At 46.0% G+C, this 139596-nt stretch overlaps 1 protein-coding gene across 1 annotated transcript; it reads right to left on the reverse strand.

Annotated features, from left to right (window-relative positions):
* Positions 1-1900: 1900 nt before the first annotated feature.
* On the reverse strand, positions 1901-109396 carry PRIMA1 (proline rich membrane anchor 1). The gene is made up of 5 exons (XM_073609882.1): positions 108719-109396; positions 96164-96285; positions 79039-79186; positions 44317-44428; positions 1901-7342 (listed from the first exon to the last, which is right to left on the reverse strand). Exons 2-5 carry the CDS (start codon positions 96251-96253, stop codon positions 7273-7275), a joined length of 420 nt encoding a protein of 139 aa, XP_073465983.1. The 5' UTR covers positions 96254-96285; positions 108719-109396; the 3' UTR covers positions 1901-7272.
* Positions 109397-139596: the final 30200 nt, after the last annotated feature.

Genomic DNA, 139596 nt, shown 5'->3' on the forward strand with positions numbered 1-139596 from the left:
GAGATTTCCCCTCACTTCCTGTCCCATAGCCACAACAGGAAGTGAGAGGAAATCCATCCAAAGTGAGGGAATCCCTGGTTATCACTAGAACTAGTGTCCCCATTGGAAGATTTCCCCTCTATTCCTGTATTTGATGTCAACCCAGTTTTTTACTTCTATCCAAAAACTAAGCCTTTAGTTACACTTTATTCATAGGCGTGTGCACAGGGTGTGCCGATGGTGCCTGGGCACACCCTAATCACCCCATGCACATTAGAGTTATCTCTCTGTGAGCCAGCGGGAAGATGGGAAATATTAGATATGTGCAATTCATTTAGTTCCGAATTCGTTTTTTAATGAATTTCGATCATTCGGAAATATCCGAATTAACGACAACCCGCTTAACTAATTTTTCCGAATATTCGTAAATTCGTAAAATTCGGAAATCCAAAAACCTGAAAATCTGAAATAATAACTAACTAATTATAACTTAACTATTTCTAACTATTAAGATGACGTGTGCAATGCCGAAAAAATTTGTTAGTTTTCATTTCATTCATTATTTTTTTTTTTTCGCTTTTCGGGTCATGCGTTATAATCGCAATTCGTAAATTAGAAAATTCAAAAATCCAAAAATAAGAAAGAAAATCCGAAAATTCTAAAAAAAAAGAATAACTAACTAATAAATAACTAACTATTAAATTATAGGTATTGGAATTTCATTTGAAATTTGGCTCTTAGTGAACGTAACGAATACGAATTTATCCGAAGTTACGAATTATCCGAAAAATAACGAATGCCGCATCTAAACGAATGGAACGTAACAAATTCATAATAATAAATAATAATAAAAATGTTTTAATATTATTATTATTTGTTATTAATTTGTCCTGTTCCATTTGTTTAGATGCGGCATTCGTTATTTCGGACAATTTGTAACTTTGAATAAATTCGTATTCGTTACGTTCACTAACAGCTAAATTTGAATGGAAATTCCAATACCTATAATTTAATAGTTAGTAAAAAATTACATGATTATTAGTTAGTTATCATTTCAGATTTTTGGGTTTTTGGATTTCCGAATTTTACGAATTAACGAATACAGACAAAAACAGACAAATTTAAAAGGAAAAATTCCAATACGTATAATTTAATAGTTATTTATTAGTTAGAAAATCCTAGAAAATTCGAAAGAATAACTAACTAACTAATAAATAACTATTAAATTATATGTATCGGAATTTTTCCTTTCAAATTTGTCTTTTAGTGAACATAACGAATACGAATTTATTCAAAGTGTCCGAAATAACGAATGCCGCATCTAAACAAATAGAACGGAACATATTAATAATAAATAATAATAATATTAAAACATTTTTATTATTATTTATTGTTATGAATTTGTTACGTTCCATTCGTTCAGATGCGGCATTCGTTATTTCGGATAATTTGCAACTTCGGATAAATTCGTATTCGTTACGTTCACAAACAGCCAAATTTAAAGGGAAATTCCAATACCTATAATTTAATAGTCTGTTATTTATTAGCTAGTTGGTTATTCTTTCGAATTTTCGGATCTTCTTGTTTTTGGATTTTCAATTTTACAAATTGCGATTTATAACGCATGACCTTTTGAAAAGCCAGATTTTGCATTCTAAAAGTAGCAGTGACTTCATCACTGTGCTTTACGTAGCCTGTGCTGAGAGCAAAGCTGTGGGAGGGGCCCAGCAGGCCCCACCCACTACAGAAAACTACAGGAGGGAGGCGGAGACAAGACCAGTCACCCTGCACAAGGAGAGAGTAGTGGTGACCGGTCTTTATTACAGGAAGTTCCTATACATAGACAAAGGGACAGAATTGTTCCATGCTAAATGACTGAATACCTGGAAGAAAAACTCAAAGGACACCAAGACTCAAGTAAGAATACAAATGCCTCTTGTATTTAGACAATATTTGTTTAGATAGGAGTTCAGTTTTAGAATGTATTTAAATGTATTTGAACTTTTCCATTGAAAGTCTTACAATGTTGCCAGAAATGGTCCCTTTGTATCTCTGGAGACCATTTCCTACATAAAACGGACTCCCTGGCTGGTATTCCTATTGAACGACATGCAGACATTCTTTGATGGGTGAATGGGGTTTCCCGTCTACTGGTCCTTTAATCGTCTGGATCGTCTGGATAGCAGTTATGTGTAACATCTGAGGCTCTCATCCAGCACTGACTAAATGCTGGTTCCGGGGCACGTCAAGGTACATAATGCTGCCCCCAAACTCACACTTCCTCCAGGTGTTGGGCAATGGCAGCCTCCATGGCTGGATAGGAGCCTTGGTTGAGACACACAATAGCCCCTGCTATCAGTTTCTTTTTTTTTCTTAGTGAAGCACGGACCCCAGTTATCAATGTTTCTCCAGGAAAAACCATCAAACTACACCAGCCAGTCAGGAGTCAAACCCATTTTAGGGAATGGCAGTTTGGAAAAGAATTTTGGATTGGGTGGGTCATGTGGCTTTCATTCCAGGAACTTTGAATAAATAGGTCCCAACATTCAGTTTTCCCAGGGCCTCTATTCGTTGGCATTTACAGCTTCGTTCGGGGCCACGTAAGATACTTGTCCACTTAAGGTTGTCCTTCTTCAGTCGGTCTTCATTCGCTGCGTGCTGCCTACAATCCTCATTCCCCTTTTTAGAGTAGAGATAGGTAGAGTGAGTTTGTTAAAATTGGTTTTGTCTTTGGCAAAATTTTCACAACTTGGGTACTTTTTCACTGTTTACCTAAATATGGGGGCAAATGGGGGAGGGGGACATTTTTTTTGGTCCAAGAACAGGTTCGGGGTGGTTTAATGGAACTTCCAAAACTGTTGGGAGCCATTAAAGCTCACTACGCCCTTTAAATACCACCATCAGCCAGCTTAATTTCACATTCTCCCTTGACTTATATACATTTTACTGAAATAGCAAAATTTTACCAAAATTTTTTTTTGAAAAAGAAAACTCTGGATTTCTCAAATTATCAATTAGGAGTAGGTTTTTTTAATGTTTTTCTCAATCAACTGCAGATTGATTTTACACCAATTCATAGGAGGTGTCTGCCAACTCATATGCATATGCGTCTTCTTAGTAAGTGACTCAAAAAGAAGTAAAAGGAAGGATAAGGATGACAATCTGTGCACATACAACCTAGGGAGTGAATCCCATGATCCCCATACCCCAGGCATTCCTCTACAGTCCCAGTAGATTAACAGCTACCTTTCACTGTTGACCTAAATATTAAAGATAATGGGGGGAAATTTTGGTCCAAGAACAGGTCCAGGGTGGTTTATTGGAGATTACGTAACTCTTGGGAGTCATTAAAGCTCCCTACACCCTTTTAAATACAGTACCACCTACAACCAGTTACATTTCACCTTCTCCCTTAACCTCTATGCATTTTACCAAAATGGCAACATTTTGCCAAAATTTTCATGAAAAAGAAAACTCTAGATTTCTCACATTCTCATTTAGGAGTAAAAGTTTTTATTTTGGTCTCAATAAACTGCAGGTTGAGTTTTCACCAATTCATATGGGGTGTCTGCCAACTCATATGTACTGTATATATGTGTCTCCAAAAAGAGTTAAAGGAAGGATATGGATGATAGTTTGTGCACATACGACCCAACAATGTCAGTTCCTATAAATCTATCCTGAGAGGCTTCCTTTTAAGAGTAGGCACCGCAAGACATCTACAAGTAGCTTTATCATCTGCCAGATCTTCATAGGTGCATGTTGTATGGAGGCTTCGATTTCTGCTCCAAGTTGGAGCTCTGCTTCACCACCAACCAGTCAGAGGCCAGTGATGTGCTCTCTAATACTGATTCTACATGTGGCGATTTTCTAGCATTTTCAACCATCTTTCCACAAAAGAGAAGGATCATAAAACTTACCACCAACAGTTTAAACCCTTTTGGCTTTTTCAATAGTAACTGTTGGTGGCAAGTTGCCTTGATATATATGTTTAATTTTGCAAAATGAGTTTGGATGAAAGTGGTTAAAATGTCTATAACATTATTGTAGCTTAAAGCTGATTAGAAGAGAATCTGAATGATAATGAAGGTGCTTGCAGGTAACTTGTAACATTTGGATATCCAGTTTTGAATAAATGGCTCTATAATATTAGGAGGAATGGGAGTGAGTCACATGACCCCCCCCCCACACCCCTGGCATTCCTCTACACTCCCAGTAGATTATCAGATTGGGAGTGGTGATGGGGTGTGAAGGTAAGGTTAGTAAGCAATGCTGGTGAGGTTGGCATGAACGTGAGCCTGTTGCTTTCTCCTGCAAGGGTAAAGCACAGTTTTGCATTAATGTAAAAAAAAATTGATTATATATAAAGCAGCCACAGCATTGTCTGTCTCTCCATACGAAAAAAGGAAATGGGTATTTTCAAATATTAACAATTTGTAATTCTGAACATTTCATTTAGACTATTATGTGAGAGCAGGGTTTAAAACAGAGACATCCTTCAGCGGTGCTACAGGGAACAGTATTTGAGCCCATCCCCTCATAGAGACATTGGATCTTGCCAGAGAACATGACACTCTATACTGACTGTCCCTTGAATGTGGCATGCAGCATGTGGAGCAGAGGCATTGTCAGGCCTTGGTATCTGGGGCACTGGACCTGGGTCTTCAGCCAAGGGGACCGAGTCTCAAACCTGCGTCTACTCCTGGACATAGGTCTTTAGCAAAGTACACCCAGTCTCAGACCTGCATCTACTCCTGGACATAGATCTTTAGCTAAGTCCCTCAGGTCACCAACCTGCATCTACTCCTGGATATAGATCTTCAGCCAAGTTCTCCAGGTCACCAACCTGCGCCTACTACTGGACATAGGTCTTTAGCCAAGTGCCCCAGGTCTCAAACCTGCATCTACTACTGGGCCTAGGTCTACAGCCAAGTGCACCAAGTCTCAGACCTGCGTCTACTCCTGGAAATAGGTCTTCAGCCAAGTTCACCAGGTGTCCAACCTGCATCCACTCCTGGACATAGATCTTACACTAAGCGCCCCAGGTCTCAAACTTGCATCTACTTATGGACCGAGGTCCTCAGCCATGTGCCCCAGGTCTTCAACATGCATCTACTACCTAGTTGGACTTGTCTAGGGTGGAGCATCTGCAAAGGCAGACTTTGTGCTGCCTCTATTGTTGGTCAGAAATTGTATTGGATGTTTCAGGCCTGCTACTATAGACCAAGCAACAGACAGGAAGAATTTCTTTATATCTGGAGAAGAAACCCATGTGCTGCCCTGATGACCAACGAGTCTGAAACAGCTGTGCACAGCTTGGAATAAAAGACGCTATAATATTAGGCTGTGTATATAGTTATCTAAAGAACATAAAGAAATGATTTACATGGCCTTACCCACTATTCTATAATGAGGATTAGTCCTCTTATTTTTGGAAAATGCAAATGGACATCTAAATATCTTTTATTCTAAGAAGGCTCTACTGCAGCACACACTGTTTCAGTGGAAGCTTTTTGGTTCCTTTTGGCTTATTTCACTAGAAGCTGTTGAGCAATACCTTCTACCTAGAGCAGTGGTCTTCAAACTGCAGCCCTTTGCTTTCCTTTATCCACCCGTTCGAGGCATTATTCCTGCCATGGACACCAACAATTGAGGAAAATTCCTGCCACTGACACCAACAATAGGGCACTATTACTCCCACTGATACCAACAACGGGACATAATTCCTTCCACCGACACCAACAATTGGTCACTATTCCTCCCCCTAATACCAAAGATGTGGCTTTGTTTACTCCCACTGGGTACAGCCCAGCCACCTTAAAGTCTGAATGAACTAGCCAGAAGGGGGGAGATGGGGTAAACAACCCCGGGACTTTTAAAGTGCTTAAAAATATAGGGTAGATAGAGTAGATAGACATGTACATGTTTTTCTTCTCATTTCTCGTATACCATAAATTATACCAAAACTCCTGAGGAAGCTCCAAATGAGCAAAACATGTTGAGTGGTATCTATTGAGTGGCTTTCTACTGTCTACCTAAATTGGATGGGGATATTGAGATATTTTTTAATCATGTTGTGTAATTTGTATCAATTGTAATAATAAAAATCTTTTTTATGGCTAAGCTGTACATGTCTATCTACTCTGTCTACCCTATATTGTTAAGCACTTTAAAAGTCCCCGGGGTTGTTTACCCCATCTTCCCTCCTTCTGTTCATAATTTCTATGGGATGTGGTGCTGAGTTTTGATTGTTCCTGCCCTCATTATTGTCTTTGAATGAACTAGCCCTTTGTTTAGAAAGTTTGGAGACCCCTGACCTAGAGATAAGAAGTTCCCAAAGCAATAGGGACTGTGGCAAACAGAGAGAAAGAGAATAGATGGTGAAAACAGAATAAGACATGAACACTGTTTACTGTGACGCTGTGCAACTTTTCACTCTATGGGGTGACCTAACTCTTTTGGAACCCTACCAATGGCCCTTGCTCAGGGTAAATTTGGGGTTTCGTCACCATTGACACTCACTCTGTCAAAAGATCTCATTGCCTGCTTTGAGATTTGTTCTTGCTTTGAGGTGCACAAGATCTCACGTGGGCCCAGATGCTGCTGTAAATGCCCTTTGGCATGGTCTCCACTAAGGTTTACCGTTTTGGCCATGCAGAAGAAAGCATGGGCTATATTTTGTGAACCAAGTAGACTTGTTTTTGTTTGTTTTTGTTTTTTTTTTAATTCGGCAGCTCTGTCTTTTTTGGAAATACATCTTGTAGTTTCTTCCGTAACAGTCAGCCTAGAGGTATTGCATAGTAGTTATACCACTGCTGTGTTTTCTTTGATAAAGTATTAAGTGCATGCAATTCTGTTGGTATTCATGAACATTAAAGGCGCGGTCCCATAGAAAATAACATAGGGTTTGTATCTCGGGTACTAAAACTCTGCGCATGCGGGCGTTCCTGTCCACGTCCTCCGTCCTTTAAATTGCGGTTTACCACCTTCCTCGTGCCAGCGTCACAGTATTTTGCGGGCAGTCAATAATGGCCGTAGGCTCATCCACTGGCCATTGTGAGCTCTCACTGGCCTTTCCACAAATACAGAGGGAATTCTCCAGCCTAACTGCACATGTATTCTTTCCAGAATGACGGGTGCATGACCAAGTCTCCAGCCAAATGGCCCATGCCATCTACATTGCAAGCCATCTTTGGGCAGGGCTTGTCTTTTCCCCCAAAGAAAAAGTTCAATGGCTCTTCTACCATGAAGGGTTTGTGGGAGCTGCTTGACCATGACACTGGTACCTTGGATTTAGGCTGTTTCAAGGGTCATTGCATATTCAGCTCGGGTGGTGCCGTTTTCTTCCTTGTGGAGTGGTTTCCTGCAAGAATCAAGGAGATAAACGGGTCAGTTTTATACACTGTAAAGAGTTGTGTGCTTGTGAATAAAAGTAAATTTAGTTTTTTTCTGTACTGTGGTTGCTTTAAGACTTGGAAGTCTCCAGTCCATCTTCTAAGGGCATTGTAAAATAACATCACAATGATTTAGCTGTGACTTTGTTTATACAGCTTGATAGGAGAGAAAGGGGGGAAAAAAGAGGAGAGGAATGAAAGTAGACATTAGAAAGAAAAAAGATGAGTGAGAACAAGAGGGAGAGTGTGAGGGTGACCTTCACTTTCTGTCACCAACATGAGGAGTAGGGATGAGCGGAACACCCCCCCCGCTTCGGTTCGCATCCAGAACATGCGAACAGGCAAAAAATTAGTTCGAACACACGAACACCGTTAAAGTCTATGGGACACGAACATAAATAATCAAAAGTGCTCATTTTAAAGGCTTATATGCAGAGTATTGTAATAAAAAGTGTTTGGGGCCCTGGGTCCTGCCCCAGGGGACATGTATCAATGCAAAAAGAAGTTTTAAAAACTGACGTTTTTTCGGGAGCAGTGATTTTAATAATGCTTAAAGTGAAACAATAAAAGTGTAATATTCCTTTAAATTTCGTACCTGGGGGTGTCTATAGTATGCCTGTAAAGGGGCGCATGTTTCCCGTGTTTAGAACAGTCTGACAGCAAAATGACATTTCTAAAGGAAAAAAAGTCATTTAAAACTACTATCGCTAGCGCCGGCTATGATGAACTGTCGGTCCGGCAATACACATAAAAGTTCATTGATAAAAACGGCATGGAATTTCCCCACAGGGGAACCCCGAACCAAAATTAAAAAAAAAAATGCGTGGGGGTACCCCTAAATTCCATACCAGGCCCTTCAGGTCTGGTATGGATATTAAGGGGAACCCCGTGCCAAAATTTTTTAAAAAATGGCGTGGGGGTCCCCCTCAAAATCCACACCAGACCCTTCAGGTCTGGTATGGGTTTTAAGGGGAAGCCAGCCCCAGAATTAAAAAAAAAAATTGCGTGGGGTCCTCCCAAAAATCCATACCAGACCCTTATCCGAGCACGCAACTTGGCAGGCCGCAGGAAAAGAGGGGTGGATGAGAGAGTGCCAGGCCACATGCCCTCAACATTGGGAGGGTGCTTTGGGGTAGCCCCCTAAAGCACCTTGTCTTCATGTTGATGGGAAGAAGGGCCTCATCCCCACAACCCTTGCCCGGTGGTTGTGGGAGTCTGCAGGAGGGGGGCTTATCGGAATCTGGAAGCCCCCTTTAACAAGGGGACCCCTAGATCCCGACCCCCCCCCCCCGTGTGAATTGGTAATGGAGTACAAATGTACCCCTACCATTTCACAAAAAAAGGTTAAAAAACACAAGAGACGGTTTTTGACAAGTCCTTTAATTTCTTCTTCTTTCCACTTCTTCTTCCATCTTCTTTCTTCTGGTCTTCCTTCGGTGTGCTTCTTCTTCCTCCATCTTCTACTTCTCCATCTTCTTCTCCATCTTCTTCTTCCTCCGCTCTTCTCATCCCGCATCTTCCTCCGGCTTCTTCTCCGCTCCGTCCACACGATCCCCCTCTCTTGTGTTTTTAAAATTTTTTTAACCTTTTTGACACTTTTTTGTGAAATGGTAGGGGTACACTTGTACCCCATTACCAATTCACACGGGGGGCCGGCATCTGGGGGTCCCCTTGTTAAAGGGGGCTTCCAGATTCCGATAAGCCCCCCGCCCGCAGACCCCCACAACCACCGGGCAAGGGTTGTGGGGATGAGGCCCTTTTCCCCATTAACATGGGGACAAGGTGCTTTGGGGGGCTACCCCAAAGCACCCTCCCAATGTTGAGGGCATGTGGCCTGGTACGGTTCAGGAGGGGGGCGCTCTCTCTTCCCACCTCTTTTCCTGTGGCCTGCCAGGTTGCGTGCTTAGATAAGGGTCTGGTATGGATTTTGAGGGGGACCCCCACGCTATTTTTTTTTTTATTTTGTCACGGGGTTCCCCTTAATATGCATACCAGACCTGAAGGGTCTGGTATGGAATTTAGGGGGACCCCTACGCATTTTTTTTTTAATTTTGGTTCGGGGTTCATCTGTGGGGAAATTCCATGCCGTTTTTATCAATGAACTTTTTTGTGTATTGCTGGACCAACAATTGATTATAGCCGGCGCTAGCGATAGTAGTTTTATATGACTTTTTTTCCTTTAGAAATGTCATTTTGCTGTCAGACTGTTCTAAACACAGGAAACATGCGCCCCTTTACAGGCACACTATAGACACCCCCCAGGTATGAAATTTAAAGGAATATTACACTTTTATTGTTTCACTTTAAGCATTATTAAAATCACTGCTCCCGAAAAAACGGCCGTTTTTAAAACTTTTTTTTGCATTGATACATGTCCCCTGGGGCAGGACCCGGGTCCCCAAACACTTTTTATGACAATACCATGCATATTAACCTTAAAAATTAGCACTTTTGATTTCTCCCATAGACTTTTAAAGGGTGTTCCGCGGCTTTCGAATTTGCCGCGAACACCCCAAATTGTTCGCTGCTCGACGAACAACCAATGTTCGAGTCGAACTCATGTTCGACTCGAACATAAAGCCCATCCCTAATAAGGAGGTCTACAAGACAGCCTGGCAGTGCTGGAGAAATTCAGTGTGACACGGGCACTACACATCAAACACCCCCCCCCCCCCCACAAAAAAAAAAGCACAACAAACTTTAGTGTTCCACGGAAATAACACTAAGCAAATAAGAGTTCTTCCTTTATATGAAACAACTGCACTCTTGGGGGCGTGGCTTTGGATGAAGCTGGCTGAGGTTGCTTTGACCTGTTTACAAACCCTTGATTCACACCTATGCGTTTTATAGTGCATTTTGCAGAAACTAACTACAGTCCATTTAACATGTCCTATGTCCTATGGATCTAGTACACATCTGTGCATTTTGAGCCGGTGCGGTTTTTTTTCTTTGGAAAAGGTCAGGGACATTTTTCCACAGAGGATTGCGCTTTTGCGTGTAATTAACTTCAATGGACCCGCACCAAAAATGCACGTGTTGCGTTTTTTATGCGTTTTGCATTTTATTTTGGCTAATAGGAAAGTATGATAGTTCTGTTTATGCAATGCGACTTTGATGTGGCTTTTATACTCTCTGGTACTAAGGTAGCATCAAAGTAGTACATGAACCTTTATGTGTCCAAATTTGCATGTTAGGGTTAAGGGTTAGAGTTAAATGTTAGGGTTAGAGTTAAGGTTATAGATAGTTAGGCTTAGAGATAAAGTTAGGGCTAGGACTAGGGTAAGGGATAGAGTTAGGGTTAGGACTATGGTTAGAGAGAGAGTTAGGGTTAGGACTATGGTTAGGGATAGAGTTATAGTTAGGGTTAGGACTATGGTTAGGGATAGGGTTAGGATTAGGACTATGGTTAGGGTTAGGACTACGGTTAGGGATAGGGTTAGGACTAAGGTTAGGGATAGAGTTAGGGTTACGGATAGAGTTAGGGTTAGGGTTAGGACTATGGTTAGGGTTAGGGTTAGGACTAAGGTTAGAGATAGTTATGCCTAGGACTATGGCTAGAGAGAGTTAGAGCTAGGACTTGGGTTAGGGATAGAGTTAGGACTATAGTTAGGACTATGGTTAGGGATAGAGTTATGGTTAGGGTTAGGACTATGGTTAGGGATAGGGTTAGGACTAAGGTTAGGGATAGGGTTAGGACTAAGGTTAGGGATAGGGTTAGGACTAGGGATGAGCTTCGTGTTCGAGTCGAACCCATGTTCGACTCGAACATCGGCTGTTCGATCGTTCGCCGAATTGTGAACGATATGGGCCGTTCGCGCCAAATTCGTGTGGCGCGTCACGGCCCATAATTCACTGCGGCAGTGCATTGCTTGCTGATGATTGGCCAAGCATGCACTATGACCCGCATGCTTGGCCAATCACAGCGCCGCCTTAACAGAGAGCCATAATTGGCCAAAGCCAAGGAGGCTTTGGCCAATTATGGCTCAGGGGATTTAGTACACGCCCCACACTATATAAGGTCGCCTGCACGGCGGCCCTGTGCAGTGTGTTCCGGTGTGCTTAGAGAGAGAGAGAGACAGTGTCATTTCATTTGAGTTAGCTAGATTAGGCAGGACAGTCAGTCAGTTAGCTGCACTTAAAGTGTATTGTGTATATATATGCATCCCAGGTGTTGCATATATATATATATACACTGTATTCAGTTTAGCTAGATCCGTTCCTGTTATCTTCTAGACTATTTACATTTAGTGCAGTGCGTCCTGCTCACAGTGTTCAGCTAGATCCCTTCCTGTTATATTCCTACTGACAGGCAGGCTTGTCTTGTTACAGTATTTTGAAGAAAATTACTGGTGTTCTTTTGATCCTATTAGTACCACAGTCAGGCAGCTAGACTATTTACATTTAGTGCAGTGCGTCCTGCTCACAGTGTTCAGCTAGATCCGTTCCTGTTATCTTCTTACTGACAGGCAGGCTTGTCTTGTTACAGTATTTTAAAGAAAATTACTGGTGTTCTTTTCATCCTATTAGTACCACAGTCAGGCAGCTAGACTATTTACAGTTAGTGCAGTGCGTCCTGCTCACAGTGTTCTGCTAAACCTACAAGTTAGTGGGGTGCGTCCTGCTCACAGTGTTCAGCTAAACCTACAAGTTAGTGGGGTGCGTCCACCTCACAGTGTTCAGCTAAACCTACAAGCTAGTGGGGTGCGTCCTGCTCACAGTGTTCAGCTAGATCCGTTCCTGTTATCTTCTTACTGACAGGCAGGCTTGTCTTGTTACAGTAAATACAGCTACGTGAAGAAAATTGCTGGTGTTCTTTTGATCCTATTAGTACCACAGTCAGGCAGCTAGACTATTTACAGTTAGTGCAGTGCGTCCTGCTCACAGTGTTCTGCTAAACCTACAAGTTAGTGGGGTGCGTCCTGCTCACAGTGTTCAACTAAACCTACAAGTTAGTGGGGTGCGTCCACCTCACAGTGTTCAGCTAAACCTACAAGCTAGTGGGGTGCGTCCTGCTCACAGTGTTCAGCTAGATCCGTTCCTGTTATCTTCTTACTGACAGGCAGGCTTGTCTTGTTACAGTATTTTAAAGAAAATTACTGATGTTCTTTTGATCCTATTAGTACCACAGTCAGACAGCTAGACTATTTACAGTTAGTGCAGTGCGTCCTGCTCACAGTGTTCTGCTAAACCTACAAGTTAGTGGGGTGCGTCCTGCTCACAGTGTTCAGCTAAACCTACAAGTTAGTGGGGTGCGTCCACCTCACAGTGTTCAGCTAAACCTACAAGCTAGTGGGGTGCGTCCTGCTCACAGTGTTCAGCTAGATCCGTTCCTGTTATCTTCTTACTGACAGGCAGGCTTGTCTTGTTACAGTAAATACAGCTACGTGAAGAAAATTGCTGGTGTTCTTTTGATCCTATTAGTACCACAGTCAGGCAGCTAGACTATTTACAGTTAGTGCAGTGCGTCCTGCTCACAGTGTTCTGCTAAACCTACAAGTTAGTGGGGTGCGTCCACCTCACAGTGTTCAGCTAAAGCTACCTGTAGAAGGTTGGTGGTGTTCTCATACTACAGGCAGGCAGTTGATTTTGCTAGCTGCAGTATCAGTACATATATATATATATATATCCCAGCTTAGTGCAGCTACAGGCCATTAGTATGTCTGGAAGGCCAAGAAGGAGAGGCAGACAGTCACAAGCCAATAAGAGAGGGCAAGCAGGCTCTGTGTCTAGTGCTGGTCGTGGAGACGGTGCATCCTCATCAGCACGTGGCCATGGGACACGCTTGGCCTTTTTTTCGGCAGCTGGCCATGTTGAGCCGCAACATGCGGAAGACTTGGTCGAGTGGATGACCAAGCCGTCCTCATCCTCCTCATCCTCTCTCACCCATGCCCAGGGTACTTTGTCTGGCAAAGCAGCGGCCTCTTCCCTCGGCTCAATGTCATCAGTGACTCCTTCCCTAGCCCCACCATGTCCTCCTGAGGAGTCCCTCGAACTGTTTGACCACAGTGTTGGGTACATGCTCCAGGAGGATGCCCAGCGTTTGGAAGGCTCTGATGATGATACTGAGCTCGATGAAGGCAGTAACACGAGCACGGACAGAGGGGGTGCCCAAGAAGGACAGCAATCTGGCAGTCATGCTCCCCCTGCTGCAGCATACTGCCAGGTTTGCTCCAGTGATGAGGAGGGAGGGGATGATGAGGTCACTGACTCAACGTGGGTGCCTGATAGGAGAGAGGAGGAGGAGGAGGAGGCGGCACATCACCAACGAGGCAGGATGCCCTCCAGGGGCCAGCCTAAGGGCAGCACATTGACTGCATCACACCCCAAAGCTCCACATGTGCAGGGCGCTGCAGTCTCTGCGCGTTATTCAAAAAGTTCTTTGGTGTGGGCCTTTTTTGAGACGAGTGCATCAGATCGCACCGCTGCTATTTGCAACATATGTCTCAAGCGTATCTCGCGTGGCCAAAACATCTCCCGCTTGGGTACCACATGCTTGACCAGACATATGTTGACCTGCCATGCAGTTCGTTGGCAAGCGTATCTAAAAGACCCACACCAAAGAACAAAGAGGACCTCTGCTTGCTCCTCATCAGCTGAGATTTCCAACCCCACTAGACCTTCAGTCCTCTCTGAGACCTGCACTGAGAGGAATGAAGGTGTAGAATTAGGTGTGTCACAGCCACGTACTTGTGGGCAATCTGATTTTGGTACACCGACGTCAGATTGTACCAGGCAAATTTCCCTGCCCCAGCTGCTGCACCGCCGAAAGAAGTTTGCTCCCAGCCATCCACATGCCCAACGGTTGAATGCTAGCTTGGCAAAATTGCTAGCACTTCAACTGCTGCCTTTTCAGTTGGTAGACTCTGCCCCCTTCCGTGAGTTTGTGGAATGTGCGGTTCCTCAGTGGCAGGTACCCATACGCCACTTTTTCTCACGGAAGGCGATTACGGCTCTCTACCAGCATGTGGAAGGCAATGTCCATGCCTCGCTGGACAGGGCGGTCAGCGGTAAGGTGCATATTACCGCTGACTCATGGTCCAGCAGGCATGGACAGGGACGTTACCTAAGTTTCACGGTGCATTGGGTGACTCTGCTGGCAGCTGGGAAGGATGCAGGACAAGGTGCAGTAGTGTTGGAGGTTGTTCCGCCACCACGCCTCCAAAATGCTAATGATTGTGACACACCTCTCTCCTCCACCCCCTCCTCTTCTTCTTCCTCCATGGCCTCTTCCTCTGAACCAGCGGTGCTCCGTAGTCGTTCAAGGGGCTACGCAAGTACGCAGGCCAAAAGATGCCATGCGGTGCTTGAGCTGGTGTGCTTGGGGGACAGGAGCCACACTGGGGCAGAGGTTCTGTCAGCTCTGCAGGGGCAGGTTCAGAGGTGGTTGACGCCATGCCAACTTAAGGCAGGAATGGTGGTTTGCGACAATGGCACCAACCTCCTCTCTGCCCTCCGACAGGGACAAATGACCCATGTGCCCTGTTTGGCTCACGTCCTTAACTTGGTGGTGCAGCGGTTCTTGGGCAGGTACCCGGGCTTACAGGATGTCCTGAGGCAGGCCAGGAAAGTCTGTGTGCATTTCCGCCGGTCATACAATGCCAGTGCTCGGCTGACGGACCTCCAAAAGTAGTTTAACCTGCCCAAGAACCGCCTAATCTGTGACATGCCCACCAGGTGGAACTCAACGTTGGCCATGCTGCAGCGGCTGCACACGCAGCAGAGGGCCATCAATGAGTACCTGTGCGACTATGGCACCAGGACAGGGTTAGGGGAGCTTGGTTTTTTTTCCCCACGCCAGTGGGCCATGATCAGGGATGCATGCACTGTCCTGTCACCATTTGAGGAGGCCACGAGGATGGTGAGCAGTGACAGTGCATGCATCAGTGACACTGTCCCCCTTGTCCACCTGTTGGAGCACACGCTGCGTGGAATAATGGACAGGGCACTTGAGGCAGAACAGAGGCAGGAAGAGGAGGACTTCCTTAGCTCTCAAGGCCCCCTTTATCCAGACAGTGTTCCTGCGTGCCCGCCGATCACACAGGAAGAGGACGAGGAGGAAGAGGAGGAGGAGGAGGAGGAGGAAGATTGTGTCAGTATGGAGGTGGAGCCTGGCACTCAGCATCAGCAGCAGTCTTTAAGGGATCAGTCCCAAGAAACACATGGACTTGTACGTGGCTGGGAGGAGGTGGCTGCGGACCATGTCGTCCTTAGTGACCCAGAGGACTCCGGACCGAATGCCTCAGCAAACCTAAGCTGCATGGCCTCCCTGATCCTGCAAAGCCTGCGTAAGGATCCTCGTATTCGTGGTATCAAGGAGAAGGACCAATACTGGCTGGCAACCCTCCTTGATCCACGTTACAAAGGTAAGGTTGCGGACCTTATCTTGCCATCGCAGAGGGAGCAGAGGATGAAACATCTTCGGGAGGCCTTGCAGAAAGGTCTGTGCAACGCGTTCCCAGAGACTGGGAGGTTACAAACTCCTGTTTCTGGACAACGTGTTGCTGAGGCTTCGGTCAGTCAAAGAAGGAGCGGTGGAGAAGGTGGCCGCCTGACCGATGCGTTCAGACAATTTTTTGGTCCGCAGCCCCAAGGTATGATCGGTTCCAGCAACCATCGCCAGCGTCTGTTTTACATGGTGCAGGAATACCTAGGGGCAAGATCAGACTTGGACACCTTTCCCACCGAAAATCCTCTGGGTTACTGGGTCTTGAGGATGGATCACTGGCCAGAGCTTGCACAGTATGCAATTGAGCTACTGGCCTGTCCTGCATCCAGCGTTCTTTCGGAACGCACATTCAGTGCTGCTGGAGGCGTGGTAACCGATCACAGGGTGCGTCTGTCCACTGACTCGGTCGATCGACTGACCTTCATAAAAATGAATGAGTCTTGGATCACCACCAGCTACCAAACACCTGATGCTGATGTAACCGAATAATTTTTTTTGAAATCTCAGATCCCTTCAAAGACTGCCTATGCTGATGCTGAGTGACTATCCCTGAGTAATTATCCTCTTCCTCCTCAATCATCACGCTGATAGCTTGTAAGAACATTTTTGGTTCTGGGTGCCACCACCAGTGCCTAAGGCACAATTTTTCAGCCCCTGTTTAACAGGGGCGTGTAATTACGATTTTTGATGTAATACTTTGCAGCAGGGCTCGTTCCTGCATTCCAACTAGAGTGTCTGTGAGGGGTTGCAGTGTTGTGGCACCAGCACCAGTGCCTAAGGCCTAATTTTTCAGCTCCTGTTCAACAGGGGCATGTAATTACAATTCTTGATCTAATATTTCACAGCAGAGCCCTGTGAGGGCTTACAGTGTTGTGGCCACAGCAACACCTAAGGCCCAAATTTCTGCTGAGTATATAGGGCAGGACCCTACTTTCAAACAACTAACTTACAAACGACTTCTACTTGCAAACGGAAGGAGACAACAGGAAGTGAGAATAAATCTACCCCTAGGAAGGGAAATTCTCTCCTGTAAGAGTTAATATGGGAAAAACATTTCTCCTTTCCACTGATGCTTTCCAATCCATTGGGACAAAAAGTGAGGTGAAATCTTCTGAAGAGGAGGAAAGACAGCAAAACAAATGTCACAGGGGTGATAACCCTTCCCTATGTTTTCCAAAAAGCTTAAAAAAGATTTTTTGGCTGGAGCTAAACACGTTAAAAATGTACCCGTTCTAAATTACAAAGAGATTCTACTTAACAACAAACCTACAGTCCCTGTCTTGTTTGCACCGCCTGTATACTGCTGTTCAGAGTATATAGGGCCTGGTGGCCCCACACCTTTCCTTATTTTAATTTGGGTGCGGGGTTCCCCTTAATATCCATACAAGACCCAAAGGGCCTGGTAATGGACTGGGGGGTACCCATGCCGTTTGTCTCGCTGATTTTCATCCATATTGCCAGGACCCAACATTACATTTTTTAAAAAATGAGATTTTTTCCTTTAAAAATGACATTTGGTGCAGGGACTGTTCTAAACATGGGAAACACGCGTCACTTTACAGGCATACTATAGACACCCCTCAGGTACGATATTTAAAGGAATATTTCACTTTTTTTTTTTTTACTTTAAGCATCATTAAAATCACTGCTCCCGAAAAAACGGCCATTTTTAAAACTTTTTTTTGCATTGATACATGTCCCCTGGGGTAGGACCCGGGTCCCCAAACCCTTTTTAGGACAATACCATGCAAATTAGCCTTTAAAATGAGCACTTTTGATTTCGAACGTTCGAGTCCCATAGACGTCAATGGGGTTCTAACGTTCGTGCGAACTTTCGGTCCGTTCGCAGGTTCTGGTGCGAACCGAACCGGGGGGTGTTCGGCTCATCCCTAGTTAGGACTATGGTTAGGGATAGAGTTAGGGTTAGGACTAAGGTTAGAGAGAGTTAGGGCTAGGACTTGGGTTAGGGATAGAATTAGGACTATAGTTAGGACTTGGGTTAGGGATAGAGTTAGGGCTAGGACTTGGGTTAGGGATAGAGAAAGGTTTCATGCACACTGGCAAAAAAAACCAAAACATTGATTCTACAGGCGTTTGACGTTTTTTTCACCTGCTTGTAGAAGCACTTCTATTGTATTCTACGTGTCTTTGCACATTATGAGAACTACAGACATTTTCTGACAGGGTCGTTCAGAGACAGGAAAAAAAACCTTCTCGATCATGTTTTCTGGAGAAGTTTATGAACTGTAAAAACGTCAATAGCTCCTAAACTCCTGTTATCTCTTGTGAACGTCAAGTTTCAACATTTTTTTTTTTAATTTGGGAGTTAACTTTTGCAGAGGGGAGTGTTGTTAAGTGCAAAAAACGCCAGTAAACTCAAATGCTCATACTCTCATAAACTCGCCTAAACTTTATACAATATGCTCTCAATTTGCGTTTTTTTATATGCCACGTTTTTCCAGCTAAAACGCTGATGTTTTTTTCTGCTCCTAGTATGCATGGAGCCTTAGGGTTAGGACTAGGGTTAGAGATAGAGTTAGGGTTAGGGCTAGGACTAGGGTTAGGGATATAGTTAGGGTTAGGACTAGGGTTAGGGTTAGAGTTAGGGTTAGAGATAGGGATAGAGTTAGGGATAGAGTTAGGGTTAGAGATAGAGTTAGGGTTAGGACTAGGGTTATAGAGTTAGGGCTAGTTTTAGGGATAAGGTTAGAGTTAGGGTTAGAGATAGAGTTAGGGTTAGAACTAGGGTTAGAGTTAGGGTTAGCGAGAGAGACAGAGTTAGGGTTAGGGATAGAGATAGGGTCAGGGATTGAGTTAGGGTTAGGACAAGGGTTAGAGATAGCGTATGGGTTAGGGAGAGAGATAGAGTTAGGGTTAGAGGTAGGGTTAGGGATAGGGTTAGGGTTAAGGGCTAGGGTTAAATGTTAGCATTAGGGTTAGAGATTGAGTTAGGGTTAGAGAGTTAGGGTTAGAGATAAGGTTAGGGTTAGGGAGAGAGACAGAGTAAGGGTTAGAGATAGGGTTAGGGATAGAGTTAGGGTTAGGACTAGGGTTATAGATAGAGTATGGGTTAGGGATAGAGATAGAGTTAGGGTTGAAGATAGTGTTAGGGATAGTGATAGAGATAGAGTTAGGGTTAGGGTTTGGGATAGAGATAGTTATGGGTAATTATTAGGGTTAGAACACTAACCCTAACAATTACCACTAACACAAACAATGATTGCTAACTCTAACCCTAACATGGGACTTTGGACACATAATGGTTCCCGCACTACTTTGATGTGACTGTGATGCTTCTTGAGTGCCATAGAGTGTAAAGTCACATCAAAGTCGCACTACACGAACAGAACTGTCTTAATTTCCTACTAGCCCTCCCCAAAGCAAAACAGAAAAACCATGAAAACGCATGAAAACTGCACAAAGGGATGCAACAATGCATGTTCAAAAATGTGAAAAGCACAGCTAAGCACTCCAAAAAACATCAACCACAGCCTGCATAGATGTGAACCTAGCCTTATGGCTTTGCTAGGTGTGCGGTGTTTGGGACCTCTCTCTATGCACAACTGCAGTCTTGCTTTGTTTTGCATTATTTCTTTGGAACACCGTGAATTTTGTTTGCTTTGGGTTGATGGGTAGTTCCCATATTGCACTGTATTTCTCTAGCACTGCCAAGCTGTCTTGTAGGCTTCTTCCTATTGGTGACGGAAAAAGGCCTACAGCTATGAACCCAACAGCTACGCATACCTCGGTCTAGAAATTACTCAATGTGGAAATTTCAAGCCAAACATAGAAGAACTGAAGGACACGCAGAACCTTTTACTCCATTAGTTCAAACACACTTCTTGCCAACGCCTACGTTCCTGCTGAATGGCTGTGAATGTAAATGGGTGCTGCAGCAACCACCAGCTGGGGACCAAAGACATGCAAAGCAAAAGTATGTCACCAGCACACACCACCGATCTCCAGAACGGGTCCAAAGCTTTATTCAGCAATCACATCATAATACCAGAAGCAACATTTCGGAGCCTCGCAGGACCCCTTCATCAGATCACAAGCCTTGATAAAGGGGTCTTGCAAGGCTCCAAAACATTGCTCCTTTTTCCCTGTCAGAGTAGAGAGATCGCAAACTGGGCATGCGCTGAGATTTGCATCAGAGAGAGCTTGCTCCTGTAATAGTGGGGGTGAGTAGTAACAGCAGGGATCCTCTTAGCAATGTCCTAGCAACAAGACAGGACAAGATGCCAACTCTGGGAGTTTTACCGTCAGGATTCAGGTGGTACTGTACATAAATAGGCTACACCTATAGTAGGGGCATTATGCATCTTTAATCAAAGTGACATACAGGCACCCCCTACCTGCTTTGGCAGTTTTTTGGGGACAGGTGAACTAACCCTTTAAGCGTCTCCTCCCATCTGCTCCCTTCCATAGAAACATAGAAAAGTGACGGCAGAAAAAGACAGTGTAGTCCATCAAGTGACGAGTCTGCCCAATTTTTTTCTTATTGTTTTTTTGGGGGTTTTTGTTTGTTTTTTGTTTTTGTTAAGTTTATTGTCTGACTATAGATCTATGTTTATCCCAAGCATGTTTGAAACCATCTACTATTGACTGTCTCACTACCTCTGCTGGAAGTTTGTTCCCAGCATCAACTACCCTTTCAGTGAAAAAATACTTTCTAAGATTAGTTTTGAACTTTCCTCCAGTTGGTTTAACGTCATGTTGCCGTGTTCTCGATTTTGGTTTCAAACTGAAAAAACTGCCCTCCTGAACCTTATTCACTTCTCTGATGTATTTAAAGGTTCCAATCTCGTCTCTCTGAGTATCTCCAAAAATGATTGCAGGTCAAGCTTCGCAGATTCCCTTTACTGTACTTGGCAATGCACAAGAGGGCATGATCATACTAGGACCACCGACAAAAAGGAAGGAAGGACAGAAGGAAGGCAGGAAAGAAAGGCAGGAAGGGAAGGAAAGGTGGGATGGAGGAAGGAAGGGAAGAAGGGTGGAAGGGAGGAAGAAAGGAAGAAAGAGGGAGGGATGGAGGAAGGAAGGAAGAAAGGAAATAATGGAGGAAGGAAGGAAAAAAAAGGGATGGAGGGAGGGAGAAAGCAAGGAAGGAAGAAAGGAAGGAAGGAAATGAGGGATGAAGGAAGGGAAGTAGGGTGAAAGGGAGGAAGGAAGGAAGGAAGGAAGGAAGGAAGGAAGAAAGGAGGGAGGGATGGAGGAAGGAAGGGAGGAAGAAAGCAAGGAAGGAAGAAAGCAAGAGAAAAAGGAAGGGAGAAAGCAAGGAAGGAAGGAAGGGAGGAAGGAAAAGATGGAAGGTGGAAGGAAGGAAGGTGGAAGGAAAAAAAAGGGAGGGAGGAAGGAAGGGAGGGAGGGAGAAAGCATGCAAGGAATGAAGGAGGGATGGAGGGAGGAAGGAAGAAAGGAGGGAGGGATGGAGGAAGGAAGGGAGGAAGGAAGAAAGCAAGGAAAGAAGCAAGGGAGAAAGCAAGGAAGGAGGGATGGAGGAAGGAAGGAAGGAAGGAAAAGAGTGATGGAGGAAGGAAGGAATGGCGGAAGGAAAAAAAAGGGATGGAGGAAGGAAGGGAGGAAGAAAGCAAGGAAGGAAGCAAGGAAAGAAGGAAGGAAAGAGGAAGGAAGGGAGGAAGGACGCAAGGAAAGAAGGAAGGAAAGAGGGAAGAAGGGAGGAAGGAAGCAAGGAAAGAAGCAAAAAAGCAAGCAAGGAAGGAAGGAAGGAAAAGAGGGATGGGTGAGGAAGGAAGGAAGAAAGGAGGGATGGAGGAAGGAAGGGAGGAAGAAAGTACTGAAGGAAGAAAGCAAGGAAAGAAGGAAGGAGGGATGGAGGAAGGAAAAAAGTGTGAGGAAGGAAGGAAGGAAGGAAGGAAGGAAGGAAGGAAGGAAGGAAGGAAGGAAGGAAGGAAGGAAGGAAGGAAGGAAGGAAGGAAGGAAGGGAGAGATGAAGGAAGGAAGGGAGGGATGAAGGAAGGAAGGAATAACAAATAAAAGCAGAGAAAGAAAGACCTGCAATGTAATGAGAATATCATTCCATAACTGCCAGTAGAAGACAGAAAGTTTCCGCTCTGACCTGTGAAATGACAGCATCCTCTCCTACTAATGGGCTGATTTGATAATCAGACGGCTCTTAAATGCCTCCCGCAGAGAGAGGCAGCAATTAGAGCGGTGTAGTGGCAGTAAACAATCAATTCTGTTCAGCTGCTGTTCTCCGCAATTATATCACTACGGGAAGAATCTGAGGCTTCCAACACACAATCGTGTCTAATCCAGCCGTGTTGGGGGGGCTCTGCAGTGAGATTAGCCGAGAGGCCACAGCATTCAGTTGGCCTACAATTGGATGGAGGAAGAACTAAAGACAAACAATGTATTTTACTGCAATTGTGAGAGAAACTTTCCCCCTAATTCAGCCGGGTCTCTAAATTCCCATATTCGCCCTTAGTTGGGTATCTATATTCCCATATTCCCCCTTAGTTGGGTATCTATATTCGCCCTTAGTCAGGTATCTATATTCCCATATTCCCCCTTAGTTGGGTATCTATATTCACCCTTAGTCAGGTATCTATATTCCCATATTCACCCTTAGTTGGGTATCTATATTCACCCTTAGTCAGGTATCTATATTCCCATATTCCCCCTTAGTTGGGTATCTATATTCACCCTTAGTCAGGTATCTATATTCCCATATTCCCCCTTAGTTGGGTATCTATATTCACCCTTAGTCAGGTATCTATATTCCCATATTCCCCCTTAGTTGGGTATCTATATTCACCCTTAGTCAGGTATCTATATTCCCATATTCTCCCTTAGTTGGGTATCTATATTCACCCTTAGTCAGGTATCTATATTCCCATATTCGCCCTTAGTCGGGTATCTATATTCCCATATTCCCCCTTAGTTGGGTATCTATATTCACCTTTAGTCAGGTATCTATATTCCCATATTCGCCCTTAGTCGGGTATCTATATTTGCCCTTAGTCAGTTATCTATATTCCCATATTCCCCTATAGTTGGGTATCCATATTCCCCCTTAGTTGGATATCTATAATCCCATATTCCCCCCTTAGTCAGGTATCTATATTCCCATTTTCCCCCTTAGTCAGGTATCTATATTCCCATTTTCCCCCTTAGTCGGGTATCTATATTCCCATAGTGTCAATGGTTTGCATACTAGAGCTTCACCGAGGCTCAATAATCTTAGTGACTAGCAGTGCTCAGGCAGCTTCTGAATTCCTCTTGGGAGAGGACCAGTCAGGTGGGCTGTATGGGGCCCGATGATGATAACAGCAGCCCTGGTGCCATTCATTCATTAATGGCACCCCCTTACATTGGCAAAATGCCTGTGTTTTCACATGCGCAACATGCCATATCACCATGCGATTCCATGCAGCGCAATTATAAAATAGGGGTCTGGGACTATTTTTACCTGCATTTCTGCAGGTAGGGCAGCCTATTGACATGAATGGGCTGCCCCACCCTCCAAACCAGGGGTAGCATGTCCATTAGGGGCACCCGGGCGATGCCCCCTTTTTCCAGGCCACCCCCTATATGCAATGGAAAGATTCATGCATAGCATGATTCAATCCACGGCCGCTGCGGCCACCCCCTATTCATGCGTCCGGCCCCTTTCAGGACACCAGGTGCATGAACTACAGTGGCTGGATTTTTTTGAAGCGCAAAGCGAAGAGGAGAAGAGCCGCTGGCTGATGCCTGGATGCCCGATCCCAGTTGATGCCTGGATGCTCGATCCCCACCACTACTCCTCGGATGCCCAATCCCCGCCACTACTCCTCAAATGCCTGATCCCCACCAATGCTCCTCAGATGCCCGATCCACGCCACTACTCCTCGGATGCCCGATCCCGCCACTACTCCTCGGATGCCCGATCCCCGCCACTGCTCCTCGGATGCCCGATCCCCACCACTGCTCCTCGGATGCCCGATCCCCACCACTGCTCCTCGGATGCCTGATCCCCACCACTGCTCCTCGGATGCCCGATCCCCGCCACTACTCCTCGGATGCCTGATCCCCACCACTGCTCCTCGGATGCCCGATCCCCGCCACTACTCCTCGGATGCCCGATCCCCGCCACTGCTCCTCGGATGCCCGATCCCCGCCACTGCTCCTCGGATGCCCGATCCCCGCCACTGCTCCTTGAATGCCTGATCCCCGCCACTGCTCCTCAGATGCCTGATCCCCGCCACTGCTCCTCAGATGCCCAATCCCCGCCACTGCTCCTCAGATGCCCAATCCCCGCCACTGCTCCTCGGATGCCCGCCGCCTAGATGGGGTAAGTGCCGGTGAACCGACCAGCAGACAGCAAGGGGGTTTGGAGTTGCCATGGGGGGTGAGGGCTCGGTTGATTGCCACCCCCCACAAACAAAAAACAACCAGCTGCCACTGCTCGGAAAGTGGGTCGTACAAGTATGAACCTAACTGGTGGTGGCTGGTGGTTTTTTGTTTAAGGGGGCGGCAAACAACCACCCCCCCCAGTGGTACCTTAAACCCTCACCCTGGTCCACCAGCACTTACCCCATCGGCGGTGGGGATCGGCAGGCACATCAGGGATCAGCAGGCACAAAGCGGCGGGGATCGGCTGACACATCGGGCGGGGGATCAGGCTGCGGTGGGCATCTGGATAGAGGGGGGTGGTGCCCTTAAAGGACGGGCCGCCCCTGAACCCAACCTTAGAGACCTATTGCCGGCTGCAATCAGCAAGCAATAGATCTTTAGCGGTGATCTGTTGCTGCAAATGAAAGCTGCACAGAGCTACATCACATCTGTCCTAGCCTTTGTGCTGTGACTTCACATATGGCACCACTTCACTATGTAAACGTAAGGCAGAAACATTGGGGGGAAATAATAGAGTGGAGCAGGCATAAAGCTTGCACCACTTTTTTAAACTGAGAAAAGCATTTTTAAACCCAGCATTTCATATTCCTGATATGTGTCTGCTGTCCATTGTATTGGTATGAGAAGGTCTCCTGTTCTTTTTGTATCGCTTCCTTTGTGTGAAATCCCTGGCCTCCCTGCCAGTCCCCCTGCTTTCCAATTTAAAAAACTGACCACACTAAGCAAGAGAGCACACAGTGGTCAGTTCTGTAGCTGTGCTGGGAACTCAGTCTGCTCTCCTCCAATAATCAGACTTGTCCTGACACACCCCTCCTGCACAGCTTTTCATTGGGAAGTTTAGTGTGCTGCAGTCCCCCCCCCCCCCCAGCTCTTATGCAGCTGAGAACAGAGGAAATGTGATCACTTATATAAAAGGGGAAAAAAAGGGTATCTAAAATGTTTTTTTTTTTTAATATCTATACACAAATGTTTTGCATTTCATGTCTATTTTAAACCGAATTGGTTGTTTTACAAGGTGAGGGTTTACAATCACTTTAACTAAAGGGGTGCCATCTGTTCCTGGTCTATGCTGGTTCTGTCAGAGACACTGCGCAGGACCAGTCCCCCTGAAGCTGCAAGCTCTTCATTACTCTAATTGCCCCCCCCCATCAGCCTCTGCTGGAAGGTAAAAGAGAGGGCGGTAGCCTTGTAGGCTCTGCTCATATAGTGTTATCACTGCATGAGCAGAGGGAGGGGTGTGTGATGTCTGCTGACAGTTCATACCTCATATGCCAGGTTTGACCTAAAAGGGATCTGCGGCAGTTTTCTATATTGAAAATGGTCGCAGTCTCTTTGTCCCCCTCAGAGTGAAATAGAAACTTGCAAGGGGGGTGAAGAGAGTACTGGAACAAGTCTGCTTAGTTAATGTGGTGCATACCACTCTCGCCAGTTTCCTGTCCCATAATTATGGTAGCGCTGGTCAGCATTGGTACCCTCGTTCAGCAGATCCCCTGCTCAGCATTACCCCCAGCTTTGCTGATCCCCCGCTCAGATAAACCCCCCTGCTGATCCCCCGCTCAGTAGTAACCCCCAGCTCTGCTGATCCCCCGCTTAGTAGTAACCCCCAGCATTGTTGATCCCCCAGTCAGTAGTAATCCCCAGCTCTGCTGATTCCCTGCTCAGTAGTAATCCCCAGCTCTGATGATCCCCGAAACTCTGCTGATCCCCCACTCAGAAGTAACCCCCAGCTCTGCCAATCCCCTGCTCAGTAGTAACCCCCAGCTCTGCTGATCCCCCACTCAGTAGTAATCCCTGGCTTTGCTGATCCCCCACTCAAAGTAACCCCCAGCTCTGCTGATCCCCAGCTCTGCTGATCCCCCGCTCAGTAGTAACCCCCAGCTCTGCTGATTCCCTGCTTAGTAGTAATCCCCAGCTCTGCTGACCCCCCATTCAGTAGTAATCCCCAGCTCTGATGATCCCCAAAACTCTGCTGATCCCCCAGCTCTGCTGATCCCCCACTCAGTAGTAACCCCCAGCTCTGCCAATCCCCCGCTCAGTAGTAACCCCCAGCTCTGCTGATCCCCCACTCAGTAGTAATCCCCGGCTTTGCTGATCCCCCACTCAATAGTAACCCCCAGCTCTGCTGATCCCCCGCTCAATAGTAACCCCCAGCTCTGCTGATCCCCTGCTCAGTAGTAATCTCCAGCTCTGCTGATCCCCCAGTCAGTAGTAACCCCCAGCTCTGCTGATCCCTGGCTCAGTAGTATCCCCCAGCTTTGCTGATTCCCGACTCAGTAGTAACCCCCAGCTCTGCTGATCCCCCACTCAGTAGTAACCCCCCAGCTCTGCTGATCCCCAAGCTCTGCTGATCCCCCACTCAATAGTAGCCCCCAGCTCTGTTGATCCCCCTCTCAGTAGTAAACCCCAGCTCTGCTGATCCCCAAAGCTCTGCTGATCCCCCACTCAGTAGTAACCCCCAGCTCTGTTGATCCCCTTCTCAGTAGTAGCCCACAGCTCTGCCTATCCCTCAGTCAGTAGTACCCCCAGTACTATCCTCTGGTTTACTGATCCTCCTCTCTCTCTGGTCCCCGCTCACCTTACACCATAGCATTCCCATGTTGCACACCACGTGTGCTGTCTGCTAGTTGCTCTGCTCCAGTTAAGACCCCACTCACCTTCCTGCTGCTCCACGGTGCACACCAGATGTGACGTCTGCACCAGACACTCCCAGAATATATACACCTGAACCGGAAGTGACTGACGTCTTTCTGGTTTGCGTGTTGGTCTCCCAGTGCATCCTGGGATATCTCATACCTGCAACACCCCCAAAACAAAGCAAAGCCAACTCTGAATAAAAGCCCTTCAGAAGCTGCAGGCGCTGTCAGCGAGCGTTGTCATAGACTTCTATGGAGGATTTGAAGACGCTCTGAAGCACCAAGAAGGAGACATGGGGGATCATTATTGAAGTGAAGCAAACTAAACGTGTGACCAGGACTGTAAGGTGACCATTTTATTTAGGGACAGGAGCTTTGATTGGCTTTCAGAAAGCCTTAAAATACGTGTCCAATGCCACATTTTGAAGCGAGTGTACACGAGCCCTAAAAAAAATGTACCCCTGACTTTAGAAAGGAACACAATTCTCAACAAGTCAAGAAAAGGATTTCCAAAAAAAGCGACAGTTATTTCCAGCCCAGAGCAATGAGATTTATTTGAGAAGTAAAGCCACATTACTGAAGGCCCCGTTCACACTTCCCATAGCAGGAACCCGCGTTCCCACTCGCAATTTTGTGTGGCTGATTTTCATGCGGTTCTGTGTGCCACGCATATGGCAGCCCATTCACTTCAATAGACTGCCCCACGCACATTTGTCACCAGCGGTGGCCCGTCCATTAGGGGTGCCCAGGCTCCCCTTCTCTCCAGGCCACCCCTTATATGCGATGGATAGATTCAAACATAGCATGAATCTATCCAGGGCTGCCATGGCCACCCCCTATTCATGCGTCCGGCCCCTTTCAGGGCGCATAAATTACAGCGGGCAGGGTTTTTTTTTAAGCATCTCTAATAGGCTTTAAGTAGGGTGGGCTCGGATCACAGAGAATGCGACCGGAGCCCACCCAGCTGTGTTACAACAGTGAATGAATATTCACTGTTGTAACACTGATCCTCAATGCAGCCAATCAGAAGCGGATGTGACCCTTGTTTTCCAATTGGCCGAAAAGAGAAGACTCCCGATTGTCTGTGGAGGAGGAGGGAGGAAACTGAAGCCTCCGCCGCTGTCACCGTAATGAACCGTGGAGAATGGGAGGCCGTCGCCGAGCAGGAGTATCCGCCGGTGATGGGGTAAGTGCCACCGACCGACCGACCGTGGAGCGGAAGTGGTTTTGTACTGTTTGCCGCGCCCCCCAAAAAATTTCTGCTGCCCGCCACTGTTTTTCACCCAAAAGAAGCCCCTGCTCCTTTTTGGGCGACAAAATTCACATGATTTTTAAGGTTCCATGCACAGCTCATAAACGGCCATTTTTTGGAGTTTGGGCGTTTTTTTTTTAACAGTCCATAAACTCCACTCTGTGTTATCCTATGTGTCCATGCACACATGGACGTTTTTGAACTTTTATCAGCAGTGGAGTTTATGGGCTGTTTTCTGAACACTATAAAATCGCGTTCAGGAGTCGTTTTTCTGACCACGAAAAATGCCAAACGCTCATAAACACTGATGAACGCCGATAAATGCTCAAAAACATGGCTCACCATCTTTTTTTAATGTTTTTGATAAAAAAAAATAGAAAAAATAAAAAAAATAAAAAAAAAATAAATAAATAAAAAACACGCTAAAAACCGCTAACACAGAAAAATGCTAAAAAAACGCTAATAAATGCTATTGCAAAAAACGTTGAAAGACTCACTGCACAGCTACTGGCGTTTTTATAACCTTACTTTAACGTCCAGTGTGCATGGAGCCTAAAGGCGCGTTTTCCCTTGATTGCAGCATTATTGTGTTGCGTGACATTTGCGGAAAAATTGGGGTGCCACTTACACTGAAAAGGTACCAATGCACTTGCCATGTGTTTTGTGGATAATGCCGTGCGATTTGGAATCGCAGGCAGAATCACAGCGATTTTTGCCTGCAATTCTAGACTGCCAAGTGTGAATGGAGCCCAAAGCTTTGCGAATTGAGCCTCGTGTATTGTAACGAATAAATGTGTCTGGATGTGAGCCTGTAGCTGTTCTTTTAAATCAGCGCGTGTTTACTGACCGCCTTGCTGAAAAAACATCTCTTGACCAAAAGTCTCTGGAGGACGTCCATTAAATTTCCCCACAAATGATGTTTTTCAGATGTGCTTTCTGGAAGTTTTCTTCTCATTAGATCCATTATGATGAGGATGGATCTCTTACAATGAGAATCATTTCTGTGTAGTAACAGAGTGGACAGGCTGCCAAATATTGCTAAAAAGTAACTATGGAAGTCGCCAATCCACAAACTTTACAACAGAGACACAAGAAAACAAAATGACAAAGAATACTTTTCTATTGTAACAAATGTATCTGAATCCAAAAACAAAAATGTAATATGTTGCAACTTTAAGTAAACCCTTGTGTGTTTTTTCACCTTAATGCATCCTATGCATTAAAGCGGAGTTCCACCCAAAAATGGAACTTCCGCTTTTCGGATTCCTGCCCCCTCTCCGGTCTCACATTTGGCACCTTTCAGGGGGGAGGGGGAGCCAGATACTTGTCTAATCCAGGTATTTGCTCTCACTTCCGGGCATAGATCATCGCAGGCTCCGCAGCGATTTAGGCCATGTCCGGCCCCTCCTCCGTCCTCCCCCCCGCTGTCTCCTGGGAGACACACAGGTCCCAGAAGACAACAGGGACCAGAGAGAACGCGCAGCGCGACTCGCGCATGCGCTGTAGGGAACCAGCCTGTGAAGCCGCAAGGCATCACTTCCTGATTCCCTTACCGAAGATGGCGGCGCCTCCACCCGAGAGCCGAGGGACAGATCGGCTTCGGGTGCCGACATCGCGGGCGCCCTGGACAGGTAAGTGTCCATATTTTAAAAGTCAGCAGCTGCAGTATTTGTAGCTGCTGACTTTATAAAAAAAAAAATTTGGAACTCCGCTTTAAGGTGAAAAAAAAGTCAGAAAGTGACCGGTGCCCCAGACCTCCCGTTTTACTCACCTGACCCTGTTTGATACCTCAGCAGAGACGCGCTATACCTCTCTGCCCAGGGTTCTCGGCTCTTGATTGGATAGCCATTGGCTTCCACTGCTGTCAATCAAATCTAATGACGCGGGCACCGGGGGGGGGCGGGGCCGAGGCCTACATTCGGTGTCTATGGACACCGAATGCTGGACTCGGGAGCGCGCCCGCAAGGTAACCCCCCCCCCCGGGAGAGTGGTTCTCCTAAGGGGTTATATGATGTGGGGAGGAGCTGATAACTGGGGGACCCCAGAAGAGGAGGATTGGGGCCACTCTGCGCAAAACAAACTGCATAGTGGAGGTAAGTATGACATGTTTGGGGTTTTTTTTGTTTTTTTAAAACACGAAGCTTTACAATTACAATTACAAGGGAAGACTATCACTTTGGATAGAGTAAAGCTGGCCATACATCAGTGGCGGCTGGTAATGCAGAGCGCAGGGGCGCTGCCCCCGTATCCATGCGTCCGGCCCCCTAATCTACATGCAGGGCGATGGATTCCAAGGGTTTTTTTTTTTTTAAGCATGTGATTGGAGCCAGAGGCTCTAATAGGCTTAAAAAAAGGGGCGGGCTTGAGGCTACCTAGTTGAGAGACCGACTGACCCTGGGGGGCATTGTTTACTGCTCCCCCCCCCCCAAAAAAAAAAAAATGCCAGCCGCCACTACCATACATTATACAATTTTCATAATCAATATCCTTTAGATCTACATGCAACTACACTATATTGTCAATATATTGTTTTTTTAGGAGCCTTGTTTTGGGGCTTTGGTGAAATATCAAAGGTGTAAACAGACTGAGGTCTCACTTTTGAGACAGAGAAAGAAATGGAGGACAGAGATTCCCCAGTCCCTTCCTCTGCAGCCTGCAAAAAACATAGTTTGCTATGCTTCAATTAACCGCTTCAGCCCCGGAAGAATTGGCTGCTCAATGACCAGGCCTTTTTTTTTTTTTGCGATACGGCACTGCGCCACTTTAACTGACAATTGCGCAGTCGTGAGACGCGGTACCCAAACAAAATTGACATCCTTTTCTTCCCACAAATAGAGCTTTCTTTTGGTGGTATTTGATCACCTCTGCAGTTTTTATTTTTTGCGCTATAAACAAAAAAAGAGCAACAATTTTGAAAAAAACAAAACAATATTTTGTACTTTTTACTGTAATATATATATATTTTTTTTAAATCTAATTTTTTCCTCAGTTTAGGCTGATATGTATTCTTCTACATATTTTTGGTAATAAAAAGCGTATATTGATTGGTTTGCACAAAAGTTATAGCTTCTACAAAATAGGGGATAGATTTATGGCATTTTAATTATTATTATTTTTTTTACTAGTAGTTTTTATCGAGACTGCGACATTATGGCGGACACATCGGACAATGTTGACACATTTTTGGGTCGATTGACAATTATACAGCGATCGGTGCTATAAAAATGCACTGACTACTGTATAAATGTCACTGGCAGGAAAGGGGTTAACACTAGGGGGGCGATCAAGGGGTTAACCGTGTTCCCTAGGTGTGTGTTCTAACTGTGGGGGACGGGACTGACAATAGGAGATGACAGTTCGTGGTTCCCAGCTCGTAGGAACTCACGATCTCTCCTCTCACAGAACTGTGATGTGTGTGTTCACACACACACACGTCCCTGTTCTGCCTCTCGTGCCCGCGATCGCACACGGCCGGCGGTCACGAGCATAGGCACCCCCACTGTGCAACGGGCGCACGCGCGCCTGCTATCCCGCTTAAAGGGACAGACGTACAGCCACGACGGTTCGCGGGATCGTGCCGACCTGCTGCAGTATAATGACAGCGGCTGGTCGGCAAGTGGTTAAGAATGAAGACAGGAGCGATCGGCACAGATCACTCACTGTGTTCATTTAGAAAAGGAAATGAATGAAATATTTACTAGCCCCTTCCTTGCTCCTGAGAGAAGAGGAGGGAAGCTGGCAGCATTGCAGGGGTGAGACGGGAAGCAGAGGGAATCGGCACCGCATGGGGTGATTAGGGTGTGCCCAGGCGCACCCGGCACGCCCTATGTGCACTACTATGCCCGGTGGAAACATTGTAATGCTTTGGGCAATTTTCTGCTGGGAAACCTTGGCTCCTGCCATTCATGTGGCTGGTACTGAACATGTACCACCTACCTGAACATTGCTGGTGACTATGTCCACCAATTCACGGAAATGGTATTTCTTAATGGCAGCGGCCTCTTTCACCAGGATAATGCGCCCTGCCACACTGCAAAAATGGTTTCCCAACTTAGAGCGTACCTTCAGATGCCACCATGGGTCAGGACAGGGGGATTTACTCAATGGATGGTCATAAAATTCTGGCTGTTCCGGTGTATTTGGATGAAAGTGTTTGTGGCCAAAGTTCAGCTTTACGATTGTAATAAAAAGTCGAACACAGGAGGAAACACGGCACAGGGGACAGGAGAAAACCCGAGACGTTCGCTCCTCATCCCCGGGCCTGTATTTCCTGCCTCCTATCATCTTCATTCTTTCCCCTCCCTGCCTGGGAAAGATTTATTATTCATATTTAAGCAAACTTCTGGGCTCCTACCATCTGCCTTGTCATCAATCACAATAAAAGCCGGGGTGCCATCACGGCAATGTTCTTCCCCTCTCCTCACTCCAATTCCCAGCGCTGCAATAAATGTGAGGATTTAGTGCGCTGGAGCGTGCGGGGCGGGAAAGCCTGTCACAGTTTCCAATGAATATTCATAAACCCTTTCAGGGTCGGAGGACACCTTTATGCTCTAAGCATTATAGCGGTGGAAGAGAGGAACGCGCAGATTTTTTTAACGGCCGGTTGCCGGAGTTCTAACACGACCTGACAGATGGATGTGATCACCAGAGAAATCCATCACGGTGGCCACATACCGGCAGACCTTGTCAGATCCGTAAAGTGTATCGGAAGCTAAATACAAAAATGTCTCATAATGCAGCTTAACAGTCCTTAGATGTGGCGGCTGCATTTGTTTGTGCTAAGAGCACTTTCACCAAGAACCTAAAATACCTGTTGATCCTTCCAGAAATGCTGTGTTCTTTCTTGTGAGCTGAAAGCACCAACAACCTTCTCTTTCTAACAACTAATCCCATCAATCCGCTATGTAAGAGATGAACAACATGACCGACCACTGGACACCATCATAATACAATTCTATTACACTCTATACACAGAACACTACACCCCCCAACATGTCCCACCACTGGACACCATCATAATACAATTCTATTACACTCTATACACAGAACACTACACCCCCCAACATGTCCCACCACTGGACACCATCATAATACAATTCTATTACACTCTATACATAGAACACTACACCCCCCAACATGACCCACCACTGGTCACCATCATAATACAATTCTATTACACTCTATACATAGAACACTACACCCCCCAACATGTCCACCACTGGTCACTATCATAATACAATTCATTTACACTCTATACATAGAACACTACACCCCCCAACATGTCCACCACTGGTCACCATCATAATACAATTCTATTACACTCTATACATAGAACACTACACCCCCCAACATGACCCAACACTGGACACCATCATAATACAATTTTATTACACTCTACACATAGAACACTACACCCCCCAACATGATCCACCACTGGACACCATCATAATACAATTCTATTACACTCTACACATAGAACACTACACCCCCCAACATGACCGACCACTGGTCACCATCATAATACAATTCTATTACACTCTATACATAGAACACTACACCCCCCAACATGACCGACCACTGGTCACCATCATAATACAATTCTATTACACTCTATACATAGAACACTACACCCCCCCAACATGACCCACCACTGGTCACCATCATAATACAATTCTATTACACTCTATACATAGAACACTACACCCCCCAACATGACCCAACACTGGACACCATCATAATACAATTTTATTACACTCTACACATAGAACACTACACCCCCCAACATGACCGACCACTGGACACCACCATAATACAATTCTATTACACTCTATACATAGAACACTACACCCCCCCAACATGACCCACCACTGGTCACCATCATCATACAATTCTATTACACTCTACACATAGAACACTACACCACCCAACATGACCCACCACTGGACACCATCATCATACAATTCTATTACACTCTATACATAGAACACTACACCCCCCAACATGTCCACCACTGGTCACCATCATCATACAATTCTATTACATTCTATACATAGAACACTACACCCCCCAACATGACCCAACACTGGACACCATCATAATACAATTCTATTACACTCTATACACAGAACACTACACCCCCCAACATGTCCCACCACTGGACACCATCATAATACAATTCTATTACACTCTATACATAGAACACTACACCCCCCAACATGACCCAACACTGGTCACTATCATCATACAATTCTATTACACTCTATACATAGAACACTACACCCCCCAACCAACATGACCCACCACTGGTCACCATCATAATACAATTCTATTACACTCTATACATAGAACACTACACCCCCCAACCAACATGACCCACCACTGGTCACCATCATAATACAATTCTATTACACTCTATACATAGAACACTACACCCCCCAACATGTCCACCACTGGTCACTATCATAATACAATTCATTTACACTCTATACATAGAACACTACACCCCCCAACATGACCCAACACTGGACACCATCATAATACAATTCTATTACACTCTATACACAGAACACTACACCCCCCAACATGTCCCACCACTGGACACCATCATAATACAATTCTATTACACTCTATACATAGAACACTACACCCCCCAACATGTCCACCACTGGTCACTATCATAATACAATTCATTTACACTCTATACATAGAACACTACACCCCCAACATGTCCACCACTGGTCACCATCATAATACAATTCTATTACACTCTATACATAGAACACTACACCCCCCAACATGACCGACCACTGGTCACCATCATAATACAATTCTATTACACTCTATACATAGAACACTACACCCCCCAACATGACCCACCACTGGACACCATCATAATACAATTCTATTACACTCTATACATAGAACACTACACCCCCCAACATGACCCAACACTGGACACCATCATAATACAATTTTATTACACTCTACACATAGAACACTACACCCCCCAACATGACCGACCACTGGTCACCATCATAATACAATTCTATTACACTCTATACATAGAACACTACACCCCCCAACATGACCGACCACTGGTCACCATCATAATACAATTCTATTACACTCTATACATAGAACACTACACCCCCCAACATGACCCAACACTGGACACCATCATAATACAATTTTATTACACTCTACACATAGAACACTACACCCCCCAACATGACCGACCACTGGACACCACCATAATACAATTCTATTACACTCTATACATAGAACACTACACCCCCCCAACATGACCCACCACTGGTCACCATCATCATACAATTCTATTACACTCTACACATAGAACACTACACCACCCAACATGACCCACCACTGGACACCATCATCATACAATTCTATTACACTCTATACATAGAACACTACACCCCCAACATGTCCACCACTGGTCACCATCATCATACAATTCTATTACATTCTATACATAGAACACTACACCCCCCAACATGTCCCACCACTGGTCACCATCATCATGCAATTCTATTACATTCTATACATAGAACACTACACCCCCCAACATGACCCACCACTGGTCACCATCATAATACAATTCTATTACACTCTATACATAGAACACTACACCCCCCAACATGACCCACCACTGGACACCATCATAATACAATTCTATTACACTCTATACATAGAACACTACACCCCCCAACATGACCGACCACTGGACACCATCATCATACAATTCTATTACACTCTATACATAGAACACTACACCCCCCAACATGTCCACCACTGGACACCATCATAATACAATTCTATTACACTCTATACATAGAACACTACACCCCCCAACATGACCGACCACTGGACACCATCATCATACAATTCTATTACACTCTATACATAGAACACTACACCCCCCAACATGTCCACCACTGGACACCATCATAATACAATTCTATTACACTCTATACATAGAACACTACACCCCCCAACATGTCCCACCACTGGTCACCATCATAATACAATTCTATTACATTCTATACATAGAACACTACACCCCCCAACATGACCCAACACTGGTCACCATCATAATACAATTCTATTACACTCTATACATAGAACACTACACCCCCCAACATGTCCCACCACTGGACACCACCATAATACAATTCTATTACACTCTATACATAGAACACTACACCCCCCAACATGTCCACCACTGGACACCCTCATAATACAATTCTATTACACTCTATACATAGAACACTACACCCCCCAACATGACCCACCACTGGTCACCATCATAATACAATTCTATTACACGATATACATAGAACACTACACCCCCCAACATGTCCCACCACTGGACACCACCATAATACAATTCTATTACACTCTATACATAGAACACTACACCCCCCAACATGACCCACCACTGGTCACCATCATAATACAATTCTATTACACTCTATACATAGAACACTACACCCCCCAACATAACCGACCACTGGACACCACCATAATACAATTCTATTACACTGTATACATAGAACACTACACCCCCCAACATGACCGACCACTGGACACCATCATAATACAATTCTATTACACTCTATACATAGAACACTACACCCCCAACATGACCCACCACTGGACACCATCATAATACAATTCTATTACACTCTATACATAGAACACTACACCCCCCAACATGACCCACCACTGGTCACCATCATAATACAATTCTATTATACTCTATACATAGAACACTACACCCCCCAACATGATCCACCACTGGACACCATCATAATACAATTCTATTACACTCTATACATAGAACACTACACCCCCCAACATGACCCACCACTGGTCACCATCATAATACAATTCTATTATACTCTATACATAGAACACTACACCCCCCAACATGATCCACCACTGGACACCATCATAATACAATTCTATTACACGATATACATAGAACACTACACCCCCCAACATGACCCACCACTGGACACCATCATAATACAATTCTATTACACTCTATACATAGAACACTACACCTCCCAACATGTCCCACCACTGGACACCATCATAATACAATTCTATTACACTCTATACATAGAACACTACACCCCCCAACATGACCCAACACTGGTCACCATCATAATACAATTCTATTACACTCTATACATAGAACACTACACCCCCCAACATGTCCACCACTGGACACCGTCATAATACAATTCTATTACACTCTATACATAGAACACTACACCCCCCAACATGTCCCACCACTGGTCACCATCATAATACAATTCTATTACACTCTATACATAGAACACTACACCCCCCAACATGTCCCACCACTGGACACCATCATAATACAATTCTATTACACTCTATACATAGAACACTACACCCCCCAACATGACCCACCACTGGACACCATCATAATACAATTCTATTACACTCTATACATAGAACACTACACCCCCCAACATGACCCAACACTGGTCACCATCATAATACAATTCTATTACACTCTATACATAGAACACTACACCCCCCAACATGTCCCACCACTGGTCACCATCATAATACAATTCTATTACACTCTATACATAGAACACTACACCCCCCAACATGTCCACCACTGGACACCGTCATAATACAATTCTATTACACTCTATACATAGAACACTACACCCCCCAACATGTCCCACCACTGGTCACCATCATAATACAATTCTATTACACTCTATACATAGAACACTACACCCCCCAACATGTCCCACCACTGGTCACTATCACAATACAATTCTATTACACTCTATACATAGAACACTACACCCCCCAACATGTCCACCACTGGTCACTATCATAATACAATTCTATTACACTCTATACATAGAACACTACACCCCCAACATGACCCACCACTGGTCACCATCATAATACAATTCTATTACACTCTATACATAGAACACTACACCCCCCAACATGACCCACCACTGGACACCATCATAATACAATTCTATTACACGATATACATAGAACACTACACCCCCCAACCAACATGACCCACCACTGGACACCATCATAATACAATTCTATTACACGATATACATAGAACACTACACCCCCCAACATGTCCCACCACTGGACACCACCATAATACAATTCTATTACACGATATACATAGAACACTACACCCCCCAACATGTCCCACCACTGGACACCACCATAATACAATTCTATTACACTCTATACATAGAACACTACACCCCCCAACATGACCCACCACTGGACACCATTATAATACAATTCTATTACACTCTATACATAGAACACTACACCCCCCAACATGACCCACCACTGGTCACCATCATAATACAATTCTATTACACTCTATACATAGAACACTACACCCCCCAACATGATCCACCACTGGACACCATCATAATACAATTCTATTACACTCTATACATAGAACACTACACCCCCCAACATGACCCACCACTGGACACCCTCATAATACAATTCTATTACACTCTATACATAGAACACTACACCCCCCAACATGTCCACCACTGGACACCATTATAATACAATTCTATTACACTCTATACATAGAACACTACACCCCCCAACATGATCCACCACTGGACACCCTCATAATACAATTCTATTACACTCTATACATAGAACACTACACCCCCCAACATGTCCACCACTGGACACCATCATCATACAATTCTATTACACTCTATACATAGAACACTACACCCCCCAACATGTCCACCACTGGTCACCATCATAATACAATTCTATTACATTCTATACATAGTGTAGAGACATCATGACTATTGCCACGTTGTAGACTTACAACAAAGCAATGTATCGGCACACCACCTGGAGACAATCATTGTTTATGGCAGCGATCGGAGAGTTGGCTTTGCCTGACGTCAGCCGGCCCTGTTTGTAATTCATCCTTGAATGTCAGTTTCCTGGATCTGATGCTAAATCTAAATAAACACGGCTTAATTTTCCCATCTGCGATTTTCTCCGGTTTAAAAATATCCTCGGCCATTCGTGAACTTTTCTCACTGCGGAGAGTAGCTGGCTTTTGTTACACGCTGTCAAACTCATTTCTGTGTCACCCAAACAAAACAGGAAATCGCATGAAATGAAGGACAAGCTTCAGGCGCTCGGCATGCGAAAGTGGTTTAGAGAACTTCTGCAGCCATGCTAAAGTCAGAAAGTCCCATCAATTTACCCGATTAGCCCAAATGACACCAATGCGTTTCACCAAAATGGAGAAATTTTTGATGAAAACTTCCAATTTTGGGGAAATCAAAAGCTGTCAATCAGAGGTATCCATTGTTACTGATTTAGCCATTTCTTACTGGATGGACCTTACGAGTATCAGTGGGCCATCCAGACCTTCAACTATAGGCTTATGTATGCAGGACCAGCACCAGCGGCAGCCCGTCCATTAGGGTGCCCGGGCGCCACCCCCTCTCTCCAGGCCACCCCCCTATATGCATAATGGATAGATTCATGCATAGCATGAATGAGCGGGGTGTCCCGTGATCCATCCGTGGGGGGGGGGATGTGAGCGGGGTGTTTTTTCGGGGAGGGACACTGGCAGCATTTGATGGGCACAGTGGCAGCGTTTAATGGGCACAGTGGCAGCATTTGATGGCACAGTGGCAGCATTTGATGGCACAGTGGCAGCATTTGGGCACAGTGGCAGAGTTTGATGGTACAGTGGCAGAGTTTGATGGTACAGTGGCTGCAATTGATGGCACAGTGGCAGCGTTTGATGGGCACAGTGGCAGCGTTTGATGGGCACAGTGGCTGCAATTAATGATTTTTTTTTTCAAAATTTTTTTGCGCCCCCCCAAAAAATTTGAGCACCAGCCGCCACTGCCGCCGGTGATGGAGAGCAAGAGAACGGGAGGCCGCCGCCGCCGATCAGAGGAAAGCCTCCGGTGATGGGGTAAGTGTCACCGACCGACGGGAGGGGGATGGCAGACTGTTTGCCGCCCCCCCAAATTTTTTTCCCACCGGCCGCCACTGGTCAGCACCCTTTTCATGTGCAGAGGTTGTGGCATAGAGCGGTTTTGTTACCTGGAGCGGTGTATTTCTTCTTCAAAGCTGTCATGGTGGGTGTCGCTGGGAAGGACTGCGGACCTCTGTTCAGCCTCCCTCCTGTACACAGACAGGAAGTTACGTGTATGATGTCATTTCCTGGACCGGAGCGGTCCTTCTCTAGAATCAGTGCTGGGGAAAGGTGTTCAATCAACTGCAGTGGATTAGAAAGGAGACATCCAGGGTCTAATAGACCCCAAGTGTCTCCATAAAGAGAACCTGTCACCTATATGCTATCACATAGGGGGGTATTGGTCCCGCTTAAGGACCAGCCGCCATCATTATACTGGGGCAGGATGGCGCTCCTGGGCGAATCGCCGTAGGTGTACGTTGGCCGCTTTAAGAACGACAAGGGGCCCACAGCACTACGCCGGAGCCAATGTGTGCGGCCGGTGGCCGCGATGTCCGCTGGCCACCTGCGATCGCTCCACAGAGAGCCAGAACGGGAATCTGTGAATGTAATCAGACAAATCCCATTTCTTACAGGGGAGGAGAGAGAGATCTGCTGTTCCTAGTGATCAGGAACAGCGATCTCTCTCCTCCTCCAGTCAGTCTCCCCCCCCCCACAGTTAGAAACACCTCCCCAGGGAACACATTTAACCCCTTGATCGTCCCCTAGTGTTAACCCCTTCCCTGCAAGTGACATTTACACAGTAATCAGGGCATTTTTATATCATTGATCGTTTTATAAATGTCAATGGTCCCAAAAATGTGTCAAAAGTGTTGGATCTGTCTGCCGCAGTGTCGCAGTCCCGCTAAAAATTGCAGATCGCCACCATTACTAGTAAAAAAAAAAAATTCCATAAATATATCCCCTGTTTTGTGGACGCTATAACTTTTGCGCAAACCAATCAATATACGCTTACTGGGATTTTCTTTTACCAAAAACATGTAGCAGAATACATATCGGCCTAAACAGATGAGAAAATTTAATTTTTTTTTATATTTTTTTATTGGATGGTTTATAGCAGAAAGTAAAAATTTTTTTTTTTTTTTTTTTTTCAAAATTGTCGGTCTTTTTTTTGTTTACAGCGCAAAAAAATAAAATCAGCAGAGGTGATCAAATGCCACCAAAAGAAATCTCTATATGCGTCTGAGGTCTACGACCTTTTTGAGAGAGATTTAGCTAGCTTTTTGCACTTTGTATGCAACGTTTTAATATGTCTTTTGTATTATATGTTAATAAAATTTATATATAATTTTATAATTGGTGCCTATAAAGTCCGTTCTTCCTTGCTTTTTCATTTAAATAAATTGACCTATAGGACGTGGCACTGCTCTACCTAATAAATTCCCACAGTTCCATCCTGTGGTGGAATTTGGCACTTTTTCAATCTAACATAACAAATTAGAACTACCAACATGTATTTCTCTAGGGTGTCTTTCAAAAAAATCAAAATAATATTTTGGGGGGTTTTAAGTAATCTTCAGGCCTAAAATGATGTTTAAAACATGAAAAAAATGGCACCAGGACTCAAGTGGACCTTTAGGAATCTTCTCTACTGGAAATCATTGGGGACGCTAGGAACCTTCTCCCCTGGAAATCATGGGGGACATTAGGAGATCTTCTCCACATCCCCATAGACACACTCCTAAACCTTGTGGACGGCCTTCCCAGAAGAGTTGAAGCTGTTATAGCTGCAAAGGGCGGAGCCAACTCAATATTGAACCCTCCGGACTAAGACTGGGATGCCATAAAAGTTCATGTGTGTGTAAAGGCAGGCGTCCCAATACTTTTGGTAATATAGTGTATACATTGGACAAAGCACTTTATTGCACATCAACTGTACTGGAAATCATTGGGGACGCTGGGAACCTTCTCCCCTGGAAATCATAGGGGGCACTAGTAATCTTCTCCACTGAAAATCAGGGGGGGGGGGGGCACTAGGAGCTTTCTCTACTAAAAATCACAGGGAACACTAGGAACTTTCTTCACTGAAAATCACAAGGGACATTAGGAATCTTCGCCACTGGAAATTACTAGAAACCTTCTCCACTGGAACTCATGGGGGACTGTAGGAATCTTTTCACTGGAAATAATAGGGAACACTAGAAACCTTTTCCTCTGCAAGTCACAGGGAACACAAAAAACCTTTTCCACTGGAAATCGAGGGGGGACACTAGGAACCTTTTTCACTGGAAATCACAAGGGTCACTAGGAATCTCCTCCACTGGAAATCACAAGGTACGTCAGGAATCTTCTCCAATGGAAATCATGGGGAACACTAGGAACCTTCTTCACTGGAAATCACGAGGGACACTAGGAACTTTCTGTACTGGAAATCACAGGGAACACTAGAAACCTTTTCCACTGGAAATTATAGGGGGCTCTAGGAATCTTCTCCACTAGAAATAACAGGAAACACTAGGAACCTTCTCCGCAGGACATCAAGAGGGGCACTAGGAACCTTCTCCACCGGAAATCACAAGGGACACTAGGAATCTCCTCCACTGAAAATCACAAGGGACATCAGGAATCTTCTTCACTGGAAATTATGGGGAACACAAGGAACCTTCTTCACTGAAAATCATGGGGAGCACGAGGAACATTCTCCACTTGAAATCACAGGGGACACTAGGAATCTTCCCCACTGGAAATCATGGAGGGACACTAGGAACTTTTTCTACTGGAAATCACGGGGAACACTAGGAACCTTCTCCACAGGAAATTATGGGGGGCATTAAGAACCTTCTCCACTGGAAATCACAAGAGAAACTAGGAATCTCTTACACTGGAAATCACGGGGAACATTAGGAACCTTCTCCACTGGAAATTACAAGGGACACTAGGAAGCTTCTCCATAGAAAATCATGGGGGGACACTAGAAACCTTCTACACTAGAAATCATGGGGGAAACTAGGAACTTTCCCAACTGGAAATCACAGGGGACACTAGAAATCTTTTTCACTGGAAATCATGGGGGTCACTAGAAATCTTTTCCACTGGACACCATAGGAAAATTTAGCAATCTTTTCTACTGGAAATCACTAGGGAACGCTAGGAACCTTCTCCCCTGGAAATAATGGAGGAAACTAGGAACCTTCTCCCCTGGAAATCACAGGGAACACTAGGAACCTTCCCCACAGGAAATCATGGGGGTCACTAAGAACCTTCTCCACTAGAAATCACAAGAGACATTAGGAGGGACAGTAGAAATCTCTTCCACTGGAAATCATGGGAAACACTAGGAACCTTCTCCCCTGCAAATCACAAACTTCTCTGAAGTTCACTGAAACCCAGGGCAGTCCGGCACATCCCTAATAGTTATTGATGTTTCCACGTTAAAATAAACTTTATTGAAACTGTAAATTTATTGCACTGCTGCTCAACTGAACTTGCGAGTGGTAAATTGCTTACGATCATATCTGCGATTTTCAGAGAGGGCTCTGCAACTTCCCAAAGCACCTTGTCTGGTGGTTGTGGGGGTCTGTGGGCGGGGGGCTTATTGAAATCTGGAGGCTCCCAGATTCCAGCAGCCCCCCCTCTGTGAATGAGCATTGGGTACATGTGAATACTCATTCACATGGGGGGCAGAATCTGGGGGCCCCCTTGTTAAAGATCCGAAGGGCCTGGGTATGGATGGGGGTGGGGAACCCCCACGCTGGTTTTTTTTTCCTTTCTTTTTTTTCACAAGTCGCACACAAGTCACGTGTTTATTATGCAGAAGTGCTTTTATGCGACTTTTGAGGGTTAACTTTGAAGTCTATGGCGCCCAAGTTGCATGAAAGTCGGACCAAAGTAGTGCAGGAACTACATTAAAGCCGCTCCGACTTTAAGTCGCACAGATATGAACGGTACTCATTGGGAAACATGGGTTGCGACTTGTCCAAAGTCACATGACAAGTCGCACAAAATGAGAATGGGGCTAGAAATCATTTTTTTTCCATTAAAGTGCCTGTCTTTATAACCAAGACTGTGTCATAACTTTTGTTTTATTATATATAGAATTACAAGAATAACGAATAATAAAAGATACAATGACAACACAATAAAGAACAATACAAATAATGAAGACTGATAACTTCCCCTTCCCCACAGTCCCACTGCGATGATCCAGAAAGCGGACTCACCTTTTTATTGCTTTGTAGCAGAGAATAACCACTATAAAGAGGACTACGGCCGCCAGGACGATGAGCAGGAAATGCCACCACGTCTCCTCTACGCAGCATGCCGGGATTGTAACTGCAAAAAAACAAAATTGACCAATCAGTAAGAGGGCTCTGAGTTGCCCCGCCCCCAAGGAATCAGCAGCTAGCATGCATCAGTTCAGACTAGAGTTGCCACCTGTCCGGGATTCACCCAGACAATTCAGGTTTGGGGTCATGTGTCCGGGGTTCAAACTGCCTGAAACCCGGACACATTATTCAGACTGGACTATGGCTTCCGAGCAGGGTTGCTGGCTGCAGTTGTCTAAGCTGAGAGTGTCTGTTACACTCTCTTTCACACTGCCCAAAGCCGACACTAATGCCGCGTACACACGGTCGGACTTTTCGCACATGTCATGTGTAGGGCAGCTCATTCATTTCCATAGGGTGCCCAACATGTGAGAAACATGGAAAAGATGTCGATCGTGATCCAGCCAAATGCATTTCCAGATACTATAGTGAGGTGGGACCTGGGAACCCTGGGTTGATTGCCAGGGCCAGGTCTCTTTGGGTGGCTGTTGTATCGGAGTTGTCTGAGGAGCTGTGGCAGGAAGCTCTGGATACCTATCTGGTCTCTGTCATCTCTTCCACGAATAAGATGATTCAGCTTAGATACCTCCACCAGATGTACGACACACACCGGCGAACGCACAAGAAAGACTCTGCAGTGTGTCACAAATGTATGGGGGGTGGAAGGAACTTTTATTCACATGGTATGGGAATGCCCTAGGATACGGCCCCTATGGTCTAGGGCAGGGTTTCTCAACCAGGGTTCTGTGGAACTCAAGGGTTCCTCCAATGGTTGCTTAGGGTTTCTTAAACAATGACCAATTTTTGACTCTCAGATAAGTTCCCAGTGACACCAATGATCTTTTTAGCCATCTGTAGGGGGAAAATTCTTCCCCAAGACCACAGATGTAAGAAGCACTCTTCCATTGACCATCCCACTGATGTATCATGAGTTGTAGATATAGCAATTTTTAACAGGGGTTCCCTGAGACCGAAAGATTATTTCAAGGGTTCCTCCGCGTTGAAAAGGGTGAGAAAGTCTGATTTAAGGTGACTGAATTTATATCAGATAACTTTGAGCCTCCCTAACATATAAGCTCTCCTTTACGTTGCCTCCTCTGTGTCTTTGACCAAGAGGAGGTAGACGTATATATACTAAGTTGTTCCTCAGGATTTTATATTTTGGAGTACGAAAACATACAGCTCGGCGATGGATCTACGGAGAACAGCTGACAGTGGGGATGTGGGTAAAGGTAGTGAATGTGGACGGACTTTTATACCGGATGACGTATGAGGCCAGGGGAGCTTCCAAGAAGTTCAGGTCGGTATGGTTTAGGTGGGTTAACTCAAAGAATACACTAGAGGAAGATGGGGCTCAGAGCAGCGACCAAAATTAGGAGCAAAATCCAGCTGGCGAGGTTTCACCGGAGGGTGAGGGTATAATGAGTACAATGCACTGACAATGATGAGGATGAAGGGATTTAGGGTGCTTTACACTATCCTATTGCCCATGGTTCTAAGTTACAACATTGAGACACTGGCAGAGGTGGGGGGGGGGGGTTCTGACCCTTATGGGATGAGGAGGGACATGCTGCCTCTTTCCTCCTGAAGGCACTGTTTGGGTTTTAACCACTTAACCCCTTGCCTACTGGGCACTTAAACCCCCCTCCTGCCCAGACCTATTTTCAGCTTTCGGCGCTCTCACATTTTGAATGACAATTACTCAGTCATGTAATACTGTACCCAAATGAATTTTTTTGTATTTTTTTCATACAGATAGATCTTTCTTTTGGTGGTATTTGATCACCTCTGTGATAAAATTTAGCAAATTATTAATTTTTCTTCATAAATTTTGGCCACAATTTACAGGCAGTCCCCGAGTTACGAACGACTCCTACTTACGAACGGCCTCAAATGCCGGCCACCTGTGCTTCACGCGGGTCTTGGATACCATTTGAGCACTTTTCCGAGCACTTCCCACACTGCCGTACTACGCCCCAGATAACATAACAAGCGCTGGGAACATCCCACATCCACGCACAGGCGGCAGTTACAATTACGAACGAAGTGTTCCGACCAGAAGTTACACTTACAAATGCAGTGTTGCGACTTACGAACAACTTCGACTTACGAACAAACCTTTAGTCCTTATTGTGTTCGTAACTCGGGGAATTCCTGTATACTGCTACATATCTTTGGTAGAAATAACCCAAATTAGTGGATATTATTTGGTCCGTGTGAAAGTTAGAGAGTCTACAAGTTATGGTGCAAATCATAAAAAATTGATCACACCTGATGTACTGGCGGCCTCATCTCATTTCTTGCGACCCGAACAAGCCAGGAAAGTACAAATACCCCCCAAATGACCCCTTTTTTGAAAGTAGACATTCCAAGGTATTTAGTAAAATGCATGGTGAGTTGTTTGATGTTGTCATTTTTTCCCACAATTCTTTGCAAAATGAAGATTTTTTTTCCCCCACAAAATTGTCATTGTAATAGGTTATTTCTCTTACATGACATGTGTATACCACAAATAACGCCCCAAAATACATTCTGCCACTCCTCCTGAGTATTACGATACCACATGTGTGGGACTTTTTCACAGCCTGGCCACATACAGAGGCCCAACATGCAGGGAGCACCTTCACGTGTTCTAGGAGCATAAATTACACATCTAACTTGTTGACTACCTGTCAGGTCCCACACTTACCAGACAGGTGAGTCCGCTTGGGCAGAGGGTAGGCTCCCTTACGTATCCGATTCGGGGCCCCTGATAGAGTAGACAGGAGGCCACGAATGCGGAGTGGTATGAGGGCCTGTAGTAGGATCCTGGAGCACAATGGTCTGGCAAGCAACCGGTAGGTCTTCAGACTGGGTAGAGCAGATGCTGGGCAGGAACTGATCAGGCTGGTCACACACAGGCAGAGGTCGGCAACGGGCTGGCAGCAGCGGTACAAGAGGGTGAGGCAAAGACAAGGTCAGACAAGCCGGGGTCGGGTTCAGGCAGCAATCAAGGATAGTCCAAGGGGTAGCCGGGTCACAACGGATAAGCACAACAGGGAAACAGGAACTCAGGATGATCACGGACAAGGTACAGAGCTGTTTGATCAGGCAGCACTGGGTCAGCATAGAGGCAAGCCTTAAATAGGCCGATTGGCGCCAAAACGCCGCGCACGTGCGCGCGCCGATTCGCCAAAGCGCGCCGCGCCCCCGCACGCGCCCGAGCGCGCCCCCGACACCGGCGTGCACGCCCACCGAACCGGGTCGCGTCACAAGCAGCGCCCACAGGCGGACGCGCGCTAACGCGAACGCGCGCTAGCGCGAACGCGCGTACGCACGAACGCCCGGACGCCACCCCGCACGCCACGGTCGGCCAGCCCAGACACACCGGCGCCCCCAGGGACACGCGCCCCAGCACGGACAGAAACGCGAGCGCCAACACGCCCCGGCGCGCCCCGGCGCCCAACCAGGTAACCTCTCTGACAGTGCCCCCTCCTCAAGGGCAGACTCCGGATGCCCAGCTGGGCCATCTTTACGGGATGAGAGGTTTTGAAGGATTGAAGGAGATCGTTAGCGTGCAAATTGTTTTCTGGTTCCCACGAATTGTCTTCGGGACCGTAGCCCTTCCACTTCACCAGATATTGTACCTGATTGCGCCTTCTTCTACAATCAAGAATTGCTTCCACTTCAAACTCCTCTTCGCCATCAACCTTGATCGGTTTGGGTGGACCAATGCAACGACCAGGAAAGAAATTAGGCGTGACCGGTTTTAAGAGAGAAGCGTGGAATACTGGACGAATTTTCAGGGAATTGGGGAGGTCCAATTCAAATGCCACATTGTTGATCTTCCTTTTGATCAAGAAAGGACCCAGGTATTTGGGACCCAGTTTCCTGGATGGACAAGCTAGCTTGAGGTTTGCGGTGGACAGCCAGACAGAATTGCCAGGTTCTAGCATAAGTTCTCCTCGCCTCTTTCTGTCGAAGATCCTCTTATAGTCTTCCTGAGCCTTGGTCATGGTTTCCTGTAGCAACTTATTGTTATTGGCGAAAAAATTCAAGGTCTCGGAGACTGCAGGAACAGGGCATTCCGGAAATGCTCCAGGTAGGAAGGATGGGTGGAAACCGTAGTTGGCATAGAACGGAGACTGATTAGTCGCTGAATGTAAAGAGTTATTATAAGAAAACTCTGCGATGGGAAGCAGGGAGGCCCAGTCATCTTGGGAAAAAGCTGAAAAACGGCGGATGTATTGCTCCAAGGTTTGGTTCGTCCTCTCGGTTTGTCCATTGGACTGAGGGTGGTAGGCCGAGGAAAAGGACAACTCGATCTCAAGGGCACCACAAAGGGATCTCCAGAACCTGGAGGTGAACTGGACGCCTCTGTCCGAGACTATATTGGTCGGGACTCCATGTAGTCTAACGATCTCTTTGATGAAGATAGCGGCGGTCTCCATGGCTGAGGGGGTGCCCTTCATGGGGAGGAAATGGGCCATTTTAGACAACCTGTCCACTACAACAAAAATGGATGAAAAACCCTCTGATGGTGGGAGCTCCACGATAAAATCCATAGAGATCATGGCCCAAGGTCTCTCTGGGACTGGTAATGGCTTCAGTAGGCCCCATGCTCTTGACCGGCTAGTCTTATTTCTGGCACACGTATCACAGGACTCCACATATGCCTTACAATCCCTGGTAAGATGAGGCCACCAGAAGGAACGTTGGACAAGGTCAATTGTTTTTCGTGTGCCGAAGTGACCCGCAAGTTTGTGGTCATGGCACAAGCTTAGTACCCGTGCTTTCAGCTCCTCAGGAACCACAATCCTATTCTTGAACCAGAGCAGTCCATCCTTGGCACAGGCTTCAGCAAGTGGGGGCATTCTCGAGGAAGCTCGCCTGATTTGAGAAATTATGTCTTCCTGTAGAACGAGAAAATTTCCAGAAGGAAGAATGGTGTCTGGGGACAGGGTTCTTTCAGAGTCAAGGAACATCCGGGAAAGGGCGTCGGATTTGACATTCTTGGATCCAGGTCTGTACGTGATGTGGAAAATAAATCGCGAAAAAAAAAGTGCCCATCTGGCCTGCCGGGGTTTTAATCTCTTGGCCGTTCTTAGGTACTCTAAGTTTTTATGGTCTGTGTAGACCAAGATGGGATGTGCTGCACCTTCCAGGAGATAACGCCATTCTTCCAAAGCTGCTTTAATGGCCAGAAGTTCCCGATCACCCACATCATAGTTTTTCTCGGAAGGAGAGAGCTTACGTGAGAAGAATCCCACTGGATACAGGAGTGCTTTGGCACCCTGTCTCTGAGACAGTACAGCTCCGACTGCCACTTCGGAGGCATCCACCTCCAGGACGAAAGGCAAGGCAGGATTGGGATGTTTAAGAATAGTGGCTGAGGTAAACAACGTTTTGAGTTTTCCAAAGGCCTCTTGTGCTTTAGGGGTCCAGTGGAACCGGCACCCTTGTTTAATGAGTTCCGTAATGGGAGCTATGATTGAAGAAAATCCCCTGATGAACTTTCTGTAGAAATTGGCGAAGCCAATAAAACGTTGTACCCCTTTCTTGTCAGTCGGTGCAGGCCACTCCAGAATGGCGGATACTTTCTGAGGATCCATTTTAATGCCATCAGGAGAGATGATTAAACCCAAGAATTGGATGGATTGGAGCTCAAATTCGCACTTCTCAAGTTTGGCGTAGAGCCCATGCTGTCTTAGCCGGGAGAGTACAGTTCGTACATGTCTGCGGTGCTCCATCAGAGAGGCGGAGAAGACCAGGATATCATCTAGATAAACGATGATGTATAAATCCAGTAAATCATGAAAGACATCATTAACAAAGTGCTGAAATGTTGCCGGTGCGTTGCACAGACCAAAAGGCATGACAAGGTACTCATAATGACCAAATCGGGTACGAAAAGCTGTCTTCCACTCGTCTCCTTCTCTTATACGGATCAGGTTATAAGCTCCACGGAGGTCTAGTTTAGTAAACACGGTAGCAGATCCTAACCTCTGAAACAGCTCAGGAACCAAAGGTAGCGGGTATCTGTTCTTTATGGTAATTTTGTTAAGCTCCCGGTAGTCAATGCAGGGACGTAGGGAATGATCTTTCTTTTCTACGAAGAAGATGCCTGCCCCAGCTGGAGACGTAGAAGGACGAATGAACCCTTTCTTCAGGTTTTCGTCAATGTAAGTCTTCAAGGTGCCCAGCTCCTGCTCAGTTAGGGGAAAGATCCTACCAAAGGGGACTTCGGTACCTGGTAGAAGTTCTATTGGGCAGTCATAGGGTCTATGTGCTGGAAGGGTTTCTGCCCCCTTCTTACTGAACACGTCTAGGAAATCCCGGTAGGGTTCAGGAAGATCTTGGTAGAGTTTAGTTTCAGAGTCCATGCACAGACATTGGGAAGAGATTGGTGGGGTTCCCCGTAAGCAGTTTTGTCTACAATATTCGGAGGAAAACTGAACCTTGCCCGTAGCCCAGTTGATGCTAGGATTGTGGGCCTGTAGCCAAGGTATCCCTAGGATAATTGGGAAGAGAGGAGAGGAGATGACATCTAGGCGTAATAGTTCCTGATGTTCCGGGCCAATGGTGGCCAAAAGAGGAACCGTTTCTTGGGTGACGGGTCCGGAACGGAGGGTGGAACCGTCTGCTAGAAAGACTGCCAGTCCTTGGGCTTTAGTTTGAGTGGGGATATGGTGAGTTTCAACGAAGGTCCGGTCAATGAATCCACTGCATGCCCCTGAATCAACGATGACCGGTACTGGGATGCTCCTTCCAGGTAACTGCAAGACAATGGAGAGAGTTAAATGGCTACCGGTACTAGGTAGGACAGGTGCACACAATGAGGAAGACGGTAGACACTTACGCCTCTTATTGGGGCATGCTCTTGCAAAATGACCGGGCTCTCCACAGTACAAGCACAAGTTGAGTGTGCGTCTTCGGGTCTTCTCTTCTGGGGTCAGAGAGGGACGGAGCAGTCCCAACTGCATAGGCTCCGAGCCTTCCTGGGCGGAAGCGGATGAGACCAATGGAGCTTGGTGCGAGGCACTAGGGGCCCTGGGCAACATCCAGGTAAGACGTGGATGACCAACTGATCTTTCAGAGCGTCTTTCCCTGAGGCGACGGTCAATTTGGATAGATAAATTGATGAGTTCCTCTAGGGTCTGGGGAACCCCCACTCGTGCCAGCTCGTCCTTTAGAGGGTCAGATAATCCCAGCCGATATTGGTGACGCAAGGCAGCGTCATTCCACTCCGTGTCGGCACTCCAACGCCTAAACTCCACGGCGTAATCTTCAGCCGCTCTGCGACCTTGTTGGAGGGAGTGCAAAGTGGCTTCAGCCGTTGCCGTTAGCTGAGGGTCCTCGTACAGTTGGGACATGGCTAGGAAGAAGTCACTCACGGAATCAAGGGATTGAGCCTTTTGTTTCAGCAGATTGTGGGCCCAGGTTTGAGGTTCACCCGTCAACAAGGATATGATGAACCCCACTTTAGTAACTTCCAGGGAGAATGTACGGGGTTGTAGGGCAAAATACAGTTCGCAAGCGTTGCGGAACGCTTGGAACTTACTGCGATCTCCTGAAAACTTCTCGGGTGGCGGTACTCTGGGCTCTGGTGGAAGCATCACTACAGAGGGTGCCGAAGCCGAATTGGACGCTGCTCCTGAAGGAGAGGCTGAGAGGGCCTGGACCTGCCCTTCCAATCTAGTGTAGCCTTCTTGCAGACTTTTAACAGCTTGAGTGAGGCCCGCTAGGTGCCTGCACAGTTCATCCATGGGGGAGGCCCCCTGCCCGGACTCAGTCATGGCTGCCTGATACTGTCAGGTCCCACACTTACCAGACAGGTGAGTCCGCTTGGGCAGAGGGTAGGCTCCCTTACGTATCCGATTCGGGGCCCCTGATAGAGTAGACAGGAGGCCACGAATGCGGAGTGGTATGAGGGCCTGTAGTAGGATCCTGGAGCACAATGGTCTGGCAAGCAACCGGTAGGTCTTCAGACTGGGTAGAGCAGATGCTGGGCAGGAACTGATCAGGCTGGTCACACACAGGCAGAGGTCGGCAACGGGCTGGCAGCAGCGGTACAAGAGGGTGAGGCAAAGACAAGGTCAGACAAGCCGGGGTCGGGTTCAGGCAGCAATCAAGGATAGTCCAAGGGGTAGCCGGGTCACAACGGATAAGCACAACAGGGAAACAGGAACTCAGGATGATCACGGACAAGGTACAGAGCTGTTTGATCAGGCAGCACTGGGTCAGCATAGAGGCAAGCCTTAAATAGGCCGATTGGCGCCAAAACGCCGCGCACGTGCGCGCGCCGATTCGCCAAAGCGCGCCGCGCCCCCGCACGCGCCCGAGCGCGCCCCCGACACCAGCGTGCACGCCCACCGAACCGGGTCGCGTCACAAGCAGCGCCCACAGGCGGACGCGCGCTAACGCGAACGCGCGCTAGCGCGAACGCGCGTACGCACGAACGCCCGGACGCCACCCCGCACGCCACGGTCGGCCAGCCCAGACACACCGGCGCCCCCAGGGACACGCGCCCCAGCACGGACAGAAACGCGAGCGCCAACACGCCCCGGCGCGCCCCGGCGCCCAACCAGGTAACCTCTCTGACACTACCTATTACACTTTTGAAGACCCTGGAGCACCAGGACAATGACACGTGACACTGATGCGGCACTGATGACAGATGGCACTAATACGTGGCACTGATGACACGTGACACTGATGACAGATGGCACTAATATTTGGCACTGATGACATGTGACACTGATGTGGCACTGATGACAGGTGGCACTGATACGTGGCACTGATGACACGTGACACTGATAACAGATGGCACGTGACACTGACAGATGGCACTGGGGACAGGTGGCACTGATAGGTGGCACTGGGGACAGGTGGCACTGGGGACAGTTGGCACTGATAGGTGGCACTGATAGGTGGCACTGGGGACAGGTGGGGATGTGTGTTTTGTGTTAGTGTGGCACTTTAATGATTTTTTCACTCACGCTGCAGCTGCAGGTTGCTCTCCCTCCTCACACACAGTCTCTGTGTGAGGAGGGAGCGCCGGCAATGAGAGATGATCTCATATGTTTACCCTTCAGATCATCTCTCATTGGACACTCCGATCGATGTCTGATCCTGATGTCTTGTATGTATAAAGTAATATTTTTGAAAAAAAATGACATTGGAGGTTGTGAGGGATGCAACGGATGCCGGCGCCCTCTCTTTTCTTAGGAACCATTGACAGCAGAAAGGTGTCATATAAAGTGCCTTGAAAAAGTATTCACACCCCTTGAAATTCCCCACACTTACAACCAAAAACGTAAATGTATTTTATTGGGATTTTATGTGATAGACCAACACAAAGTGGCACATAATTGTGAAGTGGAAGGAAAATGATACAAATAAATATGTGAAAAGTGTGTGGGGGGGGGGGGGGGGCATTTGTATTCAGCCCCCTTTACTCTGATACCCCTAACTATAATCTAGAGGAACCAATTGCCTTCAGAAGTCACCTAATTAGTAAATAGAGTTCACCTGTGTGTCATTTAATCTCAGTATAAATACAGCTGTTCTGTGAAGCCCTCAGAGGTTTGTTAGAGAACCTTAGTGAACAAACAGCATCATGAAGGCCAAGGAACACACTAGACAGGTCAGGGATAAAGTTGTGGAGAAGTATAAAGCAGGGTTAGGTTATAAAAAAAATCTCCCAAGTTTTGAACATCTCACGGAGCTCTGTTCAATCCATCATCGGAAAATGGAAAGAGTATGGCACAACTGCAAACCTACCAAGACATGGCCGTCCACCTAAACTGACCGGCCGGGCAAGGAGAGCATTCATCAGAGAAGAGCCAAGAGGTCCATGGTAACTCTGGAGGAGCTGCAGAGATCCACAGCTCAGGTGGGAGAATCTGTCCACAGGACAACTATTAGTCGTGTTCTCCACAAATCTGCCCTTTATGGAAGAGTGACAAGAAGAAAGACATTGGTGAAAGAAAGTCATAAGAAGTCCTGTTTGTAGTTTGTGAGAAGCCATGTGGAGGACACAGCAAACATGTGGAAGAAGGTGATCTGGTCAGATGAGACCAAAATTCAACTTTTTGGCCTAAAAACAAAATGTTATGTGTGGCGGAAAACTAACACTGCACATCACCCTGAACACACCATCCCCACTGTGAAACATGGTGGTGGCATCATGTGGTGGGGATGTTTTTCTTCAGCAGGGACAGGGAAGCTGGTCAGGGTTGATGGGAAGATGGATGGAGACAAATACAGGACAATCTTAGAAGAAAACCTGTTAGAGTCTACAAAAGACTTGAGACTGGGGCGGAGGTTCACCTTCCAGCAGGACAACGACCCGAAACATCCAGCCAGAGCTACAATGGAATGGTTTAGATCAAAGCATATTCATGTGTTAGAATGGCCCAGTCACAGTCCAGACCTAAATTACATTGAGAATCTGTGGCAAGACTTGAAAATTGCTGTTCACAGACGCTCTCCATCCAATCTGACAGAACTTGAGATATTTTACAAAGAAGAATGGGCAGAAATGTCCTCTCTAGATGTGCAAAGCTGGTAGAGACATCCCAAAAAAGACTTGTAGAGAAAGGGGGTTCTACAAAGTATTGACTCCGGGGGGGCGCCATACAAATGCCCCTCCCCCCACACATTTTTCACAGATTTATTTGTATCATTTATCATTTTCCTTCCACTTTACAATTATGTGCCACTTTGTGTTTATCACATAAAATCCCAATAAAATACATTTATGTTTTTGGTTGTAACATGACAAAACGTGGGGAATTTCGAGGGGTATGAATACTTTTTCAAGGCACTGTATAGAGGTGATGGAAATAACACTTCAATATATAAATGTTGGGATGAGCAGGGACCGTACAGACAAAACTTTGTTCTGAACTGTTGGCCCATTCCTTCTCAATGCGGGTAGTTTGGGGTCTCTTGATTTTTAATGCTGGAACGGGGTGGGGAGTTTTTTTTTTTTAGCTTTTCTTTTATGACGGTTTTGCTTGAAATGTGTTCTGTTCCCTCCTAACATTCTTTCCTATAATGAGATGAGAACGCCCCTTTCCTACAACACTTGGCGTTTAGTTATCACTCATTTTGAGGGGTTACTTGTTTATCCCCTGGGTAGGGGGGGATGTTGGGGGATCTTGAGTTGGGTTTTTATTCTTGCTAATCGTTTCAGGTGTGTAATCGTTCACAGACCCGATCGTTAATCACGGACTTGGCGGTCAAGTCTCATTGCTTCTACTACTTGCAGATGTCTAATCTCTTCCAGACCTTCAATAAAAATCTAGTTTACTGTTATCAACCACTTCAGCCCCGGAAGGATTTACCCCCCCCCCCTTTCTGACCAGGCCATTTTTTGCGCTACAGCACTGCGTCGATGCGGTCGTGCGACGTTGTACCCAAACAAAATTGACGTCCCTTTTTTTCCCCACAAGTAGAGATTTCTTTTGGTGGTATTTGATCACCTCTGTGGTTTTTATTTTTTGCGCTAATAAAAAAAAAAAAAGCGCGACAATTTTGAAAAAAACGCAACATTTTTTACTTTTTGCTACAATAAATACCCCCCAAAAATATATTAAAAAAAAACATAATTTCTTTCCGTTTTAGGATATGTATTTTTCTATATATTGGTTTGCGCAAAAGTTATAGCGTCTACAAAATAGGGGATAGATTTATGGCATAGTAATGGCGCCGATCTGCGATTTTTAGCGGGACTGCGACATTGCGGCGGACAGATCGGACACATTTTCAGACCTAAAAATAGCCACTGATTACTGTATAAATGTCACCGGCAGGGAAGGGGTTATCACTAGGGGGGGCGATCAAGGGGTTAAATGTGTGTCCTAGGTGTGCTTCTAACTGTGGGCGGGATTGTACTGACTGGGGGAGGAGACCGATCGTTGTTCCTAAGCAGTAGAAAGAACAGATCGGTCTCCTCACTCCCAACAGAACGGAGATCTGTCTGTTTACATTGACAGACCCTCCGTCCTCTCCTTCTCGGGAGCGATCACGGGTTGTCAGCTGCCATCGGCCACACGCATTGGCTCCTATGTCACGCGGCGGGCGCGCGCCCCCCTATACTCCTTAAAGCGATTTGCGCAGGAGTGCCATTCTGGCGCTCTTCAATCGAAGCAGGCCGGTTGGCAAGTGGTTAAACCACCTGACCTCCAGAAGTTTTTATATGATCAGGCTATTTTTTTGCTATTCAGCACTGTGCTACTTTAACTGGTAATTGCGCGGTCATGCAACATTGTATCTAAATGAAATCAATATCATTTTTTTCACACACATCACAGCTTTCTTATGGTGGTATTTGATCATCACTGGGTGGGGTGGGGGTGGGGGGTTGTTATTTTTTGCGATATAAATGAAAAAAGTCAGAAAATTTTGAAAAAAAAAAAAACAATATTTTTTACTTTTTGCCATAAAACATATCCAATAAAAAAAAAAAATCGAATTTCTTCATAAATTTTGCCCAAAATGTATTCTGCTACAAGTCTTTGATTAAAAAAAATCCCTTTTATCCCCCTGAACTGGAAAAACCCGCAACCCCCAACTATTAGTTGCCGGCTCCATAAAGTAGAAGAAATCAATCAGATGGAAGATCTGATACTTTTTTTTTTCATCCCCCTCCCCCTCCATTCCTTCTTCTTTCTCTTTATAACTTTTTCTATTCTGTCTTTCACTGTCGTTTTCTTTCTACTTAAAAAAATAGTTGGGAATTTACGGCTCCATAATTTTCGCTGTAAAGTTTACTTATTCGTCTTGATACCAGAAGGAAATGTTTTGTAAATACTTCCTTGATGTGAATGTTTTTTTTATTTTCCAACACTGAAATTGGGCAGGTGACTGTTCTGTTTGCCTTATTTGTTGTTAATGTGGCTCATATACTAGCAATGTGATGTTTTGGATCTGTCATTCCCTGGCATTAAATAAAACAAAATATTTGAAAAACAATTAAAAATCCCAATAAGTGTACGTTGATGTTTTGGATCTGCCATTCCCTGGCGTTAAATAAACAAAATATTTGAAAATAAATGAATAAATAATAATCCCAATAAGTGTATATTGATGTTTTGGATCTGCCATTCCCTGGCATTAAATAAACAAAATATTTAAAAAAAAAATTAGATAAAAATCCCAATTAGTGTAAATTGATGTTTTGGATCATTCCCTGGCGTTAAATAAACAAAATATTTGAAAAAAATAAATAAATAAAAATACCAAAAAAGTGTATATTAATGTTTTGAATCTGCCATCCCCTAGCATTTAATAGACAAAATATTTGAAAAAAATAAATGGATAAAAATCCCAATTAGTGTAAATTGATGTTTTGGATCTGCCATTCCCTGGCGTTTAATAAACAAAATATTTGAAAAAAAAAATCCCAATAAGTGTATATTGATGTTTTGGACCTGCCATTCAGTGACATTAAATTAAAAAAAATATTTGAAAATAAATAAACATCCCAATAAGTGTATATTGATGTTTTGGATCTGCCTCTCCCTGGCGTTAAAAAAAAAAAAAAAAAAAAAAAATATATATATATATATATATATATATATATATATATATATATATATATATATATATATATTTTTTTTTAACGCCAGGGAGAGGCAGATCCAAAAAAATACAATTATTGGGATTTTTATATATATATATATATATATATATATATATATATATATATATATATATATATATAAAAAATCCCAATAATTGTATATTGATTGGTTTGTGTGAAAGTTATATCGTCTACAAACTATGCGATATATACTGGAATTTTTATTTTTTTTAATTCAATATGAAACCAAAATCAAGAACACGGAGACCTCAAACTAACTGGAGGAAAGTTCAAAACTAATCTTAGAAAGTATTATTTTGCTGAAAGGATAATTGATGGTTGGAATAAACTACCAACTGAGGTAGTGAGACAGTCAACAGTTCCCCTCGGCTCACATCTGTGCGCGTGGCTGCGGGAAAACGCACTGCCCTGGTGAATCGCTCTGGGCTGCCATTCATTCTGAATGGCACCCCATGCATGTAAAATCGCAGTACGTGTGCAGGAACCGCAGGGAAATCGCAAAAAGACCATGCAATTTCCCTGCGGGCCGTGTTTTTTTTTTTGTGAAAAGGTGAACGCACCTTTTGGTTGCAGAAACGCAGGCACGGCAGCCCATTCACTTGTTAATATGTGAATCTAGCGGAAATGGCTCCAAACGCGCTTGGAACAAACAAAGATCAATACTCAGATAAAAATGTTAACCAAAAAATAAATAAATAAGAAAAAAAAACCCCTTACCTCCCAAAAAAAATAAAAAATGGGTAGACTCGATGGACTACTCGGTCTTTTTCTGCCGTCGTTTCTCTGTTTCAATTTTTTTCATACAACTAATGGCGGCAAACAGCGACTAATAATGGGGCTGCAATAGTGCGGTGGGCAATCTGACACTAAGGCTCCATTCACACCTGAGCGTAGCGCAGCGACAGATGCTGCACTGCATTTTAGTTTTCTTTTTTGTTTTTTTCTTTTTTTGTGGAGCATTTTTGGAGCAGCGCCATTCATTATTTGAACGGGCCTCCCTCCGCTCCAAAAAGGCTCCAAAGAAGCTCATGTACCAAACCTTGGCTTTGAGCCAAGAGCGTTTGGCATTTCGAGTTTTGCCTCGATTTTAGGGGCGTTTTGTCGCTCGATGATCGCGGGCAAAAATCACACCTCGTTTGGGGTTCTATTAAGTGTCAGTTAGTGTCAGATTTTCAGCCGCAATGTCGCAGTCCAGCTTTAGGTCGCTGATCGCCGTCAGTACTAATATAATAAATAATATAATAATAAATAAATAAAAATGTCAGTTCTATACTTGAATTGTATTGTAACTGTACTGTCTGCCCTGTCTGTCTGTACTGTACTAATGTTGTAAAGTGCTGCACAAACTTTTGCCACTATATAAATCCTGTATAGTTGTAAGAATAATAATAATAATAATATATGCTGTGACGGGAGTCACTTTGGGTGGGGGGCCCGTGGAACTCAAAATCCCTTGGAGAGGTTGGGAAACTCTTGTTTCAGCTCCCCATGCACCTCCTATGTCTTAGTCACCCTGTGTCAATTGGGGGCACAGGGTGACCGAGAGCCTCAGTCTGATCTGTACTAATCAGACTCACTGTACAACCACGCTGGAATGTTGTGTGTGTGTGTGTGTGTGTGTGTCTATATATATATATATATATATATATATATATATATATATTGTATATTGTCTCATACTATAGTGTGCTCTCTGATGGGTCATTTGGGGTGTGGCTGTATTCCATTGTTCTATTCTGTCTGTCTGCCTATGGGATGTGTATGTGTGTTTGCTGTGAGGAGGGAGGGGGGAATTCCTCCAACAGATCTCCCTGCTGATTGGACAGTCTACCCTGCCCTGAATGCAAAGGGAGGGGGGATTGTCCCCTGTGTACCTGTGTTTCAATAAACCATTCATGTTCAGCAGCCAAAACGAGTACTGCTTAGTTTGTGGTTGTCAGCGGCTGGAAGATCTGATATCTATATTCAGACTGGAAGGAAGCAGCATATGCCGAAAGCACTCAAGCGGCAGAGTGTGGGGGCGTTTCGTTACATACGCTATAACCAATCGATATACGCTTATTGGGATTTTTTTCCAAAAGTATGTAGCAGAATACATATTGGTGTAAATTGATGAAGAAATTAGCTTTTTTAAATTTTATTTTATTGGATGTGTATTATAGCAGAAAGTAAAAAAAAACAATTTTTTTCAAAATTGTCGGCCTTTTTTTGTTTACAGCACAAAAAATAAAAAGCACAGAGGTGATCAAATACCACCAAAAGAAATCTCTATTAGTGGAAAAAAATGACATCAATTTCATTTGGGTACAGCGTCGCACGACCGCGCAATTGTCAGTTCAAGTGACGCAGTGCCGTATCGAAAAAATGGCCTGGTCATGAAGGGGGGGGGTAAGTCTTTTGGAGTTCAAGTGGTTATAATGGGGGAAGAAACCCCCCCCCCCCCCCACCAAGATAGCGCAGCACATTAAAGTCACAATTTCTGACATCCCGATGACAGTGAAAAAAATGACAAAGGTGTTTTTTTTCTGTCTGTACTCGGTGGCGGGTGGGAATGCAAGGATAAGGAGGGGGGGGGCACAGTGACCTCTGTCACATCAGCAGATTTATGACGCTCTGATAGTTGCCGCATTACGGAAGATATCGATCGGGTGTTCTGGGCAAAGACAAATTTCATCATGAGTTCCCCTGCAGAAAATCCCTTCCGCTGCACTGAATCTAATTATTATAAATCACACAGCTACATGCAACAAGCACGCAGACCGCATGAGCCGAGCCGAAACAGCAGAAACCCTCAGGATCAGAACTATGAGAATGGCGCTTCCCGCCTCTGATATCAAATTGCCACTTTCATAGTATTCCAGAATATATATATATATTTTTTTTACTTACATGCATCCTTAGGCCCACGTCTGATAAAGAAAAATGATTATTATATGTTTTACTAATGATTAAATAAATAAGTGCTTATATGCAAATGTTAGGTTCTTTAACCACTTGTCCCAGGCAATTTAAAATTTTTAAAATCAGCATTTTTTTTTAACAAATTGGTGGCTTTTGCAACTTTTTGTGTCACGTGATCTGTGCACAGCCGTTTATTGAACACTAATTTTCAGTCTCAGGTCTCTAACCTCCACCAGCTCTGTGATGTCATCATGGAGGAGGAAAAGAGGACTCCAGTGACAACCTGTGAAGCTCTGGTGACCTCCATGCCCAAGAAGTTTAAGGCAGTGCTGGAAAATAATGGAGGCCACACAAAATATTGACACTTTGGGGCCCAATTTTGGAGATTTTCACTTAGGGGTGTACTGACTTTTGTTGCCAGCGGCTTAGACATTAATGGCTGTGTGTTGAGTTATTTTGAGGGGACAGCAAATTTACACTGTTATACAAGCTGTACACTCACTACTTTACATTGTAGACAAGTGTCATTTCTTCAGTGTTGTCACATGAAAAGATAGAAGAAAAGATCTACAAACATGTGAGGGGTGTACTTACTTTTGTGAGATACTGTATATACGTATGGGGCCTATGCCATTTGCTGTTATGTGTATGCGTGGGGGGGGGGGGTTAAAAAAAAACAAACATTAAAAACATTTTTTTTTTTTTTTTTACATTTTATATTTTTTATTTAATTTATTTACACTTTTAAATCTTTTTTTTCATTGAACTTTATTGCTATCACAACGAGCCCTCTTGTGGTAGTTTGGTCAGGTGACAGGTAATCTTTATAGAGACATCAGTGGTCTATTAGATCTCCAAAGTGTTCCCTGCCCTCCAAAGAAGCTGATCAAGCACAGATCGTGCTTTATCAGCTGCTTAATTTGCTGTAATAGGCAGGGAATGACAGCTCTGAAATCAGAAGTGACAGTCATAGTTGATTCTGTTTTTTTTTCGCTACGGAGGAGATGGGGGAACAGTTGTTCCCCCCATCTCCTCTGTGTGAAGGGATCTTGGCCATCTTCTGCAGTCCTGGGCTCTCCAGAGCATGGGGCAAGACCGGGTACCACCTGTCATCATGGATGAGGGCAGAAGGGGGGCTTCCCTTTTTGGTACTGTAAAAGTGATTGAGTGGCTGTAGAGCCGCCCGGATCACTTTAAAGAGGAGCTCCTGGCACCTTCAGAAAAAAATGAAAAGTCAGAAGCTACAAATGCTGTACTGTAGCTGCTGACTTTTGATATTAGGGCACTTACCTGTCTACGAATCCAGCGGTGTCTTCACTAGTGGCGACCCGTCCATTAGGGGTGACTGGGCGCTGCCACCTCTATCCCTGGCACCCCCTATATGAATAATGGATAGATTCATGCATAACATGAACACTGATCCTCAATCCGGACAATCAGAAGCGGGTCTGAGGCCTGTTTTGCGATTGGTTGAAAAGAGAAGACTCCCGATTGGCCGCCGAGGAGGAGGGAGGAAACAGAAGCCACCAATGCCCGTGGAGAGCAGTGGAAGGGAAAGCTTTCGCCGCCGCCAAACAAGGGAAGATGATGTTGAAGCTCTGCATAAATGGGGTAAGTGCACCAGACCCGCCCGCCGACCGACCAACCGCTGGGGGGGGTGGGGGGTGGTGTTACTGTTTACCGCCCCCCAAAATAAATTATCACTGACCGGCACTGGTCTTCACCCAAGCCGATTTTTTAATCACCTTTCGGGTGCTGCCGTCGCCATCTCAGATAAGGGAAACCAGCAGTTAAACCTTGTGGCTCCACAGCTGGTGCGCTTGTGAATGGCCCGTCTGCAGGGGAAGGAAGAGAGGGACCTAATTTCCCTCTGTGTTCGCCATGGCGAGTTCAGCCGGAAGTGGGAGCGGGTATCTGTCAAAGGCAGGTACCTACTCCACCCTCCCCCCGAAAGGTGCCAAATGTGGAAGGCGAGGGGGGGGAATAGGCAAACAAGCGGAGCTTCCCCTTTTGGGTGGCGCTCTCCTTTAACAAGACAGCTGCTTGCCTGCTGTAAAAAAAAAAAAAAGAAGAAGACAGTACCAAGATCATGGTGGCTGCAGTTGCATGTTGTAATAACCAAGACATTTTATAGGTACAGAGGTCAGCAATTGGTTAAATGATAATAACGGGTTTCTTTGCTAGAATGGCTTTGCAGAATTATGTTATTAGAACAAATATTTTGTTCTCCAGATCCTTCAAAAATCTTGCTGTGGAACATAAAGACAGATAGTCTCCTTGTACTGCATTGAGGTATTTGGAGGTCTTGAGGTTGGTGAAGCAAATGAGGTATTTTGAAAAAAGCAGAAATTAATGTCTTTTGTTATTAATGATGTGCAAATTCTTATTTAGTTTGGAAAATGTTGATAGTTTGGAGGATCCTCCTACATGGCAACTGTCCAGGATTGGAGATTAAAAGCCTCCGGTTTTGAACAAGAGGTCAGATGCTTGGAAATTGCTGCCATTTCTAGCAATCTCTATGCATGCTGATTACTCTGCTCTCTAAAATATATACAATAGTTTTACTTTGTAACTCTTCTCATCTATTTAAACTTACAACACTTTCAGAGCAGAAGTTGTAGATTTCCTTATTACACTAGTTTTCCTGTGGATGTTGTCTCTCCCTCACCAGACAGATGATGGAGGATCCCACAGCATTTATTATAGCTGTTTGCCGCCCCCCCCCCCCCCCGGGAAATAAACTCTCTCTCCTGGTTTGTGATGAGCTTGAGTTCAGTCCAAACCCAGGTTCATCTAAAACCAGAAGTTATCTTTCATTGCTGGGCCAACAGACAGTGGACAGGAGATCCCCCCTTCCTGCAGCTGATGTACACTAAGGGGTGGGGATTCTTTGACATCATTGACCTATTATAGGCACATGGCTATGACACAATGATCACTGACCTAATATGGACACCTGGCAATGACCAAGTGATTATTGGCCTGATATGGGCACATGGCCATAATCCAAAGATCACTGACCTATATGGGCACATGGCCATGATCCGATGACCACTGACCTAATATGGGCACATGGTCATGACCCAATGATCACTGGCCTAATATGGGCACATGGCCATAATCCAATGATCATTGGCCTAATATGGGCACATGGCCATAATCCAATGATCACTGACCTAATATGGGCACATGGCCATGACCCAATGATCACTGACCTAATATGGGCACATGGCCATGACCCAATGATCACTGACCTAATATGGGCACATGGCCATGACCCAATGATCACTGACCTAATATGGGCACATGGCCATGACCCAATGATCACTGACCTAATATGGGCACATGGCCATGACCCAATGATCACTGACCTAATATGGGCACATGGCCGTGACCCAATGATCACTGACCTAATATGGGCACATGGCCATGACCCAATGATCACTGACCTACAATGGGTACATGGCCTTGACCCAATGATCACTGACCTAAAATGGGCACATGGCCATGAACCAATGATCACTGGCCTAATATGGGCACATGGCCATGACCCAATGATCACTGACCGAATATGGGCACATGGCCATGACCCAATGATCACTGACCTACAATGGGCACATGGCCATGACCCAATGATCACTGACCTACAATGGGCACATGGCCATGACCCAATGATCACTGACCGAATATGGGCACATGGCCATGACCATAGGTGTGGGCAGCCTATTTCATTAGGGTGTGCACCCTAAAGCTCAAACACACATGAACGCCACCTGCTGTCACAGGGAGGAGGCTCTGATGGTGGGAGACAGTTGATTGGGAGCCTATTACCTTACATCCTAAGTATAGGTGTAATGTGTTCCTACAGTTGAACCTAGCCTTTAATATAATGGGGGCATTTACCCTGGCCACCGGCAACCCAACCACCCACCTAGTCCCACCCCTGGATAATGCTAATGTACATGGGGTTATTAGAGTGTGCCCAAGCACACCCAGCACACTCTGTGCGCACGCCTATGGCCATGACCCAATGATCACTGACCAAATATGGGCACATGGCCTTGACCCAATGATCACTGACCTAAAATGGGCACATGGCCATGACTCAATGATCACTGACCTAATATGGGCACATGCCCTTGACCCAATGATCACTGACCTAAAATGGGCACATGGCCATGACCCATTGCTCACTGACTGAATATGGGCACATGGCCATGACCCAATGATCACTGACCGAATATGGGCACATGGCCATGACCCAATGATCACTGACCGAATATGGGCACATGGCCATGACCCAATGATCACTGACCTAATATGGACACCTGGCCATGACCCAGTGATTATTGACCTAATATGGGCACATGGCCATAATTCTAAGATCACTGACCTACATGGACACATGGCCATGACCCAATGATCACTGATATAATATGGGCACATGGCCATTAACCAATGATCACTGACATAGGACCCAATGATCACATGGCCATATAAGGTCAATGCCACTCACATAATATGGCCATGTGGCCATATTAAGTCAATTATGTGATGAGCATCCTTGCTCTTTGTATACAGTATATCCAGCTGTGGGGCTTGAATTCTCCTTCTGTACATAGCTTCCCAAAAACATCCCAGCACCCGGCCTCAGTACTCCTCTCAGGAGCCCTCAGCCCTGATGCAAGCAGTGGGCTGGCTCTTGGGAGGAGTCATGTAACTTTAAAAATGCCTTGATGGGTGAGTGTCAGTCTGGAGGGGTGGGTGTTTCTAGGCAGGCCACCCTAGGTGAAATCCAATAAATGAAAGCGTAGGGGGGAGAGGGGGTGTCACGCACAGCCAGGATGGGGAGGAAAGGTCTAGATCAGCGGTAGGCAGCCTGGGGCCCTCCAGCTGTTGTGGAACTAAATTTCCCATGAGGCATTGCAAGGCTGGCATGATGGGACTTGTAGATCTGCAACAGCTGGAGGGCCCAGGTTGCCTACCCCTGGTCTAGATGATGCTCTATTTGACTCATTACAGCTCCTATTGCACATCTTGAGAAGCTCACAGTGTGCAGTGAACTCAGAGTAAGAAGTTTCAGTCCAGGAGAGGAGCCGGTACACCTGTGTAAGGGGAGTCCAGAGTTCTGCTTTAAAACAAACGTGAGGGTTTTGTTTTTTTCAGTACAAATTCACTTTAATTTCCACAAGGTTATTGTGGTGTTTATTGTGCTTCGAATTTATCCGCCGAATCTAATACCTGGGCCTCTATGCCCTATGTACACAAAAGATAAAAGAAGCAATCTTCCTTGAAATGAAGTACAGACGTAGCCTGCGGGCAGGAGATAGCGTCTTCACTGACTTAATTACATCCATATCTAAAGACAATCTCTTGTTACTTTATTTATTCGTTATCTTCTTTATATTATCTATGGCTGTGTCATGCTGCCTTTTACAGAAAGTTTTGCTCTTGTGAACTGTTTCAAAGATTCAGGGGCAAATTTAAAAAACATTCTCCCTCGTATGCCGGACATTCGCCCTGAGTGCTCTGAGAACTTAGAAACATCCAACTGCAAATGTTAAAGGGGACCATAAAGTTTACATCCTCATCCCTGGATGTCAGTTGTGCGTTGGTGGTGTGGCAGTCAGCCAATGGAGGCGAGGGTGTGAAATCCTCCACTGGAACCAGCGGGAAGGTCTTTGATAGAGTCAGTTATTGGCAAAATCATGGTAAATTGGTTGGTGGTACGATCAATTGCCTCTTAATAAATGTGGATGCTACATGGCGGCTCTGTCATGCCTCTGGGCGTTTTGTAGCTGGTATCTCTCAGGTTGAGTCACCTGCTGGCCACTTTTATCTTTTTAAACCCGGATAAACATGCAATCTGATTGTCCAATCTCACAATATGTAAATGGGTCTATGTTACCGCAAAGCCCCCTGAAGAGTGATGGGACCTCACCAGAGGCACTAAGTCTAAGCAGCAGATGGTCTGCACCAGAGCTTCTGATGGTGGAGATGGGCTGGGGGCCCAAATTGTTCCTGGAGCTCTAAGATGCAGGTTGGGACCAGATTGTGATCCTTAGGACCACCCCACAATGGGGTTGACTGAGTATAGGAATGCTACGGTATGGAGCCGGTACACCAGGGATTGGCAAGAGAATAGCCGGGTCCAGGCAGTGGTATAGTCAGGTGGCAAACAAAAGAGTAGTCAGGTCCAGGCAGGGGTTGAGGCAAGTGGCAATTAAAAGAGCATTCATATCCAGGATGGGGTCAAGACAGGTGGCAATTAAGAGAGTAGTCAGTCCAGGAAGGAGTCGAGGCAGGTGGAAGTCAAGAGAGTAGTCAGTCCAGGGAGGGTTTGAGGTAAGTGACAATTAAATAAGTAGTCAGGTCCAGGCAGGCGGCAATCAAGAGAGCACTCAAGTCCAGGTAGAAGTTAGGGCAGGCAGCAATCAAGAGAGTACTCAGATCTAGGTAGGTAGCAAACAAGGCAGTAGTCAGGTCAAGGCAGGGGTTCAGCCAGGGGGCAATCAAGAGCGTAGTCAGGTCAAGACAGAGGTTAAGGCATGTGGCAAATAAGACAGCAGTCAGGTCCAGGGAGGGGTTGAACCAGGTGGCGAACAAAAGAGTAGTCAGGTCCAGCCAGGGGTCAAAGCAGGTGGCAATCAAGGGAGCAGTCAGGCCCAAGCAGAAGTCAAGGCAAGCAGCAATAAAGTGAGTACTTAGGTCCAGGCAAAGGGTTGAGGAAAACAGCAAACAAGGCAGTGGTCAGGTCGAGGCAGGGGTTGAGCCAGGTGGCAATCAAGAGAGTAGTCAGGTCCAGACAGAGGTTCAGGCAGATGGCAAACAAAACAGTAGTCAGGCACAGGGAGTACTAGCAGAGTTCTTTGTAACATGGGCTCACTGCTGAGAAGACTCAGCACCAGCCACTTCCAGGACTGAAGCTTAAATAGCCCTTGAGTTAGAAGACACGCCCAGCATCGTTTTAGGGAATTCTTTAAGTCCTTGTGGGATTCTTGGAGCACCATTTGAAGTTTTGCAGAGCTTCTGCAAATATCTCTGGAAGTCCTGGCACAGGTCCTCCTGGTGGTCCTAAGGTAATGTACCAATTTAGGGAGACCCTCACATGAAAAAAGATGCCATCAAATCCAAAGGAGATTGTATACAGATTGTGCAATCAGATTGTAACGCAGGCCATATCTGCTACGATTTCCTATAATCAATAGGATCGATCAAGTATATTTGACTGCAGTGCCCGTCAATTTAGCAGTAGTTCCAGTAGAAAAATAAGAGCAGCACAGGATCATCTCAAGTCCTATGTATGCCTTGTTGATCGCCAACGTGTTTCAGGGGTCATCGTGGCGTCATCGTCTCCCTTCATCGTGCGCTTACAATGATGGAAACTGAACCAAAACAGGTGCTCTTTCGGAAAATGAAGAGTTGGTAGACCGGCTACCAGAATGAGCCGTGATACCTTCTATTAATATCCATAAAGACATCTTCTCATGTCCTTTTCATGTCCAGGTGCAACTTTCCACCAACATTACTGTACCTAAAGTCCAATCAATTTAGATAGCTCCTTTAAAGTTTGACCATCAAGGTGGGCAGGTGATTGATCCTCAAGCGATTGTGATTAGTTGTCAATTAAAATTGATTGATTTTGTGAGTAAGGCTCCATTCACACTAGCGCGTTTTTTGATGCATTTTGCATTTTGCAGAAATGCACGGGAATTTTTTAACATGGGTTCCTATGGAACATGTTCACAGCAATGCTTTTTTGTTTCTCTGCATTTTTGGAAAGGGTCGGGGACTTTTTTTCATGCAAAAAGCAGCGTTTTGCATGTAATGGATTTCAATGGACAAGCATCAAAAACGCAAGTGCACCGTTTTTGCAGCGTTTTTGATGCGTTTTTGATGCGTTTTTGCCGTTTTTTTTAAATTTTTTTTTTAGACTGTAAAAAAACTGTAAAAAAAAAAAAAAAAACGCAAAACGCAAATCGCGGCAAAAACGCAGCAAAAACGCTGCTCAAAAACGTGGCAAGCATGAAAAAAAAACCTCCAAAAACGCTCAAAAGCAACATGCATAGGTGTGAATCGAGCCTAAAATATGCTCAACAATGCAAGAAGTAGACTTTGGTGAAAAACATGAAATCTTTCAAGCTAAACCAACCTATCAATTTAGGTTAAGTTTAAACAATTTGTAGCTCACAGTGTGTAGAGAAATTAAGCAATTTCAGTCCAGGAGAGGACCCTGTACAGTACAACTGTGCAAGACTGAAGGGAAGGGCGGAGTTCCACTTTACATTCGTTTTCTATTTTCTGTAATGACAAAAGAGTAGACAGGTTCCCTTTAATAGCCGATGACCGCTTCATCTTTCTTTTTTTCCTTTGTGATATAATAAGTATCAGCAGACGACTGTTCCCGATCATGTCATATAAAAACAACGCGGATCTGTGCGCCTCCATAATCAGCGCTCTCTCTCTCTCTCTCTCTCCCCTTTTCACACAATTACCAATTATTACGAAGATTAAACGCGGCACAATTTAATAACGAGCGGGGCCTGGCAACGTCTAATGAGCTTTGGAACTGCGCAGGCCGGTGCAGAGAATTAATTACAGCTCCGGCATAATCAGGTTGACTTTTTGTCACGGCTCTCAGCATCCATAACGCGGGAACGACGGATTTTTATTGAGGAAATGGGACAAACGCGGAATCGTTAAGCGCGCGCTATTTATAGCCCGGCTTAAAAAACAGTTTCCACTTTATTGAATAAACTGTTTAACGAGGACGATCGTACATCTCCCAGAATAACAACAAGACCCGTTCTCTTCCGATGACCCGTCTGAGGGACAAGGCCGCCCATGGCTGGTCGGTGCCGCGGTAAAAATAGAATCGCGCTAATTCTGGATTGTTTGTAGCGTGATCCACAGGAGACGGCACCAGGGCATACACTATTGTACAGGATCGGATGAGGATAGACCCCACTGCATCATGGGAAATTAAATGTTTTTCTTTCTTTCTTTCTTTTTGCACCTATAACACATTGGTCAGTAAAATATGCCATATATATATATTCTTTCTTATATACTATATATATACACATACACTATATATACACACACACACTATATTACCAAAAGTATTGTGACGCTTGCCTTTACACGCACATGAACTTTAATGGCCTCCCAGTCTTAGTCTGTAGGGTTCAATATTGAGTTGGCTCCGCCCTTTGCAGCTATAACAGCTTCAACTCTTCTGGGAAGGCCGTCCACAAGGTTTAGGAGGGTGTCTATGGGAATGTTTGACCATTCTTCCAGAAGAGCATTTGTGAGGTCAGGCACTGATGTTGGACGAGAATATATCTGCCATCCAATGTACCAGAGACAAGCTTTATGCTGAGGCAGATGCCATATACTTTGTATCATTGATACATAGAGTGCTTTGAAAAAGTATTCACACTCCTTGAAATTCTCCACATTTTGTCAGGTTACAACCAAAAAACATAAATGTATTTTATTGGGATTTTATGTGATAGACCAACACAAAGTGTCACATAATTGTGAAGTGGAAGGAAAATGATAAATGATACAAATAAATATGTGAAAAGTGTGTGTGTGTGGGGGGGCATTTGTATGGCGCCCCCCGGAGTCAATACTTTGTAGAACCCCCTTTCTCTACAAGTCTTTTTGGGGATGTCTCTACCAGCTTTGCACATCTAGAGAGGACATTTTTGCTCATTCTTCTTTACAAAATATCTCAAGCTCTGTCAGATTGGATGGAGAGCGTCTGTGAACAGCAATTTTCAAGTCTTGCCACAGATTCTCAATGGGATTTAAGTCTGGACTGTGACTGGGCCATTCTAACACATGAATATGCTTTGATCTAAACCATTCCATTGTAGCTCTGGCTGGATGTTTCGGGTCGTTGTCCTGCTGGAAGGTGAACCTCCGCCCCGGTCTCAAGTCTTTTGCAGACTCTAACAGGTTTTCTTCTAAGATTGTCCTGTATTTGTCTCCATCCATCTTCCCATCAACTCTGACCAGCTTCCCTGTCCCTGCTGAAGAAAAGCATCCTCACCACATGATGCTGCCATGTTTCACGGTGGGGATGGTGTGTTCAGGGTGATGTGCAGTGTTAGTTTTCCCCACACATAGTGTTTTACTTTTAGGCCAAAAAGTTCAGTTTTGGTCTCCTCTGACCAGATCACCTTCTTCCACATGTTTGCCGTGTGCTCCACATGGCTTCTCACAAACTACAAACAGGACTTCTTATGACTTTCTTTCACCAATGTCTTTCTTCTTGTCACTCTTCCATAAAGGGCAGATTTGTGGAGAACACGACTAATAGTTGTCCTGTGGACAGATTCTCCCACCTAAACTGTGGATCTCTGCAGCTCCTCCAGAGTTACCATGGACCTCTTGGCTCTTCTCTGATGAATGCTCTCCTTGCCCAGCCGGTCAGTTTAGGTGGACGGCCATGTCTTGGTAGGTTTGCAGTTGTGCCATACTCTTTCCATTTTCCGATGATGGATTGAACAGAGCTCCGTGAGATGTTCAAAGCTTGGGAGATTTTTTTATAACCTAACCCTGCTTTATACTTCTTCACAACTTTATCCCTGACCTGTCTGGTGTGTTCCTTGGCCTTCATGATGCTGTTTGTTCACTAAGGTTCTCCAACCAACCTCTGAGTGCTTCACAGAACAGCTGTGTTTATACTGAGATTAAATGACACACAGGTGGACTCTATTTACTAATTAGGTGACTTCTGAAGGCAATTGGTTCCACTAGATTTTAGTTAGGGGTATCAGAGTAAAAGGGGGCTGAATACAAATGTCCCCCCAACTTTTCACATATTTATTTGTATCATTTATCATTTTCCTTCCACTTCACAATTATGTGCCACTTTGTGTTGGTCTATCACATAAAATCCCAATAAAATACATTAACGTTTCTGGTTGTAACATGACAACATGTCGAAAATGTCAAGGGGTATGAATACTTTTTCAAGGCACTGTAAGCTTTTCTCAGTCCTTTTACCCCGAGGAACACTTAGAAAATTTCTCAGGGAACCACTGCAAAAATGGATTACACCTACAGCTCGTCATCGATTTGTGTAAATAATACGTTGAAAAAAGTATAAAATAAAATAAGTCACATGGTGTAATTAGCGTATTTGCGAACCCCAGGAAATTCATTTTCCGTAATATTCTGCAGAAAAGAAAGGCAGATAATAGAAATTGTGGAGTTGTCTAACATTGGTGGTCATTGTAGAAGTGACACCTTGCTTTGGTGGCCGGTGTAAATGGGATATTATTCCACCACTGCTCGCTACTCTAGGAACCCCTAGCATCCACATGGGGAACTCTGGGATGCAACAGGTTCCCTCATTGAGACAAACTGGTATACATTGTTTTTTATTCATAAGCCCCGATGAAGGGGGTGAGTTTTGGCCCCCAAACGCATTGGATTTCTCATAAGGTCTTCAACCTGATTTTACATTGCAATACATTTTATATCAGACTATTAACTTGTGGTGTGACTCTTCGATCTCGGAGACTTTTATTTGTATTACAAACCAAGAAAAATGTGGGTTTCCTTTGGAGCGTAGAAGCGACCAGCCCAGAATCTAGACACTTTGAAAAAAGTCTGTGTTTTTCCATTCCCAATGGGACAAACCTGGCCAAGAAAAACAGATAGGGCTTCCAACCCTTCCCAAAAAAAAAACCAAAACAAAAACAATGATAGCAATAAGACGTACCACGATTTCCACAAAACCTATCCATCCCCCCAGGTTTTTATTGCTGTCTCACCATTTGGCCATTATAAGCCAATGATGCCACAAGCATCCTTGACACTTTGTACTGTCCCATTTGACCAAGAATAACAGCTGGCTTCTGGGTTTGGACCCGAACATGGGTCTGAATAAACACAAGCTCATCCTTAGTTATGGGATATCCAAAATTCTACAGTTGTCGCCAGAAAAAGGAGTTAATGGGAAATCTTCCAAAGGGGATACCTGTACGGATGACAGCTGTCTAGAATGGGATTTCTCCTTGCTCTCTGATGTGTCTCTGGTACAGGAAGTGAAGGTAAATCACCCAATTTGGGCAAATACGGCAAAAAAACCTGCCAGGTCTTCCAACTCTTCCCATAAAAGAGAAATACCAATAAGATGTCCCAGGGTTCCAACACTACCTATTCATTCCTCCAGGTTTTTATTGCTGTCTGATCACATGGCCATATTAGATTGATGAAGTCATGAACATCCAGGCCCTTCGTAACGTCTTTTGTGGGGCAGGGAATCTCCCACCCACAGTTGGACCAAGAATCATTGGACCATTGATTATGGGATCAAGAAAGACATAACACGGGTCTGAACAAATGCGAGCTCATCCTTAGTTATGGAAGAACCAAAATTCTATAGTTGTCACCAGAAAAGGAGGTGAGGGGAAATCTTCCCATGGGGATACCGGTCCAGGTGACGACTGCCTAGGAAGGGATTTTCCTTAATTTTACATTGTGTCTCTGGGACAGAAAGTGAAGGGAAATCACCCCAACTGGACGAACACAGCAAAAAAAGACTTGGCAGGGCTTTTAATCCTTCCTCAAAAATACATGAATTCCAATAAGACATACCATGGTTCCGGACCTACCTATCCATTTCCTACCTATCCTTTTTATTGCTGTCTGACTGCATGGCCATATTATGTACCCATATTAGCTCAGTGATCATTAGGTAATGGCCATGTGCCCATATTAGGTCAATGATTGTTGAGTCATGGCCATGTGCCCATATTAGGTCAATATTCATTGGGTCATGGCCATGTGCCCATATTAGGTCAATGATTGTTGGGTCATGACCATGTGCCCATATTAGGTCAATATTTATTGGGTCATAACCATGTGCCCATATTAGGTCAACGATTGTTGGGTCATGGTCATGTGCCCATATTAGGTCAATATTTATTGGGTCGTGGCCATGTGCCCATATTAGGTCAACGATTGTTGGGTCATGGTCATGTGCCCATTTTAGGTCAATATTCCTTGGGTCATGGCCATGTGCCCATATTAGGTCAATGATTGTTGGGTCATGACCATGTGCCCATATTAGGTCAATATTTATTGGGTCATGGCCATGTGCCCATATTAGGTCAACGATTGTTGGGTCATGGTCATGTGCCCATATTAGGTCAATATTTATTGGTTCATGGCCATGTGCCCATATTAGGTCAACGATTGTTGGGTCATGGCCATGTGCCCATATTAGGTCAATATTCATTGGGTCATGGCCATGTGCCCATATTAGGTCAATGATTGTTGGGTCATGACCATGTGCCCATATTAGGTCAATATTTATTGGGTCATGGCCATGTGCCCATATTAGGTCAACGATTGTTGGGTCATGGCCATGTGCCCATATTAGGTCAATATTCACTGGGTCATGGCCATGTGCCCATATTAGGTCAATGATTGTTATGTCATGACCATGTGCCCATATTAGGTCAATATTTATTGGGTCATGGCCTTGTGCCCATATTAGGTCAGTGATTGTTGGGTCATGGTCATGTGCCCATATTAGGTCAATGATTGTTGGGTCATGGTCATGTGTCCATATTATGTCAGTAATCATTGGGTCATGTGCCCATATTAGGTCAATGATTGCTGGGTCATGGGCATAGATCAAGGATGTCATGAGCTTCTCAAACTCTTTGTGACATCAGCTGTGAGGCAGAGAATCCCTGCCTGCAGCTCATTGGACCAGGAATGATATCTAGGCATACAGGTTTCGAGCCAAGCATGGGTCAGAGAAAACGCAAGGTCTACCCTTTTTGTGAATATCATTAATTCTCAATCTGTCCCCGGAAAAGGAGACAAGGGGGAATCTTCCAATGGGGAAAGCTTTAGCAGTGACAACTGTCTGGGAGGGTATTTCCCTTCATTTTCTGTTGTGTCTCCAGGACAGAAAGCGCAATCCCCCCCCCATTTGGACCTGCCGGGGCTTCCACCCCTTCCCCAAAAATAGTTTGGACCGCAGATTGACTTTAAGCAGCTCATGTTCTTGGCAGGAATTACAATGTTTCGAACGTTCTGAGTTCAGTCAGGTCAGGGAACGTTTTTCTTTGGTTTTCTGCTCCGTCTTTCCTCCGGGAACATGCTATTGTTCTGCTCTTGAATTCTTTGATACAAATTAGCGGCTTCTCAGGACTTATCAGGTGTTCCCGGTGGGCCAACGTCTGCTTTTCACAAGCTGCGCCCTTTTCTGGAGCTTTAATAGACGGCTCCTGACCTGCGCTGGCAGCGTGCTCACCGGGGAAGGAGGAGAGAGCCTTTTGTTAGCGGTAATCCAAACCACATCTGAAAGCTTTCACAGATATTGGGCTCTCTGCCGGAAAATTCTCTCCTGCAAACCGATAACCCCACAGCTTCCCGCCGGGAACATTTCCCGTGCTCAGACTGAACCCTCGTGTCAGCTATCCGGAATCTCGCTGTCAGGGGTCCCGGAAATGTGAGAAACTCATAAACCCTATTCTTAATTTTTATGTATGCAGGTCTGGGGGGGGGTGTTAAAGTAGATTTAATGAATGGCCTTTAGTTTTCTAAAGCAGAGTGTATCATCAACAACTTATATATAAACCCTAATGTTGCTGATCTCCTGCAAACTCTTTGCAGCCACTTCCTGCTCCTACATTCATTCACATGGCCCCCTGTCAGAGCGATCCAAATAAGCTTTGTGCATGGATCCCCCCCCCCGCTCCAGCCACTGCAACCCCCCTCTCTAAATTCGGATTTTAGCTTTATGTCCCACTGCCCAATTGATCCTAAACCAGCTTTTTAGTGATTTTTAACCAGAAATAATTAGAAATGATAACACTTAGTACTTATTGACAGCCAGGGGTGGGTAAAAACAGCAGGTTGAGCTGTAGTTTCGGGGCTCCATTCGCACCTAAGCATTTTAAAATCGTGGACACAATCATGCGTTTCTGGCCACGACTCCAGAATCAAAACGTGGGATGCATTTGCGATGCCATTATTTCCTAATGGCACTCTAAAGGCAGCACGATTTTGCGAATTGTAGTGCAACAAGACGCACGAAAATTGTGGCAAAAAACCCGACCCCAAACGCGATAAATACTAGGAAACCAGTTCATCAGTTCACATGGAATATGATGTACATAAAACAATAGGCTTGACCTTTGAACAGCTCCTCAGCAGATAGAAAATATATCTGTTATATGGTAACGAGACACAAGAGGGCGCATCTAAGTGCAGCAGATTGATAATTTATTATGAAGAAAGCCTTAAGCTTGAAAAAGAGACACTACTGCCTCGAAACCCTTGAAGGAGAGACAGGGATGGGAAGGATTGTAGCTGGGCTTCGAGGACCCTAAGGGCCTTTTTGGTTTGAATTTTGGTGGCCCTAGCATCCTTCTTCATGGTTGAAGAAAGGGCAAGACATTGGCCCTGGATGACCGCCTAATGGGGTGCCCAAAGTGTGGAGAGGGAGATATCTGGGATGTCATTCTCGGCAAAGTAATGTTTCAGGGGAGTTTCCAGTTCCACTCTGGAGGGGAGGTGCTGCTGGAGAAAGTTGTTCAGCCGCCAGTTGCACGGCCTAGGGGAGAGGGTGCCCAGGTCTAGCGTTAGTAGGACGGGGGCATGATCGGACCAGGAGATTGATGGCCTATGGGAGAGGGTTCCCAGGTCCTGCGTTAGTAGGACGGGGGCATGATCGGACCAGGAGATTGATGGCCTATGGGAGAGGGTTCCCAGGTCCTGCGTTAGTAGGACGGGGGCATGATCGGACCAGGAGATTGATGGCCTATGGGAGAGGGTGCCCAGGTCCAGCGTTAATAGGATGGGAGCATGATCGGACCAGGAGATTGATGGCCTATGGGAGAGGGTGCCCAGGTCTAGCGTTAGTAGGACGGGAGCATGATCGCACCAGGAGATTAAAGGCCTACGGGAGAGGGTGCCCAGATCCAGCGTTAGTAGGACGGGGGCATGATCGCACCAGGAGATTGAAGGCCTACGGGAGAGGGTACCCAGGTCCAGCGTTAGTAGGACGGGGGCATGATCGGACCAGGAGATTGATGGCCTACGGGAGAGGGTCCAGGGTTAGTAGGACGGGAGCATGATCGGACCAGGAGATTGATGGCCTATGGGAGAGGGTGCCCAAGTCCAGGGTTAGTAGGACGGGAGCATGATCCAACCAGGAGATTGATGGCCTATGGGAGAGGTTGCCCAGGTCCAGCGTTAGTAGGACGGGAGCATGATCGCAGCAGGAGAGTGAAGGCCTACGGGAGAGGGTACCCAGGTCCAGCGTTAGTAGGACGGGAGCATGATCGGACCAGGAGATTGATGGTCTACGGAAGGGGTTGCCCAGGTCCAGCGTTAGTAGGACAGGAGCATGATCGGACCAGGAGATTGAAGGCCTATGGAAGAGGGTACCCAGGTCCAGCTTTAGTAGGACGGGAGCATAATCGGACCAGGAGATTGATGGCCTATGGGAGAGGGTGCCCAGGTCCAGCGTTAGGACGGGAGCATGATCGGACCAGGAGGTTGAAGGCCTACGGGAGAGGGTACCCAGGTCCAGCGTTAGTAGGACGGGAGCATGATCAGACCAGGAGATTGATGGCCTACGGGAGAGGGTGCCCAGGTCCAGCGTTAGTAGGACGGGAGCATGATCGGACCAGGAGATTGAAGGTATACGGGAGAGGGTGCCCAGGTCCAGCGTTAGTAGGATGGGAGCATGATAGGACCAGGAGATTGATGGCCTATGGGAGAGGGTGCCCAGGTCCAGCGTTAGTAGGATGGGAGCATGATCGGATGAGGAGATTGATGGCCTATGGGAGAGGGTGCCCAGGTCCAGCGTTAGTAGGATGGGAGCATGATCGGACCAGGAGATTGATGGCCTATAGGAGAGGTTGCCCAGGTCTAGCGTTAGTAGGACGGGAGCATGATCGCACCAGGAGATTAAAGGCCTACGGGAGAGGGTGCCCAGGTCCAGCGTTAGTAGGATGGGAGCATGATCGGACCAGGAGATTGATGGCCTATGGGAGAGGTTGCCCAGGTCTAGCATTAGTAGGACGGGAGCATGATCGCACCAGGAGATTGAAGGCCTACGGGAGAGGGTACCCAGGTCCAGCGTTAGTAGGACGGGAGCATGATCCAACCAGGGGATTGAAGGCCTACGGGAGAGGGTACCCAGGTCCAGCGTTAGTAGGACGGGAGCATGATCGGACCAGGAGATTGATGGCCTACGGGAGGGGGGTGCCCAGGTCCAGTGTTAGTAGGACGGGAGCATGATCGGACCAGGAGATTGATGGCCTACGGGAGAGGGTGCCCAGGTCCAGTGTTAGTAGGACGGGAGCATGATCGGACCAGGAGATTGATGGCCTATGGGAGAGGGTGCCCAGGTCCAGTGTTAGTAGGACGGGAGCATGATCGGACCAGGAGATTGGGAGTATTTGTGCGGAGCGGACGTTATGGAGCGTTTTGTTATTAACGAAGAAATAGTCCATACGTGAATGGGTATGGTGAGGGGCGGAATAAAACATGCAACGTCAGTCGCTAGGGTGGAGAACCCGCCAGGCTTGAAAAAGAGCATGTCTCCTAGTGAGCTGACGGAAGAGTTTGGAGCCCCTAAGGGCTCGGGTCTGTGGAGCCTGGGGATTCACCACATGGCGATCGAAAAGTCACGGAGTGGGACAGGTTAAAATCTCCCCCAATTACGAGGACCTCGTGGGGTGACCGAAAGAGACGGGCGAACACCTTAGATAAAAATTGGAGCTGATGGACATTTGGGGCATAGAGGGTGCAGAAGGTAACTGTCTGTGTCTGCCATAGGCCTCCTATTATAGCGAAATGTCCCTGTGGGTCTAGGTAGGAGGCAGAGCAGCTGAACAGGGAGCCTCTTTTGAAGATCATAGCGACGCCAGCTCATTTACGCGGGTTAAGATCAGTCTTTTTTATTACAACATCATGTGAGTGACCATTTTGCTTTCTTATTAATAAATGATCAACATGCTGCACTTAGATGCGCCCTCTTGTGTCTCTTTATCAAGCTAGCTTCAAACCTATTACAGAACCACAGAAGACTGATCCAACAACACAGTACAGGCTGAGAGTTGCAGGGTACTCACTAGGTGCTGGGAGTCTCGGAGGTGGCGGAGGAGGGGGTGGAGGAGGCAATAATGGCGGAGGTCTACACTGGCACACCTGCTGGCATCCACTGGGCAGATTCTCCACGGTGGACCTGGAACATGTTCTCTGGGGTTCGGTCTGAGCGATCTGGAAAGGAAAGGAAATGGTTACATCCATTCATAATTACATCAATTAGGCCATAAAGTTGTACACTTGGCAAGTGCAAGAAACCTTGAAGAGCCCCCTTGGCCCCCTGACCAGGGCCCTTGAAACTGATCCTGGGGCCCTTTACTCCCGTTGTGGCACCCTTTTTTATTATTGCCCCGCAGCGGGCCACCTTCCCGCGATCACAGTGGTGGAACGCCAGAGTCCAGTCGCAAGTGCGACCTTTGTGACCCTGGTAGTTCCGCCACTGTTGTCAGTAGTTTTTTGTTTTTGTTGTTTTATTTTTTTAATTTTTTTTTTTACCATTTTATTTATTTATTTATTTTATCATTTTTTTCATATTTTTTAGGACCCCCATTGGGGGGCTTTGGTGAAATATCAGGGGACAAAACAGACCCCATGATGTCTCACTTTTGAGACAGCGAAGGGGACTGAGAACAGAATTATCAGCCCCATTCTCCGCAGTCTAAGCTGCACAGAATGAATGGACAGGAGTAGCTCTTTACAGTGGCTTCCTGTTCATTTATAAACTGAAGCATAGTAACACAGCTTACAATGCCTCAGCTATGAATGAATAAAAAACAAAAAAAACGAGTCAGTGATCAGCACCGATTCATAAGACAGGGAAGTGCTGTGAAGGCGGCAGGGGGGGGGGGCAAGGAGATTACACAGGGGCCTGGGGCAGCAGGACAGGGATAGGGAGGCGACGGGAGCGGCATGTGAAGGAGCTGATGCCCTCCATTTTCCTCCTGCAGTCGCTGAATGTCTGCGGGAGGGAGAAGAGGAGAAGCAGGCATTCAGTGGATACATGGAGGGATCGGTTCCTCTACATGCCGCCTCCTCTGTCACCCTCCTATCCAGGCATACAGGGGGGGCCATATGGGCCCCCCTGGAGTATGGGGTCTGCTCGCAATGGCAACCCCTGTACGTACGCCCTTGTTTAAAGGGGCCACCTTTTGTGCTCGAAGGAGAAAAGGTTTAACCTCTGCATTTGGAAGGGGTTCTTCACAGTAAAAGCTGTGACAACGTGGAATAGACTTCCTAGTTCTATAGCCAGGGTTGCCTTTCTCTGGATCAACTGCAGATTTTGGGTTTGAAGATGCAGCATTTTATTTTTTATTTTGGTTGAACTCAATGGACTTTAGTAATGAGCTTGGGTTCTGCCTTGGGTTCAGTTCGGACCTAGAAGTTAGCTGTTAGTGCCGGGCCAATAAGCTGCCAGTGGGAGATTCCCCGTTCCTCAGCTGATGTACCCGAAGAAGCAGGGTGCTCATGACATCACTGACGGAATACATGGCTATGTTAGGTCAACAATGTCACAAGCATCCCCGCTCCTTTGCATAAGTGTAGCTGTGGGGCGGTGACTCTCCTCATTGGCCCAGCAATGACCCCTAACGTCCATGTTCGAATGGAACCCAAGCTCATTTCCAATAGACATGTTTTTTTTTTAATCTTGACCAGCTATCCAACCATATGGCATTATTTTCATTCCCTTCTGTGACCACACAAGGCGGAACAAAGCTTTGACGGAAGGGGGGTCGTATCAGATCCTTTTTTTTAAAGCATTGGGAACCAATCAGATGCATTGAAAATGGAAACTCTACAAAATATTAAAAAATGACTTGATAGACCCAAGAGCATGCAATCCATGTAGGTTGTCAGCCATGCACAGCCTCCAACAATAGTCTATGCCACTTTAGAAGTAGGGAATACAAAACCAGTTGTATGTTAGAACCTCACATTGGCTAAAATCAGAATTTTCCCAAAGCATGGAGAACATTTTGAAAAGGTTTTCCTGGTACCTCCATTGCAGCATACCTGTGATAGAGCTCCGCCTCGACTCCTCCCTCAGGGCCAGTGAATAGCATAAATGAAAGACGTAGTCCCTCCCCCAACATTCTCCTTTTTTTTTCCTCATACCTCTTGAGCTGGTGAAGAGTAGCAGTATGTCCATACCTCTGCCTTTGGCCGGGTTCAGCCTCTCCCGTGTGCAGTCCCTGTTCTTGGGCCGCTGTTAACGCTGATAAGACTGGGAACCCCTTCTGTGGATCTTTTGGGGTTTTGCAGAGTTTCCTCATAGGAACACAGTCTGCTGGTGCATGATGAACGATGAATGCTGGTGGATACAGCAGGAGGATCAGCTTCCTTGTATCCCTGGGCAGGTTAGACTTCTTCCTCGTTTGCTTCCTTACGTCGCGGGGCGTGTATAGACACGCTGACGCGGCGGGACAGTGCGCGTGCGCGGGCCCGCAATATGGAGCTGATGTGTGCCTTAGTCAGAAGCCTCTGCTGGCGTTAGTGCGCATGCGCGCACGGCGGTGAGCCCTTGGGAGCCATATTTGTTAAGGTAAAACAATGCTGTGGGTTGGTTAATAGTGCAAGAGGGGGGGCGGACATATTAATTAATCTGCCCACCCTTGGCTTTTAAACATTTTGGCTCCATTTGGGCTCAGGGCTGCGTTTAATAGCCAGTGGGGCCCTGCAGGTCCAAAACATATCAGCAAGCAGGTATGCGATCTTCTTTCATCGCTGAGACTGTGGTACGATTTTCTTCTCTTAAGGGGTTCTATCTTTACTCTCACTCTATCTTCTTGCAGCTGATCCTCCTGCTCATTTTACTATGACTCATTCGTCACAAAGCCAAGATCCTCCATTGTCCAATAGCATGGGACCATCTGTACGTGAGTATAAAAAAAAAAGTGCGCCACTGACAAACAAATTTTGTTTCAGCCCTGTTTCCTCAAAGCGATCCAGAAAATCTTCAAGACGCCATGACAACGACAACAGTTCAGATCAGGGATCAGGCTCCTCACACCATAGGTCCTCCAGGAGATCAGGATCTCGGAGACATCGTCGCTCTCCTTCGCCCCCACCTCTGGCATCAAGAAAAAAGTGCTGGGCTTGTGGCGCTGTACCACTCCCTGATAAATTGGTCTGTAAGGACTGTCTCAGGGTCTAGGCAGCCAACCGGGAACTGGAAAGCCAGCAGGTGGTCGATCTACTTAAGCAGACCCTGAAAGACTCCTTTTCAGAACTGGCGGCCATAATTCCCACCCATCCAGTTCCACGAGCTGTTCAAATGCAAGACCTAGACCCCAGCACCCTGGGGCCCTCAGCTATCAGTAGTCCTCTGCTTGCATCAGGAGGGACAGCTGGACCTTCTCCACCAGAAGATCCTTCTGAGGAGTCTTCAGAAGACTCGGAACCTTCCGGTTTCAGTTTTTCCCTGGTACAGCCATTTATCCAGGCGGTGAAGAATGCTATTGCCTGGGAGGATCTGGAAGAGTCTCCTCAAAAATCAAGAACTTGTTTTCCTTTTCTTAAAAGAAAGCAAATGGTCTTCCCATTAATGGGGGAAACCAGAGAGATTATAGAGGACAATTGGAGCAAAACAGACAAGAAGTTTTCCCTAGCCCGTTTGACCAAATTGTATCCATTGGCAGATACGGATACACAGTCTTTAAGTTCAATGCCTGTGGTTGATGCGGCTGTAGTGCGTCTAGCAAAAAACGTAATCTTACCGATGGAGGATTCAACATCAGTTAAGGATCCCCTGGATAGTCTAATTGATCTAGATCTAGCTGCAGGGGCGGCTTGTAGGCCGGCCATTGCACTAACATCTGTTTCTAATGCGTCTAACTATCAGGTCATGGACGGAGAATGTAGAAAGCACAGAAAGAACTGGCCTTAAACCAGTTTACAAGGTCGCTACAGCATCAAGGGGCAGCAGTACCTGTTCCCCCATCGGAACGATTTACAGGATTTTTTCCACCCTCTTTCTGGTACAGAAGAAAACAGGTGGTTGGAGACCGGTAATAGATTTGAAAAGGCTCAACAGATACATCAATCTCGAGAGTTTCAAGATGGAATCACTTCAAACAATCATCCAAGCAATACAACCAGAAGACTGGTTAATATCAATAGATCTGCAGGATGCTTACCTTCACATCCCTATTGTACCGTCTTACCAGAAGCACCTAAGATTTGCAGTGGGTCATGTCCACCTGCAATTCCAGGCTCTGCCCTTTGGCCTATGCACCTCCCCTCGGGTATTCACGAAGGTGTTGATATCTGTCCTGGCCCCTCTGAGAGAGAGGGGATTAAGGATTTACCACTATCTGGACGATATCCTCTTACTATCAGACAACCCGAATCGGCTTATAGCCCACAGAGACATACTTCTGCAGTCACTATCGGAGCTAGGATGGTTGGTAAATCATGGGAAGAGCCAGCTAGTACCAACACAACACATGATTTACTTAGGGGTAATGTTTAATACAGGCCGGGGGCACAGTATCATTACCTCAGCCGAAGATGAGGGGCATCATTCAAAGAATGTCCAAGACCATACGGGGTCTCATTTATCAGCCTCACAGTCCTTGAGCCTTATAGGCATGATGTCCTCGTGTATACCCCTAGTCCCTAGGTCTCACTGGCATCTGAGACACTTCCAGACAGGATTCCTAGGACAATGGAGGAGACAGCATCTATCTCAGATGATTCTGTTGTCGTCACTAATGAGCAGGAGCTTGCATTGGTGGACGAATCCAGAGAATCTCTCCCAGTCCCATCATTTGGGTTCCCACTCATGGACCATAATTACATCCGATGCAAGCGGACAAGGGTGGGGTGCCCATTGCAAAGAGTTCAGGATTCAAGGAAGATGGTCCTTTCCCACCAGAGGGATAGTATCCAGCATCCTAGAAATGAGAGCAGCATTTCTAGCCTTGACCTCATTAGCACCTCAGATCAAAGGCGCTTCTGCATCTAGACAACAGAGCAGCGGTCTCATATCTACAGAGACAAGGAGGCACCCACAGCAAAGCACTTCTAAGGGAGGTGGAACCTATAATGATCTGGGCCGAAAGAAACCTGGTAGATCTCAGAGCGATATATCTCCCAGGCAAAATGAACACGGAAGCAGACATCCTATCGAGGAAATTTGTGAACAACAACGAGTGGACACTTCACCCCCATATGTTCAATCAAATTTCCAAACTATGGCAAACCACACAGGTGGATCTCTTCTCTACCCAGGAGAATACTAAACTCAGGAGATTCTTCTCTCGCTTTCCACATACACAGGCAGAGGGAGTGGACGCGTTGTCATGTCCTTGGAACTTCACGAAGGCATACGCCTTTCCTCCTCGCCCACTCATCTCAAAGTTTCTCCTCAGGCTGCTAAGAGAACCAGTCGAAATACTAGCAGTATTGCCCTATTGGCCAAGGAGACCATGGTTCCCGCTAGCCATGCATCTCAGTGTGAGTCCCCCTACCAGAATTTCCCCCTTCCCGCAACTATTGACTCAAGGCATGCTAGCTCATCCAGACCCACAAAAGCTGGATCTTCGAATATGGAAGTTGAGAGGAGGAGGTTTGAGTTGTTAGGCTACTCCCTGGAGGTCATATCCACCCTGCTTAAGGCCATTAAACCAACAACAAACACAATATATGCAAGGATTTGGGACAAGTTCTTGTCCTATGCTACAGGAAAAGGGTTTGATCCAGTCTCTCCTTCTACTTTCGATGTCTTAGGGTTCCTTCAGACCGTCTCGAGTTGGGGCTCAGCCAGAGCCCCCTTAAGGTGCAAGTGTCAGCAATTTCTGCAGTGACTAATACAAAATGGGCAGAAGATCCCCTAGTGTTCATGATTCTCAGAGGGGTGCTGAAGATACGTCCGCCTGTCAGGTGCCCCCTTCCTAAGTGGGATCTTCCATTAATACTAGAAGCCTTATCCAGCCATCCGTTTGCACCTGTGGAAGAAACTTGAAATCTGGAATCTAACCCTAAAAACAACATTTATTCTGGCCGTCACATCTGGCAGAAGAATCTCAGAACTCCATTCCTTGGGCATAGGGGAAGAGCACATCTCTTTTTTTTTCCAGACAGGGTAGAGCTTCGCCCTCTCCGAGGATTCACACCCAAAGTCACCACGCCAGCACATCTAATGGAGCCATGGGCGTTGCCAGTTTTTTCTGACTCAGAATTAGACTCCTGTCATGAGTTAGAAATATCCAGAGTCCTCAGGGCCTACTTGGAAGCTACAGCAAAATTCAGGAACTCTGAAAGGTTGTTTATCATCCCGTGGGGCACAAACAAAGGAAAGGAAGCTTCCAGCAGAACCTTGGCATCCTGGGTTGTCAAGTTGATACAAAAAGCTTACAGGGTGAAGAACATGGAGCCTCCTTCTCAGGTGAATGCTCATTCAACTAGAGCGGTGTCAGGATCATGGGCAGTGAGGGCGAACGTTTCTTTGGAAACAGTATGCAGGCCACTTGGCCTTCCTGGCACACATTTCTTAAGCACTACCGTATTGACCCAGGGGCTCTTACAACGGTAGAGTTCGGAAGAAGTGCAGTTCATGCGGCTATGTCAGTGTCTAATTAAAGATCTTTTTCGTTAAGCATTAAACCCACCCGTGTGAGCTAGTTATTTATCACAGGTGTGCTGCCATGGAGGCACCAGGAAAACTGAAAATTGTATCATACTTACCGTAATTTTCCTTTCCTGGTGCCTATCCATGGCAGCATACGTTCCCACCCTCGGTATTCTATATTACAGAGAATGTTAGGGGAGGGACTATGTCTTTAATTTATGTTATTCGCTGGTCCTGATGGAGGAGTCGAGGCGGAGCTCTATCACAGATATGCTGCCATGGATAGGCACCAGGAAAGTTAAATTACGGTATGTATGATACAATTTTCAGTTTTTGTTGCCTTCCTCTGGATCAACGCTGGGTGTTGGGCTTGTTTATATTGGGGATTTTCTTTTTTCTATTGGTTGACCTAGATTGACTTTTGTCTTTTTTTCACCCTGAATAACTATATAACTATGTAACTATATAACTACAGAGGGGAAAATAACTATTTGATCCCCTGCAGATTGTGTAAGTTTTGCCCACTTACAAAGAAATGAAGGGTCTATCATTTTTATCATAGGTGTATTTTATATGATAGAGACAGAATATCAACCAAAAATCCAGAAAAAACACACAATACAAATGTTATAAATGGAGTTGCAGTTCGGTGAGTAAAATAATTATTTGATCTCCAAGCAAAACATGACTTAGTAGTTGGTGGAGAAACCCTTGTTGGCGATCACAGAGGTCAGACGTTTCTTGTAGTTGGTGATCAGGTTTGCACACATCTCAGGAGGGATTTTGGTCCACTCTTCTTCACAGATCTTCTCTAAATCCTTAGCCTCGGTTCACACTGGGACGACTTGTCAGGCGACCTAGCCGCTTGACAAGTAGCGTCCCGTTCTGTTGCGTCGCTCCATTCCTGTATAACTTTGGGGGCGACTTGCATTGACTTCTATACAGAAGTTGTTTTGCAAGTCGCCGCTGAGTCGTGTCCTGGGTCGCCTGAAGCAGTCGCGCTGCAAGTCGTGCTGCCTCAGTGTGAACCGACCCTTAAGGTTTCTTAGCTGTCTCTTGGCAACTAGAGGTTTCAGCTCCCTCCATAAATTTTCTATAGGATTGAGGGCTGGAGACTGACTAGGCCACTCCATGACCTTAATGTGCTTCTTCTTGAGCCCCTACTTAGTTGCCTTGGTGGTATGTTTTGGGTCATTGTCATGCTGGAGGACCCATCCATGACCCATCTTTAGTGTTCTTGCTGAGGGAAGAAGGTTCTCATCTAAGATTTTACAGTACATGGCCCCGTCCATTGGCTCCTCAATGCGGCAAAGTCGGCCTGTACCTTCAACAGAGAAACAGCCCCAAAGCATCATGTTTCCACCTCCGTGTGTGACTGTAGGGATGATGTTCTTAGGGTCATAGTCAGCATTTTTCTTCCTCCAAACACGGCGAGTCGAGTTAATGCCAAAGAGCTCAATTTTGGTCTCAACTGACCACAGCACTTTCGCCTAATCCTTCTCTGAGTCATTTAGATGTTCATTGGCATGACTGTACATAAGTTTTCTTCAGGAGGGGGACTCGCTGTGTTTGGAGGAAGAAAAATGCTGACTATGACCCTAAGAACACCATCCCTACAGTCAAGCACGGAGGTGGAAACATAATGCTTTGAGATGCTTCTGTTTCATTGCTAGAGGTACAGGTTGACTTTGCCACATTGAGGGGTCAATGAATGGGGCCATGTGTAAAATCTTGGAGGAGAACCTTCTTACCTCAGCCAGAACACTAAAGATGGATCATGGATGGGTTTTCCAGCATGACAATGACCCAAAACATACCACCAAGGCAACAAAGGACTCAAGAAAAAGCACATTAAGATCATGGAGTGGCCTAGCCGGTCTCCAGACCTTAATCCTATAGAAAATTTATGGAGGGAGCTGAAACTTCGAGTTGCCAAGCGTCATCCAAAAAACCTTAAGGATTTAGAGATCTGTAAAAATAGAGTGGACCAAAATCCCTCCTGAAATGTGTGCAAACCTGGTCACCAACTACCCGTGTTTCCCCGAAAATAAGCCCGGGTCTTATATTAATTTTGTCAGACAAAAACACACTAGGGCTTATTTTCGGGGTAGGGTTTGCCATGCAATGTGCTATCTTCTCAGTGGTTGCAAAATGACAGAATCCCCTCTATCACAGGATCACCTAATGCAAAAGGTCTTTAATGCAACAGTGAAAATACCTTCTTCTATAACCTGCCTGAGCTGTCTTCCACCGCTCCGAGCACTGCAGAGGGAGGGGGGCCGAGATCCCCCCGCTGACATCTGCTTCAATGGCCCACCTGAGCTGTCTTCCACGGCTATGGTTAGTGCAGAGGGAGGCGGGGCCGAGATCCCCTGCTGACACCTGCTTCAATGGCCCGCCTGAGCTGTCTTCCACGGCTACGATTAGTGCAGATCCCCGGCTGACACCCAAGAGAAGAGGAGATCAGCTCAGCCCTGCGCGGCACTTCCACGGCCCGCCTGTGCTGTCTTCCCCGCTCTGAGCAATGCAGGGAGGGGGGCCAAGACTCCCCGCCTAGAGAAAAGAGGAGATCAGCTGAGCGCCAAGCGGTGCCGCATCGAACTAGGACTTATTTTTGGGGTAGGGCTTATATTGCAGCCCTCCCGGAAAATAGCGCTAGGTCTTATTATCGGGGTAGGTCTTTTTTCAGGGAAACGCGGTACAAGAAACATCTTACCTCTGTACCTTTTGTGGAGGACAGCAGTAGCCACCAGACATAGCTGCCTGGGGGACAGCAGCAGCCACCAGCCTTACCCATCTGTGATAGAGGGGATTCCCCCCCTATGACGCAGTTCACCCTGGCGGGGCTTAGCCTACGACAGTGAAACATATCAGAGGGGCGTGGCCAAGGGACTGTAGCTTCAGCCTCTGTTAGCTTTCCAGTGGATGTGGTTGATCTATGCTGTTTGTGCCCACTAATTTTGCTATTATGTAACTATGCAATTATGCAACTATGTAACTATACTGCAATGCAACTATGTAAGCATGTAACCTGAGCAATTGATGCCTATAAATGCAACATGGTGAAGGGAACACAAACCAATACATACTGTACATATCAAGCAACAGCCATATTACTCTTTATAAACTAGTAAAACAGAATATAGACAATAATAACAATAATATAATAATATTGGACTGTTCTCACATTTTCTAGGCCCCCCTGGACACCGGCCCCACTGCTTGTTTTGCAGCAGTTCCAGTATGTAGTTGGCCGCAGCCCTACCCAAATAACTGGTTCCCAGAGCCGAAGCTCACCCCTCCTAATATAAGACAGCGAATGGCGTTTCGTTTTTCGAGAAGTAAGGTCGGACCGGTCTGGCTACAGACGTGTCAGCGCTCGCAAGTCAAGGCGTAATTGGATCATAATTAAATAATGCTCTATAAAAAGGTCATTAATATTAGATGATAGCGGTGTTTAATGACAATCTATGGACTGAGCCGCGCTGGGAATTTGTCTGGAACGCGCAGGCTGCGGTACGGAGCCCATTATCCACACTTAATTGTCAGCGCGGTATTATACCATTTATGGAGTCGGCGTATTAAAAAAAAAAAAAAAAAAAAAAAAGGACGGAGGATAAAAATAGATCGGTTTTCATTGAAGCCTGTTTTATATACACAGATAAAGATCAAATCTCCTTAGTTAAACATTGACTGTTCACGATCGAGCGGCCCGGCACAGCAAACGGTTCCTTATCGAAGCAGAAAAATGGTCTGAATGAGGGAGGAGAGAGAAGTGTTGGGGTTGAATGATCCTGTTTGCTGTTCTCACTGACCTCCTTCCTCTTGAAAATGCTGATTGCTTGGCTGCCTCCAATGATTAGCGTGTTGTTGCTGCTTTTTTTTTTTTTTGCGTTATGATTTTTGTGCTATTTTGAGTCCTCTAATTGCATATACAGTAATACCTTGTTTTGTGAGCATAACTCGTTCCAGAAACATGCTTGTAATCCAAAGCACTTGTATATCAAAGCGAATTTCCCCATAAGAAATAATGGAAACTCAAATGATTGGTTCCACAACCATTTATTCATAAATACTTCAGTTTATAGTCCATATAAAAAGATTATAGCAATGTGACCAGGTTGTGTAACCATAAAATGTCCATCCACAAATGGAAGCCTCCACAAGGGGATTAGAAGCAAAATCCAGCAGGAGCTCCAGAGTATAAAAGAGAAGAGAGGAGCCTCTAAGTGTAGCAATATGTTACTAAATGTTGTAAATTCATTAAATGTAACCATATTGCTACACTTAGAGGCGCCACTCTTCTCTTTTATACTCAGTTGTGACGCTACTTGCATATCAAGACATCACTTGTACAGTGGGGACGGAAAGTATTCAGACCCCCTTACATTTTTCACTCTTTGTTATATTGCATCCATTTGCTAAAATCATTTAAGTTCATTTTTTTCCTCATTATTGTACACACAGCACCCCATATTGTACACACAGCCCCCCATATTGTACACACATCACCCCATATTGTACACACAGCCCCCCATATTGTACACACAGCCCCCCATATTGTACACACAGCACTTCATATTGTACACACAGCCCCCCATATTGTTCACACAGCCCCCCATATTGTACACACAGCCCCCCATATTGTACACACAGCACCCCATATTATACACACAGCACCCCATATTGTTCACACAGCACCCCATATTGTACACACAGCCCCCCATATTGTACACACAGCACCCCATATTGTACACACAACACCCCATATTGTACACACAGCACCCCATATTGTACACACAGCACCCCATATTGCACACACAGCCCCCCATATTGTACACACAACACCCCATATTGTACACACAGCACCCCATATTGTACACACAATACCCCATATTGTACACACAGCACCCATATTGTACACACAGCACCCCATATTGTACACACAACACCCCATATTGTACACACAGCACCCCATATTGTACACACAGCACCCCATATTGTACACACAACACCCCATATTGTACAAACAGCACCCATATTGTACACACAGCACCCCATATTGTACACACAACACCCCATATTGTACACACAGCACCCCATATTTTATACACAGCACCCCATATTGTACACACAACACCCCATATTGTACACACAGCACCCATATTGTACACACAGCACCCCATATTGTACACAGCACCCCATATTGTACACACAGCACCCCATATTGTACACACAGCACTCCATATTGTACACACAGCACCCCATATTGTACACACAGCACCCCATATTGTACACACAGCACCTCATATTGTACACACAGCACCCATATTGTACACACAGCACCCCATATTGTACACAGCACCCCATATTGTACACACAGCACCTCATATTGTACACACAGCACCTCATATTGTACACACAGCACCCCATATTGTACACACAGCACCCATATTGTACACACAGCACTCCATATTGTACACACAGCTCCCCATATTGTACACACAGCACCCCATATTGTACACACAGCACCCCATATTGTACACACAGCACCCCATATTGTACACACAGCACCCATATTGTACACACAGCACCCCATATTGTACACACAGCACCCCATATTGTACACACAGCCCCCCATATTGTACACACAGCACCTCATATTGTACACACGGCACCCCATATTGTACACACAGCACCCCATATTGCACACACAGCCCCCCATATTGACAGAAAAACACAGAATTGTTTAAATTTTTGCAGATTTCTTAAAAAAGAAAAACTGAAATATCACATGGTCCTAAGTATTCAGACCCTTTGCTCAGTATTTAGTAGAAGCCCCTTTTGATGAGTCTTTTTGGGAAAGATGCAACAAGTTTTTCACACCTGGATTTGGGGATCCTCTGCCATTCCTCCTTGCAGATCCTCTCCAGTTCTGTCAGGGGGGATGGTAAACGTTGGTGGACGGGCTTTCATGTGTCTTGTACTGAGGAGAGGCTTCCGTCGGCCACTCTGCCATAAAGCCCCGACTGGTGGAGGGCTGCAGTGATGGTTGACTTTCTACAACTCTCTTCTATCTCCCGACTGCATCTCTGGAGCTCAGCCACAGTGATCTTTGGGTTCTTCTTTACCTCTCTCACCAAGGCTCTTCTCCCCCGATAGCTCAGTTTGGCCGGACGGCCAGCTCTAGGAAGGGTTCTGGTCGTCCCAAACGTCTTCCATTTAAGGATTATGGAGGCCACTGTGCTCTTAGGAACCTTAAGTGCAGCAGAAATTTTTTTGTAACCTTGGCCAGATCTGTGCCTTGCCACAATTCTGTCTCTGAGCTCTGTGCCTTGCCACAATTCTGTCTCTGAGCTCTTCAGGCAGTTCCTTTTGACCTCATGATTCTCATTTGCTCTGACATGCACTGTGAGCTGTAAGGTCTTATATAGACAGGTGTGTGGCTTTCCTAATCAAGTCCAATCAGTATAATCAAACACAGCTGGACTCAAATGAAGGTGCAGAACCATCTCAAGGATGATCAGAAGAAATGGACAGCACCTGAGTTATATATATGAGTGTCACAGCAAAGGGTCTGAATACTTAGGACCATGTGATATTTCAGTTTTTCTTTTTTAATAAATCTGCAAAAATGTCAACAATTCTGTGTTTTTCTGTCAATATGGGGTGATGTGTGTATAATATGGGGAGCTGTGTGTACAATATGGGGAGCTGTGTGTACAATATGGGGGGCTGTGTGTATAATATGGGGGGCTGTGTGTACAATATGGGGGGCTGTGTGTACAATATGGGGAGCTGTGTGTACAATATGAGGTGCTGTGATGAGGTGCTGTGTGTACAATATGAGGTGCTGTGTGTACAATATGGGGTGATGTGTGTACAATATGAGGTGCTGTGTGTACAATATGGGGTGGTGTGTGTACAATATGGGGTGATGTGTGTACAATATGGGGTGGTGTGTGTACAATATGGGGTGGTGTGTGTACAATATGGGGTGCTGTGTGTACAATATGAGGTGCTGTGTGTACAATATGGGGGGCTGTGTGTACAATATGGGGTGCTGTGTGTACAATATGGGGTGCTGTGTGTACAATATGGGGGGCTGTGTGTACAATATGGGGTGCTGTGATGAGGTGCTGTGTGTACAATATGGGGGGCTGTGTGTACAATATGGGGTGCTGTGTGTATAATATGAGGTGCTGTGTGTACAATATGAGGTGCTGTGTGTACAATATGGGGGGCTGTGTGTACAATATGGGGGGCTGTGTGTATAATATGAGGTGCTGTGTGTACAATATGAGGTGCTGTGTGTACAATATGGGGGGCTGTGTGTACAATATGGGGGGCTGTGTGTACAATATGAGGTGCTGTGTGTACAATATGGGGGGCTGTGTGTACAATATGGGGTGCTGTGTGTACAATATGGGGGGCTGTGTGTACAATATGGGGGGCTGTGTGTACAATATGGGGGGCTGTGTGTACAATATGAGGTGATGTGTGTACAATATGGGGTGCTGTGTGTACAATATGGGGTGCTGTGTGTACAATATGAGGTGCTGTGTGTACAATATGGGGGGCTGTGTGTACAATATGGGGGGCTGTGTGTACAATATGAGGTGCTGTGTGTACAATATGGGGGGCTGTGTGTACAATATGGGGTGCTGTGTGTACAATATGAGGTGCTGTGTGTACAATATGGGGTGCTGTGTGTACAATATGGGGGGCTGTGTGTACAATATGAGGTGATGTGTGTACAATATGGGGTGCTGTGTGTACAATATGGGGTGCTGTGTGTACAATATGGGGGGCTGTGTGTACAATATGGGGTGCTGTGATGAGGTGCTGTGTGTACAATATGGGGGGCTGTGTGTACAATATGGGGTGCTGTGTGTATAATATGAGGTGCTGTGTGTACAATATGAGGTGCTGTGTGTACAATATGGGGTGCTGTGTGTACAATATGGGGGGCTGTGTGTACAATATGGGGTGCTGTGATGAGGTGCTGTGTGTACAATATGGGGGGCTGTGTGTACAATATGGGGTGCTGTGTGTATAATATGAGGTGCTGTGTGTACAATATGAGGTGCTGTGTGTACAATATGGGGGGCTGTGTGTACAATATGGGGGGCTGTGTGTATAATATGAGGTGCTGTGTGTACAATATGAGGTGCTGTGTGTACAATATGGGGGGCTGTGTGTACAATATGGGGGGCTGTGTGTACAATATGAGGTGCTGTGTGTACAATATGGGGGGCTGTGTGTACAATATGGGGTGCTGTGTGTACAATATGGGGTGCTGTGTGTACAATATGGGGGGCTGTGTGTACAATATGGGGGGCTGTGTGTATAATATGAGGTGCTGTGTGTACAATATGGGGTGCTGTGTGTACAATATGGGGGGCTGTGTGTACAATATGAGGTGATGTGTGTACAATATGGGGGGCTGTGTGTACAATATGGGGTGCTGTGTGTATAATATGAGGTGCTGTGTGTACAATATGAGGTGCTGTGTGTACAATATGGGGGGCTGTGTGTACAATATGAGGGGCTGTGTGTACAATATGGGGGGCTGTGTGTATAATATGAGGTGCTGTGTGTACAATATGGGGTGCTGTGTGTACAATATGGGGTGCTGTGTGTACAATATGGGGGGCTGTGTGTATAATATGAGGTGCTGTGTGTACAATATGGGGTGCTGTGTGTACAATATGGGGGGCTGTGTGTACAATATGAGGTGATGTGTGTACAATATGGGGGGCTGTGTGTACAATATGGGGTGTTGTGTGTATAATATGAGGTGCTGTGTGTACAATATGAGGTGCTGTGTGTACAATATGGGGGGCTGTGTGTACAATATGGGGGGCTGTGTGTATAATATGAGGTGCTGTGTGTACAATATGGGGTGCTGTGTGTACAATATGGGGGGCTGTGTGTACAATATGGGGGGCTGTGTGTACAATATGGGGGGCTGTGTGTACAATATGGAGTGCTGTGTGTACAATATGGGGGGCTGTGTGTACAATATGGGGGGCTGTGTGTATAATATGAGGTGCTGTGTGTACAATATGGGGTGCTGTGTGTACAATATGGGGTGCTGTGTGTACAATATGGGGAGCTGTGTGTACATTAATGAGGAAAAAAATGAACTTAAATGATTTTAGCAAATGGCTGCAATATAACAAAGAGTGAAAAATTTAAGGGGGTCTGAATACTTTCCCTCCCCATTGTATATCAAGTCAAAATTTATTTAAAAAATTTGCTTATCTTGCAAAACGCTCTCAATCCAAGTCACTCTCAATCCGAGGTTTTACTGTACAATGTCTGAGCCCTGAAGAAGGAGGACATCCTTGTTCCCAGCGCTGGGGCTGTTTTATATTGTCTTATTGTGAATGAAAATGGTTAAGAAAAGATTTTGGACTCTCAGATCTTTGGTTTGGGGCTCTATATAAATATTTGTGAATGAACGAAACTTCCTGCCTCAGAAAACGGCTGCAGGAAACTGTATGGAGTGTTTTGTCCCAGCAGCTCCCTCCCCCCCGACAGGAGATACACCATCACTACAGGGATCTCCCCTCACTTCTAGGACCCCCAATACATTCTCAATGGGAAGTCGGTCACTCGGCATTGATGCCGTTCAGAGAACGCTTTGTATTTCCTGAATGAATGATTCTCTGATTGGAGGAGGTGGAGAGGTGAGGCGATAATGTCACGCTTTTCACCTTTGCTTTGCAAAATGATTTACAAATAAAATCAAGTCTATCCAGATAGGAGATCATCCCTCTGATCTGCAGATAAACAAAGTAGATACAAAAGTAACAATAATACTTTGTATCTCCCTATCTCCTGTCTGATCAATGTTTATAAACAATGTTACTTTGTATCTCCCTATCTCCTGTCTGATCAATGTTTATAAACAATGTTACTTTGTATCTCTCTATCCGCCGTCTGATCAATGTTTATAAACAATGTTACTTTGTATCTCTTTATCTCCTGTCTGCTCAATATTTATAAACAAGGTTACTTTTTATCTCTATCTCCTGTCTGAACAATGTTTAGAAAATGTTACTTTGTATCTCTCTACCTCCTGTCTGATCAATGTTTATAAACAAGGTTACTTTGTATCTTTCTATCTCTTGCCTGAATAATGTTTATAAACAATGTTACTTTGTATCTCTCTATCTCCCGTCTGAACAATGTTTATAAACATTGTTACTTTGTATCTCTCTATCTCCCGTCTGAACAATGTTTATAAACATTGTTACTTTGTATCTCTCTATCTCCTGTCTGAACAATGATTATAAACAAAGTTATTTTGTATATCTCTATCTCTTGTTTGATCAATGTTTATAAACAATGTTACTCAGACGCCTCTGCTCTGTAACCTGTCAGCGCTGGGATCTAGGCTGCAATCCTTTATTACAATGTAGACAGAGATGTATTGGTGACATGAAGGATCCCTTTGCTGTGACTGAGGGACGATTCTGAAATACAATAAAACATTCGTTGTTTCTGAGTCCCTGATGACCAGCCGGCTGTCTGTCTGTCCTTCTAGAGACCCGGCATGGAGGAAGAGTCCTTACCTGAATGACTCCGGCCAGAGGAAGTGTCAGACATCGAATCAGGAGAGAGGAAGAGAAAGGGCAGTACAGCCAGAGCCCCCCGTTCTGCATCACGCCCGCCGTGCCGCTTACAATCCGCACAACTGCACAGAGACAACAGAGCAACACAGGATTACATCACTGCCAACACTTTACATTTCTATATATATATGACAATAAAAAGCTCCAGTCAGTGACTTTGCCTAGGCTGAGATGAAGTCAGCAGATAGCGCCTGCCTCATGTCTGGGCTGAAGGACGTCCAGCATCATCTAGTCCTTTCCCCTCCCAGCCTAAACACCTCTGGTTCATCAATTTTTAGTTCCTTCAATCATGAAGACTCCGCCTCACATGTAGGCGATACCATGCAAGTGCAGCCTGCCTAGGACCGCCCACTCCGCCAGACTGACACCCGCCTATCAAGGCGTTTTGATATTTGCAAAACTTCTCCCAAGGGCCGGCCCACTGCTGAGGGCTCATTGGAGGAGTACAAAGTCTAGGTTCACGCCTATGCGGCTGCGCTTGATGCGTTTTTCAGGCACGTTTTTCAGTGCATTTTGCAGTTTTTTATGTGTTTTTGCATGTAGTTTTTATGCATTTTGTGTCTTTTTTTTTCTCTTTAAATGCACTGTATATAGCTGGTTGCTAAGGAGGGGGCCGGGGGCCACGGCGTCCTTAGCAACTGATGAGTCATCAGCTGTCAGCGGGCTTCCCACTGAAAGTAAAAAAAAAAAATCTGCTGGAAAAGAATATTCACAAAAAAAATGGCGTGGGGTCCCCCCCACCCAGGTCCATACCCTTCAGGTCTAGTATGGATTTAAAAAAAAAATGGCGTGGGGTCCCCCCTAAAATCTATACCAGACCCTTATCCAAGCATGTCGCCCGGCAGGTCAGGAAAGGGAGGGGATGAGCGAGCGCCCCCCCTCCTGAACCATACCAGGCAGCATCCCCTCAACATGGGGGGTGGGGGTTGGGTGCTTTGCCCCCATGTTGATGAAGACAAGGGCCTCTTCCCGACAACCGTAGCTGGTGGTTGTCAGGGTCTGCCGGTGGGGGGCTTATCGGAATCTGGGAGCCCCCCTTTAAGAAGGGGGCCCCCAGATCCCGCCCCCCCTATGTGAATGGGTATTGGGTACATCGTACCCCTACCCAATCACCAAAAAAGCTGTGAAATGTAATAAAAACACAAGAGCCGGCTTTTGGGTGTTTTTTGCCGGTTCAGCTCCAATATTGAAGTCTATTAGCTGCAAATCGCAGAAAAAAGTCCCCGCCCCTTTCCAAAAGCGCACCGGCCACATAGATGTAAACTAGTACCATAGGAAACCATGGTAAATGGACTGTAGTGCATTCCAGCAAACTGCAAAAAACGCACTAAAAAAATGCATGGGTGTGAACGCAGGGTAAGACAGGGTGCTGGAATGTTTGCAAGGCGTGTACAGCACCCGGCCACCCCCAACAAAGCCATGATCTGACTGCACCGCATAGAGAAACACAGAGAACCAGTGATTATATCATTTTCTTCTTAGAGAAGATGATGAGAAGAAGATGAAAAGGTTAACTAATATTTCAAGGAAAGCAACCAAAACTTTGCAGCCCGAACTGCTTCCAGGGGTACTTTTTGCCGCTCATCATCACCCCCCCCCCATGCCCCCTTCCCCCAATGACTGGAAGGAGATGATTGTGAGAACTCCTTTCCACGCACCGATTGTCAACAGCAGAGTATGAAAACTGAACAGAAGAGAGATTCAGCCTTCAATAGACACAGCAGAGCCATTGTCATCGGCGGCTGTGGTACTGCCTGATACGAGGATTTCCCACACCCGGGACTCTTCCTCCGCAGCCACAAATCCTCCGCAATGTGCCGCCTCGGCATTACAGGCCGCCCGCCATAGTCATCCACCGCTCTGCTTCTCTCAATTGTTTATCTAATTTTAGAGAGCAAAAATGTAACCTATTTGCAGATTACTACAAAGTTACAATGTTGCAGTCTGATCACTGCGGGGGAGGAGACTGAGGAAATGCTTCTTCCTGCCTGCAGCAGACTGATGACATCATCACGACCTAGGTACAGTCATTGGACTTGGAGCTTAGATGTGAAAACCACGTTCGTTTCGTAGGAGACAGCAGGAAACATTGATCACATTGGTTACAATTGCAGTGCAGTACACATGATTTCATTTTTTTTCTGTACTTGCAGAAAACGTTCTATAAAAAGAAAACAGATGCATCCGCTATATCTAAGGATGGGACAGCTGCAGTATATTATATTTTTGTTCTTGGGTTTAGATATGCAGTTACAATATATGCAAACTAACTGATTGCTATCGGTAAAAGAAAATGTATATCATTAAAATGATACATACGAGGATTGACCAAGTCAAAAAATTGTCGGACTTTGTGGGCACACAATGAGAGGGAAAATCTGTAAAAAAGTATAAATTTTATTACAGCATCATTAAAATGACAAAAAACATATAACCAACATACAACCAACATACAAACAACACCTGGTATTATTATTATTATTATTATACAGGATTTATATAGCGCTGACAGTTTACGCAGCAATTTACAACATTATGGACACAGTTACCCAATGATGCAGTTACAGAGGGCTGGATCTAAGGTACAGAAATTGATGTCGTAATGTATCAAAGTAGGAGAAAACATTTCTGATCCACTAATGCCTCCAAAAATTTGCTCGTCGACGCGTTTCGCTAAAATATTAGCTTCCTCAGGACAAAAAACTGGATAGGTACTCATATGCAACGGTCATGTAGAAGTATATTAGAATATAAATCACACACAGCGGTAAATAGTCACAGATTCCCGCTATAGATGTATTCAATACACTATCAGTGGTACTGAGAAATGGCCCATGGGTACAGAGCCACTATTTTAAATGGGTGAGTGCTCAATCCCTTAAAGTATAGAGACCAATAGAATATCTGAATATGTAAATACTGCACTTATCCCACAGGGGGAGACCTTTAGTTAGGGCTCAGATCAGTGTTGCCGCATGAGCAGGGGAAAATGTACCCCCTTCGGCACTGCGCCCCTATGTATGACACGTGCCATAGACAGCGAGGAAAGCCATACATAGGGGCGCAGTGGCGAAGGGGGTACATTTTCCCCTGCTCATGCGGCAACACTGATCTGAGCCCTAACAAAAGCTCTCCCCCAGTGGGGTAAGTGCAGTATTTACATAGTCAGACATTCTATCGGTCTCTATACTTTAAAATAGTGGCTCTGTACCCATGGGCCATTTCTCGGTACCACTGATACTGTATTGAATACATCTATAGCGGGAATCTGTGACTATTTACCGCTGTGTGTGATGTGATTTTATATTCTAATATACTTCTACATGACCGTTGCATATGAACACCTACCCAGTTTTTTGTCCTGAGGAAGCTAATATTTTAGCGAAACACGTCAACATTTTTGGAGGCATTAGTGGATCAGAAATTTTTCTCCTACTTTGATGCATTGTGACATCAATTTCTGTACCTTAGATCCAGCCCTCTGTAACTGCATCATTGGGTAACTGGTAACTGTGTCCATACTGGGTGTTGTTTGTATGCTGGTTATATGTTTTTTGTAATTTTAATGATGCTGTAATAAAATTTATACTTTTTTACTGATTTTCCCTCTCATTGTGTGCCCACAAAGTCTGCCAATTTTTTGACTTGGTCCATCCTTTTGGATGTTGGCATGGTGAGGGTCCTCCCTACCTATTAAAATGATACAAATTTAGGACAATCTTAAAATAAATGATACATTTTAAACCTGAACTCCAGGAAAACAAATCCATCGGTCATGTGACTTGAATCTCGGTGATTTTTGTGTATTTCTTCCTGATCTGTTCAGTCCTCCATTGTGAGAATTCCTGTAATAAAGACCGCCCACTGCTGCCCTCTCTCCTTATGCAGGGTGACTGGTCTTGTCTCCACCCCCTCCTGTAGTTTTCTGCAGTGGGTGGAGCCTGCTGCCCCCTCCCACAGCTCTGCTCTCCAGTGGCGGCTCGTCCATTATGGGCGCACGAACGCCGCCCCCTCTATCACGCCACCCCACTGTATGTATGGCCGCCGCAGCCACCCCCTATTCAGGCGTCCGGCCCCTTTTCGGACGTGGGGCGCCTGAATTACAGCGGCAGGGGTGTTTTTTTTAAGCATCTGATTAGCATCTGATGGTGCATCTGATGATGGGAAACATTGGAATCTACACTTCTGGAAATGTCAGATGTCTTTGAGTCCAACTGTGGGCTGTGGTTCTATCCATGTCTAGGGGTTGGAGGATAGAATGCAGGAGCAGTCATGGAATGGAAGCATGCCATAGTGGCAGGGGACAAAGAAACCTGACGTTTCCAGAAGTGTCTGGCTGTGATTTTATCCTTCAAAGTCTGTCACTACAGGACTCAGTAGTGATTAAGGGGTTGGAGCACGGATGGACTCATGGCATGGTGACCAGGCACATCAGAATCTGACACCCTCAGAAGTGTTAGATGTTTTTGTGTCCAGCCACAGGCAGTGGTTCTCTCTTCCAAGCCTTAGGACTCATAATTGAGAGGTTGAAGAATGGAACCATGGCATGGTGGAGAGGGACATCGGAATCCAACACTCCGAGATGTGTCAGGTTTTTTTTTTTGTATCCAACCATGGTTCTATCAACCCCTATGTCATGAAAGGACTCAGTAGTGACAAAGAGGTCGGGAAATGGAATAATAGCACGGTGGAGGGGGACACCAGGATCTGACACTCTCAGAGGTGTCAGAAGTCTTTGTGTCCAACCGTGGTCCTATCCTTCACAACCTCTACAGCAGAATTGTTTTTTGTGTCCAACTGAGGTTTTATTTTCCAACCCTTACATCATGAAAGGACTCAGCAGTGACAAAGGGGTCGGAGAATGGAATCATGGCATGGTGGGGGGGGGGGGCACCAGAATCCGACACTCCCAGAAGTGTCAGAAGTCTTTGTGTCCAACCATGGTCCTAACCTCCACAACCTCTATGTCACTATGGGGCTCAGCAGTGACAAAGGGATCGGAGAATGGAATCATGGCACGGTGGAGGGGGATACCGGGATCTGACACTCCTGGGAAGTGTCAAAAGTCTTTGTGTCCAACCGTGGTCCTATCCTCCACAACCTCTATAGCAGATTTTTTTTTTGTATCCAACTAAGGTTCTATTTTCCAACCCCTACATCATGAAAAGACTCAGCAGTGACAAAGGGGTCGGAGAATGAAATCATGGCATGATGGATGGGCACCAGAATCCGACACTCCCAGAAGTGTCAGATTTTTTTTTGTATCCAACCATGGTTCTATCTTCCAAACCCTTATGTCATGAAAGGACTCAGCAGTGACAAAGGGGTCAGAGAATGAAATCATGGGATGGTGGAGGAGGACACAGGGATCTGACACTCCCGGACCTGTCAGAAGTCTTTGTGTCCAACCATGGTCCTAACCTCTATGTCACTACAGGGCTCAGCAGTGACAAAGGGGTCGGAGATTGGAATCATGGCACGGTGGAGGGGGAAATCAGGATCTGACAATCCTGGAAGTGTCAGAAGTCTTTGTGTCCAACTGTGGTCCTATCCTCAACAACCTCTATAGCAGATTTTTTTTTTGGGTCCAACTAAGGTTCTATTTTCCAACCCCTACATCATGAAAGGACTCAGCAGTGACAAAGGGGTCAGGGAATGGAATCATGGCATGGTGGGGGGGCCAGAATCCGACACTCCCAGAAGTGTCAGTTTTTTTTATCTAACCATGGTTCTATCTTCCAACTGCCTATGTCATGAAAGGACTCTGCAGAGAAAAAGGGGTCAGAGAATGGAATCGTGGCATGGTGGAAGGGGGACACCAGGATCCGACACTCCTGGGAAGTGTCAGAAGTCTTTGTGTCCTACCATGGTCCTGTTCTCCACAACCTCAATGTCACTACAGGGCTCAGCAGTGACAAAGGGGTCGGAGAATGGAGTCATGGCACGGTGGAGGAGGACACAGGGATCTGACACTCCTGGAAGTGTCAGAAGTCTTTGTGTCCAACCATGAACCATGGTCCTGTCCTCCACAACCTCTATGTCACTACAGGGCTCAGCAGTGACAAAGGGGTCGGAGGATGGAATCATGGCACGGTGGAAGGGGGACACCAGGATCCGACACTCCCGGAAGTGTCAGAAGTCTTTATGTCCAACCATGGTCCTGTCCTCCACAACCTCTATGTCACTACAGGGCTCAGCAGTGACAAAGGGGTCGGAGGATGGAATCATGACACGGTGGAAGGGGGACACCAGGATCCGACACTACCGGGAAGTGTTGAATGCCAAGCAGACTGATAGAGGCTGCAGAATCCCACCGATAAATCAAACCCGAGGGATGAAAATGAGCCCCGGCCCTGTCTGTAAAGTGGTGGAAAGTCGGCTTGCAATCTCCATCCAGCAGTTTTAGGCAGAACATTTTCCCTGTACTGCAGAAGAGAGGTTTTGCTGCTGTTACACTTCTTCAATCTCTCTGGGGATAAGTGGCTTTCTATCATCACACTAGGGAGCTAATAGCTTAGCTGCCCCGGGCAATCTGCTTTGCACAAATGCAACGACACTGAATAAAGTTCCGTAATCCAAATTGTACCGACGCTGCACCACCGCCGTCCTGCAAAAAAAATGTCAGGGCTACGTTGAGTATTTACTAGAAGAATTCTGCTTTGCATTTTCATCCATCCCCCCCACTGTAACAGTATACAGAAGAGAAGGCTGAATCGCTCTTGGGAGAGCTTGTGCCAAATATTAACTTACTCCCTCCACCTGGGAGACAGCTTTGTGCTGAGGCTGCAGATGTGCACTGTTTACATTGCATTGCCTCCGCTGGGATTTCTTAACCCCTTTTTACAAGCAGCAGCTTATGGCATTTCAGTGCAAAACTTATACAGAGGAATGAAATGACTATAATAATGACCTTCTGTTGGAGTGATATCAGACCTCTCCAGCTTATGGGCTCATTCAGCGTCCTCTATAGACTTCCCTGCACTGTAAATAGGGGGTGCTGCTGATGTGCTTGGGGGGGGGGAGGGGGGGGATCCAAGGGTCATAACGCCATAGCAGGCTCCTGCCCAGGGCCGCTCCGGTTGGGGATGGAGAGGGGAACAGAAGTTGAAATTGAAATGTATTTAATTTATTTGGAAAATTTTTGTGTATTTCACTGTGCTTAGGATTCCCAAAATCACCTAGAGTGTTATATATTTCAGTGCTGCTACTACATTATAAATAAAAAAAAAAAAAAAAAATTTGTGACATTAATATTAGTGTACCAACCAATAATCAATTCCACGGTAGAATGTGGAATTGATTATTGGTTGGTACACTAATATTTTTTTTTTGTTTATTATTTTTGTGCTTACTTTTTTTTTTTTTTTTGCCATGAATAGTTATTTCAAGGAAAAGATTTTAGGCCTGTGCTTGTCTTATTAAATATATACATATATGTTTATTATATAATTTTATTTAAAAAAATAAAAATAAAATAAATATATATATATATATATATATATATATATATATATATATATATATATATATATATATATATATATACACACCTGTGTGAACACACACATATAGTATGTATATATTTTATATATATATATATATATATATATATATATATATATACACATATATATATATATATATATATATACACAATTATATATATATATATATATATATATATATATATATATATATATATGTATGTATGTATATGTGTGTGTATATATATATATATATATATATATATATATATATATATATATATATATAAAAAGACTGATATATATATATACACACACACACACACACACACACACACACACCTGTGTAAACACACACATAAAGTACATTAATATTTTTTTTTATTATTTTTGTGCTTAATTTTTTTTAGCCATGAATCGTTATTTCAAGGAAAAGATTTTAGGCCTGCGCTTGTCTTATTAAATATATACATATATGTTTATTATATAATTTTATTTAAAATAAATAAAAAAAAAAAATATATATATATATATATATATATATATATACACACACCTGTGTAAACACACACATATAGTGTAGCATATATAAACAGCACACACACACACACACACTCATGTATATAAAATTTCAAGTCCAATTCTGGTTTCAAACACCAAGTGCCAATTTTGCTGTTTACTAAAATGTATTGCATTAAAAGAAGAGGGATGAAAGAAATGGCGCCAATAAAATAAAGGATTACAGATGTTTGCACATCGATCATTACTCGAGCCCAGACTTGTATCGTTCTCTCATAAACCTATAGAGGGAGATTTAATAAAACTGGAGCACACAGAATCTTGTTGCGGCCGCACATAGTAACCAATCAGCTTCTATCTTTAGCTTCTTCCATTAAGCTTTGACAATAAAACCTGGAAGCTGATTGGTTACTATGCACAGCTCCACCAGTTTTAGTAAATCTCCCCCATATTGTGTATAAACATGTATTTTTCTTTTTTTTTTTTTTTTATTCAATGGCCGTTTATAGAATATTTAAAGATGAATTGCAAACATTTTATTTTTTCCCCTCCCGCCCCAGAAATTCTTTTGCCCCTGTATTTAGGACACCGGAGGCTTTTTAGGAGTTGTATGTTGTTGACCTTATGGAGGATCTCTTTGGCGGGGTTCACACTGTCATGAATTGGATGTGGGTTCTCCGCATCCAATTCGCAGTATCAGGAGATTTTCACCGGCTCTCTATGGAGCTCTCTATGGAGCCGGTTCACATATCTCCGCTGCAGCTCCAGTGTGAATTTGTACAGGAGTCCTCGGTGTCTTTTGGTCTGTTTCAGGTCCGAATTCTGCCAAAAATTCGGGCTGAAATCAGACCTGAAAATGTGAACTGTGAACAGGGGATGCCCCGGGACCCCCCGCTGGGAGCCGCATGCAAAGATACAGGCATACCCCACTTTTAAGTACACAATGGGGTTTATTTACTAAAGCTGGAAAGTGTAAAACCAGTTACACTTCTGCATAGAAACCAATGAGCTTCCAGGTTTTAATACCAAAGCTTCGTTGAACAAGCTGAGGATAGAAGCTCATTGGTTTCTATGCAGTAGCACTTTTTAGCTTTAGTAAATAAACCCCATTGCGTATGTAATAGTGGGGTATGCCTGGTAGTATGAACCCAGCCTTGGGGCTCATCCACACTGCAGCTGAAAAAAAAAGCTGCTTTTAAAGGCATTTGAGCTTTTAATTTAGCTTGCAGAAGCTTGTGCTTTTTTTTGTGCTCTTGTGCACGTTTTTATTGAGCTTCTTCAAGCTCCTTTGAGCTCCTTTGAGCTTTTTTGAGCATAAGCGTTTTTTTTTTTTGTTTTTTCACAAACCCTCCCAGATAGTATTTTCTTAATCATTGTATAGAGACAACAAAAAGCTGGAACAAATATTTTCACATGTTTTTGAGCTCTTTTGGGTACTAGCTGCTCTCAAAAATGTGAGTTTGGTGAGGGGGGGGGGGGGGGGGGGGTTCTGCTTGTAGGAGCATATGCCTGAAAACACCTGAAAAAGCCATAGTGTGCATGGACACATTGGGGGTTATTTACGAAAGGCAAATCCACTTTGCCCTACAAGTGCAAACTACAAGTGCAAAGTGCACTTGAAATTGCACTGAAAGTGCACTTGGAAGTGCAGTCGCTGTAAATCTGAGGGGAAGATCTGAAATGATGGGGAAGCTCTGCTGATTTTATCATCCAATCATGTGCAAGCTAAAATGCTTTTTTTTAATTTTCCTTGCATGTCCCCCTCGGATCTACAGCCACTGCACTTCCAAGTGCACTTTCAGTGCAATTTCAAGTGCACTTTGCACTTGTAGTGCAAAGTGGATTTGCCTTTGGGGGTTTCCCCATTTGGGTGGATTTCCCCATTGGGGCTGATTTGCTAATGCAAATAAACTGTGCACTTTGCAAGGGTAGTTGCTCCAGAGCTTAGTAAATGAGGTAAAGCTTCACTTTGCAAAGCATACCCAATCACGTGGAAGTAAATTTTTTTTAAAAACCCCAGCATTTTCGCTTGTACATGATTGGATAATGGAAGTCTGCAGAGCTTCTGCTCATTTACTAATGTCTGGAGCAACTTTGCAAAGTACACAGTCTATTTGCCTTTGATAAATAAACCCCCATTGGCTAACATGGAGGGGAGTTTCCAGGAAGAAAAAAAATAGGAGCTCAAAAGCCTGTAGGAGCCGCTCCTTGGAGCTGCAGTGTGCATGAGCCCCTAAGGCTCCATCCACACAGGCTTAAAAATGGCGGCTTCTATAGGCGTTTTGCCTGCAGCAGCTCAATGTTATCCTATGTGTCCGCGCATATTAGGACGATTAAAAGTATATTTAAGCTCAACGTTTAGAGGCAGGAAAAAAAAAAAAAAAAACCTTCTGGTTTGTATTTCTGATTGGAGCTTACTGGCAGAAAAAATGCTCAACTCTCCTAAACTGTGTACAAAAAAAAACTCTCTATATGAGCTTTTTTTTTTTTTTTTTTAAGCCCGGTGTGCATGAAGCCATATAGAGCAGTTTTGTACATAGGAGTTGATTTACTAAAGGCAAATCGACTGGGCACTCTGCAAGTGCAGTTGCTCCAGAGCTTAGTAAATAAGGTAAAGCTTCACTCTGCAAAGCATATCCAATCACGTGCAAGGAATTTTTTTTTTTTAAAACAGCCTTTTTGCTTGCATATGATTGGATGATGGAATTTAGCGGAGATTTTCCTCATTTACTAAACTCTGTGCAACTTACAAAGGGCACAGTCTATTTTCCTTTAGTGAATCAACCCCATAGTTTTAGATGAGTTTAGGAAAGTTTAGCGTTTTTTTTCTGCCAGAAATCTCCAATCAGAATCGCAAACCAGAGGGTTTTTTTTTTCCTGCCTCTAAACATTGAGCGTAAAGTATGCCTGTAATCTAATCTGTATGGACACAATGGGGTTAATTTACTAAAGTCAAATGCACTGTTCACTACAAGTACACTCGGAAATGCAGTCGCTGTAGATCTGAGGGGAAGATCTGAAATGAGGGGAAGCTCTGCTGATTTTTATCATCCAATCATGTGCAAGTGAAAAAATGCTGTTGTTTATTTTCCTTGCATGCCCCCCTCAGATCTACAGCGACTTTACTTCCAAGTGCACTTGTAGTGCAAAGTGGAATTTGCCTTTAGTAAATCTCCCCCATAGAGTAACAGTGGGGGTTATTTACGAAAGGCAAAGCCACTTTGCACTACAAGTGCAAAGTGCACTTGAAATTGCACTGAAAGTGCACTTGGAAGTGCAGTCACTGTAGATCTGAGGGGGACATGCAAGGAAAATAAAAAACAGCATTTTTGCTTGCACATGATTGGATGATAAAATCAGCAGAGCTTCCCCTCGTTTCAGATCTTCCCCTCAAATGTACAGCGACTGCACTTCCAAGTGCACTTTGCACTTGTAGTTTGCACTTGTAGTGCAAAGTTGATTTGCCTTTTGTAAAAAAAACCCATTGAGCTCTTTCTACAGGCAAAACCCAAAACTCCTGTAGAAGCCGCGATTTTTTCATCCAGTGTGCATGGAGCCCTTAGGACGTAACGCTTGCGGAGAGTGGTGTGTGTATTAATGTAGCCAAACTACAGCTGCACATCTAACAAACAACTGCTACAAATGTAACAAATCTTGTCAGACTACAGCTGCACACCTAACCAATATCAAACAACTGCTACATATGTAGCAATGGGGGGTATTTACTAAAGGCAAATCCACTTTGCACTACAAGTGCGCTGCGAGTGCAGTCACTGTAGATCTGAGGGGAAGATCTGAAATGAGGGGAAGCTCTCCTGATTTTATCATCCAATCGTGTGCAAGCTGAAATGCTGTTTTTTATTTTCTTTGCATGCTCCCCTCACATCTACAGCCACTGCACTTCCAAGTGCACTTGTAGTGCAAAGTAAATTTGCCTTTCGTAAATAACCCCCATTGAGCGGCTTCTACAGGCAGAACCCAAAACTCCTGTAGGAGCCGCGATTTTTTCATCCAGTGTGCATGGAGCCCTTAGGACGTAACGCTTGCGGAGAGTGGTGTGTGTATTAATGTAGCCAAACTACAGCTGCACATCTAACAAACAACTGCTACATATGTAACAAATATTGTCAGAGTATAGCTGCACACCTAACCAATATCAAACAACTGCTACATATGTAACAATGATTGTTAGAGGAGAACTGCACATGTGACAGATATTTGCAGACCACAGCCGCACATATAACAGTTATTATCAAGCAAGAGCAGCAATTAACAAATATTATGAAATAACTGCTACATTTGTAACAAATATTGTCAGAGTATAGCTGCACATGTAACAAATATTATGAAACAACTGCTCAATATGTAAAAAATATAGTATAGCTGCACATGTGACACATATTTTCAGGCTACAGCTGCACATGTAACAATTTACAAAGAAGTAAACCTTGCTGCAGCTCTAGCAGCTGCAGGGGAGACTGGCAGCACTCACCTTTGGGTTTCTTGCACCTGGTGGGCCCTCCGCCTGTCCAGCCCCGCGGCCAGTCTTCAAGGGAAAGTTGTCAGCTTGTGGGGAGTCTCTGCAGGAGCCCCCAGGACCAGATCCTCTTGTGATAGTGGTTAAATCTCCCATGTCTCAGCCTCCTTAGGCTGCATCTTCCTCCAGTTTCAGGACAGACAGCCCCCCCCCTTTGTTTTTTCTTCCCCCTCCAGCCACCAGGTCTATGTGGTTCTGAGAGAGAACCCAAGCCTTCAACGCAGCCAAAGTGTTGGAGGCACCAAATCAGAGACTTTGAGATCTTCCTCCCTGCAGGGTGACATCTTCCATCCCTCCAAACTGTCCCTGCACAGCACAAACTACAAGTCACCTCCTCAGCAGCAGCAGCAGAGGATGCACAACTCTAGGCAGGCTGACTGCAATGTGTCCTTCTAAGCCTGCTGCAGTCATTCCTCATCCACATCTAGTGAGTCCATTGTGTGTTTGGCACTCAGTGATATTTGATTGTTCCTTTTCTCCAGAGCCACATGATCCTGGATAGGTGGAGGGAGGGAAGGAGGGGGAGAGAGGGGGAGGCTTGCCTCATAGTCACTGGAGGGAAGGGGGGAAGCCCAGCTACCTGGCAGGGAGGTGAGAGCTGATGTGGTGGATTCCAGGGGGCTGGAGGGAAAGGAGGGAGGGGGATCCTGATCTGGATTTATTCCAAGAGTTCTCATTTCTGCTTCACGATGTGATTTTTCTCCAGCGAGCTTCACCGCCGACTAAGGACCAGACAGCCAGACGGGAACGTTCGCCCTCCGACCGTATACTTACGCACGGCTAGAAGTTGACCCCCTGAAAGTGGACCTAGTATCAGACATATATAATATATATATTTTTATCCATGCTCAGTAATGTATTATTGTAACCCTTCCAGGTATTTATTACCTGGTACAGAGATCATTGGACTACCCCTAATAATGACTTCATCTGCTCTTCTGTCCAGAAGGAGGGCACCATCTTTATTCAGGCATCACCCAGGGTCAACATCTATTTTCTGGACCTGGATGCCAGCTCAGAGATGACACAATTATGTAAATGCTGGTCTCTGTGCAGTTCTTGGCTGTGTTTAGATCTCTAACGCCGATCAGCCGCTGCAGCAGCTTCTCAACTTAATGACTACAAGGTTACGATGAATATTGCGCTGATGGTCGGATGTCCCACCATATAAATCACTGTGTGAGCATGCATACTCAGTATATTGTGTTATTGTTTGCTATAAAAATATTTTTGTACTGTTTTTATAATATATGTGTAGTTTTTCTGGGTCCTGAAGAAGCCAAACATTTGGCGAAACACGTTGACCTTACAGGCAATGGAAGAGTCTACTCCATCTATATAGGTCTTCCATCATCTTAGTCTGTATATATGGTTCATCAGCTTTCAGAGATATTTAGATATACACACAGAGGGCATTGATTCCCCAATACGTATGGGGAACATATTGAGGTTTTAATTTTTTTTACTAAATAAAGATCATGTTTCATTAATTGTTATTGGTCTCTTGTGCTGTGCTGCCATAGTCCGTTTGCTAGGGAATGCTTGATATATTTCCCTGTGCTGTGCCATAGTCCGTTTGTTAGGATATACTGGATATATTTCTTTTCAGTTGTTACCTTTTGTATTACATTTTTTTTTACACAGTTACAATGTTGCAGTTTGATCACTAGGGGGCAAAATAAGTGATTGAGAACTGAAGAGCCACAACATGATATTCAAGTCCAAACACAAGCTTATTCCACTGATAAGTTGTTTGTAGTCTAATTACTGTGGAAAAGGAGACTGAAGAAATGCTTCCTCCAGCCTGCAGCAGATTGATGCATCATCTCAGCTTAGACAAAGTCACTGAACTAGAGCAAAAGGATGGAAATTTAATGTTCAAAGATGATATTGATGTTTATTGTGATGAACTGTCAGTAATTAATTTATGTTGACAAAACCAGTGCTGGAGGAAAAAAAATATTCCAGTGTTCATTTTGTATTCCAGTGTTGGGTGGAGCGGGGGGAAGGTTAGAAACCCCTGTCTACTAACAGCCCCCTACAGATTTCACACGAAGCAATGCTTAGTTATGGAGTGACTCTATTAATAAATCCTGTTTAGTGCGAAACGCGTAAGTGGTCTGCCAGCATTTCCATGTACAGTATTTTTAATGCAAAAAATGGATTTATGCAAAGCCAGTTTTGCCACCAACCACATTTTTTTTTTTTTACTGCTGAACACCAACAAGCCGAACGCACACCCAGCATTTAGTGCAGACAAGCGTGAACCCACCCGGAGTGCCGACTAACATGTAAGAAAATGTGTCTTAATATATGCAGCTAAAAAGTAATTCTCTTCTTTTTTTTGGCCCCAAAGGTTTGCATCGCGATAATCTTGTACTGATTTTATACCTGCACAAGGTGACATCTGAGCACAGTCAGGATATATACTCGTTAGTCCTTTTTATAGACTAGAGTCTTATTTACCCCCTCAGACCTACCCCTTTAATTAAAGCCCAACTTTAGACTTCCCACTCTGTCATTTCGCTCCCCTTCCCACCACATGTGATTTTTGTTTAATTCTCTAGTAAAACCTACCTAGTGCCTGGACAAGATCATCCAGTGCCCAGGGCAAAGATGCCAAATTGCACCCCCCCCCCCTATTATGTGTGAGCTTATAAGGAGGAGGGAGAGTGAGAGCACAGCCTGCACCTCCTCCTGGCTCTCTCCTTCCCTCCTCACTGCTTCCAGCGTTGGGCTGACAGAAGTAGTGATGCCGCTGGGCACTACTCCTGTCAGCCTTATAGTAGAGGAAGGAACTTGCGGCACTCCCATCCCTACAATATACACACGCTGTGTTCAGGGCAGCCCTTCTGCCCATCCCTCGCCCTGCCTGTCTCATTGTCAGGGATGGACAGATCTGCATGGCTGCACTTATGAAACTGGGACCAGACTGTGTTTGCTTTAAGTAAGATTTATAAACAGTGAAACCAAAATCCATCCAAAAACGAGCGAACAGGAAACACTGCAAACATAAAGATATAGGTAACCCAAAAACAAAATACCTAACAACATCCTAAGCAAGTAACAGAAAGCCTAATAAACGCATTAACTAACTATATACAATAGGTACAAAAATGAGGAACACACAGTGGCGGCCGCTCATGCATGGCGCAAGGGCGCCACCCCCCTAATCTCTGTGTCCAGCCCCTAATTCTAAATGCAGGGTGCCGGACGCATAGATTCCAAGGGTTTTTTTTTTTCAGAAGCACGTGATTCAGAGCACTATGCCCGGAGCCCACCCAGTTGCGTCACATTAGCGAATTAATATTCGCTAATGTCTTCCTGTTTCTCCTCCTGGCCAATCAGGAAGCGGGTTCTGAGACCTAATTGGCTGGGAGTCCTAAGACCCGATTGGCCGTGGGTCCTAAGTCTTGATTGGCGGAGAGGATAAGCGACCGCCAGGACTCGGGAGGAGATGCAGGGAGGGGAAGCCGCGACCTGGATAGGGTAAGTGCAGGGGCTCGTGGGGGGTCTAGCGATTGACAGGCGAGCGATGCGGCAATCGAGCAATGGGGGAGGGAATCGGCAATCGAGCGCCAGGGGTGGGGGGTGGTTGGTCGGCTGGCTTGGGGGGGGGGTGGCTGGCTAGCTGGGGAGGCCACGGGCCGCCCCCCCCAAGAACATTGAGCACCAGCTGCCACTGGGAACACAGTTAAACAGGGTAATACTGGAGATGCAGGGAGGAGGGGGGAACCGGGACTGGAATCAGGAACAAGGGCGGCAGATATAAGGAAGCAGGGTGCAGGATACAGGGCAAGAACAAGATTAGGAGCCGGATAAATGGCAAGCAGTATCTGGCTATCAAAGCAAAACACTGAAGTGAGAGGCACTAGTAGAGGAGGAACTAAATACCCTCCCAGCATCCAGCATCAGGTGGAGACTGATTACTGGGATCTGCTTGCTGTTAGGAGACACCCACTGGTGGACACTGGAATTACAATTCTCCCCCCAGGGAAACACAGTGCTACCAGCAGGTGATGACACCTATGGAGCACTGGGTCCTCTTCCTCTTCAAAGGTGGGTGGTGCTCAATGATGCAGAGAGTGTTGCTGGATTAATTTAATCAGCACCCTTCTACCTCATTACACTGTGAATGCAGAGCACCAGGGTGATGCCACCTTATAGGGTGGGTCCATGACACCCTGTACTTACAGGATATCCCCAATCTTCCAGGTTAATGTGTGTCATTAACATTAACTAAATACCCTCCCAGCAGCCAGCACCAGGTGGAGACTGATTACTGGGATCTGCTTGCTGTTAGGAGACACCCACTGGTGGACACTGGAAATACAATTCTCCCTCCAGGGAAACACAGTGCTACCAGCAGGTGATGACACCTATGGAGTACTTGGTCCTCTTCCTCTTCAGAGGTGGGTGGTGCTCAATGATGCAGAGTGGTGCTGGATTAATTTCATCAGCACCCTTCTACCTCATTACACTGTGAATGCAGAGAGCCAGGGTGATGCCACCTTATAGGGTGGGTCCATGACACCCTGTACTTACAGGATATCCCCAGTCTTCCAGGTTAATGTGTGTCATTCACATTACCTAAATACCCTCCCAGCAGCCAGCACCAGGTGGAGACTGATTACTAAGATCTGCTTGCTGTTGGGAGACACCCGCTGGTTGACACTGGAATTACAATTCTCCGCCCAGGGAAACACAGTGCTACCAGCAGGTGATGACTCCTAAGGAGCACCAGGTCCTCTTCCTCTTCAGAGGTGGGTGGTGCTCAATGATGCAGAGAGTGGTGCTGGATTAATTTCATCAGCACCCTTCTACCTCATTACACTGTGAATGCAGAGTGCCAGGGTGATGCCACCTTATAGGGTGGGTCCGTGACACCCTGTACTTACAGGATATCCCCAGACTTCCAGGTTAATTTGTGTCATTCAACCTGAAGCCTGAGGACATCTAATTGTTGAAAAGAGTGGGGGGGGGGGAAGGAGATGACTATTGCAGCCTGATCTACCTTTTAACTTTCATTCCTCCTGGGGAACATAAAAATCCATTTTAGCCCAGAGTTGGACTTTAAATACCTTCCTGATGAAATGTGGTCCACATGAAATGGATCTGCTAATTGAAAAGGCTCTTATAGATGATTTCTTTTTCGTGTGTTCTATTATCTGCACCTCTATGCATTTCCCTTTATGACGCAGGAACGGCACTTAGGCATCTCACAGAGATATTACTTAAAATACCCCACTATGTGGACTATTTTACCTTGTAGTAATATTTAATGTGCGTCTCAAACCTATGTATGTTATTAGCACTAATGTCCTGCACTCCGAGCAATACCACACATGGTCAGTAATATAGATTTACTTGGCTGTGGTTTAGGTCTTTAGAATAGGAAGTAATGCATTTGTGTGAGGATTGCAGCAATGCCCTTGTAATTCCGGGAAGAAGGAGATTTAAGGATAATGGTGGGATAGGAGACATTGTGGCTTCCTGTGTCTATCACTGTGTTGAAGCGCATATTCCCAATTCCAATAAAATCTCAGAAGAGGAAATCAGAAAGTTTTTTTTGTTTTGGAATTGCTGATATTCCATAACCACTCTGTGAAAACTTATGGCACCAAAGCCTAAATATATGAAAACCAAATTGTTGGCGCCAACGCAGAATGGGCAAAATTTTTAGTGGTAAGACACCTGGAAACGTCCGCACCTGAATAGAATGATACACTTAGCGTGGAGTTTGATAACTCTCTTGGACTGAAATGAGGTCATAGAGCTCCAAAGGAGATACTTTTTATGGTATTTCAACTGATTTAGTCTTGGCTGTCCTGTCAGGTTCTTCTGTTTCCATCCTCTAGAGCAGTGGCTCTAAACCTCAGTCCTCAAGTACCCCCAATGAGCCATGTTTTGGGAACTTCTCTTAGATAAAATAACTCTTATCAATACCATGTTATTGATATTGATTTAAAGCAGCTGTGCAAAGTAAAACCTGAAAACATGGCCTGTTGGGGATACTTGAGGACTGAGGTTGAGAAACACTGCTCTAGAGAAGGGGTCTCCAAACTTTCTAAACAACTGGCCAATTTACTGTCCTTCAGACTTGGGGGGTGGGGTGGATTGTGGCCATTGGGAGTAAAACAAGGTCCCAACGCCAGCAGTGAGAAAAATGTTGTATCTTTTGTGTCAGTGGGAGGAATAGTGTCTCATCGTTGGTGTCACTGGGTTCAATTGTTAGTGTCATTGGTAGGAATTGTGCCCCATTGTTGGCATCATTTGGCACAATTGTTGGTGTCATTGGGAGGAATTGTGCTCCCCCATTGGTGTCATTGAAATGAATTGTGCCCCTTCATTGGGCCCAGTTGTTGGTGTCATTGGGAGAAATTGTGTCCAATCGGTGTCATTTGGCACAATTGTTGGTGTCATTGGGAGTAATTGTGCTCCACTATTGGTGTAAAATTAATTGTGCCCCTTCATTGGGCCCAGTTGTTGGTGTCATTGGGAGAAATTGTGCCCCATCATTGGTGTCATAGGGCACAATTGTTGGTGTCTTTGGGAGAAATTGTGCCCCACCATTGGTGTCATTGGGATGAATTGTGCCCCTTCATTGGGCCCAATTGTTGGTGTAATTGGGAGGAATTGTGCCCCATCATTAGTGTCATTGGGCCCAACTGTTGGTGTTATTGGGAGGAATCGTGTCATTGGGACCAATCGTTGGCATCATTGGAAGGAATTATGGTCCATTGTTGGTGTCATAGGGCACAATTGTTGGTGTCATTTGGGGGGAGCTATATAGGTATCTTTAATAAATAAACAATAAAGCTGGGCTCAATCATAGATTATACTATAAGAACCAGTCCAGGTTAGTTGAAAGGACTGGTTCTTTTATAATAATGGGGTGCTTTATAAGGACTGGTTCTTATAGAATAATGGGGTGCTTTATAAGGACTGGTTCTTATAGAATAATGGGGTGCTTAATAAGGACTGGTTCTTATAGATTAATGGGGTGCTTTAAAACTAACTGCTCCCCTAAAACCTCCAAGACTACATTTCTGAGTAATAACACCAAACATTGTTCATCCAGAGAATATCGAATCGTCTTCGGGAATCAGGAAGGATTTTTTTCCACAGCTGGAACAAGCTGAACCATTCTTCAAAATATTTTTTTTCCCTTCCTCTGGTTCAACAATGTTCTGTATATGGAGATTTTTTTATTATTGGTTGAATTTGATGGACTTCAGTGGTGTCTTTTTTAGCCCGACTAACTGTTACCATGTTACCAAAAACTCTCCAAAGCATAAATCTCCCGAATTCTGACCAAATTGAAGGGGAAGCTGAAAGTTCTTGATTGTGTTCATACATACTCTTGTTCGTGCTGGAAATACTGGTTGTTTCTTTGTGCTGCTTCTATCTCTCCCAGCCTGAGTTCTGCTGCATAGGGGATTGCAAGAGTCTGATACCCAGTCACATTCATTATTAAAGCTGAAGTTTAATCTGTTTATATTTTGCCTTCTCTGCCCCCCCCCCCCCCCCCCCACACACACACACCTCGTTAACATTCTGATAAAATAAAAACAATTCAGCTTTCTGAAAGTCCCTTAATTTAAATCCAGTGACATCATCAGCAGCCCCCCCCCCCCCAGCCCCTCCTTATACTTAATCCCAAACTCAATCCAGCGCTGTGCCCAAGAGCAGCGGCTGTCTCCCTCCTCACTGGAGATTGAGGCAACAGTGGGAGCCATTGGCCAATCACAGCCAGTGAGGAGAGAACAGGGGCGAGGCTGAGCCGCACTATGTGTGTCAATGAACACACACAGCATGGCTGGGGAGGAAGCCTGAATGAGTGCCCCAAGTTACTCGCTGGGGGCGCACTCAGGGAAGGAGGAGCCCCGGTGTGGGGACCCCTGAAGAAAAGGATTGGAGCTGCTCTGTGCACTTGAAGGGAAGGCTGGAGATCAGATTTAAATAATTACAGAGATACACTATATTGCCAAAAGTATTGGGACGCCTGCCTTTACACGCACATGAACTTTAATGACATCCCAGTCTTAGTCCGGAGGGTTCAATATTGAGTTGGCTCCGCCCTTTGCAGCTATAACAGCTTCAACTCTTCTGGGAAGGCCGTCCACAAGGTTTAGGAGGGTGTCTATGGGAATGTTTCACCATTCTTCCAGAAGAGCATTTGTGAGGTCAGGCACTGATGTTGGACATGAAGGCCTGGCTCGCAGTCTCCACTCTAATTCATCCCAAAGGTGTTCTATTGGTTTGAGGTCAGGACTCTGTGCAGGCCAGTCAAGTTCCTCCACCCCAAACTCACTCATCCATGTTTTTATGGACCTTGCTTTGTGCACTGGTGGGCAGTCATGTTGGAACAAGAAGGGGCCGTCCCCAAACTGTTCCCACAAAGTTGGGAGCATGAAATTGTCCAAAATGTCTTGGTATGCTGACGCCTTAAAGGCTCGTACACACGATACAAAAATCTGAAGTAAAAATTTAGTCCGACGAACGATCTGCCGATTTTCTGATCGTTAGTATGATGCTTTCAACAGCCGATTCCGAATTTTCTGATGACAAAAACTGGATGTGCAGGCTATAAAATTTTGTGAACACGACGTTCGATTTTCATTTAATTAGTACCGATCGCCCCCAAGTGTTAACCCCTTCCCTGCCAGTGACATTTATACAGTAATCGGTAGCTATTTTTAGCTGTATAAATGTCACTGGTCCCAAAAAAAAGTGTCAAAAGTGTCCGATCTGTCCGCCGCAATGTTGCAGTCCCGCTAACAATTGCAGATCACTACCATTACTAATAATAATAAAAAAAAAATTAGGATAAAAACGCCATAAATATATTCCCCTATTTTGCAGACATTGTAACTTTTGCGCAAACCAATCAATATACACTTTTTGCAATTTTTTTTTTTTTTTTTTTAACCAAAAGTATGTAGAAGAATACATATCGGCCTAAACTGATGAAAAATTTTTTTTTTTTTTTTTTTTGGGGGGGGGGGGGGGGGGGGGGGGGGGGGGGGTGTATTTATTACAGCAAAAAGTAAAAAATATTGTTTTTTTTTTTTTTTTCAAAATTGTCGTTTTTTTTTTTTTTATAAAAATTAAAAACCGCAGAGGTGATCAAATACCACCAAAAGAAAGCTCTATTTGTGGGGAAAAAGGACGTCAATTTTGTTTGGGCACAGCGTTGCTCGCAATTGTCAGTTAAAGCGACGCAGTGCCGTATCGCAAAAAATGGCCTGGGCATTAAGGGGGGCAAATCCTTCCGGGGCTGAAGTGGAGAGAGAAAATTGAGTACCGTCCGTGATACTTTTTTTTATTTGCACTAACATACAACTTTTCAGGACAAGCTTTCGGGCGTGTCCCCCTTCTTCAAGGTCCAAGCAGTACTGATTCACAAATTTTTTTTAGCAGAATGTTAAAAAAACAAAAACAAAAGAAAAACAAACAAATACAAATCAATGGTAATAAAGATATCAGCAGAGTTAGTGATATAAGACAGAGGGAGAGCTATAGACTGGAGGGGGGATGCTGGTCACAGAGGGGGTCATAAAACTTTAGTATAATGGGTAAGGAAACCAATATCTAAATTTAGCCCTTTATTTTTTGTATCAAAAAAAATTATCATTCTTAGTTCAAACGTTTTCCTTTCCTGGATAGTTCTGAAATTCCCTTTACGAACTAAAACATTGATGTCTTCTATATTGTGGTTGTGAGAAGGGGCTGAAATGGTTATTTAGTAACTAACATATATTATTAACAGGTGTATTATGGTGGAGATGCGGCTTCACTTATCCCCTAAAATAGTAGAAAGTAACATTCTAAGTATCTAAATGTAACAAGTTCACTCCACAGCACTCAGAGAGTCACTATAGTACATTGATAACTTCCTCTGCTGCAATGATGCAAAGACCCTTCCGGAATCTTCTCTCCATAACCGACCGCACAGAACTCCACAGCATTAAATATGATGAAATAATAATCAGCGCCATTATCTCCAGAACATATATATAGAGGGAAGCAATGCTGTATGAATGGAGGTAATGGGATGCACTGCAATGAATTATAATTAGAAGATTAAAGTAGTGAACCCTCCGGACTGGACGTTGGAAAATACATTTAGGCTTTTACGTGCGCATTACATGTGATAATCATCATCATCATCATCATCATCATCATCATCATCAATGCACACAACACTGGGGCCCACTTGCCACCCCTCTGTAAAGGAAATCAGCGGTGGATTCTTTTCAGAGGAGTTTCATAGGAAATGCAGTGCCTTGAAAAAGTATTCATACCCCTTGAAGTTTCCTACATTTTGTCATGTTACAACCAAAAACATAAATGTATTTTATTGGGATTGTATGTGATAGACCAACACAAAGTGGCTCATAATTGTGAAGTGGAAGGAAAATGATAAATGATACAAATAAATATGTGAAAAGTGTGTGTGTGTGTGTGTGTGTGTGTGTGTGTGGGGGGACATTTGTATTCAGCCCCCTTTACTCTGATACCCCTAACTAAAATCTAGAGGAACCAATTGCCTTCAGAAGTCACCTAATTAGTAAATAGAGTCCACCTGTGTGTCATGTAATCTCAGTATAAATACAGCTGTTCTGTGAAGCCCTCAGAGGTTTGTTAGAGAACCTTAGTGAACAAACAGAATCATGAAGGCCAAGGAACACACCAGACAGGTCAGGGATAAAGTTGTGGAGAAGTATAAAGCAGGGTTAGGTTATAAAAAAATCTCCCAAGCTTTGAACATCTCACGGAGCTCTGTTCAATCCATCGGAAAATGGAAAGAGTATGGCACAACTGCAAACCTACCAAGACATGGCCGTCCACCTAAACAAAATTCAACTTTTTGTCCTAAAAGCAAAACGCTATGTGTGGGGAAAACTAACACTGCACATCACCCTGAACACACCATCCCCACCGTGAAACATGGTGGTGGCAGCATCATGTGGTGGGGATGGTTTTCTTCAGCAGGGACAGGGAAGCTGGTCAGAGTTGATGTGAAGATGGATGGAGACAAATACAGGACAATCTTAGAAGAAAACCTGTTAGAGTCTACAAAAGACTTGAGACCGGGGCGGAGGTTCACCTTCCAGCAGGACAACGACCCGAAACATCCAGTCAGAGCTACAATGGAATGGTTTAGATGAAAGCATATTCATGTGTTAGAATGGCCCAGTCACAGTCCAGACCTAAATCACATTGAGAATCTGTGGCAAGACTTGAAAATTGCTGTTCACAGACGCTCTCCATCCAATCTGACAGAGCTTGAGATATTTTACAAAGAAGAATGGGCAGAAGTGTCCCTCTCTAGATGTGCAAAGCTGGTAGAGACATCCCCAAAAAGACTTGTAGAGAAAGGGGGTTCTACAAAGTATTGACTCCGGGGGGCGCCATACAAATGCCCCTCCCCCCACACTTTTCACATATTTATTTGTATCATTTATCATTTTCCTTCCACTTCACAATTATGTGACACTTTGTGTTGGTCTATCACATAAAATCCCAATAAATCACATTTACGTTTTTGGTTGTAACCTGACAAAATGTGGAAAATTTCAAGGGGTATGAATACTTTTTCAAGGCCCTGTGTGTCACTTTTTGAATAAAGGGACAGGGGGCGCCACCATCTATATATATATATATTTATTTTTTTTATTGACCCCAAAAGAGTAAAAAAAACAATATGCACTCACATGCTGTAAATAGATAAAGTCACAACAAACTGCTCTATGGGCTTTTGCAGAGTTCACCAGGGAAGCGGTCGGGTGTTGCAGAGTTCACCAGGGAAGCGGTCGGGTGTTGCAGAGTTCACCAGGGAAGCGGCCGGGTGTTGCAGAGTTCACCAGGGAAGCGGCCGGGTGTTGCAGAGTTCACCAGGGAAGCGGCCGGGTATTGCAGATTTCACCAGGGAAGCGGCTTGGTGTTGCAGAGTTCTCCAGGGAAGCGGCCCGGTATAGCAGAGTTCTCCAGGGAAGGGGCCGGGTGTTGCAGAGTTTTCCAGGAAAGCTGCCGGGTATAGCAGAGTTCTCCAGGGAAGCGGCCGGGTGTTGCAGAGTTCTCCAGGGAAGCGGCCGGGTATAGCAGAGTTCTCCAGGGAAGCGGCCGGGTGTTGCAGAGTTCTCCAGGGAAGCAGCCGAGTGTTGCAGAGTTCACCAGGGAAGTGGCCGGGTATTGCAGAGTTCACCAGTACAACATAAAGGGGAACAGCAGGATTACAATACAGTTTAATACAGAAGGAATAGGAGCACCCTGCTCATGGAGCTTACAATCTAATGTGGGGGGTCTCCAAACTTTCTAAAGTGCCAGTTTACTGTCCTTCAAAGATTACAGGGGGCCGGAGTGTGGCCAGCAGGAGTATAAAATGTCCTGGTGTCAATGGGAGTAAACAATGTCCCCTCTTTGGTATCAGTGGGAGGAATAGTGTCCCCTCACTGGTGTCATTGGGAGGAATAGTGTCCCATCATTGGTGTCAGTGGGAGGAATAGTGTCCCATCATTGGTGTCAGTGGGAGGAATAGTGCCCCATCATTGGTATCAGTGGGAGGAATAGTGTCCCATCATTGGTATCAGTGGGAGGAATAGTGCCCCATCATTGGTGTCAGTGGGAGGAATAGTGCCCCATCATTGGTGTCAGTGGGAGGAATAGTGTCCCATCATTGGTGTCAGTGGGAGGAATAGTGTCCCATCATTGGTGTCAGTGGGATGAATAGTGCCCCATCATTGGTATCAGTGGGAGGAATAGTGCCCCATCATTGGTGTCAGTGGGAGGAATAGTGCCCCATCATTGGTGTCAGTGGGAGGAATAGTGTCCCATCATTGGTGTCAGTGGGAGGAATAGTGTCCCATCATTGGTGTCAGTGGGATGAATAGTGCCCCATCATTGGTATCAGTGGGAGGAATAGTGTCCCATCATTGGTGTCAGTGGGATGAATAGTGCCCCATCATTGGTGTCAGTGGTAGGAATAGTGCCCCATCATTGGTGTCAGTGGGGGGAATAGTGCCCCATCATTGGTGTCAGTGGGAGGAATAGTGCCCCATCATTGGTATCAGTGGGAGGAATAGTGCCCCATCATTGGTATCAGTGGGAGGAATAGTGTCCCATCATTGGTGTCAGTGGGAGGAATAGTGCCCCATCATTGGTATCAGTGGGAGGAATAGTGTCCCATCATTGGTGTCAGTGGGAGGAATAGTGTCCCATCATTGTTGTCAGTGGGAGGGATAGTGCCCCATCGTTGGTGTCAGTGGGAGGAATAGTGTCCCATCATTGGTGTCGGTGTCAGGAACTACCCCAAGGGCCAGGTAAAATCTAGCGAAGATCCACATCCGGCCCCTGGGCTGCAGTTTGGAGACCACTAAAGTTTGGAGACATTTAAAGGGATGATGTTGGCTATCAGACACCACATGAGGACATCATGTGGTAGAAAAGAGTACTGCGGGTGGACTTGATATTTTATTTTAATGGACTATTCATTTTTATCTTGTTTATTTTTTGGCTGTCTTGTTTAAACCTGAAAATAAAAATAATACATTTTCTAATTTTTTTTACCTGGTAATCCTTCGGATAACACAGTTCCTGTAACATAAAGTCTAAGCTCACTCCTCCTCGGTATCCATGGAGGGAACCATGGGGGTCCCCCAGCCTGGACTCCGCACGCCTTTGTTCATCTCTATTACCCGGTGAGCGGATTCCTGTGGTTCACACCAGAAAGATAACATTGTTTGTTTTCAGCTTGCAGTTCAGTTCACAGGAAGTGACAAAGACCTCTAGTGGCAGAGAAGAGTACTGCAGGGAATATCGCAGCACAAGCTGCCTTTAGATGACCTTTTAATGGGGCTATTCATTTCATCTCGTTATTTTGTGGCTGGAGTTCTTCTTTAATGATCAGAACTGAATGTCTTTTATTTGGAGTTCTACATTTATTACAACTAATGTCTACATGACACACACAGGGTGGGAGGGGAGGGGGGAGGGGGGGTCCTAAAACGCGTTGAATCAGAATGGCGTCCTTTAGGTGAACGAATACTTTGTTCGTGTTTTTCACGTCCCGGCATTGGTTAATCTGTAGCGGGTCATCCATCTGTGGTTTGTATTTTCAGGGTCTTCCTGTACAATTAGGTTATTTAGTGACACGAATCCCGAGTCTCGGACCCCCTTCGTATCTCCAGGAATTTCTCCATTAATGTATCTTGATGGTTCGGCTTCTATAGTCCTTCAGCGAGGGACGGCCCCCTCCGCGTCCCGGAGCGATTTCAGCACTTCACTTCAACACCGGACCATAATAGGCCGTGCCATCTACATACGTGGCTGCAGATGAAAGTACATGGCCTGGGGGGGTGGTGGGGGGGGGGGCGCTCGGCATGCTGGGAGATGGAAGACACTTGTTCTATGTCAGGGACACAATGGCTTCATATCAAAGGGTCTGCACTCACCCGGGGTCTCATTATCCTCATCAATATGCACAACGTGCTCCAGACAACTGGGACAATTCTCCGACTTATTAAATCATAGAAGTAATTATTTCCCGACATAAAATCCTCAGATTAACCTTCTCCGGCTTCCAATTCCCTCGCCATCGGAGCCGCTGCCTTTTGTTTAAAGGGGCGGCGAGACGAAACGGCAAGCTGGTTTATACATTATCTCACAAAAGTAAGTACACCCCTCTGTGACATTTGTGTGAATCTTTTCTTCTATCTTTTCATGTGACAACACTGAAGAAATGACACTTGTCTACAATGTAAAGTAGTGAGTGTACAGCTTGTATAACAGTGTAAATTTGCTGTCCCCTCAAAATAACTCAACACACAGCCATTAATGTCTAAACCGCTGGCAACAAAAGTCAGTACACCCCTAAGTGAAAATCTCCAAATTGGGCCCAAAGTGTCAATATTTTGTGTGGTCACCATTATTTTCCAGCACTGCCTTAACCCTCTTGGGCATGGAGGTCACCAGAGCTTCACAGGTTGTCACTGGAGTCCTTTTCCCCTCCTCCATGATGACATCACAGAGCTGGTGGATGTTAGAGACCTTGTGCTCCTCCACCTTACGTTTTGAGGATGTCCCACAGATGGTCAATAGGGTTTAGGTCTGGAGACATGCTTGGCCAGTCCATCACCTTTACCCTCAGCTTCTCCCGGGAGTTGAAGCTTTGCGTCCGCGTACAACTTGGAGATAGAGATGTCACCTTTTCTTCAAATCAAACCCCAACATCTCTAATCATATGAAGTTAAGAGCCCCCCCTTTACATCAGAGTCCACGGGGTCCCCCTTTATATCAGAGTCCACGGAGTCCCCCTTTACATCAGAGTCCACGGAGTCCCCCTTTACATGAGAGTCCACGGAGTCCCCCTTTACATCAGAGTCCACGGAGTCCCCCTTTACATGAGAGTCCACGGAGTCCCCCTTTACATCAGAGTCCACGGAGTCCCCCTTTACATGAGAGTCCACAGAGTCCCCCTTTACATCAGAGTCCATGGAGTCCCCCTTTACATCAGAGTCCACAGGGTTCCCCTTTTACATCTGAACTCACGGAGTTCCCTTTCATTGTAAGGGGGGACTCTGCAGACTCTGATGTAAGGGAGAATTCTGGGGACCCTAAGGGATGCTCTGGGAACCCTGATTTAAGGGGGGAACACTGAGCACTCTGATGTACAGAGAGGACTCTGCTGTAAGCCGGAAAACACTGTGGCCTCTGGTGTAAAGGGGAACTCTGATGTAAGGGATGCTCTGAGAACCCTGATTTACCTTAGTGGACTCACTCAGAGGCAGGAGAGAGAAGGGGGGAGACTTCAGTCACAGACAGGGATGGATGGTGAGCTCACTCACCCCTTGGCAGTCAGCACCTCTCATCCAGATGTATCTGAGGCTTCAAATTTCCGACCCCCCCCACCAGTGGCGGCTGGTGCTCAAAATTTTTTGGGGGGCACAAACAAACTGAAAAATACTAAACCCCCCACATCAATTGAAGCCTCACTGTGCCCATCAAATGAAGCCACTTGTGCCCAGTATATGCAGCCACTGTGCCCATCAAATGCCGCCACTGTGCCCACCAACCCCCTTTGCAGCCCTTTGCAGCTCCTCTGTGCCCTGAGCCCACCCTATTTAGAAGCCTATTAGAGCCTCTGGCTCTAATCAGGTGCTTCAAAAAGTACCACCCCTCCCACCTCCGCCATAAGAATCCATGTGTCCGGCGTCCTGAAAGGGGCCAGGTGCAAGGATGGGGGGGAGGGGCAGCGCCCGTGTGCCCACAGTGTACGAGCCGCCACTGACCCCCGCCATCCTTTTCTGAGGCACAGCGCCGGGGATTGGAGTGTGGGCAGGCACAGAGGGGGAGGGGTGGGAGGAAGAGGTGCAGATCGAGCTCTCTCTCCTCTCACGTCAGCGGGGGGGGGGGAATTGTTAGTGTTGGCTTTGGGCAGTGTGAAAAAAGAGTGTAACAGACACTCTCAGCTTAGCCAAATGCAGCCGGCAACCCTGCTGGGAAGACACAGTCCAGTCTGAATAATGTGTCCGGGTCTCAGGCCGTCTGAAAACCGGACACATAATTCCCAACCCGAACTGTCCGGGTTAATCCCGGACCTGTGGCAACCCTACTTGGAGTTTCTCTCTATACCAGGATCTATAGTTGTTTCTTCCAGCTGTTATGGGGGAACAGAATAAACCTTGTCAAAAGGAATGTGACTTACCTTCCTAGGCAGGAGGGTGGTCTAGGGTTTGTCAACCCTGTAGTCTTTTTCTCTCTGATGTTTGTGAAGTACAATCTTGGTAACATGTTGGCAGAGAGACCGCCTGGGTGGGTTGGTATTTTCCAGTCCTGGTTTAGGCCCTTTCTGCGAGACTGGGAAAATGGTGGGCCAGTGAAAAGCCTGAGGGTCAAGCATGAACAGCTCCCGGCTTATGTTGCCCCGTGTTTGAAAATGCTTCGGCAGTGGCAAGTAACAGCAGGAGAAGTCAGATCTCTTCCAAGGAAACTTCTTGAGAAGCGGATCATGAGCTCTGCTTTTTGCGAGCCACTGGCCTTGAGGGATTGCCCAAGCCTGGTTTTGGGGGTGGGTTTGCGATTGATTAATTTGGAGAGAATCCCAATGAAGTTTAGGGATCAGGCTTGGCTTGCCTTTCATGGAAAACTATATGTGAAGGGCAACTTGAAGTTTCTTTCCATGAGTGATCGGGGCTGCCCGAGAGTGGAGTGTGGAGGAGTGGTGGAGTCCATGGATCACTTTCTACTTCAATGCCCTTTTAATATAGAGGTGTACAAGAGGGTGGGGAGGGCTCTGAGTATACCCTTCCTCCCCCGTATGAGTTATGCAGAGTGGGTGTATGGGGCATTCCAGACTCGTCGGGATTATGATTTGGAAACACTTTTTTTTAGTTAGTCTAGTAGTCCGTTATTTCACGTGGAGTGCACGGTGTCAGGTATCCTTATGGAGTAAAATCCTCCCTGTGGAAGTGGTGGTGCAGGACATTCTGGGTGAGGTTGGGAAGATTCGGGGTCTTGAGAAAGGCAGGTGGCAGCAGGAGGCCTGGATAAGGGCGTGGAGGAATATCAGGACTCTGTAGCTGCTGCCTGTTGATCTCGGGGTGTGCGGCTTTTCTTTGTATTCTTGATTCACTCCCCTAGATTTTCAAGATGAAATATATTTTTGATAAAAGGCTCCATGCATGGTGACGGTGATGTTCCTTAGTCCGGCTCTCCCGTAGGGATTGTGTTGTGCGCAATTTGGTTTGTACCATTTATTATGTTCTTGTTTTGTATAATCATATTCAATTATTTTGTAAATATGTTTTATTTTTTTATTATGGTTTTATTGTATAGAAGTTGTTGTTTGTAAGATTTTTCAATAAACAAAATGAACCCTACTTGGAGACTTTCCCTAATTCTGTACATTAGCAGCTTCCAGGGCGAAGGTCGGCGTCTCTCCCGGAGGACCTCCCGGCACACAATCGCTGCGAACGCCATGAACTCGCTCAGCGGTGAACTTATCGGGAATCTGCGGCTTTGTCCCGCGCTCGTTGTTCCGGGGCCGTTTTCTAAAACACTTATCCCTTTTCAAAGGAGCCTAAAGTGGATTTTTTTTAACCTCACGTCCAAACCGCGAGCTCGACCGCCCCGCGATATTCACACACGTCTGTCAATTACCGCAAATTAAGAGTCATTCGATCGGTTTCATGTCCGGGCCGCAATCATGATTTGTCTTGTCACACTTGTTCAGGAGCCTTCCCAGGAGTCGCCTCTCCCCGGGAATTAATAATCCGGTTACTATTTCCAAAAAAAATCAATGCTGAGAAGGGATATATTTCCAGCGTTATAATTCAAACAAACGACAAGATATTAATAGAACGCACCGCCGATCGATAAGGTGGACAGCTGCTGGAGATTAAACTTCGAAGGAAAACGTTGTTGTAGAACAGGATTTAAAAAAAGGGGGGGGGGGGATTGCAAGGATTCCATCCGCAGTGCTGCAAACTGGTAACTGTGTATGAACTCAACGATCGTCCAAATGCTGGACTTTTTTGTGCGACGGATGTCATCTATAGTAGCAGTTTTTCTACCAATGGCTACACATGACATCTTCCTATCAACGGTTGTTAAGCTAGCAGTGGGTGCTTGTAGGTTTATTAGTTAGTTATTATTTCAAATTTTCTTTCTTATTTTCGGATTTTCGAATTTTCTCGATTCTGAATTTTCAAATTTACAAATTTTCTAATTTCTGAATTTACGAATTTTTCTAATTTCCAAAGTTCCGAATTTCCGGATTTTCAAATTTTCAGATTTTCTAAATTATGAATTTTCGAATTTACGAATTTACAAATTTCGATCATAACAAATGACCCGAAAGACGAAAAGAAATACAAAAAACGAATGAAACAAAAACAAACACATTTTTCGGCAGTGCGCATGTCTAATAAAAACTGTGTCTAGGTGTTTATTTACTTTTTTGTGTGAATGAGAAGCGGCACTTACAGTGGTAGATCTTCCCTTTACTCATTCACATGGAGGGGGGGAGGGGCCGGTATATGAGGAGGGTCAAAGGAGGATTCCAGATTTTGATAAGCCCCTCCCCCGCCTGCAAACCTCCACAACCACCGGGCCAGGGTTGTGGGGTTGAGGCCCTATCCTCCTCAACATGGTGATAAGGGGCTTTGCAGGGGGGAGGGGTCCCCTATAGCAAGGAACTTAAAGGTATGTGGCCGGATATGGTTCGGGGGTCAGAAGGGGCTGCATGCTCATCCCCACCCTTTCCTGGCCTGAGAGGCTGTATACTTAGATAAAGGTTTGGTATGGATTTTAGGGGTGGGGGGGGGTCTCGTATTTTTTTCATACTTTTTGCTTGGGGTTCCCCTTTAAATTTATACTGGTGTGAACAGTGGGGCCGGTGGTATATTTTCTTGGGGGGGCGGCAAACAGTGCATAGCCAGCAACCCTTCCCCCCACTCTGGTCAGGTCACCCTGCATGTATATTAGGGGGCTGGATGCATGAATGGGGGGGGGGGGGGGGCCGTGCGCCCCTTATGGACGGGCCGCCTCTGGGTGTGAGAGCACCCCAGGCCGTTTTTGGTTTCTTTTGGTGGAATCCATAACAGATCATATTTTTTGTGGGGGTCCCTCATTTACATCTATGTTAGACTTCATGGGAATCCCCAAATCCCCAGATTAATCTGCTTCTAATTTACCTTCCCTGGTTTCTCCATCCCCTGTCATCCACATGCTAATGAAATAAATAAATAAAACCTTTCTGTTTTCATTACATACCTTATTTTACCCCTCCTGTCCTGCTGCCCCCTTCCTGTCACACTGCCCCCCTCCTTTCCCGCTGCCCCACTCCTGCAGTGGGAGGAGATGGGACTGGAGGAGGAATGAGATGGAGGATATTTGACTGGAGGAGGAGGACATGGGATGGAGGAGGAGGAAGACATGGGATGGAGGAGATGGAACTGGAGGAGGAAGACATGGGATGGAGGAGATGGAACTAGAGGAGGAGGAAGACATGGGATGGAGGAGATGGAACTAGAGGAGGAAGAAGACATGGGATGGAGGAGATGGAACTGGAGGAGGAAGACATGGGATGGAGGAGATGGAACTAGAGGAGGAAGAGGACATGGGATGGAGGAGATGGAACTAAACGCAGAAGAGGACATGGGATGGAGGAGGAGAATGACATGGGATGGGGGAGATGAGATTGGACAAGGAAGGCATGGGATAGAGGAGATGGAACTGGAGGAGGAAGAGGACATGGGATGGAGGAGGAGAATGACATGGGATGGGGGAGATGAGACTGGACGAGGAAGACATGGGATAGAGGAGATGGAACTGGAAGAGGACATGGGATGGAGGAGGAGGACATGGGATGGGGGAGATGAGACTGGACAAGGAGGACATGGGATGGAGGAGATGGAACTGGAGGAGGAAGAGTACATGGGATGGAGGAGGAAGAGGACATGGGATGGGGGAACTGAGACTGGATGAGGAGGACATGGGATGGAGGAGAAGGAGGACATGGGATGGAGGAGATGGAACTGGATGAGGAAGAAGACATGGGATGGAGGAGGAGGGGGACATGGGATGGGGGTGATGAGACTGGATGAGGAAGACATGGGATGAGGAGGAGGAGGACATGGGATGGAGGAGATGGAACTGGAGGACGAGGAGGACATGGGATGGGTGAGATGAGACTAGACAAGGAGGACATGGGATGGAGAACATGGGATGGAGAAGGAGGACATGGGATGGGCCTTTGTGGGATGGCCAGTGGGCAGATTTGGTGTGATGGCCAGTGGGCGGATTTGGTGGGACGGACAGTGGGCGGGCCCTGTGAAATGTTGGTGGTCAGGCCCGGGGAGGGGCCCAAGCCTAAAGCTGTGAAGGTGGCCCCAAAATTTCTGATGGCTGCCCTGTGAACCTGCATTAAAAGAACTAAAAATCAAATTCATGAAAGGGGCAGGTCAGGCTGTAGGGTAGGTGGCTAGATGATGCTGGACGTCCTCCAGCCAGGAAATGAGGGCGGGGCTCTAACTAACTTGCTGCAGCTTCTAATGCACATTGTGAGAAGCTCACCGTGTGCAGTGAAATCAGAGCAAGCCATTTTGGTCCAGGAGAGGACCTGGTACACTTCTCCAAGACTGTTTGACAAATGATGCCCTTTATTGCAAAATATCAGAATGCCTGCACTCATATAGTGTCCTGTGGGGGAAGCAGCGGTCTCTCCGCAGAGGTCTGACACCCATTCCTATAGGAAAGTTTGGAGTTCAGATTTAGGGCTGTAATAATGATTAACATGAAATAATTTTTGTCTTTTGTATCTGCCCGGAGTTCAGCTTTGGATTCCCTTGAAATATTTCCATCCATAAACACGGAATGTCGCCATGGCGGGGATTAGACTTTGTATCTGTAGTTGGCTTAAAGCGGTTTAAGAAATTTGAAGGTCACAATTTTCTGGTAATTCCTTCGTTCAAATAATACTCGGTGACACAGATGTAAATCTCATTGCTGTACGACGCTCATCTCTCCTGCCAAGGCAGGGGGGGGGGGGGGGCTTATGCCCCGACGGCGCTCGTCAATCGCTCGGTTCTGATGAACGTTTAAAGGGGAATTTTGCTGTCAGCGGATCAATCAGCGGGACTTAGAGGAGAACTGCCCGGCGCCTTCAGCTGCCAGAAAACACGGCTTATTTCTGGTTTATCGCTGTGTTTGCTCTCTTCTGGAAATCTCTGAGTCGTGCGCCGTCATAAACCTTCAATGGTAATCCCCGCCGCTGACATGCCAATCCGGTGCGGGAAATATGACCGGGGCACCCGGGGAGGATTACCGCGCCGGAGCCGCTAAATTCATTCTGGAAAGCAAATATCCTCCCAGCAGATATTCTTGGGGGACGCAGAGGATGGAGAAGCAACATCGTAGTCAGACTGAAACAATGTAACAACCACCATGGAGCTGGTTACACACATTGCAATCAGTGCTGGGAGAAGGACACCCTGTGCTCGGGGCGAATCCCCCCTCCTCCCCCCCAAAAAAACACCCCTCCTAACACAAATCCTCTCCGATACCCCAAATCCCCCCTCCTAGCACAAATCCTCTCCCCTAACCAAATCCCCCCTCCTAGCACAAATCCTCTCCCCTAACCAAATCCCCCCTCCTAATACAAATCCTCTCCCCTAACCAAATCCCCCCTCCTAACACAAATCCTCTCCGATACCCCAAATCCCCCCTCCTAGCACAAATCCTCTCCCCTAACCAAATCCCCCCTCCTAGCACAAATCCTCTCCCCTAACCAAATCCCCCCTCCTAATACAAATCCTCTCCCCTAACCAAATCCCCCCTCCTAACACAAATCCTCTCCCCTCCCCAAATCCCCCCTCCTAGCACAAATCCTCTCCCCTAACCAAATCCCCCCTCCTAATACAAATCCTCTCCCCTAACCAAATCCCCCCTCCTAACACAAATCCTCTCCCCTCCCCAAATCCCCCCTCCTAGCACAAATCCTCTCCCCTAACCAAATCCCCCCTCCTAACACAAATCCTCTCCCCTCCCCAAATCCCCCCTCCTAGCACAAATCCTCTCCCCTCCCCAAATCCCCCCTCCTAATACAAATCCTCTCCCCTCCCCAAATCCCCCCTCCTAGCACAAATCCTCTCCCCTAACCAAATCCCCCCTCCTAACACAAATCCTCTCCGCTCCCCAAATCCCCCATCCTAATACAAATCCTCTCCCCTCCCCAAATCCCCCCTCCTAGCACAAATCCTCTCCCCTCCCCAAATCCCCCCTCCTAGCACAAATCCTCTCCCCTAACCAAATCCCCCCTCCTAACACAAATCCTCTCCCCTCCCCAAATCCCCCCTCCTAGCACAAATCCTCTCCCCTCCCCAAATCCCCCCTCCTAATACAAATCCTCTCCCCTCCCCAAATCCCCCCTCCTAGCACAAATCCTCTCCCCTAACCAAATCCCCCCTCCTAGCACAAATCCTCTCCCCTCCCCAAATCCCCCCTCCTAACACAAATCCTCTCCCCTCCCCAAATCCCCCCTCCTAACACAAATCTTCTCCCCTCCCCAAATCCCCCCTCCTAATACAAATCCTCTCCCCTAACCAAATCCCCCCTCCTTATACAAATCCTCTCCCCTAACCAAATCCCCCCTCCTAACACAAATCCTCTCCCTTCCCCAAACCCCCCCTCCTAACACAAATCCTCTCCCTTCCCCAAATCCCCCCTCCTAGCACAAATCCTCTCCCCTCCCCATATCCCCCCTCCTAACACAAATCCTCTCCCCTCCCCAAATCCCCCCTCCTAGCACAAATCCTCTCCCCTCCCCAAATCCCCCCTTCTAGCGAAAATCCTCTCCCCTCCCCAAATCCCCCCTCCTAACACAAATCCCCCCCCTCCTAGCACAAATCCTCTCCCCTCCCCAAATCCCCCCTCCTAACACAAATCTTCTCCCCTCCCCAAATCCCCCCTCCTAATACAAATCCTCTCCCCTAACCAAATCCCCCCTCCTAGCACAAATCCTCTCCCCTCCCCAAATCCCCCCTTCTAGCACAAATCTTCTCCCCTCCCCAAATCCCCCCTTCTAGCGAAAATCCTCTCCCCTCCCCAAATCCCCCCTTCTAGCACAAATCTTCTCCCCTCCCCAAATCCCCCCTTCTAGCGAAAATCCTCTCCCCTCCCCAAATCCCCCCCTCCTAACACAAATCCTCTCCCCTCCCCAAAACCCCCCTTCTAGCACAAATCTTCTCCCCTCCCCAAATCCCCCCTTCTAGCGAAAATACTCTCCTCTCCCCAAATATCCACTCCTAACACAAATCCTCTCCCCTCCCCAAATCCCCCCTTCTAGCGAAAATCCTCTCCCCTCCCCAAATCCCCCCTTCTAGCACAAATCCTCTCCCCTCCCCAAATCCCCCCTCCTAGTACAAATCCCCTCCCCAAATCCCCCCTCCTAGCACAAATCTTCTCCCCTCCCCAAATCCCCCCTCCAAACACAAATCCTCTCCCCTCCCCAAATCCCCCCTTCTAGCACAAATCCTCTCCCCTCCCCAAATCCCCCCTTCTAGCAAAAATCCTCTCCCCTCCCCAAATCCCCCCTTCTAGCACAAATCTTCTCCCCTCCCCAAATCCCCCCTTCTAGCGAAAATCCTCTCCTCTCCCCAAATATCCGCTCCTAACACAAATCCTCTCCCCTCCCCAAATCCCCCCTTCTAGCGAAAATCCTCTCCCCTCCCCAAATCCCCCCTTCTAGCACAAATCCTCTCCCCTCCCCAAATCCCCCCTCCTAGTACAAATCCTCTCCCCTCCCCAAATCCCCCCTCCTAGCACAAATCTTCTCCCCTCCCCAAATCCCCCCTCCAAACACAAATCCTCTCCCCTCCCCAAATCCCCCCTTCTAGCACAAATCTTCTCCCCTCCCCAAATCCCCCCTTCTAGCGAAAATCCTCTCCCCTCCCCAAATCCCCCCTCCTAACACAAATCCCCCCCCTCCTAGCACAAATCCTCTCCCCTCCCCAAATCCCCCCTCCTAACACAAATCTTCTCCCCTCCCCAAATCCCCCCTCCTAATACAAATCCTCTCCCCTAACCAAATCCCCCCTCCTAGCACAAATCCTCTCCCCTCCCCAAATCCCCCATTCTAGCACAAATCTTCTCCCCTCCCCAAATCCCCCCTTCTAGCGAAAATCCTCTCCCCTCCCCAAATCCCCCCTTCTAGCACAAATCTTCTCCCCTCCCCAAATCCCCCCTTCTAGCGAAAATCCTCTCCCCTCCCCAAATCCCCCCCTCCTAACACAAATCCTCTCCCCTCCCCAAAACCCCCCTTCTAGCACAAATCTTCTCCCCTCCCCAAATCCCCCCTTCTAGCGAAAATACTCTCCTCTCCCCAAATATCCACTCCTAACACAAATCCTCTCCCCTCCCCAAATCCCCCCTTCTAGCGAAAATCCTCTCCCCTCCCCAAATCCCCCCTTCTAGCACAAATCCTCTCCCCTCCCCAAATCCCCCCTCCTAGTACAAATCCCCTCCCCAAATCCCCCCTCCTAGCACAAATCTTCTCCCCTCCCCAAATCCCCCCTCCAAACACAAATCCTCTCCCCTCCCCAAATCCCCCCTTCTAGCACAAATCCTCTCCCCTCCCCAAATCCCCCCTTCTAGCAAAAATCCTCTCCCCTCCCCAAATCCCCCCTTCTAGCACAAATCTTCTCCCCTCCCCAAATCCCCCCTTCTAGCGAAAATCCTCTCCTCTCCCCAAATATCCGCTCCTAACACAAATCCTCTCCCCTCCCCAAATCCCCCCTTCTAGCGAAAATCCTCTCCCCTCCCCAAATCCCCCCTTCTAGCACAAATCCTCTCCCCTCCCCAAATCCCCCCTCCTAGTACAAATCCTCTCCCCTCCCCAAATCCCCCCTCCTAGCACAAATCTTCTCCCCTCCCCAAATCCCCCCTCCAAACACAAATCCTCTCCCCTCCCCAAATCCCCCCTTCTAGCACAAATCTTCTCCCCTCCCCAAATCCCCCCTTCTAGCGAAAATCCTCTCCCCTCCCCAAATCCCCCCTTCTAGCACAAATCTTCTCCCCTCCCCAAATCCCCCCTTCTAGCGAAAATCCTCTCCCCTCCCCAAATCCCTGCTCCTAACACAAATCCTCTCCCCTCCCCAAATCCCCCCTCCTAACACAAATCCTCTCCCCTCCCCAAATCCCCCCTTCTAGCGAAAATCCTCTCCCCTCCCCAAATCCCCCCTTCTAGCACAAATCCTCTCCCCTCCCCAAATCCCCCCTTCTAGCGAAAATCCTTTCCCCTCCCCAAATCCCCGCTCCTAACACAAATCCTCTCCCCTCCCCAAATCCCCCCTCCTAACACAAATCCTCTCCCCTCCCCAAATCCCCCCTTCTAGCGAAAATCCTCTCCCCTCCTCAAATCCCCCCTTCTAGCACAAATCCTCTCCCCTCCCCAAATCCCCCTTCTAGCGAAAATCCTCTCCCCTCCCCAAATCCCCGCTCCTAACACAAATCCTCTCCCTTCCCCAAATCCCCCCTCCTAACACAAATCCTCTCCCCTCCCCAAATCTCCCCTTCTAGCACAAATCCTCTCCCCTCCCCAAATCCCCCCTTCTAGCGAAAATCCTCTCCCCTCCCCAAATCCCCCCTTCTAGCACAAATCTTCTCCCCTCCCCAAATCCCCCCTTCTAGCGAAAATCCTCTCCCCTCCCCAAATCCCCCCTCCTAACACAAATCCTCTCCCCTCCCCAAATCCCCCCTTCTAGCGAAAATCCTCTCCCCTCCCCAAATCCCCCCTTCTAGCACAAATCTTCTCCCCTCCCCAAATCCCCCCTTCTAGCGAAAATCCTCTCCCCTCCCCAAATCCCCGCTCCTAACACTAATCCTCTCCCCTCCCCAAATCCCCCCTTCTAGCACAAATCTTCTCCCCTCCCCAAATCCCCCCTCCTAACACAAATCCTCTTCCCTCCCCAAATCCCCCCTTTTAGCGAAAATCCTCTCCCCTCCCCAAATCCCCCCTTCTAGCACAAACCCTTCCCCATCAAAAAACACCCTTCCTAGCACAAACTCTGTCCCCTCCCCAAATCCTCCCTCCTCGCAGAAATCCTCCCCCCCCAATAAAACACCCATCCTAGCACAAATTATATCCCTTCCCCAAATCCCCCCTCCCCCTTAGCTTAGTAAATGAGGTAAGGCTTCACTTTGCAAAAAGTAAAGAAGTAAAAGCAAGGGGGAAAAAATTTTATAGCTAATTATTGTCCTTTCTAAAGCAGCCACAACCTGGGTAGAAAGACCTGTCCCTAGCCGGCATGCTGCAGAAAAGGTGTGGGAAGCAGTGGTCTCTCTGCAGAGGTCTGCCACACCTCTTACTGAGCGAACTCTCTGTATGGCTGGGTTCACACTAGTGTGGATTGGATGAAGGTTTTATCCGCATCCAATTGGCACAGCAGGAGAGTGTGACCGGCTCTCTATGGAGCTCTCTATGGAGGCGGATCACATATCTCCGGGGGGGCTTCGGTGTGATTTGCACTGGAGTTCTGAGCGTCTTCCGGTCCCTTTCAGGTCCCAATTCAGCCACAAATTGGGACCTGAAATGGTGAATGGGGGACGCGCCGGACCCCCCGCTGTGAGCCGCTCTGTGCGGCAGTGTGGACCCAACCTTATCCCAGGTTCACAATGACAGCAGGTATGAAATCGAACGACTTCAGCTGAACTCCACCATTTCAGTCCCGACTTCGGGGGGGCGATCTCAGGGACATCTTTGGGGGGAGATCTCAGGGACATCTTCGAGGGGCGATCTCAGGGACATCTTCGGGGGGAGATCTCAGGGACATCTTCGGGGGGCGATCTCAGGGACATCTTCGGGGGGCGATCTCAGGGACATCTTCGAGGGGAGATCTCAGGGACATCTTCGGGGGGCGATCTCAGGGACATCTTCGGGGGGCGATCTCAGGGACATCTTCGGGGGGCGATCTCAGGGACATCTTCCGGGGGGCGATCTCAGGGACATCTTCGGGGGGCGATCTCAGGGACATCTTCAGGGGGCGATCTCAGGGACATCTTCGAGGGGCGATCTCAGGGACATCTTCGGGGGGAGATCTCAGGGACATCTTCGGGGGGCGATCTCAGGGACATCTTCAGGGGGCGATCTCAGGGACATCTTCAGGGGGCGATCTCAGGGACATCTTCAGGGGGCGATCTCAGGGACATCTTCAGGGGGCGATCTCAGGGACATCTTCAGGGGGCGATCTCAGGGACATCTTCGAGGGGCGATCTCAGGGACATCTTCAGGGGGCGATCTCAGGGACATCTTCGGGGGGAGATCTCAGGGACATCTTCAGGGGGCGATCTCAGGGACATCTTCAGGGGGCGATCTCAGGGACATCTTCAGGGGCGATCTCAGGGACATCTTCGGGGGGAGATCTCAGGGACATCTTCAGGGGGCGATCTCAGGGACATCTTCAGGGGGCGATCTCAGGGACATCTTCAGGGGCGATCTCAGGGACATCTTCGAGGGGCGATCTCAGGGACATCTTCGGGGGGCGATCTCAGGGACCATCTTCAGGGGGCGATCTCAGGGACATCTTCGAGGGGCGATCTCAGGGACATCTTCGAGGGGCGATCTCAGGGACATCTTCGGGGGAGATCTCAGGGACATCTTCGGGGGGAGATCTCAGGACATCTTCGGGGGGAGATCTCAGGGACATCTTCAGGGGGCGATCTCAGGGACATCTTCAGGGGGCGATCTCAGGGACATCTTCGGGGGGAGATCTCAGGGACATCTTCGGGGGAGATCTCAGGGACATCTTCGGGGGGAGATCTCAGGGACATCTTCGAGGGGCGATCTCAGGGACATCTTCGGGGGGAGATCTCAGGGACATCTTCGGGGGGCGATCTCAGGGACATCTTTCAGGGTTTCTGCACAGATGTCTATTTAAATCGCACCCCGAAGTCGCCATAAAGTACAGAAACTACTTTTGGGAACCAGTGCGGCGCCGCGCCGATTGGGACGAGGCCATTGCCGGCAATTGGCGCCGATTTGGCATGTGATTTGACATCATCAAATCGCACACCAAATCACTTTCAATGTGAACCAGGGCTTAAAGTCCGATACACCCGCTGAGTCAGAGCCGGGGCCCCCCAATCAGCACAGTGCAGGAGGTTTGCTGATTAAAGAGCAATAGGCCTAATAGAGTAGGAGGAGTCAGACTTCTGTAGAGAGTCCACTGCTTCCCCACAAGGAGCAAAGGTCTCAGGTGCATCAAAACAAAAGTGCTTCAAAGTCTTACAGTTTTTTTGTTTTTTTTCTAAAGCAGACACAGCCTATGTAGAAAAGCCTGTCCCCCTGCCAGCATGCTGCAGAGAAGGACTCTTACTTTTTGTTGGGAAGCAGCGAGCTCTCTACAGAGGTCCAATACACCTCCTGTCGAGTCAGAGCCAGAGCTCTCCAGTCAGCAGGAAGCATGTGGGATTGCAGAGCTGTGGGTCTGATTAGGTAAGACCTCGGCAGAGAGACCACTGCTTCCCCAAAGAGCAAGGACCAATCTGCAGCTGCTGGCAGGGGGAGGGGGGAGGCTTTTCCATTCAGGCTGCGGCTGCTTTAGAAAAAGAGTAAACATTTCGATATTGAACACCTTTTGATTTGATGCCCCCGGAATGTATTCATCTCAGTCAGTTGGGCTTTTTTTTTTATGCAGTCGGTGATGTGAGTACCTGAGTGTGATTTGATATCATGCAGTCCCTGTACAGCAGAGCTCCAACTGAAGCAGCAAAAAACATCCAATCAGGTGCGCTACAAGGAACGCGCAAGGAGTGACTAGACATGTGCAATGCGATTCGCTGCGAATTCGTTTTTTAACCAATTTCGAAAATTCGTTAATTCGGAAATATCCAAATGAACGAAAACCCGTTTTAAACGAATTTCTCCAAATATTTGTATAATTCGAATATTCAAAAATTTCGTAAATTCGAAACTTCTCAGATTTTCAAATTTTCAAATTTTCCGGATTTTTGAATTTCAAATTTTTTATTTACGAATTTCGATCATAACGAATGACCCGAAAAATGAAAAAAAAAAAAACAAAAACTACAAAAACACATTTTTTCGGCAATGCGCATGTCTAGGCGTGACAGAGAGGAGAGCAGCATGGGCGTGCTGCTTCTCCTTTCACCTTCCAGTCACACAGGGTGGGAAGAGGACTACAAGTGAAAGTGAAACTGCAGCAGAGAAATAATTTTTTAAAATTATTTATTTATTTATTTTATTTATTATTTATTTCAGGTACTTATATAGCGCCGTCAATTTACGCAAGCGCTTTACATATATATTTTACATTCACATCAGTCCCTACCCTCAAGGAGCTTCTTTTTTTTTTTCCCCCCTGCCAGACAGGGCCTTGCTGCGTGGCAGAGCTGTGTAAATCTCAGGACTGGATGGACAGGAAACACATCCTTTCGGGAGATAATACAGACCCCCCGTGTACTGTGTGTATTTATTTTGTTGAGCGATCGAAAGAAATATAAGAAGATAAAGAAAATGTCGATTATAATTTTTTTTCCATGGACTGGCGTTGGGCTCGGCTTTGCCATGGCACAGGTCACATGACCCAACAAGCAGAAGGACGCCGATCTCGGCATCGAACGTATTGCTGGACGGGAGACAGCAGGGGGCGTGTCCTGGTTTTTCATATCTGCTTTTTGCCAGCCCCCCCCACCCCCCCCCCACATCTATCCCCTCCCCCCCACCAACCCCCATCTATCCCCTCCCCCCCCACCAACCCCCATCTATCCCCTCCCCCTCCAGATAATAAGAGATAATGGCTTTGGCCTGATCTGCAGGTCGGTGTACATCAGGAAGGGCTCTCCGACTCCTGAATTTTAATTGGATGTTATTAATTGACTTTTATTAATTATTAAGATCCCTCATCAATGATTCAGCCGTTTCTGCAGTGTATTGCGATTCTTTAAAGTGTCACCAATGATCGCGCTGAAGGCCCCGCCCCCCCGGCGCCTCTAATCACCGGACCCTCCTATGGATTTTGCTCATTTACAGATGGGGGGGGGGAGGGGTGAATGCAGCCGGTTTACAGAGAAGACTTTTTGTTATTAATATTTCTGTGTCATTCGATCAACGTGAGAAGATTATCGGACAACGAACGTAACCGTTTGCCTCCATCATTATACTGCAGCAGGTTGGCGCGGCTGCACAAATCGCCGTAAGGTTTACGTCGGCCAGCTTTAAGAGCGATAGGGGTGCGCGGCGACGCCGATGCCGTGGCCGCGATGTCCGCCGGCGACCCCCCCGATCGCTCCTCAGAGAGCCAGAATGGGGATCT

The sequence above is a fragment of the Aquarana catesbeiana genome, linkage group LG13 (assembly GCF_042186555.1).
Source record: "Aquarana catesbeiana isolate 2022-GZ linkage group LG13, ASM4218655v1, whole genome shotgun sequence".
NCBI lineage: Eukaryota > Metazoa > Chordata > Amphibia > Anura > Ranidae > Aquarana > Aquarana catesbeiana.

Excerpts from the sequence above, each read along its gene's own strand:
- PRIMA1 (XM_073609882.1), bottom strand. The coding sequence starts at position 96,253 with ATGCAGAACGGGGGGCTCTGGCTGTACTGCCCTTTCTCTTCCTCTCTC. Across the intron at positions 79,187-96,163 it reads CTCTGGCCGGAGTCATTCAG|ATCGCTCAGACCGAACCCCA; the intron begins GTAAGGACTCTT and ends TTTCCTTTCCAG. Across the intron at positions 7,343-44,316 it reads TGCTACAAAGCAATAAAAAG|GAAACCACTCCACAAGGAAG; the intron begins GTGAGTCCGCTT and ends TGATTCTTGCAG.